Below are 144179 nucleotides of genomic sequence, written 5' to 3' on the forward strand. Positions count from 1 at the left end.
CTAAGAAATTCGTTTACAGACATTTCAAGTATGATATCCATCAGTAGCTGCTATATTCATCTTTGGTAAAAGATTGTTTACTGTCTTGCCAGATGAAAACTCTGTCTAGCTATGCCTATGGGATATCAGCATTTCAAAAGCACCTGTGTATGTCAAAAGAAAACAAAATTGCAGTAGTTAACTGTTCTAGAAGCATTAGATACCAATATCATAATTATCAAGTTGCAAAAAAAATGGAAATAAAACACAAACAGTGCAATTTCAAAATAATATGACTTTCTAATGTATTTTGGCCTTGCTCTGATACAGGGACAGCGTTTAGGATAGTACTGAATACTGAGCGTGAGAACACAGTTCAGAACAGTCCTGACTGCCCAACACTATCTATATTCTTCATTCACTGGGCAGGAGCTTAGTATTTCATACATTTTTCACAACTTGCTGCAGTCATTCAGCAAGGTCAGTACATGCCCTATCATAAAGTAACGGAAAAAGATGACATGTATTTATGGAATAGGACAACACAAAAATGTGAGCGAGCTGTTCTCTGCATCAATTTCAAAGCCTCAAGTTGCTTTTGAAACCTGGTTCTGTGTTTAGTTAGACCAGATACTCAATAAGAACCCGCAAGTGACAGGTGGGTTTAGTGGGTTGATCTGACTGATGGGGCTTAGTATTTGTATCCCCTACCAGCTCCAGGCAGTTAATAACAGGAATAGCCAAATATACTCCAGTTATAAATCAAGATCCACTTACATACCAGGCTGTAACTTCAGAACATGCTACATTTATTTATACTTTAATTTACTTTTATCTGATTTCCCTCTCCGGTGTCTTTTGTTATTGTAGGGCTCATTCTAACCTCAAGCACTCTTTCCTTATTCTCCTATCAGTTTAGATTTATGCATATTCTTCTCTGGGATCACCAAAGCATTTTCTATTAACTTCCCAAGTTCAAGAGAATTCCGATCTGCCTCTCCCAGCTTCTTCCAAGTCTCACTTTCTGCCACAGCTAACAGGAATATAATTTTCTTTACCTGCCACCACATCTCAACCTCAACTTAGACGGAAAATCCTTAGGGGTGAAAGGATAACCTGATCTCCCTGGCAGTTTCAGAGTGAGGATTCTGCTACCAAAGGAACCAATTACCATAATTTTCTAGCATAGTTTCACTGTGATGAGAAATAACAAGAGAAAGACAGCTGCTGCATAAATGACCAATTACATGACATGGATGGAACAAGAAATGTTCGTATTCCCTCGCTTCTAACATTAATACATTTTGTTAAAGTATCTTTTCTGTACTTCTTAAAGAAATTACAAAGCATAAAAGAGGACAGCAACTTTTACATGGCTTAACCAGCATGTTTAGCACAGACTGCATGTGTCACCATTTAATAATGAGACATTTGAGCTTATTTGAGGTTTCAATGGAAGGTTGAAGTGAGCCAGAAGTAATAGAAAACCATTCTTCACACTATACCAGAAGGCATTTTTATTCGGAGGTTTCTGGGTTTGTGACAGGAACTGTCTCTTAACTGATAAGCAAACTTTTAAAATAAGAGAACAAGTTTACTAAAGAGTTAGCATGACAATAGAGACAAGCAAGAAAAATAAACCACATCCTCTACTTAAGCTGCCTCATGTCTTTTTCTTCAGGGTGAACTTCTGGTAAATATGATTTTACAGAACATTTTACTATATGAAATCCTGCAGGACTGATTTAGACATGGTATATTAATGCTTTGGAATTTGTAGGAAGAGTGCAAAAGAACCGAGACACTTTAGACTTTGGAGCATTAAGGTTTTTGTGTGCCCTAACACTGGCTATCATTCTGAACTAACTTTTCATAGGAAATATGCTAGTTGCATATTTTAAGTTTCAAAACAAAACAAAACTGTGATTGGAAGCATACTTCCACTACTAAATTTTCCATCAGACTGTTTTCTAGTGATTTTTACACACCTGCTAATTAGTTCTGCACTGATTTCGATTCTTAAAAGACTTCAAAACATGCATCCACTAAAAATTCTCTTGATATAGCAATGATGTTCAGGGGTTTCCCTTCTATTTGTTTCCACAGTTGAATTCTTCATTTTTACAAATGCTTGTATTTTCCTAATAAAACCTGCGGAGCTAACTCTTCAGGCATTATAGCACCAAACAATCCGTAAGGACATATTCTAGTTTTAGATAAACTGACTTAAATCTGGAAAGACTTTACTGACAGCCTTCACTTACATTTTGTACCTTTGTTACCCTACTGTAGTGATTTTAAAAGCCTTCTTAGATACATTAAATCATTCTTGTTTTATCACAATTGCATTTCTTTGAAACAACAGTTTGTATTCAAGATGCATGTGCGAGTAAAACTGATATTTTATATATATACACACATAAACTCAACAATACATTCTATTTTCTCTTTCTGTTCTCAGAGGTAAGATCCACCTATGTTAAAAGATCCATGCTAAAACCTACACATTATTTATAACATATTCAAATGTAGATCCACTACAATAAAAACAAGAAGGAGCAAAAAAAATGCCCAAACAATATACGAAATTAGGACATTTTTGCAATGTGCACAATGTGCTGAAATTAGATCAGGCAAGTAAATGCCAATGCAATTCCAAAGAAGATAAGCATCGAGCAAAAGGAGAAAATAAAAAGAATTAAAAGTTTCGTTATATTGCCCTTTTACTTTTATATTATTATTCTCTACTATTACTGGTCTTGCAAGTTTAATTAGGAAAGTCATGTTGGTATCAATGTAAGGTTTTGAGAATATGATAGAACCTGACATCAAATTTTTAAAAATACAATCCTTATTTTTCAGGTTAGTTATTTCTCCACAATATTCTACAATCAAAATAATTTTTGTTGTCAAAGAAATGGATATTGGCTGAGATAGTTAAAATACTGCCATATGTGCTTAAAATGCTCCATAGTGGAGTAGAACCACTCTTATAAATAGCGTGGATACTAGCTTAACAACTATCAGACTGTTTTTCTAAGCCTTCTAAATGTCATGGGTTGTCCTAAAAAGTGGTCCATACATTAATATTTTATTTCCTGGGATACAGGCATTTAAATGTAGGTAGAGTCAGTGTTCTGGAAGGCTACAGAGCACTGTTAATTAACCTGACCAATACTATTGAACAACTTGGACAAAAAAAAAAGGTTTTCTCTATTTTCTTCACTTTTATTCATTTCTACATTTTTTCTATACTATGAATAAGCATTGCTCCCAGACAGGTACCATACCACAATGTCCCAATGTTTCTTTAATGAACAAATGCTGGAGCAGTAAAGTGACAGTTGCTCACTGCTGTCTTGTGTCCTGAATGATGTACAGAACACAAACATAATGGTGTTTCAGTCTTTTGTATTCTACCCGATTCAAAAAATGGCTTTTTAAACTCCTTGTGTACTGTTGTAATGTGCCTGCTCTGCCTAGAAGACATCACCTTTGCATTCTAACATCAATTTCTGAGAACAGCGCCGATCATAATGTACGAGATACCATTATTATGCCACACAACCATCTGACTCCAGACAGTAATATTCCACTGCCTAGAATTTCCATTCAACTCTTAAGCAAATTTCTAGTTAGAATAACAAAAGCAGCTTTGCTTTTCTGGGTTTCTAACTTCAGTCCAACAGGAATTCTAAATAAGCACTTCACTTACATAAAATAAAATGCTTCATAAAATGTAACAAAACCCAGCACAGTTTACTATGACTGGGCCTCCCTGATTCATATAATTTGAATATTTGCAATTAAAGAGACTCATTTACAAAAATAATTTTTAAATGCATCATTGACACTAAAATAAACAAAAAACAACACATATATAAACACATGGCTACATATGACACATGTGGGAAATATACTTCTCAGAAATATCGTATCGTAAGCTGACACATTTGGCCTTGTCATTCTGTTGGTTACCACCCTAAATTACTTGCTATTTCAAGGCATTTAACAACTCATATTCCTTATCGACACTGTCATTCCCCTAAAAGGAATAAAGCTGTGATTGTAAAAGGTGCTTCAAGTGAGCAGACCACTGACTCCAGTAACATGAGTGAGCCCTGAGGAAGCAGGAAAAATAAGGTATGTATCTTTCATATTTTGACATATTTCACTTTTTGCTGAAACTCTCTTTCTCTTGGAGGCCACACAAATCTGGGGAAATTTATAATATAAATAAATAAATCTAACTAAAATATGGAAATTCACAATTGGAACAACAATGCCTCTTTGTGTTTGCAATGAAATGAGTTAGTTCCATACCTTGACATATTAGCCCCAGGAAAGAAAGGATACTATTCAGCCTGATTGTCACATTTGCCTGCAATAAAGCTCACTGTCAGGTAAGCAATGAGCTCACAGGGACATGTGTTCCCTCAATGGCTTCCAGCAGGATTATCTGAGGTCATGCTAATTGGACAAGCAGAAAGTTCTAAACATCTACACTGCATATGACTGTAACCAGGGGTGATTGAAAACTAACTGATTTTAACTGGCAAGTGGCTACCAAGTGTTGTGAGGGTTTTCTAAAAAAAGAAACTGAGAGCACATGAAGGAAAATTTTCCTTTGTGATTTCAGAGTATTTGTAGGATTGAGGAATTTGTGGGCGAGGTAAAGCAATAAGCAATTTGTTGCCTCTTCATAGTTTTGTCTTTTTTAGCTTTCTGTTGGTAATATTGAGGTATTTGTTCCCTTTTTTTAGGCTAAAATAATCGTTATTTAAAATAAAAACAACACACAACAACAACAACAAAGAATCAAGACATTTGGGAAAGCTGCTATTCAAAGGACAGTGATATAAACCACAGCGTGGGATAGCCCAGCTGAGAAACAGAAAAATGACCAATAATTATGGGGGCAGGTAAGAAAACTAAAAACTGGGAGGGAAAATAATGCTACAAGGATTAGTCATAGGAAGTACTGAGGTGATGAGCTAAAAACGTATTTGCTGTGCTTAGACACAAAATTTGTGTCTGAAGGTGATATCAAAGCTGTTTTTGCTCTAGATCTCATTTAGCAATCATCAAGCAAAAGGAATATAAAATGATCTCATTTTAAAATGTCACAGAGTTCAGGACACTGTGGTTTAAAGAAGCTTTCAGTTGGATACAGATGAACAAGCCTAAGCAGATAAAAAATACTCCTACTCCTTTGCAGAACACCCCCTTCCCCATGTCTTTACCATACCTTTCTATGTAAATACCTTTACAATGTGCTTTAGGAGAACTGCAATTAAAACAAAACAAGCAGAGTCAAAACAGTTAAAATCTTGCCAGTGTACAACACAATTAGGTAAAATAAGTGATGAGCGTAAGGCTAGTAATTTGTATTTATTAAATAAGAGCACTGCATGGGAGATACAATCAAACAAGCAGTAAGAGAAACAATAGAATTTTGTTTCAGAGTATTAAAATATTCAGTTAGAGGTGATGTTCTGAGACATCTGTATTAGAAATATAGAGGGGTCAAACAGCCACCTGGTTCTGAATTTTATTTCTGCACCCATAAATATGTACTTGTTTCACAGAAAGCACTTTTTGTACGGATCCAGGCAGGGGTTTTGTTATACAGAGAGTATATACCATATACTAGAGCAGTTTCTACTATTATTCATCTAGGGTGTAAAGTAGCTGTTTGTTCTGTAAGGATATAGGTGGCTGTTTTAGATGGCAACAGACCAGCCCATGGTGAAATCATAGTGCCTTAGATGCTCAGAAAGACATACACCAGCAAGTTACAGCCCCCATATAGTCCAAAACTTCAGTAGTGCAAGGCACTAAGTAGTACAAGCCCATAGAAAGTAAATATGAAACACTTCATGCTTTAATGAGATCACGAAATGTAGGAAATATGCAGGAAGAGAAGACAAAATGGCCATTCTTTTCTTGTGACCTAATGAACAAGAAGGTCCAGAATTCAAATTACAATGAAAAGTGAGCAGCAGCCAGTGATTCTCAAGGCCTGAGCCTTCTCTTTTGCCCTCCCCAGTCAGCTCATCTGAACAGCCTCTGCTTGACAGGGGGTAGAAAGGAGGGGAAATGTTTTTTCCTTCAGGAGTGAAGCTCTTTCTTTGCTTGAACCCCGGGAATCGACATAGGCCTCCCATGAGGTGTCCCCCTAACTATTACAGAGGATCCCTTGGCAATCTCTGCTCTTCCTAGACACTGACATCAACTGAGTATAACATTTTTTAAAGAACAAGTACCTAAAAATTTTACATTATAAAACTTAGACTGTGGGAAAAATAAAATGTTCTCATGGACTACACTTGCTAGCTATGAAAATAAAGAAAAAGATGCTACAATGCTGTAGCAAGAGCAGAGGCCTGTTGCACCCATAAAGTAGAAATATATTAAGCAGGATACAATTAATATTTGCTTTTCTTGAATTCAGGCATAGGTGTTCTAGTACACTATACACAGAAGCATACACTGTCATCGTGTATAAGCATTTTGTAACAGAGCTAAGTGTAATACATAATAAAAGGGGCAGGGAATACAGAAACACCAACAGCGCGAGAGGAAAAACAGGGAAGAATGGCTTTACGCACAATGGTTCCATCTTCGCTTAGCAAAGAGCTCTATAGCCTGACCATCTCAACCTCAGTGATTAAGACCAAAGACCGTATCCATCAGCACTGACTACACGGCTCTGTGGTACTACCATTAATTTAGGATAAGCTTGTTAATAAGAATTGACTGCTTTGAAGTGGTGATAACGATTAGTAATGTTTAAGAAATAACCACTGAAAATATGTATTGTTACTAAATGTCGGCCTAGTACAATTCTGGTTTGAAGCTTCAAACTGGGCTGATTTATCAGCATCTAAGTACTTTCATTGCTACAATCTCTCACTCTATAATTCTCTAATTTGCATATCCTTACATTCACTTGCTCAGATAAGCAGATGAGAAAAACGTTGCTGCAAAATAAACTCTGAAAATATCGAAGCTGCAGGCTTGGAAACAAATTTTTCTCTCACCAAAGAGAAAAGCCTGCATTTCTAGAATTTAGAAGGAAAATACTGACGTTTTTTACCAGCAGTTCTGTCAAGTCTCAAGCCATCAGTAAGAGACCTTTACCGAGTTCTGATCTTCTACCTGCAATATTGGCATCAACGGAATCCGTTGATGACTGCAGCAGTGTCTCTTCTGCTTTGGGACTCCACCCAACAGCCACAGCCCCATGCATCTGTGATGGATGCACTCAACCCCTTAAACCAAACTAGCGGTAGTTTGGTATAGGCTCCAACGGAGGTAAAGGCCTGAGCTGTAGCCGGGCCAAAGAACTCCTCTAGTTTCAATCTGTTCTTTGAAACCCACAAAGGAGTAAAGTGATGCGTATGAGCTCGGAACACCAATCATGAGATTAAAGCAAGAATAGCGAGTGGCTTTTCCAAGACTCATTTATCAAGGAACAAAGAAGTTTGTGGGTACAAGGAGTCTCATCCATACCTTTCCCATCACATGTAATTTGACTATGAGTCAACCACTTTATTCCATAAATATGACAGCCTAAGTGAGCCCTTTTTGAGGTCTCCCTGCTAAGCAGCGTGGCTGCATGGCGGTGATCCCCCCTTGAGCTGGGACACCTCTCAAGATTGCTCCTCGAGGCAGAGATACCTTTTACCAATAGCAGATCTTTGGTAAGTGACTGATAGCATGCTGAATTAACAGTAATGAAACATTACTAATCCACGTAGCTATTAAATATTAATTATTATAAACTTTGTATAGATAATTCTATTAGACATAAACCGTCACGCAAGTCTGAGACTAACATTGTACCTAACCACTTTTAAGCTCCATTAGGAGTTTAGAAAGCAAAGAGGTCCACTCTGATTCCTGTGACTCAACAGGAGGGTCTTCCTTATGCTTTTGCATATCCAGTCTCTGTGTGAATCAAACTTGATTTTAACTCAATTTTCCTTTGTATGTTTCTTCCATGCAGTAATTAACAAGGTGATCCTTGCCATCAAATTTACTGAACTTTGGTAAACTTTGTTAAATTCCATCGAGTTTATTGAACTCTGACAAACTATTATTTTTACTTCAATAAAACACATTGCTGCTTCTCTCTTTTGAGTGAGGTGCATTCCACCCTTTCACAGCAGCTTCCCACTAGGGTCCGTGCCCAGAGGGGCTTTGCTGCAATGCACTCTCTTTTCCCATCAAACAACCTTATCTCCTTCCTCAGGCATTTTTCTATCACACTCCAGGGCACCTCTACCGCCCTTCACACCTCACCCCAAAATACAGTGTCTAAAGCACTGGATTCACAATATTCAAGTATCCGAGTTGTTATTCCCCACAGGTACTGCCTTACAGCTTAGCATAAAGTGGAAATTTTACATAATAGTCCGTCTTGTTTCAGGTAAGTATCAATAACATTGTGGGAACAGATTTTTTACCAGGCAGGTCCAAAGAATTTAAAAGAGGAAAAAGATTATTATTGACATAAGTGTGCTAATTTAATCTCTAAAGGTCAGGTTAAGCCTGCAGGATATAGGAGAATATCTGCTGTCCTACACCAGCTTCCTTTGCTGGTGAACTTCTAATAGAGCATTTACCATGAGGGAAAATGAGAACTGTGGCAACATAGAGGAGTTTCCTTGGAGAATGAAGTTAAACCCCTGACATGACCAGTACACACTTGCTGAAAAACTCTGGAAATAATTAGCAAGTATTGCCCCTCCCCAATGTGACCCTCACATCTCCATTTCATGAGCACGTTCCTTCAACATACAGCAGGCAGAATCCTTTATACAGCAATCACTAAACTTGCTACAGTGATAGCAAAAAAGAGAAAGGGCAAGCTGACTTATGACTCCTGTCTTGGGTTACATGGTATGGCTACTTGTGGCTCAGACACAGTGTTCTGACAAGCACAGCCTCTGGATACCTCCAGGATAGTGAAGGAAGAACATATGAAGTAGTAAAGAGTTCAAGGACATATGGCTTTAAAAAGTTTGTACTATTGCTTATGCCTTTTCCTGTGCAGCCTGTATTTGATTATGATACTGTTTACCCTTCTGTGCAAATGATATTTTATTGACAGCGTTATGAATAGTAAGAGTCATTAGAAGCAGAGAGAATAAATGAATAAAATAAATGAATGAAAAAGCAAAGGTAAGAGAGAATTCCAGTGGAGAAAAAGCAGAGCTTTGCATACCGATGCTTTTCTCTTCTAGGTGCAGGGAGTTGCATCACTTGATTCACTTTTAAATGGCCCCTAAAACACTGAAGAAAAAAAAAAATGCAAAAAAGCTTTATACTGGAAGTGTAGTGGACTAGCTGAACAGATGATATTTCTTGCACCTGCTCTTCTCTAAAATGTCTCTTGCATGTAATGTACTCAATCAATGCTGTTTAGAGAATGCTATTGTTTTATATTTGATAAATCTGCAAAGAAATTCTGTTTAATCCCAATGCTGATATGGAGGTCAGCAGTTTCTGCATTCCATGTTCCTTTAGAATTAGGTTTTCTGTTTGAAGCAGAGGAAAAACGGTTACAGAGAATGCACGTTTCCTGCTTTTAGAAGCAGTCCTCCCCATGCAAGGCAGCAGCAATGAAACAACAAAACCCAAACTCAAATAGGCATAAGGAACTGCGGTTCCAATTAAAATTGTATCAGAGTGGCATTGAGAGTCCAAGGATATAGGAGGTCAGCTTATACATAATTAATTTGTTAATCTTCCATGGCATTTTGTTGAAATGTGTTATTTTCTCAAATACACCCAGAAGGATGACAAGCTGTCTTTTCAAGTGGTTTTATGTGCATGTGCTTTGCATTCCGTATTTCAATAATAAATACAAAAGGATGACGATGTTTTAACCACTTGTTAACATCTCTCCTAGCGTTCTGGGATTTGCTTACTTTGCCACATGCTATTTAGTGGCACATTTATGATCAATCAGAATGTTCAATCACATGAATCTAAAAATACCAATGGCATTTTTTTTTCTTCACAAAGAAATCACAGGAAAATGACTCTTCAGAATCAATTCAGTGTGATCCTTTATGTTTGATGTTACAGATATTTTCAGTGTTTAAGGTGTAATTCAAAGTTCAGGGGTAAAAATGCAAGCCTTTTGATCCATTTAACAGAGCCGCATTTTTTTGTTTTACTATTTATAAACTAAAATTCGTCCAAGGTGTGCCTTAAAATGTAGACTTAGATAATTCCTTAGTACAGCAGAGCATTAAAACTATTTTTTGTATTGAATACCATAGGGAATCATCACTTATAGTGAGACAGATTTTACGAGGAACACTTCAATAAATGCATGACTCCTGTACTGCTTTGCTATTTTGTGTGACACCGCTGCCTTCTATTTCCCAAACACTCTCTGAGAAAACAATAAGTATCAAGATGCTTTTAAAAAAAAATAGAGAAAGAGCCATATTATAAAGTGGTTTTATTGAAGTTGCAAATGGTAGAACACATATTTAACTGAAATGATACTCTAGCTCAGAAGGCTCTTAGTCTGCATGTGGTATCAAAGAAAAATCTTGCTACAAATGCAAGGAGCAAAGCCAGCGTCTCACTGAATGCTGTGAACAACATTAATAGGAAGAACTTGATGCTGACCTTGAATGCATAAAAATATTCAGTGCTGTATGTCGGTGCTGACTAGTGGGATGATGTTGACCTACATTAACATTTGATTACCTTTTGGCACTGTTTTTAAGCTGAGCCAAGGTAACATTCAGTCATTACTAATTTCTTTATTGTGCCTGTTTAAAATAGAGCCATCCAGGTGAAAATCAGAAAAAGGAAGAAGAAATGAAATAAACAATACAATCTACTTAAACTTAGATTGAAGAGATATGTTAAATATTCATCATGGAGCATTTATTTATGATAATAGCACATTTTTCTATTCTCAGCTGCTGTGATCTTTTGTTATGCAAAATGTGAAGTTACATAAGATTTTTATTAAAATCCTTCCCAGGTAGCTATTTTAAATACTCTATAGCTAATACTAGAAGGTGGAGGTAGTACAAATTATTTCAAAGACATATATAGATATAGTCTCAGGATCACTTAGTAAATTATCTCCTTCTAAGTCATAACATTTTGGATTCTGAAGCATCTTTAACTGGTTTTGTAAATTACCAAATGACTTCATAACTAGCGTGACAACTGCATTACTGCCAGACTGTCAAGAAAGTGAAAGTCTTCAGGAAGCCAGAAGTCAATGTCCTCAGAAGCATAGAGGTAATTAAGCAAAAGGGGGAATCTAGTGGCCATAATCTAGCCATTGTCATACTCTTAGCCTAATGGTTTCCTCAGCCTTCTCTCCAATGTCAACAGCAGAAAACTCTGGTCTGGAGACTTTTCGTCCTTCCTCACTGAGTTTGCCATCAAATAGTCATATCATTCTAGACTCAGAAAACAAAGAGACTCAAGGAGCAAACAATAAAAATGACTAGACAAAGCATATCCAGCAGACATAGAATCTTAACCTAAAACCCTGAATTAGTAAACACTCAGCTTCAACAGCCAATTATCAGCTCTCCAGTTCTTTTAGTATAGTTTAGCCCCTTCGGTGTTGAAACCATTTTTGTCCTGCTACATTTAGCCTGCTAATTTAAGAGAGAGAAAGATATAGCTCCAATGCAAGAGACTGAACTTAATCTATAAATGATGTTTTATAAGCTTTTTAAAGCCTGTGTACAGAAGAAAAAGGAACAAATAATTACAGTGAGAAACTATGTTTTGCAAATGAAAGGGACAGTTTGAAATTAGCATTTTTACATCCATAAATACACAAGGAATTTAAAATACTAAAGCTTTATAAAGCTTCTGTGATTGATGAAGACTACTACTACTACACTACTGTAAATATATAGACATAACTGGAAGGGAATTTTTCTCTTTTTTTATCTAAAATAAATTTCATAAGCAAATGGAAAGAATGGAAATAGAGGAAATGTAAAACTACCCTTGAAGTACCAAACATTTTCAGTCTTTGTTAATGAAAGAGGAAAGAAGGCAGGAGACAAGAAAAAGAGACAGGGAAGAGAACAGGAAAAGAATGGGTTTATGTTATAGTAAATAAACTTTTAGACACAGTAATTTAAGATGATAGCTGTTGAATTTAAATATAGGCAGACATTTTTTGGAGCCCTGTGATCAGCTTCCAAATGATATGGTAGAATGCTAGGGTAAAACAGATATCAAAAACAATGCTCGAAGACAGAAAATCAATTCCCCTATGAGGACAGACCTATGCTTGGAAAACTTTCTTTAAAAACCCTAGAAAGAATAAAACAATAGTTCTTAAATGACTTAATAATAAAAATCAACATTTCAGAACTTTACAACTTTACAAAATGTAAATATATCAAAGCTCATTATTTGATTTTGTCTAGTCTTAAAATTTGTAATGAACACATTCCTTTTCTTTTTTCATGGTGACAAAAATATTTAATTTGTCAGCCATAGTTTATGTTATTGTAAGGGCGGTAAGAAGCTTTTTCAGTTGGCCTTTGCTACTGATGATACCACATGAAAATTAAATTTCAACAGTCCCCTAATTAGACCTGAACGGAAGATTAAACAACTCCAATAACACAGTTTTACCTCTTATCAGACTGAAGACAATTTCTTCCAAATAGATTTTTAGAGAAAATGTCCTTGTCTTTACCAAGTATTCGCTTCTGTCAAATTTACCACAGCTGCTGTGCTTGTTCCACAATGTCAGCGGAGCTGAACCAGAGATAAAAATGGTAGGCAACAGAAAGGGAAAAAGATTGACTACGCGAGATAGCTCTCAACTGCTCACACAACTACAGGACATACGTTGTAGGAGTCTTTTCTCTTCTATGAACAATGAGAAGTCTCTAACATAAATGAAATCTCTCTGATTCTTCTTGAGCATTCCAACTGATAACCATTCAAAGAGTAGTAAAATTAGCTTCTGGAAATAATTTCTTTGGAACCATATGAGAAAGTAAGAGTGACTAAATGTATCTAAACCAGCACAACTCTAAATGCCATACTATTCATCCCAAGTCCATTCAACTCCTTCATTCCTCAACAAAGTTAAAGGATAAGGGTGGAAGAAAGACATCTTCAAAATACCATGAGGCCTTCAAATACTGAGGGGTTAAAATGACATCCATATAATGAAGGCTAGGAAACAGTGGCAACATAGAACTGCCAAATCTGGGCAAAAGCTGTCAGAAAACCATAGTCAGAGCTGTCAAAATGAAGGGACATGCCAAGTATCTGCTTACCCTGGGTCTGAACCGGAATATCATGTCTTATTTGGAGCAGCACACTTTAAGATACATATCTCGGATCCAAGATAGAATGCAAAAATCATCACTGGGAACACTGGATGATGACACAATCATTAGGAAAACTGCAAATAACAAAGACATGGGTTAATCAATATGAAATCATCTGCATAACAAACAAAAAGGTCCTACATCTAGAAATCACAGAATAAATGCCGGGTGATGAGAGGAACTACTTATTCTGGAAAGCAGTGATTTTGAAAATAATTTGGGTTTCATAATGAATAATCAGCTGTATAAACCATCGTGTCCTGTGCCAAATGGACTAACACAGTTCTAGTATCTGCAAAATAGAGACTCTCATGTATAACTAGGCAAGTCTTATTCTTCTATTGCAAACAGGAGGAGCATGTATGTACCTCAAGCAAAGTGTAAGTGAGGGAAGAGGTGTGGAGATAAGAATTTATGACATGGCTTCTGTCTCTAAAAAGGACCAGTCCAAAAGTACACTTTCCCATAATTGAATTTTCTTTTATTGTATAGATGGAACGGGAGAGTGTGTAGAAAGATCTGTATTCAGAGTTCGTTCTAGTCCAATTAACAATAAATCGATATTGTAAAGCAAAGTATAGTCTTGCTGTATGTAAAACCCTACCATATGTTCTTCCAAAAGGCACACAAGAGAAGGAATAAAATTGCTTCATCAAGCAGAAAGATTCAAAAGCTTAACAACTAACTAATGGCAATCATTCCTGGATTTTCAAATACAAGGTCAAATCCAAATTTAGTCTTTCATCTTCTTCATAAACTCTACTTTCTATGAATTCCAACCCTCCTTTAGTAGAACACAAAACTTGAAAGCTCTGGTTGAATGTCAGTAACATGACACTCCAATTTGCTTGAAAAGCAGGAAATCTAGAAATGATGACAAGGGGCCACAGAACATTAGCATTCGTACTCTAGGGAGGTAAAACTAGTTCTTCTGGGGAGGCAAAACAGGTTGCCCTGATCCTGCTCTCATTAACATCTTTCAGGAGCCCCATTTGCATGTCAGTTGCCAACTTCAGAGTCAAAGGTATTTGGGTTTCCTCTCCACATCAGATTAGCAATTTTTCCTCATCATCCTACACACAGTGAAGCATGACTAGCTTTTTAATTAATCTACTGTATTTTGAGATACCTACAAGGCTCATTTAGTATGCACATTCTCTTCTTGTAGCACACTACAGTTACAATCTTTGATCTTTACTACACTCTTGGAGTTGTTATAGGGAGTTGGTTCAGAACATGCAGCATAAGTATCCTTTGAGTCTTTTTAAACGTATCCTCAAACCATGCCTATGCCTGCAATTTTGAGCACTGGAATTGTCGCTCCCTTCAAACATGCTCACTTCTAGTCCTGTGTTCCCATCAAGTACAAAGAAATGAATGAATACAATAAAAACAGTGATGTATGACTTATTGCATCCATCTTCTACTCTTTTATCCATGTTATATCTATGATTTTATGTCTTCCTTTCAAAGTTCAAAAATTATTTTAATAATTGTAAATTATCATGAGAGAAAAGTAGGCATTTGAAACAATTTGTACCCCAGAAAGTTTTCCCATTTGATCAATTGTCAATATTTAAATTATAGAAGAGAGGTATTGCACATACAAACTGCTTAAACGATCAAGACAGAATGAAGTTCACAATGAAATCATGAGAAACATAGAAGTAAAAAAATCAAAACAAGAGGAACACAACAACATTTAATGAAAAGAACATTCTTAGTAGTTTTCCAATGATTTTTCAAGCTCAGAGACAACTGTTCTGCCACATATGGTAGTTCAGAAGTCTGGTATATCAGAGGCCAAATAAGAAGGAAGACAACGAAGCACGGACACCACAGTCAGTTGCTGTGACAGGAAACTGCCAGAGACAGAACCTTGGAAATACTTGGACAAAGCAAATGAGGCAGGGAGCGTGGACTGAGAAATGCAGGAATGATTGTCAGATTTTATACACTATAGTATTGATAGGAATTGCCTGGGGTGACCTTGGGTATTCCTGAACCCCACAATATTGTTCCTACATCTTGTGGTGGTTACTGTAAAGCATATAGCGACCCTATCTTGTACAAGCTGGAAATGGACCTTAACAGCTGAGTCACTCCAGAGCTAGTATAGAGAATGCTCCTCAAGCAAAAAGCCCTGGCCTCAGGCCTGGCTTTGTATCTATACAAGCCGCCATTGTAAATGACTCAACAAGGATCCAGGGAGATAGTGGGGTGGGAAACCAGAGCACATAGGGAACCTGGAGCTGAAGAAAAACTAGAATTCAGGCACTAGCAAGTGGAAGAAATGTGGTCAACCAAGAAGACTGTGCCCAGGAATGGACAGAACTCAGGCAGCAGTCAAGGAAAGAGAACAAATCTATGGGATGACTGTAATTCTGGAACAATGGACTACACCTGTGGATAGAGCTCATATGTGAGAATGTGCGAGTCACTTAAAACAGACTGTCACATGGCTAATAATTGCATACTTTGTACATTCTGGGTATCTAAACGTCCTGTCTTGAGATCTGCAGAAGTGCCAAATTCCCACAGCTGCAACTGAAATTAATGGGAGTTGTTTTAAGCATACTAAGCAATCATATAAGAAGTCAAATTTCAAATTTCTGAATTCTCTCTTTGTATTTCCACAAAAATGAGGTTAACAGTGCTACCCCACTCTGCAAGCACATTGTGGTAATGTGCACTCATATTTTAGTTATGAACATCATTTAGAAGCTCATCGATAAATTACTAATAAAAAATGGTATGTTTAAGTAGTGCAAGTGTGTGTATTTGGGGGGAAAAGAGGTGCCAGAAATATTAGAGAAAATATTAAATAGATGCTCAGTGAGTACTGTCTATTTTGCACCTTGAACAAGGAATGTGCTCTGCAGCTGGGTAAAGGACTATAATGGGCAGGTATATCATACAATCATATAGTTCAGGTTATGCCACTTTTGTTAAGTTGGTCACATAACAATAATGACATTTCCCAACTTCTGAATACTAAATAGTTGCAGTCTTAGTCTTCTTTTAATGTAATTTCTGAGGTGTGTCTACACAAAACATTCATATTAAACAGTGCTTCTTCCTTGTGATAAACACTACCAGTCCCTCCAAGAAAGGATCTCTTCATATCCATCTCTGAAATACAGAGATATTCCTCTCAAAAGCATTTTTAACCTCCATCAATTCCCACAATATGTTAAAATTTTAAAAAATAACGTATTCAAGGAGACACTGCCAATAGAAATGATGATGCAGAACACTGAATAGCAAGAAACACAAAACTTTCCCAGAAGGGAAAATCAGGCATACTACTACGCGTGATACCATACCTCTGGAAGGACTGGGAATCTTTTTCTTTTTTTTTAATCTATTAGACTGTAGGAATAAAAATCTAATGAATTATGCATTTCTGAATGGGTCATAACAGGCAATGAAGCAAAAGCTTTGTTGCTTTTCATGTCTTTAATTGTTAGGAATTAGTGGGGTTAGACATCCAGTTAGAAAGATAGAACCTGGTTTGCATCAATGAACTGTCTGCAGAGAAAAAATATGTAAAGAATTATGTATTTCATTTTACCAGCTGCCCTAAACAAAACAAACTGAAAAGACCAACCCATCACACATTTATCACATGAAGATATTAAGGCAATTTCCCACAGGATAAATTTTCTACCACCATCTACCCCTATCACACAACTCCATGCAAACATCCTTTATGAAGAAAGTGCTATAAGTCTGCACAAAAGCAGCACCGAGAAGCAAAAAAACACACAACAAACACACATATATTGATATGGCATTGGTTCTTCCATGTAAGACTGAACTAGCACAGCTTTAAAGAAGTCTTAAAGACTACCACACATCAGAAATGCCAAAGAATATCAATGACAGAAGTAAATGGAATCAGAATAATTTCTGTTAGCAGGTATAACTTTAGAAATGACCGCGTGATCAGTAGTCAATATAAGGAGTGTTATTATATAGTAGTATTAGTAGCAGCAGTAGTATCAGTAGCACAGTATTAGTACATAGTACCAGACAATCTCAGTCAGATCACTACTATTTTCAGTATGGGCAGGTTTCAACTTGAATTACCACAGGGCAACCAAGCTAAAGAACCGTATTGCACTCAGATTCTGCAACATGATATTTGAAGAGTAAATGGTTTTCAGCATTTGCTCTCATCTACTTAAATCAATGTGCAGGCTGCTATTTGTTTCTTGGCACCCTTCAGTTGACCTCTTTGACATAATTGTGATCACTGTAATCAACAAACATAAAACCCACTTTCAACACCTTAATACGCACTTGCAGACATTTGGCAGAGAGATTAGTTAGCAAGCAAGCAGTATGGTCCTTTAGGAACAAAGCCTTAATGTTGAAACATAGAAATGATGAATCAGTTTTAAATTCAAAAAATGAACACTAAATGATAAAAAAACTACCAGAAATAACACAGCTTACGTCATTAATTAAACCCTTTCTCTAATTGCATTCAGTGTAGCAACCATATTTTGGGAAATGAATTTCTCCTGCAAGATCGATTCAAAACAACTGAATTTCATAAGAATTAAATAACAGTTCATGAATCAAAAGTAAAAGTGTATTTAATATTACTATATAAAATAGACACCAGTTCATACGGATCTCAGAATTTAATGGTGTATTTGGTCAACAGCTACTTAGGGAAGAAGGGACAGTTGCACTGCTTGATTTCATGTACTTAAATTAGGTACACAGTTTAGCAGGCTAGCCATCAAAGTTCATGTACATATTTATCCAAAACAAAAAGGCTTCCACAGAGGACTATATCAAAAAAAAAAATCAGATTAGCACAGATTGTTATTCCTTGTCCTGATTTCCACAAGTTTGCCTTTAACACAGACCAACTTCTGATTACCCGCTATAGAGGCTCTAGATCATCCATGCAGATGGATTCCTTAAGGTGATATTAATCACTTAAGATTCCTTAAAGTGATGTTACACCATATTTTCCACTTAAGTCCTGTGCAGGTTCCTCTTTCCATCAGTAGGGTTTTTTTGATCTATCAGCTGCTGTATAGCTGGTCTGCTTGAAATCTGACTAGAGACTGATATTGTCTCCACTGCCTTGAGCACCGTTCATGAACAGAAATCAGAAAACTGTGCTATGAAGTCTACTATTTGAGCTACTGTTAGGTAGAAAATGATCAGAACTAATAATGACTGGCCATTAGGGGCATGTATAGCTAAAAATCAACTATAGTGGCAGCTAGGGTATCTTTTATAGCTAGATTGTTTAATGTTGTGCAAGACACTGATGTCTAAGTTTTGACCAAGGGAACACACTTTGAATACGTTATGTCAGATGATGCGAATACCTTTTTCTCACCCTTGGCAAAAATAAGAATATTGTTGTTGTGGGAGGATTCTTACAAGGACTCATAAAATATGAAGTTTTCATTACAGAGGACAATCAAAGATTTCTTCTCTGTGGTTTCCTTTTTCTGTCTGACATGAATGTCAAGCATTTCAGAGTAATTATGAGAACCAACAATATCCTGTAGAAAAGGCGGCTAGTGTGTTAATCACACCACCTCCCTCCCTCAGTGCCTCTTTATCCTTTCAGAGATACCATTCAATTACTGTTTTTTTTTTTTCTTCAGGAGAGGCATTGTTGTGGCTGTTGTTGGAATAATTAAGTGTAGAGCAAAGAGCACCTGAACTCAAAAGCCATTCTTTCACTTGAAAAGGAGGCAGCTGGTACACGGTAACTAGGTAACTAAGAATGTATGAACATTAATTTCAATGATTCCATAATTTCGGGTAACATAAAACATATTGCTTTCAAGCAAACTGTCACTGTAATCTCTTCCTTATTTCAACCTTAAAACGTTACTACCTGAATCACTTGTGTTTAGTCATTATTTTTAGATTCTCATGGTATGTGTACTTCTGATGTGCTTCAGATATAACATTTCCTCACAGAAAAGCAGAACAACTGTGTAATTTTTTTTTCATTAAAGTATACTGAAATCACTTTTAAGCTTCTCAAAAATTTATCTTAGAGCTGTCTTATATCTGGACCTCCGATGAAAATTGGTGTTGCACTTTGGGGAATAATTTTAATGATGATAAGCTTCTTTAATTTTTCCAGTATGTTCCTTCTTTTCTTGGGAACTTTGTTTTTTCTGCACAAGAAGAGAGATGGGGATGAAGGGACCAACATGATTATGTTTAAGCAATTGTTTGTATAAAATACTGTTAATGTTTACGGAAGTATGACAAAGGGGATTTTCTGAATAATTAAGTTACTCAATTAAAAATATGCCAATGTGCTGGATTAGCAGGGTGTTGGGAAAAGACTGAAACAGTTACCTGGCAATTGATCAAGGAGCCTTGTCTTATAGAATAATACTAGCATAAAAATAGCTCATAAATCTGAAAGGCTGATTACTAAAACTGTTGTGGGAGCTTTATTTTTTAGAATAATATTGAATTAATGAGAAACAATACAAAGGGGGAGTTTAATTATTCTGAATAGAATAATTTTCTACCCTAGCCTCTCAGGATGGGTATGATTATGTAGGTCACATATCTCAAATGACTTTTATGCATATTTCATTAAAAGCCACATCTTTTCATAAAGGATAGTAAGCTATAAGCCCTCTTCAGATAGTACTCTCTCTATAGCTCCTTAAATAAAAGCTATTTCCTTTGTGGTTATGGAGTTGTTAAGATGAGCAGTCAATAAATACAAAACCAGGCATATCTTATTTTTAGGTTATTGTTTTCACATAATAACAAGGAAGTTGCTTTCTTTCTCACTCTCTCCAAACCCCCCCCCCCCCACCATTTTGAATGTATAGCAATTAGACATTGGCCAGGATTCCCAGTCTGCCTGTACTTCTGGAGGGTTACTATCAAACTGATGAGAATACTAGACAAGCATTTTCATGTTCAACCAAACAGTAAGATTTTGATTCTGGGTTGATTTGTAAGATTCTCAAAGAATGAAATTAAAGCACATCAATAATGAAATTATTGATCAAAGACGCTGAATTTTCTTAGTTGGTGCACATTTTTGCTGTTTTCAGACAGGAAACATTTTTACATCCCAGTTTAGTGTTTTTCTGCTTTAATTTTTAACTGGATTACAGATTTTTTTTTCATTGTAATAAAATATTCCTCATCAGATTTACACATGTAAATGCTTTCAGAGAAATGTGCTCTGCCTTTCAATCATTGTTGACACCTTTTCTTAGCTGCAAGACTGAGATTTAGTGTATTCCACATCCTTACAAGAAATGGTGGAAATGGTTGGTCCATTAAGCATCAGAAAGACTAATTACAATTGAAATGATAATTTTGTGCTTAATCTTAAAAATGTAATGCGCATAGTGCAGGATAAGAGGGTTTATCAGTTACTGTCATACATAATACTAAAACTTGGATCTCTCAACTCAGTAATTGAATGTGTATAAAATCCTAGTTTATCCAACATATTCTACTGGTGAACTGAACTGTACTTCATCACGTGTTTTCAGAACTGATGGTCTATGTATTGACTTACTATACTAACATGTCCACTTAGAATACTAAATAATTGCTTGTAATATTTAAGTTTAGGAGAAATAAATTCCTGGATATTCCTATACTCCTGCTTCCTTTTACACTCAAGCCTAGATATAAATAACAATAAAGATAAAACTGTGTTCTTGTTAAATTAAGAAGACATAATTCTATCACATTTTGGTATATGTCTTGGCTGTGGCACTTTTGTGTCTGAAAGTGACATTGGATTTACCTGACTCATTTTTTCCCATAGGAATTCATATTACTTAGCACATCCCATACTAGCATAGCCCTTCAGCAATTCATATACAACACAGGTGAAACAGATAAGAAATATGAACTGCTTCAGAGTTGCAAATGATTCACGAGCTGAAGCTTGGCTCCCCTAGGGCCATCAAACATTTACAAAAGAGTGAAAAATTATGTGGATTTTCACACCTCTGCTAGTGCAAAGACCCTAATGCTACATGCTTAAGTTTATAGATAACTTTTGTGCTTAACTTTCCATTTTGCTTCTTTTTGCTTAGTTTTCATATGCTGCCTGTATTTAGGGTATTTAATCTGGCACAGAAATTACTCCTAGTCTGCACAAGACCATATGCCACACTTAGAGAGCAGAGCAAATACAAATAAGGAGCTTTCATTTAATCTCTTATTTAATTTGCAATGATCTAGACCTCTGTGATCTGAAGTAGTACCATACGAACACCAACATATAAAATCAGGAAAGGAGTGCAGAGAGCATACCTGTTACATCAACTAGATTGTGCCTGACCTCACCCACATATAAATTGTGACTGGATACAATATGGGCACCTATCACAGGGCTCATAGGAAATTAACATTTTTCCAGCAATTACTCCTCTGAAATGAATACAAGAAACAAAGTGATACCCAGGATCTATACACCCCACTCTTTTTAACTGGCAAAAACTATCCCCAAGTTCTTATAAACAGTCGGACTCAGTCTCAATGTTCCCAAAATATTAGCTTGATAGCTATTAGTCTGAGCCTAGGAGAGAAACCTGAAGACAAAACTGCACTAGCTCTTACATACACAATTAAGAATGTAGAGGTAAAATCATCAGTTTGGCACCCTCAGGTAAAAAGTAAGAACTGAATAAACTTTGCATTGTGCAAGGAGACATGGGTGAATTCCAGCTAGTTGTATTTATCCTTTACTACACTTAACTGACATTCCATCCAGTTTAGCTCAGATATATTTTCTGACATTACTTTATGATAGCAATACAGCGGGTGTGCTTTCATGCAGAGCAACTGCTTCTTCAAGACATCTACTCAAACAGCATCTGTACCCTTCGTTCAATTCTGACTATGACTCAGATGCTGAGACATAACAGGGACAACAGGGACAACAAAAAAACCACTGGAATATTTTCCAGTATAAGGGATACTTAATCAACATCTAAACTAACTTTTAAGATCATTGTAGATTATGCAAGGAAAAAAAATAAAAAGGCAACAACCATATTCTAAGGGCTTGTTTTCTTCTGCCTGAAAGTTAAGTGACATGAAGCATTTCTAAGACTCTGCGTTACTTACAGAATAGATAGAGTTCTCTTAGTCATGTATGCATGTTATGCATGTCATTTACACTGAATGACAGTGACTTAAACATCAGCAATAGGTGTATGCATACAAGCAAACCAAGACTCTTGGGAACAGCATACTACAAATTAGTGACAGGTAACTATCAAAAGGTTCCTAAATTTCAAGTCAGCTCACCATCTGTAATTATTCAATGCGTTATCTGTAAAAAAGAACTATGTCTATGCAACAGGGTTATATCACAATACAGCAAGTCCTTGCTGATTAGGAGTTGATCAGAAATATTATAAACACAATGCTATGGGAGTATTTTTGAGTTTTCTGTTTTAGTTAGTTGAAACTCAAAATGTATAACATAATACAAAATAATAAAAATGTAGTCAACATGATTTTAGGATGTGCTTAAGGCTGGGGCTTTTTAGCCTAAGCAGGTGATGAGAAGAAAATTTTAAGTAATTGGGTTTGATTTGTTTTGTTTTCTGTATTGTTTTGTCACTCAGCATTTTTGGTTTAGTCACTTTCCCTCTTTTTATAACTCTGTTTACAATCACTCCCCTTATCTTACCTTCATTCCCCTTCCACTGCAACATGCATAATTAATAAACATCTGCAGTGTAAACACTTTCTAAGCTACCACTCCAAACTTTAAAAAAAATCTGCAACTGATCAGGTCAGAAAATATCAAGACCAATAGGAAAGATTTCCTTGTAAGTGATGTTCTCTTAATTACCAAACAAACACCATTTTTCCTCACAAAGATTGAAAACTTATTTCCAAAACCATGAAAACTGTTCCATTTAGTTTTCTCTATGTGTGTACATAAGTTCTACACATACAGAAATAAATTAATAGAAAGTTTCATATGCAACTTTTCAACCGACCTATTTGTATTATTCTGAAGAATACAGCTTGAAGCTCTGAAATACAAATAGCAAAATCTTACATAAGCACTTCTAATATCTTCCTTTACTAGCCTGGACAGCTGAGCCATCTTTACAAACCTTTGTTGTCTTATGCAAAGCTTCTTGAGAAGCACCTACTGCTTATATCTGGTTTTTGTCTTATATGAGTGCCTTTGATCCCACTTTGATCTTCTTGTTTCAGTCAGTCTCACAGAATGAGAGATTCAAATCACACTAAAATCCTTACCATATTTTTAAAAACTATAATTTAATACTTTGGAAAGAGCAAGACTGTTAAAAAACTTTTAGCAATATTTCTGTAAAGCTTTGATTGAAAGAGATTTAAATTTTTAGTTTTAAATTTTTAGAGTATGTCAACATATTTCAAAGGATAAATTTTCCAAATCTATTTAGGCAAAACATTTTCTCACTTTAGAAGACTGAATAATAAAATCATGAGCTTCTAGTTCAGTGTTTTCAAATTATCAAAATATGTAGAATGCCTGTTAATTTCATTTAGGTGAAGACAATTCATTGTGAAATCGCATTTTGAACAAGCTAACCACATTCCTATAGAATCTAACAGAGTAAGGGAACAATGTCCATATGCTAGCCCCGTTGGGCTGTGGTTTCAAAGGTAATGTCACTCTTCTATCTGAAGCATAATTCAAAAGTGTTTGAACACAAATGATAGCTACAGGTCTATAAGGTAATACAATTTAGTACTATAGTCTAAAATATTTTGTCACCGACCTACATAGCATAGATACATGCATCTATCTATTTGAAAACAGACAAATTCCAGATTTGCAAGCATTCGTACATAGAAACTGCATTATTTAAAAAGCAACCATAAGAATGATGTCATCAATTCCAACCGAAGATTTGCCTATCTGGAGACAGCATAATAAAAGACTTAGAAACCTTCTCTTTCAAAGTATGCTCACCTTGTCCAAGGGCTTCTCAAAATCAGATATGTAAGAGATTCCTTTGGCCCGTGACTGGTTTAAAAGTAAAGATATCCTGATCACCTAGCTAGCAAGGCAAACAGAACAGTAAAATATCACCTTTTCTCTGAGGGCAGTGCTAATGTAGGTCTGTCCTCTGTACCACCACTAATACTTTTTTCCCCAAAGCAAGTATGAAATTAATTTCTTTGACACCTCTATCCCTCTCTTAAATTTGGATGAAATTAGCCAACATCTAATTTCAAAAAAATAATGGGAAGATGAAGGAGGGAGCAAAGAAACCCAAACCACAACAAATGGATAATTTTTTTCCCCCTGTAGGAAACAGGATCAAAACAAACAAGGTAGTCAATCCAAAGACTTTTCAACATTTTTCATCTCTTGTCAGTCTGTTACTGTTGAAGCAACTCTCTAAAAAGCATCATTTGTTTTTTCAAGTATTTAAGGTTTTGTTGAACTTAAGCCTCATCCCGCAAAAGAAGTCCTATAAGTGTTCCTAGGCAGATGGAAACAGCATCTTCTCAACTAACGGTCCAGGGTTATACCTTAACCCCTGTCAGAAGTTTGTCTGGAGCCACTGTATGCTTTCTCTGTGATTTCTAGCATCCAGTTATTAAATCAAACCAATAGATACCCACAGCAAATATTTAGTTAACATGATAAGGACTTCAGTAACTTTTCAAATAACTAATTCACATATAGAATCTGTAAGCCATTAGCGATTTATTAGCTTTTATCATTCTCTTACTGGTTAATCTCACAGTTCAGCCCAATTAGAAATTTTCCTTCTTTTTCATGCTATGCCTAACTGCATTACAGTATGAATGTCTATGCACAAAACCTGACCATAATAATTTGCACAGTTTTGACCATTTCTATAAGAGAAACAGAATTTCCATTGCAATGGATTTATACGCAAAATATTCAGTACTATGGCCCTAGACAATACCAATAACCTATAATTTGATTGTAAGCATCTCATCATAGCTGAGTGACAGCTATAATAGAATCAAATTGAAAGCTTACAGCGGTCCAAACTGTTGGCTTTCTTGGCCAAAACTAATTTTTATAGTCTGTCTGTGAAAAGACTTTAAGACTTACTAGTCTACAGGTAATTGTTTTTCTTTCTTCAAATTATTCTTCTAATGTTACATTAATATTCTGAGCTGCAGTTCTATATTGGCATTTATTTTGTAACAAGCTCAAACATGAAAAAGCAAATGTTTCACTTTAAACACAAATAAAAGAAAAATAGAAGTTATTGTGTGAATAAAGCTTTCCTTTCTCTATAGTCTTCTTTAATCAGTTAAGAAACTAATACACTTGTAGAGAGACAGGATCACCAATTTGTACATTTTATTACCTAAATCCTGTCATATATTATAATAGTTTATTCTCAACTTTCACAGAAGATTCACCTGAGCTCACACTCCATGTTAACTGCAGAAATCAATTAGTTGGGAAAACAACCCCATTATATCATATATTGCAGGAGTTAAGTTCTAAAAGGGTAGGTGTAGAAGGGAAGCCTCCACAATACGAAACACAGAATGGAAACACAATGCTGTTCCTTTATGACTGTGCTGGTTTTACTGAAGGACGGCAAGAGAGTAGAGGCCCTATTATCTCAGTCTGGCAGTAACATCAGGCTCTTTAAATACTCACTTTGACAAATTGTGATCAGACTTCAGGTGTTTAACATAACTTCAGGAACACCATACACTCTGGCTTGGGTGTCTTCTCCAGGAAATTAGAATATAAGTAATTTCCAACAGGTTTGAAGCCAAACAAAGGATCACAATAAAAGCACTATCCAAGAGCAATTATCAAATTCTAGGCTTAGCTCTAGATATTAACCAGTAAAAAACAGTATTTAATGCATGTATATTCAACATGTGCACAGATGGACATCCCCAGCTCTGTACGACATCCCAAGAGCCCTAACTGTAATAAGATACACTCACAAGGCATCGTCGTTGGTTTCAAAACCTAGCTGAAGGTTATACACATCACTTGAGAAGTTCTAGTCTTTTCTCCATTACAAAAGTGTAAGCTGTAAAACAGTCCCATGTTATAATGACTTCAGCAAACTGGCATGTATTTTAATAAGACAACAAACAAAATTTCAGAATAAAAAAAATAATCATAATGAAATAGAACCTCACAACATTTGTATTGGTTGACAGCAGTGTTCACAAAAATATGGCCGAAGAAATTCTCCTGCTGGTTATTTAATTGGCTTGTACATCTGCTAGAGCCAACCTGAGCATCAGATTGTCTGCTAGAAAAGGAGAGGTGTGAATCAATGACCAAATTACTTGGGCCACTACACTGCCAAATTGGAACTAAGAGTGACCAAGTGGGAAAGTACATCATAGTTGCAAATATCTTCTGCATGAATACTTAAAGAACCTGCAAGACGAAGGTGACTGCCAACACAAAGATGCAGATAGTTCATGACAAAAATGGTCTCTCTACTAAAAAAAAAGCCAAAACCAAAACAAACAAAACCCAAACCCTATTTCTTTTTTGTAATACTGAGAGGAAATTCCAAAACAAAGCAATATTAGATCATGATTTGAACTGCAGCAGTGCTTAGGATCATGTCATGGTTCTAAGTGGTGTAAGGAACTACATTGTTATCCCACTTTTTGATTCGGTGAACTCCTAACTCAGTGTGTTAATCTTTTAGAGTTGCTTGAAATACAGGGAAAAATCATATGCATTTAAAAATGCATACTCAAATTAATTATTTAGCTTTTTTCTTTGTGTTTTTTTTCTTTACAGTAATAACTTCCATTTTATAAACATGTTTTACCCAGAGTTTGGAGGGTACTTTTTGATATTGTTAGGGTTAAAAACATCACTTAACAGAATTTTTAAATAAACTTTTTAAAATGCGTCACAACTTGACTGAAACGAATAATCAAAATTACCAATACAAGAATCAAAATGTACCACAGTCTAGCAAGCTAGATTAACAACATAAAAACTTAAAAATATTCTGCTGACACACAAAGTAATTAATCCACTGAAAGCTTGCATTAAAATCTTTTAAGATAGAAAATGTTATTTTACTATTTTTTAAAAAATACTACTAGCTCAAGAAAAGGAGTGATTTTGACAAATTTCAATCAATAGTAGCTGTTTCTCTCAAGTTTAACATACATATTTCTCAAAACACTTATAAAGAATTTTAAAATGCAGTGTATGTTGATACTTCTACTCACGCTGTCAAATAAACCTCAAATTAATTTTTTTATATAACATTCCTTCCAAGGTCAGTATTTAAAAGCATACCTGATATGATAGCTACTTTTTTAATAGTTACAGAGAAGAACCATTTCAGCTATTCTTCAACTTTTCACACAGAACTTTATCTGAAAAGCATTATTAAAACGACAAACTTCAGTGGAAAATTAAGGAATAAAAAGGAAGTACCTAATAATACAAATTCCAAGAAAGATATTCATTAAGTACCTTCAAAAATTCTCGGGAATATCAATAATAGGAATATCAATAATAATAAAATTGTACCTGTTTGCTGAAACATCATTTTGAATGAAATGTTTTGCATAAATTTTGACTGATTCAGAATGAAACAAATGTCTAAAATATCAGTTCTCTATGAAACAGAAATTCAATAAGTTTCAATTTGTTTTCATGTAAATAATATTTATCACATAGTGATAGCAGCAATGCAGTAACACAGATTTTCATAGTGGTCTCAAGTGCCTTTTCTTCACTATGAAGTCACTGGCAGATCAAAAATTCACGGATTACAAAAACATCGTTATGCCTCCCAATTTAAAGTCGCATTTTCAGTACCAATTGCAAATACTGAAGTAGAATACAGTGTGATTTACAAAGGACAGGATATTAAAGTTACACACACATACACAACCACAAACTTACAAAATCAGTTTATATCCTTTTTATCAGGACTTCACCATCATTGTCCACATACTTCTCAATGAATATTGCAAGAAGCATCCATGCCTCAAAACAAAAATAAGAGAGTCATTTTGGGGTCATATTTTCTCCTACAACATCAACCTTCTATTTCCATATTACAGAAAAAAAGTTTCTAGATGAAGAGCAAGCAAACACAAAGCGGGTGTGAAATTCAAAATGTAATGTAAGTAAAATAAAGCTTTTCAGTAAATCATTCACCTGCCACCTTTCTTGTCTAACATGTTAAATTGGATTTAAGGCTCGTGTTACTTTTTACAGATATTTAATGTTTAGAATGGTGATCTTATAGTCTATTATCTTACATAGTTCCTCCTACATTTTGAGAGAGATCCTTACAGTAGCAGGCCTGTATTTAATCTTCTGGAGAAGCCCAGTTGTCAATATAAAGACAAAGCAAGCTAAACATAAGTAGTGACTTAGTATGAGATGAGTACAACTTTACAGAAGTGTAGAAGAGTCTAGAACTAATAAAAATCAAGATGTAAACACACACCTTTTTGCTGGAGACCAGAAAATTATTTAAAAATGGGGCAAAAAGATAATTGAAACTTGCTTTTATGTTAGAAGGAAAGAAAGTATTGTGAAATTGAAGTTTATGTGGACTATTTTTTGTAAGGTTCCACAAACAACATGGAACTAAGCGTGTCTAAGAGTTGAAAAAAAAAAAAAAAAGAAAATAATCTTTTTCCAAAGATCTACAAACACATTTCATTTGATACATAATAAATGCCACCACTTTACACTGATGGAAATACAGACAGACAACATTCCTATCAAATTCAATCCATGTTTATAACTATGCAAAGAAATCTCTCCAGGACCAGAAACTTAGGCTGCCAAGGAAAGTCCTTAAATTGCAATGAACAGGTTTTTTCAGCAAATTAGTGAGCAAAAATACCATTTTCCTATATTGCCAATTATCGCAACTAGATAACAAGATTTACACATTGGGAAATTTTCACAGTATTCTGAACAAATTTTAGCTGTAAACTTTCTTGTAAAGTATGCAGTACTTTATATTACTCAGTAATATACTCTAATAAATTAATAGCCTAGGTGATTGGGTTTTTAGATCACATGACAATGATCTTTTTTTGGTAGGTGATGCAGTATTTCATTAACCTTTCTTAAATAAATGTAATATAGTAAGATACCAATTTGTCTTCATATTGACACAAATACCATCAATAGGCCTTAAAATTCAGTTTCTTCAAACTCACACAAACAGAAGAAATGCTGCATGAACAGTTAGAAAGGCATAAAAAGAAACACAGATAAAATTAGACATGGAAAATAATGGTGAACTCTGTTCTTACAACACATTCAGCTCTAGATGAAGTGCAATTTCCAATATCCAGCAATAATCAAAGTCTATGACATTTTTCACCCATGTTCACCTTAAGAGCCCGGGCCAAAATTCAGCATAGCTGAAAAATTCAGATAGCATTCTAGATTTTGTCTTCAGCACCCCATTATTCCTGCTTCCACAAGTCTGACAAGAAAACTACGATGGAAAACACCATCCTTGCAATCTCTGGTGTAGATCAGAAAATCAAGTATTTTTCTACCTGACACAGCAATTTGTCTTACAGTTATGTGCCTTCATTGCTTATATTCAGGGGTTTGATAATATGGCATCTACACTACACTTGATCTGATATTATACAAAAAACTGGCCAAATTCAAAGGACACGAGTACTGTTATTGAAAAGTCACACATAAACATTTGCTTGCTCGTGGCACTTTTTTTTTTGCGTGACCTTTCATGACCTAATCCCCAGGCCCTGATCAGTGTACCCCTCAGCTATGCATGCATGGAAATGTTAAATCTGTGCTTTAATGTTTTAAACACCGGGGTCCCAAACTGAACTCTGCTGGTTTTATGTGTTTTCCTTCTTCCAACATGGTTGTATTCTAGGAAGAAAGTGATATAATTCCACAATTAATTCCTACCTGCTGTGACAGTGCCCCCTCAGGGTAAAGATGATTTTTTACATTAACACACTGAAAGCTTCCACTGTGATTGACCTTAAAGACACTGACAAATTAATTACTTTGTAGTCAATATGGCATGGCAGCTTAAAGATTTGAGCAGATACCCAGCCAGTTAACATGCATGCTGCCATCTGCTGAATATGACAGCAAGGGATTTGTACTACTCTCTCTAAAAGAAGAGCTGTGTAGAGCCTTCCAAGAAAGATGTTACCAAACCCCTCATTCATAGCTTATTTCACAAGTCAAATAAAGACTGTTCAGGTTCTGTAAGAGAACTTATAGTATTTTACGTTTCTTTGACCCACAGGTTTAAAATGAAAGAGGAGACTATCTCAGAGAATTCATTAAGGCTTCTGTTTTGAGCCCACTGCTTAACAGCTGGAGCTAGGGTATATTCAAAAAGATCATGAGATTTATGTGAACACTCATGCAGTGCAGATGTGAGCAAGGGAGTTCATAGTTTATGTACCTCACTGTCAAGACTCAGTGTTACCCTGATTTAAAGAGCTTTCCTCTGGCTTGAGATAAAAAAGTGGCAATAACATATAAGCTGAAGTTCCTGCAAAACAACGGTCAAGGGCCAGCACAGAGCAGTGACTTTTTTTAAAAAAATATAATTATGACACAGCTTGATATCATTCTTACAAAGACTGCAGCTATCTTCTGAAAAAAAAAAAAAAAAAGAAGCAGAGGCATACCAAAACTCAATAATTTTTTTTATTTTTGACTTTCAATAAAACTGCACCAAATTAGAAAACCGAATAATTTGTATATCGCTGTTCCTGTAAATAAAACTATACATCAAACTGGTCTAAAACCGTATATACATATATGCATAAAACTATATAATACACATCATATTGGTCCAAAAATATACACTGATGGGAAATATAATACCTATTTTTCTCAGATATGTTGAGGGCTAACATAGGTGGCTCCAAGTCCCGCACACAGCAGAATCACGGAATGGTAAGTGTTGGAAGGGACCTTCTGAGATCATCTAGTCCAACCCCCCTGCCAAAGCAGGTTCACCTACAGCAGGGTGGGCATGATCACATCCAGGCGGGTTTTGAATACATTCAGAAAAGGAGACTCCACAACCTCCCTGGGCAGCCTGTTCCAGTGCTCTGTCACCCTCAACGTAAAGAAGTTTTTGCCCATGTTGAGATGGAATTTCCCATGTTACAGCTTGTGCCCATTGCCCCTTGTACTGTCACCCGGCATCACTGAAAAGAGTCTGGCCCCATCCTCTTGACACCCGCCCTTTAGGTATTTATAAGTATAGATAAGATCCCCCCTCAGTTTTCTCTTCTCCAGACTGAAAAGACCCAGGTCTCTCAGCCTTTTCTGATAAGAGAGGTACTCCAGTCCCTTGATCATCTTTGTAGCCCTCCACTGGACTCTCTCCAGTAGTTCCCTGTCTTTCTTGAACTGGGGGACTCAGAACTCGACGCAGTAGTTCAGATGCAGCCTCCCCAGGGCAGAGTAGAGGGGGAGGATGACCTCCCTCGACCTGCTGTCTACACTCTTTTTAGTGTACCCCAGGAGACCACTGGCCTTCTTGGCGACAAGGGCACATTGCTATCTCATGGTCAACTTGTTGTCCACCAGGACTCTCAGGTCCTTCTCTGAAGACCTGCTTTCCAGCTGGTCAGCCCCTAACCTGTACTGGTGCATGAGGTTATTCCCCTCTAGGTGCAGGACCCTACACTTGCCCTTGTTGAACCTCATTAGGTTCCTTTTCACCCAACTCTCCAGCCTGTCCAGGTCTCACTGAATGGCAGCACAGCCTTCTGGCGTGTCAAACATTCCTCCCAGTTTTCTATCATCAGCAAACTTGCTGAGGGTACACTCTGTCACCTCATCCAGGTCACTGATGAACAAGACTGGACCCAGTACTGACCCCTGGGGAACACCGCTAGTTATGGGCCCCTAACTAGACTCTGTGTCGCTGATCATAACCCTCTGAGCTCTGCCATTCAGCCAGTTCTCAATCCACCTCACTGTCCACTCATCTAATCCACACTTCTGAAGCTTACCTATGAGGATGTTATGGGAGACAGTGTCAAAAGCCTTGCTGAAGTCAAGGTAGATAACATCCACTGCTCTCTACTCATCCACCCAGTCAGTCATACCATCATAGAAGCCTATCAGATTGGTCAAACATGATTTACCCTTGGTGAATCCATGTTGACCACTCCCAATAATAATCTTCTCCAGATTCTTTGAGATTACATCCAGGATGAGCTGTTCCATCATCTTTCCAGGGATGGAGATAAGGCTGACTGGCCTGTACTTTCTTGGGTCCTCCTTCTTGCCCTTTTTGAAGACTAGAGCGGTATTGGTTTTCCTCCAGTCCTCAGGCACTTCACCTGTTCTCCAGGACCTTTCAAAGGTGATGGAGAGTAGCTTAGCAATAACATCTGCCAGCTCCCTCAGCACTTGCGGGTGCATCCCATCAGGGCCCATGGATTTGTGGGTGTTGGGTTTGCCTAAATAATCTCTAACCCAAACGTCTTCAATCAAGGGAAACTTTTCCTTATTCCAGTCCTTCTCTCTTACCTGCAGGGGCTGGGGTTCCTGAGGGCCAGACTTAGCAGTAAAGACTGAAGCAAAGAAGGCGTTCAGTAGCTTTGCTTTCTCTGCATCCTCTGTCACCACGGCACCCACCTCATTCAGCAGTGGGCCTACATTTTCCCTAGTCTTCCTTTTGCTACTGATGTACTTGAAGAAGCCCTTATTGTCCCTGACATCCCTTGCCAGATTTAATTCCAGGTGGGCCTTAGCCTTCCTCGTTGCATCCCTCTGTACTCTGATAACACTCTTCTACGTCTCCCAAGTGGCCAGTCCCTTTTTCCACATTCTGTAAACTTCCTTCTTGCATCTGAGTTCTTCCAGAAGCTCCTTGCTCATCCATGCAGGTCTCCTGCCTCCTTTGCTCGATTTCTTACTCATAGGGATGCACCCATCTTGAGCTTGGAGGAAGTGGTGCTTGAGTATTAACCAGCTCTCTTGAACCCCTCTTCCTTCTAGAGCCTTAGTTCGTGGGAATAGGCAAGCCAGTTGTGCAGATCATCACCGTTCACAATGATACCAAATCATAGGATAATTCAGGCTGGAAGAGACCTCAGGAGGTCTCCAGTCCAAACTGCTGCTCAAAGCGGGATCAGCTGTGAAGTCAGGGTTGGTTACTCAGAGTTTTATTCAATCTGGTCTAGAAAACCTCCAAGGATAACTCCAAGGTACTGCCTTGCTGGGTAACCTGTTCCACTTCTTGACTGTCCTAATGGTGAGAAAGGGGTTTCTTATGTCTTGAAACGCGGTATTTCTAGCTTTTTCGCTTCCTGAATATCAGATATTGTACAGATGTTCCACCTTTCAGATAAACTAGTTGCAAATAAGGGATAGCTGTCCAAAAGACCAACAAAATTACTCGAATGTAAACCACACTATGGGGGGAAACAAGATCTTTTGCTTCGATGCACAGTTTTATTAAAATTATTTATTATGGATGATTCAATCCAGTTATTCCCTCTAGAGTTTACAAATGGGCTGATATCCCACAGAAAATAGAAGAAAATCTTTATAAATTTTCTTCTCTAAAGAAGAGATACTGTGTTTACTTTGACCAAGTATCATAGCCAAAGCTATGAATGAGTGGAATTGGAATGAATAGAATCATTTCATCTGTCCCTCTGTTGCTGCTGTGCAACAGGATAGGAGTAAAATCAAAATAAAACTAGAGCCAACTCTCAAGCATTTGGGGTAACACTGGGTAAATAGAATATAACAAAAAAAAGAGATAATATATCCAACGTGCAAGTTACAGTCTCCTAAATCTAACATTATAATTAGAAAATAGAAAAAAAATTACACTGTACATTGCGTAACACAGAATTTGCTGAGCTGTTAAGTCTACCCAGTACAAGTCATAGTGAGCACATCTATACTGCTTTGAGACTTGGATGGAGATAGTTTGGAGGTCTCTTCACTCATGAAAATGAGTGTATAACCTGGATAATGTCCTCAGAGATTAAGAAGACAGGTACCATTTGATAATTGCCAAGAGACACATCAACTTACTTTTTAGAAATACTTACTTTAGAACCTAAGAAATGTTGCATGAAGTAAACTAAAATACCTTTTAAAATATTTCTCTTCCTAACATATGTCTTTTAAAAAGCTCTCTCCCTACTTAAAATGATCTCAGAGAGAATACTGACACATACCTTTCACAACCATAATCCTATAGCGGAATTCAAAATCTAATCCTACAGAAGCACCAGGTGGATGCCAGTAAGCATCAGCTTAGACAACTACTTTTTTTCCGATTAGTCATATTCTAGCATCCAGCTGGAATTAAAATATCAAATATGAGTCAACTAACAAAAATTATCGTAACAGCGCCTGAGTTTATGTCATCAGCTATGACAAGCATCCTTCTTGGCTATATGGGACAGAACCACAAATATTACAATAGTACCACCTAGTACTACTAGGTTCTTTTAAAAACTGAAACTGATTAAAAAAAAAGAAAACACCCATGTCTTAAACTTACTTGTCTTTGTGGCAAGTTCTTATGCAAGCTTTTATTTCTCCTTTCCAGCAGAAATTTCTGCACAGAAACAGACATGAGATACTAGATACACTGATTCTCCATTTGGTGAAAAATGTCAGATATGAAGGTCACGTTCACAACCTTAAAGCAGAACTGAACATAAAATCCATCAGAATGTTTGCACCATAATTTATAATCATGACCTAATCATTCTTCTGAGCACTCATGACCTTAAGTGACTATAACAAAGACTGGTATGGCAATTGATCTTCTAGTAGTGATTCCTTGTTATTATTTTTATTATTTTGAGAGCCAGTCCTGTGGGATGCTGAGCCCCAGGAACTCCCCAATGGTCAATAGTTGAGGATACTTGGGTCCTTTCAATTCCCCCAAACATCATGTTGTTACACAGGAATATTGCAAGCAGCCTCTTTACTATGACACTCTAGTCAACAAATATCCATATATAAGCTATGAGACACAAACTAGTGTCTCATTTACAGTATTAAAATTACTATCAAAATAAATTCATAAATGTATCATCATACAGTATACTGCTCTGTCTTTGTTATTTTTACAGGATGTATTTGCAAAGTACATTATGTTCTAAATTAGAAGACATATTTAATATTAAAACATTCTACAAATTCCTAAGACTTAGCTGGGGAATTATTTTTCTGATCATCAGCTACTTAGCTCAACATTAACTGTGACTTGACAGGCTGCAAATTATCTAGTTTAAGAGGTAATAATCAATTTTAAATTATGCCAACTGAATATTTTACTGTTTAAAAATTATATTATTCATATTGAGTAATGGTACCTTCTTTATTTTCAAAATCTGTCAGCCAAACTAACTTTCTATTAAACTGACTAGATTTTACTGACTGCACTAGACTTCTGAAATAAAACATATTTCAAACTTAGTTCTCCCAGTTCCACTTATTCTATGTGATTGTGCAATTTTAAGAACATCAGAGTTCATCAAGAATACATTTACTGTCCTTGTGATCTTTTAAAAGAGAATCTTAACCCTTAAGTTTTATCATATCTAAAATTATAAAAGTCACACATAACCAATATTATGCTTAAAAGCCACTGATGAGGTATGTTGTATTGTACTTGTCCGTATTGGAGGGGAAAATACCAGAAAGCTCGTCAACAGAGTTCCATAATCTTTTAGGAAAAGCATTTTTGGTAGATAAGCATGCTTCTCATATGCTGTCACTTTCCTGAAAAATGCCATTCCTACACTTCAAACTGATTAAATCTTTAATTACATTTTTTCATTTCTATTATAAAATAATTTATATTTAATTTACAAATCTACAAATGTTCAGATTTGTAAATCTAAAAAGACTATAGCCATATGATGCTCTAAAGTGAAGATGATGTTAACTACTAAAATGCCAGAAAGAGAAAGGGGATTTATTTTACCAATTTATTTTTGATGCATAAATAAATTCCTGAATTTTAAAAAAAAGACATTTGAAATAAAAACAAAGCAAACTGAATCGTTCTATATAAATGCTTACAAATATTGATAGTAATATTCGTTTTAAAACAAATTACATTTTCACAGTTAAGTCTGTTGCATTTCATATGAACTCTAAATACCTAGGAACACTTTACTAGGGCAGTTTCTTCACCAATTAAAATTAAGTTCAAACTTAAACTTCAACAAAAGTAAATTCTAAACATGGACCAGTTTTAGAGAAAGAGTTGGAGATCTGAAAGAGGTGCTTAACTCACTGGTTCTCTATTAAATCTGTCCACTTCATCCAGTACTTAAATATTTCTGTACATCCGTTACATGCAACTTTGAATCCTTCACAGAATCCATTAACAATTATGCTGATTCACAGCTACAGTACACTTCACACTTGCATTCACAGTAAACTCATGGGGAAATAACACTAGTACTGCACTTCTTCAGAAACTTTAATTTTAACTATTTTCAGTGCACTGGTACAGAGATAGTTACAAAGGAAGGTAATTTTCACAGAAGAGTTCCTAAAAAAACTCTGAGTAACAAAAATTCTTTTAAAAGATTCAGTTTAAGAGAACAGGGAGTAGGAAAAACATCAACTGCCAAATTTACTTTCAATAATTATCTAGTCACCTTTCAATTTTGATAACGTACAGAAAAAACAAAATGTATTTTTCAGGTATTAGTAGGTTTTCAAAAAATACTCAGTGTTGACTTGGTTACACCATTCCATTTAGTAAAGTAATCCTCACTAGGACAGTTACACTGATAAAACATGCTTCTGAAACCTCATTTCAGTATTGTAACTAACTAATACAGCAACATGGATTAGGAATTGAGGGTGTAGTATCGATAGATTCCAAAACAATGACTCTCCTTACATGACTGATAACTATAAAGTATATTTCAATCAGATTGCAAAATCTATCCAAATATAAGCAAATTTAACAATTTGCAGTAGTCCTGAATTTTGTTCCATATCTGCAATATCTCTGTATTTTATTTAACACCTACATACTCTTTACCAGCTAAATTAAATAAATTAGTATTTTACTGATTTTCTTATTCACTTGATTTAACAAGACTTCAGGCAATCTCTCTCTCATGTTCCTTACAAATGTAATCAAATATAACATTTATCATAAAAGTTTAGCTTCTGTATCATTGATGGCTTATTTTTGGTTTTACCTTTTTCTCTCTTCAGTCTTATTGAAATATCAAAATCTCTTCTGTTATGAAAGACTTGTTTATGCTCTCCAAGGACATTTCAGCTCCAGTAAAGTCAACAAGGGTCAGTATTCAACTCCTCTTATCAATTCCCTAAACTTTTCATTCTTACAATAAATACAGAGAATGTCTACAATTCCAAATCTGGACCACCTTCCTAACTTGGTGGAAAATTCAACACTCATGAAATATTCAGTGAAAGCATAAGACTGATTTCATGAAAAGTTTTCTTGTCTAGAAAAAATATTTGATAGCACTGCAATTAACAATACAGTTCTCAGATGTGACCTGCTGTAGATAATTTAAAGAGTGTCTTTCTAGAGATGAATATGTATGTTGTCTTTTATCATAACTCCCGACAGTACTTTCAAGCTGTCAAACTCAGTTGCAGAACTTAGAACTTATTTATATATAATTCAGTATCTACATCCAATTTATCAACTTCCGTTTCCAGTGTACCCAAGTGAACAAGCATGTCTCATTCCAACTGCCAGCAATATGGCTTGCAATAAGAAGTTTTTATAACTTTAGCCACACGCTGAGAATATCCTTCGCTATTCTAGACAAGCTGTATTCAGCATGCCTCCATTTTGCTAATAATTGATGCCTGCAGGAAAGCTTTTGATATCTCTTTTCTAAAATACTCATGACTGAGTATTTTACCATGGCTGTAGCCATCTCCATACAGAGAATTCAAGAAAAGTAATTCATGTAGAATTTCATAGGTTTTAAGGACGATTAAAAGCTTTGTTAGAGACAGATCTTCAGAATCAGGTATTCCCTTGCCACTTTGGGGCATACAGCAGAAGTAAAAATTTCTCATACAGATTTGAATTTTGTTTCATCTTTCAGATACATTTTAACAAACCCAATTATTTCACATACTAATTCCTGATGATTCTCACCACTCTTCACACAGTCTTTTTGACAAAAAAATGACTTGTCAGTTTGCTAGAGGGTGGAGGAGTAAGTCTATTACATGTTTTCTTTTTCTTCTTAATGGATTGTTAAAACCAAGAATAGAATTGGGTCACTTTATGCCGTCCTTTTGAAACACATTTTGGTACCTTTTCATATATCAAACAAATTATTAATTTGCAACACATAAAAGTATCTGAGGAGTTCAGAAGATCTGCAGTCTCACTTTTTTAAGGTGCCTGGGGAAACCATTTGTTTTATTTTTAAGTTGTCCTCTTCAATATTTTACTGATTTCAAAGACAGATGTTCCACGCAGCATAAGAAAGTGGACAAACATACCACATCATCGAAGCTCTTCAAAAAGTTTGTATTCTATGATTAATTTAATAGTTCGTACATTTTACCAATTTTATCTATGATAGACTGAGAAAAGGAAGGGGGGGAATTGTGGGGAAATAAAGGTAGGGAAAAGAAGAGAATTAGTCACTGAGATACTCTAGAAAGGATCTAAATACCTTCATTCCTGCCTTTGTGACTTTAAATCTATGTTCTTTTTTCATAAGAAATTGTTTCTTTTGAAAACACTATTCATTTTGTCCTTTGGAGAACCTCAGATTTTCAGTGCTTTGGTACCGTTACTTTACTTATTATTGAATCCATATTAATATACATAGCTGTCCCTTTTATTTTTTTTATCTTTATTTCATAGAAAATAGACCTTTTACTCCTTTTCTACAGAAAAAAAATAATTAACTAAACTAGTCTCCTTTCTGTGTCTTTTTATATTTTCTTTATAGAAGGAAATTCAATAGAATCTGTATTAGAGAGGATTCTCTTTCCATTGTAGACCCTGGAATGTCAATGAAAGCTCATTCATAAATTCTATAATTTCCTTTTCTTGTCATAAGGAACTACACTTTGTAGATGTACCTTCTACGGAAATGAAAGACACTATCTTTGTAAAAGATACTGCTGAATGAAAGGGGCTTCTCTAAGTTATCGCACCATTTGGATTCACTAACAAAAGAAAATACGGTTATTTTAATCCTAGAAGAGATTCAGAATTTAAAAATATAATAAACCACTGTAGGAAAAATGGGCATTTTTGATCTGGGAACATTATGCCAAGGATATGTAATCTTTTCAGATCGCATGTGGGCAGAATAGCTTCTGCTCCATTTGGCTTTTAGCAGTGATCTTAACTCTTGAAGACAAAAGACACCAACCTTGTAGACGTGGAGAGAGTAAGTTAGAAAACCATGCCCTGTCCTTACTCATTGTCATTTTTTGGGCTGGGCTGGCCACTAAAACAAATGACAGGTGCTCTCTTTTACTTCTCTCCCCTTCAGAAAAGGGAGAGCATCTGCCTCCAAGGAGAAGGATGAGAGAGAAAAAGACTTATGAGTTTAAAAGAAAAAGAAACTACTTTAATGAAATATTACTACTAAAATAATAAAAAGAAAATATAATAATATAGTTTTTTCAATTAAATATATACAATATACACAAAATCAATACCAAACTCCCAGGAGGATGATCACGTCACTGGCAGGCACTGGGAAAGTCCCAGCCACAGACAGGAACTGGATTCTGGATCTGGACGCAGGAATGCACAGATCGGGATCAAAGGCAGCTAAACAGACCGAGTCCTCCTCCAACACTGGCCCTTAAAGAAGGAGGCTGACCCCTTTGATCCCTCAGCTTTTATACTGAGCATGAGGCAGATGGGATGGAATAACCCGTTGGTCAGTTTTGGGTCACCTGCCCTGTCCACTTCTCCCCGCACATGGGACCTCTCTACGCTTTTCCACTTCCGACCCTCCAACGTGGCACATAACAGAGTTAGCTGTTGGTTGTTGTTAGCCTTTAGGTGTTATAGCAGTAAGTATAAGCAAGAGCCTGTCTGCATACCATTCCTTGGTATGAATTATAAACATCAGGTCTTATCACTCTGGTAGGAGACACTGCCTGAAGAATATGCCATTAATTTCAGAGGGTTCAGTCAGTTAAAAGAGACTTAACTGAAAAGTAAAATTACTGAACAGAAAATTGGTTTTGTTTTACTTCAAATCAGGACACTCATCCTAATAGACCCTCAACCAAAACACCCTCCCAAGCTTGGATTTTTGTTTTATTTTTTTATACTGAATTTTTGCTTCTTTCAGGATGTTTTTATTCTATTTTCCTCTTTGTTAAGATTACATAGCACCTAAAAATCCACAACAGCATTGCCCTTTCTGTGCTAGCTGCTGAAAAAGCACAAAATGTAGACCCCAGAGAATCTAATTAAGACAAAAAAAAAAAAGCCAACTGTAAAGATAATACATTTTTACTATGTAAAGCTGATAACTCATTTATAATAATCTTAGTTATAATCTTATAACTGAGGTTACCCTGACCATAGATCATGAGCTTGAGTCTTGTAAGGGAAAATAATTGAAACTTTAATTCACTTTGCCCATGCCCACAGCATGGTGCTGTTCTAAGTGTGATTTACATTCAGGCCATATTCAGCTGCGCTGAACGTGCAGCCCTGAGGAAGCCAAATCACACCCCTGGCCTGTCCTTCCTCACCTGTAGCTGTGGAAGAGCGACCATGAGCTGCTGCATAGGCAGACAGGAGCCCAACCCAGAGCCTTGGCTGGCAGACCAACATTGTCCGCCTGCAAATAAGCTGGTTGAAGTAAAGGAAACTCCTGATTGCATGCTACAACTTGTCCTTGGGAGGGATCCCCAAAGGACTCCTCAACCAGTGACCTCCACCAGCCTTCACCTACACGCGCCTCCCCACCACAGCTCACCAGCCATAGCAAGGAGACGTGACGGTCCCTTGCTGGCCCATGGTCCGGCTGGAAAGCAGAGCGGCAGCTTTCCTCTCATCAGGGCTCAGCCAAGCCTTGACTTAACCTTCCAGGTGAGGGAGCGAAAGGGCGGGATCCCGCAGACGAAACCCTTCTCCCCGCTGCGGGACCCTCACGACAGCCCGCCCTTGCCCCTTTCCCTCGGCCATGGTGCTCCTTTCAGGAGCGCCGCACCTAACGCCGCCCGCAGCCACGGGGAGGGCGCTGCCCGGCTGCCGGCTGCCCTCCGCGGAGAACAGAGCCTCCGCCGGAGGGGAACAACGCAAAGTTCGGTTGAAGGGGGGCGGAGAGCCGCCCCGTGAGACGGGACGCCGCGCCCTTCGGCAGCCCGCCTCGCGCCTCTCCTCAGCCCGCCGCATCCCCGCCCGCTTCCCGCTAACGGTCCCGCGGCTCCCGCACGGCGGCGGTGATGTCATATCCGCCGCCCAGCATCCCCGCGCCCGTCCAGCTGCGCTTCGCTGCCGTCTCCCGGGCCCAAACTTTTGCGGTGGGCTGGCCGGGGGCGGAGGGGAGGGGCGGGGGTGGGACGGGGCCGCCAGAGCCGCTCCGGCAGCACGGGCAGCGCCGTCCTCGCTCGCCCGCCCGCCCTCCCCGCGCCGAGGCTGCCCGCGGAATGAGCGTCCCCCGGGCGGCTGCCGCTGCCGCCTCCACTCGGGCTCCGGCGGGCGGGCGGGCAGAAAGCGCGGCTGCCGGCGCGGTCGCTGCAGCGGGAGCGGAGTGAATGACCGAGAGGTGCGGCGCGGAGAGGCAGCCCCGGGATCAGGATGCGGGCGCCCGCCAACATCCTCAACCTCCTGCTGCTGTCCTTGCTGGCCGGCCTCGAGCCGTCCAAGGTAGGAGCCGGCCGGGCGCCGCGCCCCGGGTCCCATCCCTCCCCCCTCCCACCGCCCCGCCGCCGACGGCAAGTTCGCCCGGCGGAGCAAAGGCAAGGCAGGCGGTGCCGGCGCGCAGCGGGCGATGCGGCTCTGCCGGGCGGCTGCGTGGCTCCGGGGAGAGGCGGGTGCGTGTCCTTGGCTGTCCGATGCGCCAGGCGGGGGAGTTCGTGGCGGAAACGGCTTTCCCAGCTCCCGGGATTACCGGCTTCGCGGTGCGAGGCGGAGAAGCGCGGATGCGGGCGGGCAGGGGGGCTGCGGGCCGGCTGCAGCGGGGCCCACGGCACCGGGCACCCAGAGCCCCCGCAACCTCCCTGGGCACAAGTTGAATCGGTGCATAGCGGAGGCGGTGGGCGGCAGGAGCGGGCAGCGCGGGGCTCGCCCGCTGCGCAAGGCCGGTCGCCGTCCCGCTGGAACGGGCAGCGATTTACCCGACTCCAGGCAAAGAGGTTATTTCTAGTGTCCGGCGAGTGCACCAGGTGCGGGGAAGCAGCGAGAAGCTGGATGGAAGCAGGGACCGACAGCCTCCGACTGGAAATAAATTTGTTTAGAGTGGAACCAAAGGCGTCACGTGAAGACACCAATTTTGGTACTATTAGCCACGCTCCAGGCTGCTGCGGAGTTTTGTTATTTTCAAATGTGTTCAGGTCACCAAAAGATCACATCTGATGTTGAAGTAATGATAAAAGTAAACAGTATGGTTTAGCCATGCAACCTGGCTTGTGAAGGGGATTTGAGATTAAATCATCAAAAAAATCAGAATTGCAGTATACCGCTTAAGAGCAATAATGACTGAAAGCCCCTAGGCCTGCAGATGTCTGTAGTGCTGCATTCTTATAGATGTAGAACTTGTCTCATTTGGTTTTTTGTGACGTGCAATCCTGTAACTGCAAGCATCAGAAAAAAGTAACGAGAGAGAAAACATTCTTACAGTATTGCAGTCCATTACCAGCAGTAGTCCATACCACGTTGCCACAATTTATATTGCACGTTGGTGAATGTCATGTTAATAATAATGTTTAGTTACCAGACAACAGTATGAGGCAATGTTCATCTCTTCTGGCAGGTTTTTTCCTTTAAAATAAAGGCATTAATCACATAAATTAATCATATACAAATATGTACTGAATTTCCAACACTATGGAAGGTATGCTCCTCTTTAAAAATATAAAGATAGAACTTAAAAGGCAATTCAGTGGAAATCTGATTTACAGCTGCAGTATTCTAACCGCTTTTTAATCGGTAAAATACAGTGACAACGTCAAAAAGGAGGAGGTGATATAGGATTGATAACATTAGCTAAATAATTAATTATATCAATGTTAGGAGCTATTTGAAAGTATCAGCTATTGCTATGTCTGTAAAGAGACTCATCAGACAATGCACGGAAGTTCCACATGTGTGTGAACAGCAGCACATGGTCACATTATAATTACAGGTCCCCACACACTCCTTTTCTTTATTTTTCTATCTTCTGTTACACGTAGCAAGATGTATTAAAGTGAAGAGACTTAAAAGAGACGGCGTGAAAGCAGTAAAAGCAAAAATTCGTATCGCTGTCTACCCACAGAATAGTAAAACCACTAATGAAGCAAACTAGCTTCAGCTGGCAGAATTCTTCTTTTATTTCAGGTGTCAGAGATGTGCCCCAAAATAACAGTGGGAAGAAATGCTCCATCCTATGTGTCTGTCACCATTCAGCACTGAAAAGCAGGATGAGCCACTGGAATGAAATGGCATAAATTAACTTTTGAAACTTTGCTTCCAGCCCTTATTACTGTGGCATACTGTGCAGAGGGCATAAAAATGGCCTTTTATTCATCACTCTGTGTGACATTTTCAGGGGTATTAAAACGTTCATTGCAGGCTCTTTTAACTTTGTGAAGGGGTCATGAGCCAGAAAGCTCAAAAGTCCTTAAGATTATGTAAAAATAAGAGCCCTTAATCAATGTCTGGTGTTCATCAGAGCTAAATTGGGTTTTCAGAAATAAAAACATGAGATCAAATTATTACTCAGATCCTTGGTTAAGATGCTACACCACATTAAGCATAAAAAAGATCCACATGGCAGATAATAATTTAGTTTTGTTGACTATGAACAACAGATTTCATATTTCTGTGAAAAATAATATATGTAAAAACATTTACAGGGTTTTTTAGCAAATAAGTACAAATTGTGACAGAAATCTCACTTTAGAAATGCAAGTAGTGCTCAGTTATTTATCTTGCTTTATGCTAAATTGAAATGGAATAGTAATTTTCTGCCCTGCAGGTTGGGAAGCAAATATGTGAAACTGATTGTAGGAAAAAAGGGGATGATAAATTCTTTCTTTTACAAACAGAATTCTGTGATATGCTCGTGACTAGACAGACAACTTTTTACATGCCCTTGACACAAACTATTCAGCTTCTGAAAATAAATCACATCAGACATTTCAAAGTATACACAATACACTCCTATTCATGCCCTACATAATTAATATTCAAGTAATAACTTATTTTACTGATCAACTACTTTAAAATAATGCCTGGGAAAACCAGCTTTGATTTAGTACCAAGCCATCACTGACTCAAGACTGCTGTCCACAGGCACTCTTATTATGACAGGGCTTTTATGCTAAACTTACTAGGTTATTTACTGATTGTAAAGTGTATAAGTATCGCCATCTTACGGTAAAATATGTAACCAAAAATATATATATAGTTTATTCTTAAATCTCTGGACCATTAAGATTTTATTTCTACCATAGTAATTTATTGCCCATGCTTTTGTATTTTTTTTTATGCTAAACGTGGTTTAGAATATTGAACAGCTATGGAAATTCCTTTTTTAACAAATGGAAGACAGCTCACTACTGATTAATTTTAATCTAATTACAGAGTATCAATTTTAAGAGACTTACTAAATGTTATATGTTAATTTGATTCTAATTTTTCTCTCTATTTACATAGAAAATACAAGAAATGATAATATATTTCACTAAAGTTTTATTTCCAGCAGGGTGGCTAGATATTCAGCAGGAAGCCAACTGTAGGGAAAGGACTTGGAATATAAAACCTTTCCTTTCTCCTACACTTAAGTACAGTATCTTGAAAGAAGGAACTACTAAATATTTGGAAATTTCTAAGAGTTACTGCTAGATGGCATCTCTGTGCTGCTTTTCTGCAAGCCTGGAGTTTTCTGTAATGACCTTCATAGTATGTACATATGTACGTATATATCAGAGTACACAACTAGCCACTAAAATGTTTCGTTTTCCGAGATTTCAAGAACTTGCCAGTAGGAAGAGTGCACTGCTTTAATGCTGCTTTGCAATACAAATTAATTCATCCTATTATGAGATTTTATAACAAGAATACTATGTACAAACAAGGGTTACCACAATACACTATTTTTGTTGGAAATATGACTCATAGTACTACAATACACTGCCGAATTAAATGGAAAACTCATTAGCTACTTGGAAATTAATTTACCCTGTTTTCCTACAGTACTAGTAGTTAGTCAATATGAAAATCGTAGATAATTATTTAGCCTGCGTGATTTAAGAATGCTCTAAATCATTAACAACATGATTCAATAGCCATTGAAGAACATCCTGTTGCTATCATTATATTCTGCGCCATCTCCCAGGTGTCATTCCAGTTATGTTACTCTCACTCATCTAACTTCAGTCAATGGGTAAAGACCAAAGACTGTTAACACCACTGGTTCTTCCTGCAATGGTCAATACAATGCCTTCTAACCTCTCAGTCCCGGAAAAAAACGATGCTTCGTATATTTCCTATTCATCCACACACATCCACCATATGCTATCTAAAGTTACATAAAGGTATTTACTACATCATTTTAAGTGACATATATGAAGATATTAGAAGAGACTATGCAAAAACACCCATGTGAGTGACACCTGTGTGACTGCTAACTCTTCTGGTGCTATCAGACATCACATGGTCTTTAAAGGCTTTTTAAACCTGTTGGTGCTATGTGAAGAGAACTTTTTTTCCTCTAGCTGAAAGCAGATTCTTCTGTTGTTCACTACTAATATCACTGCTACTTCTTTGAATATACTCATACACTAATTATATACATTACATACATAATTTTTTTGAGATTATATATATACACAAACATATGTGTATACATATACTAAGTAATTCTTTTCTTACAGGAAACAATTATTTTCCCATTAGATGCATATTGCCTTCAGGTATCTGGGCTTCCACCTTTCTTCTATATTTGGTCAAGTCATAAGCCAATAAAGGAGGAACAATTCACAAAATAGGCAAAGAAGAAAAAGCTGAGGCAGAGAAGGTGGCTGTCAGGAAGAGGAAATGCAGTATAACAGCTATTAAAACAACATCCAGCTATAGCTCTAAAAATGGTGTTTCTAGTTGGCTACAGATTTAACACAGTTATAAATTTCTACTTCAAATCCACGAAGTTCATAAGGGACCTATTACAAAATGAACAGAGCACTCAGCAAGGGTCCAGTATATTTTGGGCACTGAAATCCCCTTTTTCAATATTGTAGCGTGACAAAAATGCTTCAGGACATCACTTAGGCATTCTCACTGGATCTTCATTGATAAACAGGTACAATTCAAAAGCCTTGTGGAAATCTTTTCAGCAGTAGCTGGGAGGAGTCTTCTAAAAGGCCACCTTTCACAAGAACAGCAACTTACCCTACTGTTTCACGCCACAAGGCAGTGGTTTTCTCATCTAAGATGTAACCTAGAGGCGAGGACTTTGTGTGCCTGGGTTTCGATACAGAATTCTTTTCATGAGAGAGGATTCAGGAACAAGTGGAAAACTTCTCTTATTTATAGAAATGAACTGAAAAATTCAGAAATTCTTGCATTTAAGCCTAAGTAAAACAACATACCTCAGAATTCCAGACCAGATCTGTTATATATGTGTTTTTAACCAAGATGGATGACACAAGCACGTGTTTTTATACACTTTAATCCTTCCAACTAAGAACCTAGCCAGCAGAATTCTCAGTCCTCCAAGCCAGTAAAAAACAGAAATACAGTAGCAATACATATTACTTTTAAATATACTTTGAATGGACTACAGAAAAACATTCAGGAGTTAAACATTTTTATGTATTTCAAGAATTCTGAAAGAAGATCAAAGAGCTTAAATTGTACTCATTTAATACAAGGATACCGTGTGTACTACTTCCCACATGGTCCGCTAATAAGTGTGCACTTGGCGCACCTGCAGAAAAGAACAATGTACTGTTCACCTGATCTGACCTCATTTTTAAAAAAGGAGTTCTCTCGAAAAAAAAAAAAAAAAAAAAAAACAAAACCAAACAGCTCCAAATCTGTCCCCCTTCAGTATTTTTACTCACTTTTTTTTTTTTTTTCTAAGATGAAATGATGTTAATGCGTTCACAGGGAGATCTCTTAAGAACTCTCAAAGTACACAGCATCAATCTTCATGTACTTCATCCTGGCATTAATGATGTTTTTGGTGAGTTTGCTAAAAAGAAAAAAACAGGCAATAAATATCTTAACTATTCCTTTATTCAGTCAGCTGGGACATTTTCCTAATACTAGAAAGAAATTCAATTTCTAGAGGACACAATTCCTGTTACTTCAGTACTATGTTATCTTTGCCACCAATTCAGAAAGTTAATTCTTTTGTTTATCATATTTGCACTGGAACACATTGAATATCAACCGGAAAAGGCTGTGCATGATATCCAAGAAGTAAGAATATAAGATAAACAGAAGTGTAAAGGTGGCTGTCTTGTAGTGAAAGCTGCATGGAACTCCAATTTAGAAATGGACAAAAAGTTGCAACTTTAACAAGTGTGATTATGGCACATTATTATCTAGCTATCTGAAGGACATCCATCCAGCACTGATGGCCACTTGATACCTTTCACTGCCTGAAATAAAGGATTTACCCTCATTTCAAGATGCAGGAATCAAACATGAGTAGTTCAGTTAAGGGAGCATTTGTTCATGAAGTTAAGATTCGTATTGGGTTATGATGAAGCCCAAGCAAAGACAATTCTGAGATTATTCCTTAATGTTGTGCACAGCACTGTGTCAAGAAATGTATCTCAAAAGAAGGGAGACTGATCTTGGACATAACCTCTTACATCACAGCATTACTTCCAAGAATCAGTGACGCTTCACTGTAATCATGGACTGCAGCTTCAGATTTTTTTCATTAGTGACCCCAATCTCAAAGGCAACTGAACTTCTATCAGCAGCATAATTTATCAGAACACTTGAAACAATTTCAAAAACATTACTATTTTTATTGTTGTCATTTTCTTCCTGTCATTAAAGGTTTTTAAAGCCTAGACTTGGTTTTGTTTGGAATTCGAGAATTCATATTTCTGTCTGAAAGAGACACCAAGACATCAGAATACAAAATAACAAAGCCCCCTCTATGGATTATTTTATCCCCATCTGTAAGACTATCTCATTGGGAATAGTACAAAAAGATTTTGTAATAAATAGGAAAATAACCTATGTATCAGCCAAAGAAACTTAGTACCCTTTGTCTAGCTAGCTCTGTGTGGAATAAAACTAAATGATCTCTAGTATTCATCTTTACTGGCCAGCTTCTAGAAATAGTTTCCTAATAACTACCTTTTCTGACAATATGACTGATTCATATTAATGAACTAAGTAGACCACAAAATGTGCACGCTTGGGGAAGGAAACAGAGCACAAAATGTTGGTGGTACAAGCAGTTAACACTGAGGAGGTAACTGTACTAATGGGTACGGGAATATACACAATAATTTCTTACTTAAAGTTTCGTGGTGGTGTCACACATAGCCTACACTTTGTTTCACACTATCCTATGCCCTCTTCAACTTCATGAAAGAGGTTTGCTTATCAGAAAAGCAAAAGAAGCAACCAGGCATATTTTTCATAAGTCAGCAAACAAACATAAATTGGAACCTGAGTTATAGCCAAAAGTAGTTTGAATGGGAAATACCAGGCCTATGGATATGGAGTTTTGTAAACTCTTACCCAGCTGCTTCTGTATTTATGTCTTTTCATAAGAAAGAAAAAGCTATTATGTAATTACTCACAAAATACACGCTCCTATTTGTTTAAAACTTTTTTCCTCAAGACAAATTAAAGTAATTTTAATATTCTGACCCTTTCTGAGCCTCTCTCAGACTTTTAAATCACTTAAATAAAGCAGCCCCAAATAACACAAATGTAATTTTTTCGTCCTGCATTCCCCTCAAGAACAGTCATCTGTCTGCTGCACTGCCTTCTAACCAAACAAATCCTTGTAAATGTGAATGCAGATTTAATATTTCTATTTACCTACTTCACTGAAAAGCATATATCAGTCAGCATAACAGCAGCTTAAGCAAATTCTGAAAGCAAATAGCCCTCTTCACTTCTATGGTTTTGGGAAATAGTGTTTACATCCTCCTGAAGCTGTAAAGTAACCTAAAAAGGGGGAGGCCAGAAGAATTGGAAAAGACTCAGTTCAGAGGACTGCAGCTTCATGGACTCTCTTATTGAGTGCCAATCGTGACACTGTGAATACTGTTATTCTTAAAGTATTGGTGCATGTTACCAAAAAACAGAATTTTATAGAGATTTTCATGGACCTCCTTTTTTAGAACCATTCCTTTAGGAAAATATTTTAAAATGTGTGTCAGTGTATCCCTTTCAATGAGATAACTAAGCACTTAAATAATTTCCCATATATGAAACTGTAGATGTTATTGGAGTTTGGACTTCAGTTTTAAAATTTGATTTACAGAAATAGGAACTTCAGTACGTTTAGAATACATTAATACCTGTGGTGACAGCAAATATTATTGATCTGAGATCTCAATATAAACACAAACCTGTCACACGGTTGCTTACCCATATTTAACAGGGTTGTTCAGTCTCAGTCTTCCTATTGCAGTTATTTTTGTCCTATTCATTTTGTATAATCTCTTACATATTGTTCTGACAAATCTACCTTATTATAATAAGATTTTGTGCATTTTCAATATACCGTATTGAGACTTTTCCAAGAAAATACATAGAAAACAGTGGAGCTGTAACACTGAGCTTGTGTACTGAGTAACAGTACATAGAATAGACGATGGTATGAAAAATTTAGATACAGCTGTAGATATGTGCATTCAGTTCTCAAAGCAAGTGTGTGACAGGTTTGAATTTATAATAAGATCTCAGATCAATATTATTTGCTGTCATCACCAGTATTTCTGAGCACTTGCATAAAGAATAGAGTTGCATATCAAGCAGAGTAGCAAATGAGCATGTTACAACAAATATGCTTTTTCTGAAGCATAAAGTAGGAACTTTGAATATTTAGTAACTAGTTCATATTTGCAGAAATCAAATACCAAGTATGTCTGTTGTCTTATTATAAAAAGTCATATAAGCTCAGTCATCACAAATGTCCACAACTCTATTAAATAAGAAAAACACAGATATTAAGTAATACTCAAATTATTCCATCAATAAAATTGTTGTAGAAATGAACAACAAAATACTGGTTAATGAAATCAGAATTGCTAAGTTCTTAAGATTTCTTGGAGAACTGTGATCTCCTAAATTATTTATAATATGCCCCTGAATTGAAAGCTTTTTGGAAATACCTTATTCAGAGAAAAGGTTTCTGAAAAGCAAATTTAAGCCTGAGTTACTTCTGTCACCTCAACTTAGCCAAAGGACTATTTTAAAATACATGTTTCAAAGAATGTTCCAAATTGTGGTTGTTTGCTTCAAGGTAAAATTACATTTCCTATGGGATCAGCTTCATTCAACAGATATTTTCTTTTGACTTAGCCTTCCTAATACACTCAGTGATTTACTTTTTAAATCAGTAGCTATTTTTCAGATACACAAAAAGGTGTCAGTTACAACTTTATATTGACTTTATTCAGCCAGGACATAATTTCTATTCTGATAACTGATTTATCTTGAACAGCAGTTACTTAACATACTTTCAGGAATGAATTGCTAAGAGGAGTAAAGGACTGTGCAGACTTCCCCCACTGTCAGTCTCAGTGCATTCCCAGGATCTGTTCTGTGGCCCTGGCTCCCCAATCAGGATGCCTTCATGACAAAAATACAGTAAAATCTACCAAAATCAGAACCTTGAATAACTCTTTTGGACATACCAATCCTGGTAATTACAAGACACGAATATATAGAAATTAAATGAAAAAAAAAAAATTTAAGTGCAACAACAACAAAAAAAGCCAAAGTGAAATGTAGTGTAATAAAACTCATTTTTCTGAGGACAAACACATGGAATAATCTTAGCCTTTCAGGCAGTCAATACTAAATTAAAATAATACTCGTCAGTTGCTTATTCATGGCAAATGCATCCTTAAATGACAAAAACCTTTTCATGAGCTCCTTAATATATTGTCTGAAGCTGTTTTATACAAAACAGGTCATGAAACTTTATCATCAGTGCAAACAGAGACCTTTGGAGATCTTCTAGTCCATGCCTCCAGCATTTCAGAGCCCCTCTGAACAGCAGCTCTGACCTTCAGCGATTTCCACTAACTTGCTCTCATTCTGCTCCATCGTTCTGAAGATGTTAAACAGTATCTACCCCTCAGCAATGCCTCTCTCTACCAGCTGCAAGTTAGATTTCAAACCACTACCTTTTACTAGTCCAAACATTTTTCTGCCTGCCTTGTAATCCACCCATCCAGTTCATATCTCCCCAGTTTCACTACGACAAGGATGCTGTAGGATACCATGTTAAAAGGTTCAGTATGTGACCTCCTCTGCTTATGGCTCAGGTAATCTGAGATACCTAGTGTTTTTTTGTTTCTGTTCCTATTTTTCAATTGGGGTATGTTGGATATGGTTGAAGTCCATTCCCAGAGAAAAAATAGATTTATCTAGTATATATAAAGAGTAATTTTGGCCTCATAAAATTTTGGTTTGGAGTTTGCTTTCATCAGGTCCTAAAAAAAATTTCAGTAAATACTGAACTTTATAAAACTCTATGGCAGAAAGAAACACTGGGATTTGACATCTACGTCATTTTCTTTATATCTTCCCAGTGCCATGTTATCATGAATAATAGCCATTAAGACTGAATTTATATCTCTCAAATTTTTCAGCAGCAAACTAAGGGCCACAGGCCTTTAGTGATGTTCTTTGATTGGTAAATTCAGAATGATTGGAAAATTTTAATTATTTTGTTAGTGAGATACTGAGGTATCTCCTGGGCATTTTTTTTTCCTGTGGGAGATATAGAAATGTTGTAGAATATACTGTGATCCATCTTCTTTTCCACTTTTTCTACAGCAACTCTTAGTTAACTGATGGCCATGACTCTTAGTTAAACTGACTTCTACCCAATGACAGTGTGTTTGTATTATTTTTTATATTTAAGAAATAATTATTTCTTTGGTGTAAATATCTCCTTTTTTAGATGTAGGATATAATATCCTTGCCCACTTGTACTACAAGTAAATTCAGTAGAATAAACAAATTTACTTTCTGTAAATAATTTATTATTCTTCTACTTCTCAGTCTGTCCCCCTTCTAAATAAATTTATTCTGGTACTAGTACTCTCCCAATGCTTTAATACATTTTTCAGCAACTCTTTATTCCCCACTGCTTATTCTGCTTTCTCCTTTTAGAGGTATTCTGGGAGAAACTCAGATTTTTTGAGAGATATACATTACACCACATAGGGAGAATTAGTCATATCTTTGTCCTATATGCATTCGTGGGCCACCTGAAGGACATCTGGTTCATGGATAGGCTTGTTCTCTGACTCACAACAATAGTCAGTCCTGTTTGAATGTATCCTAAAAACAGCTCAAGATACAAAGATTGCCACTGACCTGTTTTCCATCCGGTCTCTGAATACATGCATAGTTATCATAACATTAAAAACATATGTGTTAACAATCTCCCATGAGGATCAGCTTTAGCCACAAGCAAAGAATACATTTTTGTCTTTTCAAAGCCTCAAGTTGCCCTCTGAATCTTTAAGCTAAAGGTTAACCCTGTTTCCACCTCTGCCTGCCATGTAACAGGCAGGAATTTACTGACTCCCAGACACCTCCTCGATCCCCAACACAAATTTTGCGAGTGCTCTTGCTTGTCTTTCTCTTTGTGATTGGTATGTGAAAATGATATGGACATTACTGTTTAACCAGCTTAACAGGACGTATGTTAGTAACACATGCAATTAAATTAGATATGCAAAAATGCAGCTGAAAGGCACATGAGTAAATTGGAAGCTATATTCCATACTATGTCACACAAAAATTAAAGTTTCTGGTCTTACAGAAGTCCCTCCTGGCCCAGAAAACTGTACTGAAACCAGGAGCAAAGAATAAGAGAAGTTCCTCTAAGGTAGGAAGGTGTATAAATAGTGAGATTAGCTATCTCTTTACCCCTCTACTGAATTTGCACATAAAACTCCTGGAGTTACGTATGCACCTCATATTTCTACATTCTGTGATATTACAGGTTCATTTATGACATCAAAAAAATCATAAGTTGTGGCTGTCACAAGGTTAAATAGCTGATTTGCATTCTAATCCTTTTAATAAGTTTATAAAAATAATTTTTAATGACCTTCTGCTATACGAGTCCTGCAGACGCTGCTAAAACAAATACTTCCATATTAGCAGATGGTATAGCAATACATGTCTGCTACCTTGTTCCCCTTCCATACTTCTTGGTGTGATCAGCAATCTATGCAGCACAATTCAAGGAGTTCAAATTTCTGTGATGCAGTCATGGTCTTTTGCTGATCTTTGTTTGCCCTCTGGACTTGCTTTCTCATAAAACCATGTTCATATTCAAGTTGGCGAATATGAATACCTTCACTGCAGTGACAGAGCAAAATCAGCGTATCCAAAGTTCCAATTACTGGCCTTACATTTGCATATGGTACCCTAGTGGCTTTAAATTATTGCTGTTGCCCTTATCTGGAGTGAATGTTGCTATTGCAATTCTCTGAGATCTTTAGAGTTTCTTTCAATTTAAACGGCTTTTAAATATTTCTCAACACCACAACTGGAACATTTATTCAGGTGTCTCTTACAAAATAATTTTACATGTAAGTCATTTTGGTTAGTGCTGGTCAAATGCATTTGAATCAGAAGTACTAGGAATTACAAAATACAAAGACCCCTACTACATTATTTTCATCATAAGCTCTTCAAAATTTCAGAAAAGCTCCTTTTAAAGCAAAGTTCACATCCAGAAAAAAATTAAAACTAGACATACGATAGTTTGTGCTCCTCATGATTATTTTCCTAGATCTAAATTTTGCTGAAATGTTACAAAGTTATTATTAATTGTGATGATCTGAGACAGAAAATTGTTGTTTTGGAGAGACAAGAGGCTTTTTACAGAGAAATGCTCATAAAAGAATAACATCACAAATTCTGTTTAGAAAAGCTAACTATTAGCCTATGGATTGTGGTTCTTTGTAAGACTGTGATTTTATTATCAAAAAATGCAATGACAAAAATGCTGACCCTTTCTCTGGAAAAGGCTAAATGTTTACTTAAGGAAAATAAGATCTCTGTCTCATTTCACATTTCCAATCTGTGGACCAATCAATCTTTTTCATAATCTCTTATTTCCAGGGAAAAGGTATCTTTATTATTATCCTGACGCTTATTTCCTGCTCATTTATGAAACGTTTAATTCAGTATATCTATATTTGTTGGTTTAAAGATATAGGTTCTATTTTAAATATTCATTTCTTATAAAATTATTTCTACTGGGGGGTGTGAAAGATTAAGGACTCAGGGTGGAGGAAGTGGCTAGGTTATTTTGGTTTTATAACTTTTCTGTAAACTAAACCTTGAGCATTTGTATCAGTCCTTTCAGTCAGAAGTCCACTATGAGAACATTTATTTCAGAAGTGCAGCATCCTCCATTATGGCCACTGTGTTTGCTTTTGTATAAAACACTGCTGGACAATAAATCATACTCACAATAGCAGCAATGTTCTGTCCTTTGTTTCGAGCAACAAAATACAAATTTAATGTGCAGACATATATATGCTTGTTCTCCTCCTCTTTCTCAGTGAAAAAGAGGATGCATTTGAAGAAAATTTTGAATGGAAATATTGACTGAATCAGTGTTCTCAGAATGTCCCATTTATTTAGAACGTTGTGGGTTTGTTTTTTTTTTTTTTAAATAGCAAGCACTCCCTTCTCTAAGGTGGCCTTTCTCACCTCAAGGACTCAAGAATGAAAAACTGTATTGGCTGAAATACACAATCATCGTTTAAAAGTATTTCGTGAAGCAATAACTTTGCTTTTCTGAGTGCCACCAGGGACTAGATTGTGGAATTTTAGAGTTGGCAGAGAAGTACAATTCCTCCTCCCAAAATCCCTGTACTTATACTGCAGTCAGCTGTAGCTTTCTCCCTCTTCCTCCTCCCGTTCTGAGCTACCAGCTTCAGAGAGCAGCACATAAGGAAGAACACAAACGCTACTCATCTGCTCTTCCAGCTCCTTCAACATCGTCTGCATGTGGAGGGATGTACAGGCAGATCTATTCCTCTGCTTGTCGGACTAGACAATTAAATTACCCCTGATGGATATGATGCACAAGGAGAGGGAAGGTATGTGTTGGCTTAATTTGAGTCTCCTCTGGCCTGAATGAGAAGTGAAGAGACACTCTTCTTCCTTTGGAGACACAATGACGTGGCTTCCCTCATGTCTCTAACTGTATAAGAAGCCACCAGGCAACACTGAGAGCTGTGATTTTTAAATTTTTTGAGAAAATGAAAGAAAAGGGGCTTTGATGCAATACTGGCAGTAGCTGTAGTATTGGACATATGCTGTTTGTATTTTGTGATTTTCCTGTTTTAATTGCCTCTAACACTTAAGAACAACTGATGTTATCATTTCAATTTCTAATTATTCTGGACCCCTACCTCCAGAAACTAATCTCTTAGGCAACTTTTTTCATGTTAAAATATCACTCTTTTCTTATCCATTGCCATAAGTTTCAATTACAGTTCTAAGCACTTACTGCATCATGTCATCATTAGTTTCCCAAACATTTGCAGTCTTTAAGAAAGTAAACTGGTAAATGTGATATCTTTCTTTTCTAATATTTTTGCTTCCTCTGCAGAAAACATGCTATTATTAGCTAATTTCATACCAAAGTCCTTAGGCTTCTCCTTTCTTCTCCCTCCAAAATGCTAATTGTTATTCTGTACACTACTTGTATGCAATCTTGGAATGCTTTCTGACTAACCATGTTTCTTATAGACCACCTTAACTGCTATGCATTTGCTTTTGCCTTATTCAGTTGTCTTTAGAGGATGGCTTCTGTTTCCAGGAACCTTTTTGGTATTTTTCAGTTTTGAGAGCTTCTTAAGAGTTTTGCTAAGTTTTGACAGATTCCTCCAGTCCCCTCCATATCACTTCATAGGCTGAATTTTATTATTTCTATTATTATTTTTAATAACAAATGAAACCAAATCCTCTGAGCTAAATAAGTGCATTTCAAGCCAAATGCACTGTTAACCTAAGGAAAACATCCCAAGATTACAAAAATTCACGTGATTATGGTTCATGCACAGTATATGCTTGATTTTACTTAAAAGTTCATAGCAGACAGCTATAGTAAGTTCATTGGACTGGAAAGACTTTCAGCTATCCTTCCAAGGGCATATATACAAATTCTGGAACAGTTACTCCAATTAGTATCAGTTTAACTAAAATGCTTCATGGCAGGCATTGGGGGGGATGACAAAAAAAAAAAAAAAAAAAAACAAAAAACCACCATACTGCCTAAAGGTACCCTTTATTATATATTTGTTGTTTTAGGGAGGCCATTTTTTAACACAAGTCAGCTCAAACAAAGCAATGACTGTAGCAGGAGAAAGTAATGGTCAGCATGCCTACCACCATTTAAACACAAGCTGAAGAAATATCTTAAATAATCTACTTCGTTATTTTAAATTTAAAAAAAAAAATTATCCAGTCAAATAGTTCTCATTTGGATATCAGGCCTATTACTTCAGAGTCTCTGCTTTTTCTGCTGAACTCTTCTTTGAATTCAGAGCCCTTTAAAATCAGCAACATCCTATTAGAGATACCTTTAGACTAAACAGACCGCATCCTCCCCATTTCCAGTCAATAAGGCTTTGCACTTCTGCTTTCATTGGGACCGGTGTGCTCAGACCTACAATCATTGATGCTGGGGAAATTCTTGCCTAACAAAATGGCAAGGCTGATTCCACAGTATAAGTGAGTGCCATGGTGTCTATTCATTACAAGACTCTACTGGAAGATTAACTTTACTTGAAGAGTAACTGTCTGAAAGACCAAAGATAACACTGGAAGTAATGGGAACTTCAAAATAAACCCTTAAATGCCTAACTGTGGATACAGGCTATGCCACTGCTAACTTTTAAAAGTGACCTCTAAATCCAATTCAGAGCTACATTCTTGACTACCTGCGGTTTACCTTGAGGCATACCAGAGGAAAACCTTTCCAGCAAACCACTGTACAGTCACGTACCCAGTCGCAGTATGGACATTTCCACAGCCAGGCAGCTTAGGTGTAGCACAGAGGGAACCGTACAGGCTTAAGAACAACCGCATATATATATATATATATATATATATATATATATATATATATCAAGGCCAGGTTGGATGGGGCTTTGAACAACCTGGTCTAGTGGAAGATGTCCCTGCCCATGGCAGGGGGGTTGGAACTAGATGATCTTTAAGGTCCCTTCCAGCCTAAAGCATTCTATGATTCTATAATATGTATTGCTGGCCTATACTCTTGTTTTGTTGAGGGGCAAGCACACCATTCTCAATGGGCCTTTCTTCTCCTTAATTTTTTGCACGACTGATTCTGAAATGAGAACAAGCATAATAGGTATAGTTTCTGGAACATTTCCCTTACAAAATCTGTTTTGTACAAGTAAAACATCTCTTGGTCACAAAGACTGCTTCTAGACTGAGCAGTAGATACAGGCTAGGGTACATCTGGAGGCTTGACTTGTTCATTGTCCAGTCAGGGTCAGCGGGCACTGGGACTTCTCTGCAGCTCTCCTTCTTGGGTTTGTCCCCCACTGAAGCCCAAGGTACGGGGGAACTTGGTTAGATGCCCATTACTAGCCTAACGTGGGCTTATAGCCGAAGCCTGTACCCAGAGCTAATAGCTTGCAAGCACTCTCAAGAGCCCAAACTTAGAAAATCAGAACTGAGGATAAATGCATCCAAATACTTCTTTTGCTACTTCAGTTGTCACAATGCACAAAAATTGTTTCTTCTGAATTGTGTTGTTTGGAACAATGCCTATATTATAAAAGCTGAATGCATGAGATATCATCCTTATAGGATAAAACACAAAATCAATCTCAAATGAACAGACTGTAATACCATGATAGCTTGTGATGGGAAGAAGGATGGCAGTAATAAGGACTTAGCAGAATGTGATAAATAGTAGGCACACTGTGAAAAATGTGCAAGGTACTCTGAAAAGCGGAAAGAATAAGCTTACGAAGGGAAGATAACAGGAAGTCCAAACGATATGATGTGAGATTAAACCAAATAATTCTACTGGGAACACCCTGGAAACAGTGAAAACAGAAATATCTGAAAAAAGGTGATAATATCTTGAGGACTGTTTTGTCCTCAAGGACAAAACATACTGACCTATTAATAAAAGAGCATATTAAAAGTAAGACTAACAATACCAAAGTATATTGTGACTGGGATATATTTCATTAAAAAATGCACTGCTGTTTGTCTAAAGAAAAACCTATGGCTATACCTCTGTCTGCCTTCCACCAAGGACAAAACCAAGAGATCTCCAAAGAAAAAGTAATGGCTACAGCAGCAAAGCTCAGTTCATTTCTCACTTGCAACATCAATCAGTTGCGAGTTAGAATGTTACCATATGTGTGACTAGGTCAGTAGGTCTATGCCCATCAAAGATTATCTCTTAATGGACAAGCACAGCAGTGCAAGATGCCTATGAAGAAAATGAGGATGAAAAAGATTAAACGATTCAGTATTTTTCTTTCCTAATGCACTGTCCTCAGTAGATAGGAAAGAAAATAGAAATAAAATCTTCCACAAATAGTCATTCCAATTTTTAAACAAACATAGGTTAAAAATTATTTGTACTTCTTTTCTAGCAAGCAAAGTTGATGACAAAGAAGAAAATTAGGTGAACATCTTTTTGAATAAGAGTTTATAATTTGTACTTACATTTGTACAGGATAACAAATTTTGCCTACTCGATTAAGAAATACCAATATATTTTACAGCTTATCAATCCAAAGTAGCTCAGATTTTAGCATTCAAGTTTGTGAATTATTCATAAAAAAGCTACACACCAGTTACTATTTATAGAAAGGTTGCTGAAAATAGTATTCTGTCTGTAGACTGACTCTAGTAAAAGAGGAAGCTAATTTTGTTAAATTGTTCAGATCAAATTATCTGCTTAGCCTTATTATTAAGTATACATTGCAGTTTATTTTTAACTATGCGATGGGGCGCTCAGCACTTCTTAGAGGAGTATGATACAGCCTAGCACATTCCACTGCTGCAATTTTTTTTTCCCCAGTTCTTCATACTCAGATTCAGTCCCTATTAGTTTTTATAACAAAACCACCCAGAGTTAAGTAACACATACAAAGCAGTATCTGTTTTACTGATTACTAGGGAGGAGAAATATATGCCCCTGTTGTATTTTTTAGAAAGTAATTCCATACAGTTATGAAAAATTAGAGAAAATTGGCAAGGGATCTCTGACTCATTGTATAGACCCAAGGATAAAAAGAGAAAGGGATCAGTCACTGAAGCCTTACAGAAGAATATTAAGTACTATTCAATAGCAGGGAAGAGTAAAAGACTGAGATGATTGATTTTCCTTCAACATATGTCTGAGAAATGTGTCAGAAAGCAAACAAAGCAAGGAGTAAGCTACTATATATTTGAAACAGAATCCTACACAATGTTATTTACAGCTGTTCCCAGGTTTTATCACTCTTCAGCTAGCCATCAGTCTCAAGCAGTTTGCAACAAAGAAAAAAGCTCTTTCCTACAAGTTTTATAGTTTCTTGCAACATCATTTACTAGATTGTGAAGTCAGCTATTCATATCTTTAAATAATGAGCACAATTACATAAATGTATTTTAAAGGATAAGGGAGAAAATTACATGCTTGGAATTTAAAATAATTTTTCAGTTTTATTTGCTTATTTTTCCTACAATAAACACACAGATCTTTGCAAGATGGGTCTATATAGATAGATAGATGGATGTGCATGAATAGAAGTGATCTTATTAGTTGTCATCGTAAATGAAAATATCAATACTATTCTAAGGTGAGATCGCATTTTCTATGCTGCTACCAAGACAGGAAATAGCATTTCTAACTCTTAGTATTCTCCCACATTGTACTAAGACTTAAGCAAATATCAGGATATTCTGCTAAGATTTAAAAAAAAAATAGTATCATCCATACTTATACTTTCACTTTGTTCATTTTCGAGACCATTTTTTGTATTAGATTTTCAATAGTGTAGATATACATACAATTTTAAAGTTGTGAGCTTAAGTAATTTCAGAAATCCATGTTCTTCAATTCAAACAAGTACTTACACTAGAACTACTTGTCCTGTCAGGATTCCAAAAATTAGCACATATGACTAATCTGACCAGTAAAAATTAACCATATAACCTGGAATGCCAGATGCTTTCAGAGACAGATTTGTAACAAAACTTCAAGGCACGGTTTCAAATGGGTCAATACCACAGCTTTTGCCAAAGACGCTTGAGGACATCAGTCTGGTATCAGTTACTTTGTGGTCAGACAACATGATATTCTCTGCAAATAGTCCACCCAGCTCCAACAGTTGTCTTTCTGACAGGTAACAGATGCAGTATACAATGAGTCCAGAAGGTGCTTTTCAGAACTTCATGAAACCTAATAGCCTTTCAGTAATATAAAAAATGTTACCAATACTTCTCAAGGTAATGTCCACATTTTCTTGTCTACCCAGGAAACAAATATTGTGCTATAGGCCTACTATGAATACATAATTATGAACGGATACAGTGTATGAATTTGCTTTGCACTCTACTATTGAAGTACATCTTTTATTGTGTTCCTGGGAACTGCTAAGCCATCCTCTTCTGTTTCTGTCTAGATTTTTTTTTGTTTGAGGAAATCATACAGTAGGCAGAAGAAATAACAGATAACTTCCATACGAGAAAGACTAAACAGAGTAAACAAGATGACTGTTATTATGGGGTTCACAGGGGATTTGTATATCACAGTCTCAAGGCAATAAATTTCCTTATTCTATAGCTAGAAAAGGAATGTGTTGGAGTTAAGTTAGTCTAAGGTACAATTAAAAAGCTTTAGGACACCTAGGCCAATGTTTCTGCTCAAGGATCAATGTAGTTGCAAACAATATCTGTACTGCAGCAGGGAAACGGAAGCAAAGACTAATGATTGACTTACGACCAGAGAACATCAGAGAGGTATCTGATCCTAAAAGTTCTGTCTTACAGAACTGGTTTACACTTTTTATTTATTCATGCTGCAGCGTTATAAAACATTTGATCAGAAAAACACAATCACACTGCACTCCAAGTCCTTAGGGAAAAGAATGATTTTATTTTCCTATTTCAGTACTCTTTTTCTTTTACTGCCTGTAAAAAAAAAACCAACAAAAAAAAAAAAAAACAAACACACAACCTTTTTGAAAGTTTCCCCAAGTTTGGATTTCTTAGATATTTTTGCTCAGCCATTTCCAAAGATTCGTGAAAGGGAAAAAGAAACATCTGAAGCTGAGAACTGTAAAAGCCAATATGCGAGCTGCAGAAAAGCAAGAAGGGGAATTAAAGTTAATTTCTTTATTAATACCAGACAAAGTGATTGTACTTTAAGGAGAGGAACCATCCACAGCAGATCAATGCAGGCAGCACACTGCTTGGATGATTCTGTGGACTCCAGGTATTTCAAAAGAACAGAACAGAATTATAGTCAGGATGCCAGAACTTGTAACCCTTCTGATAAGCCCTTTTGCTTTGGCCATTCAGGTTGTATATCGTGCACAAGGATAGCATAAAATTACCTTAACTCTGGTCTCTACTTCTAACTCAGAGATGCTGCAGCCCCTGAGCACTGTCAGAAGTCAGACAGGCAAAGTTATACTAGTTGAGGATCTGACTCGAACTAAATTCTTTGTCAACATTTTGTGGTGGCCCTGAGTCCTAGAGTGATCCTGCAATCCCCAAGCCAGTAATTACTGGCTATGCCTGGGACTGACACCCACACAGCACTAAAAAGCTAGGGAGATGAGGTAGAATCTGGTCACCATTTTTTAACATCCTCCATTTTCCTCCTTCCCTCCTCTTCACTAAAGGAATACTAAGCTGAAATAAAAAGACTTTTTTTTAAGAGTTGGTTCTGTCACCAGAGGTTCTCGGGGAAGTCAGGCTGAGTCAGGAGATGGACTCATTCTAATTGTAAAGGGAAGTCTAACTGCTTTATGCGCAGTGGAATTCTCAATTGCCTTTTCTCCTCTGCTTGAAAGATTTTTAAACAAAGAAAGTCAGGCTGCTATTTACTCCCTGTTCATCGTTAGCTACGTAAAAGTGCTGCATGAATATTTTATTCCAGTAAGACCGTAATAGTCAAATAAATCAACATAGTCCAACACATCCATTATTACAGGTTGCTCTGAGTTCACCAGGGATATATACAAATTTTTTTTCCCCTCAGACAATAAAAAGAATTATTACACTTTGGAAAGGATAGATCACCCTGAGTGGTTTTGTTCTATTTATCTGGTGAATCAATGAGCAGAAGTAATGTCCAGAGAACAAAATTCTGACATACCTTAAACTGATGTAAACAAGGTACTATGTTGAAGATGGTCACTTCAGGTTTACTCCTAGATATCAAAAGACACAATGGGGCTCAGTGCTTTTCAAGACAACAGCTAAACTTGCATAATACACTGACATTGAACAGTCAGAGTCACCACTAACAACCACCTTAAGGAAAGCTCAGAGTTGCATTTTATACACAGAAAGGCCTATGGAGCTAAACATCATTTATACTCAGTAAGAATTTTGCTCATCATTTTTCTATTAGTTATCATGCAGATGCCGTTTCATTAGTTGTTAACACTAGGAGTGGAAATCTCCAAAACACAGATATGGTAGTTTTGAATTCATGTCTTCTTTTCAGCTCATTTTTCAGAAACTATTTTGAGAGCAGTGCAATAGCAGAGTGTGAAAAACAGAATGATATCTTTTGTTTCTCTACACAGTGACAGACAACACAATTTCTTTTACCATGCACACTTGCAACCAGGTAATTATGTTTGGTGAACAGACAGTACAGAGCAAAATCCTCAATCCTTACCCTAACTGGAAAAGAATTTAGGGATTTAGCTGTACATAACAATTGCTTCACATTATTAATATATTATTACCTTTACCATGTTTAATGGTGAAATAATATGTTGTCACCTAGTGTTTAGTATTTATTGTACATAATCTAAAAACAAAGTGCATTTATGTGATGTTGTCTCACACATGCACATATATTCTCCATACATTGTGAAGTAGCATCTAGACCTGCCACTGAGAGTTATACAGAAGTTATATTTATATTATATATAGGATATTCTTTGTATACCAAACCTACAGCTTACAGGCTAGGTTTCATCAGAAGAGTATTCAACTTCAACCAACAGATGCCACATTCAGTTCTACCTCTACTGCAGTCTCTCCAGGGTTTTAGGAATTTAACTGTAGTTTCATACCCATGACACAACCACACAGACTGTTCATACCATATGGGAGGTAACACGATTTTAGAACTCCTCTTTTTTGCTGGACTGGACTGACCATGTTAAAATACTATGACCTCCTTAGATTAAAGTCTTTGTCTAAATTAAAAATCATTATTATTGCCGAAGAGGAATTAAGGAGCAATTTGAAAGACAATGAAATGGAAAAGAGTTCACTCAGACTTGTTCCGGACTTAAATACTTAATATCTTTCTGTGACTTAAAATTCAGTTGAACAAAAAACCTGAACTTGGTTAACCTACAATTAATCCATATGAAGTAGTGTTTTGGAGTCCCTCTGAGGAGCTCCTATGGCACTTGGGAGGTGGCTGATTAACTGTGCTGCTGGGACAGCTTCCACCTCCATGGAGTTTCCACAGTATGCCTATCAGGACACCCTCGCTGTAAAATTAGTCTACTCTTTTCTGACTGAACCCGAAAAAATGAAAGTGCAGTAGAATTATTTGCCAAGTGACACAAATTGATCCCATGTCCTTAATGAAAATTGTGTTCCAAACCCTCCAAGCTTTTCCAGTGTGTAAAGTACAACTCATTCCCAGATGATCTAAGACCATTCTTGCTCTCTTTATAAGATTAAGCCTTTGGAAACTATACAGGTCATCTACCTCCAAATTATGCCCTGGGGATACAATTCTTAATGAGTATTAAATTGTTGTACTATTACATGAACAGCACAAAGAAAGAATTGTTTTCCCCTTTCCTCCCAAAGATATTAATTATTGCTATTAATTTAAGAAAGTATTTACTGTTCTTGTCACACTGGCTCATTTGCAGTGGCAGATATCTTGGGAAGACGAGAGGCAAGCCTATATCCATATTTGTATTCCTCCCTGCCCTGAAATTCTGTATAGCTCTCTTTGGGAAGAATAAAAGCACAAGAGTCATTCTTCCTTAGTTTCCTCAGCAGTCACGCAGCTGATTTCACAATATAACGCTGAGCTCATAATGCTTCCAGTGTTTACCGAAATAAGGGAGAGAATGCTGTTTGTGTGTTTGACTTCAAATTATGAGAGATTTCAGAGCGTATACTCCTGTATCAACTGGAGGAGGGAGAGAGTTGTCCAGAGCTCAGTTTGGTTTTTAATGTTTCTTGCTCTTTCCATTCTTATTCCATGCCTGTTTACTAAAGAAATAATGTAGAAAAAAATATTTGTAAAGCAACACAGGAGGGTCCCTTCCTTTGTTCACTCTGACACTTCCTTGGCATTTATTTTATCTCAGTTTGGCAAAATTACATTGCAGCTGTCTGGAGGCGTCATTCAGTCTGTTATGAGCTCTGCAGGAAGCATTTTTAGATTTGATTTTGTTGAGCCTCCTCTGTTTTAGTAAGTTATTTCTAATTCATGTGAGTCACATGAACCTGAGAGCTCCATTAACCTTCATTATGCCATCTCTGCAGTTCATAGTCTGAGCTTACATACAAACACAAAGAAAAGATATACGTGAACCAGTGTCTTAAAAAAGATTAAAAATACATCAAGTGAACTATTGATTTAAGGAGAAGCTAAAAGGCACAGCTAGCTTATCTATAGCAAGTTGCAGTTGCTCTTTTTGACTGTTTTTGGTAGACCAGAGCCTAGTCTATAGTTTTTGACTGCTGTGTTTTGGTTTCTTGTCAGCTGTATCAGAAGAGCTCACTTTCAGTCTTTCTGCTGCCCTCGAAGAACACAGCTCATTTTCATGGTATTTGGGGGGATCCCCCTCCCCGCCACCCTTTAGTCTCATATTAAAAGAGAAAAAGTCTTCAGAAACTCTTCTCCTTTGCAGTTCACTCCCTCCACCCAGAAAAAAATATCGCGCTCCCTACTTTCATCAGAACTATCACAGAATCACTGAAAATAAACTATAGACAGAAGCTCAAAAACACATTTAATCTCTTCCTCCTGAGAACTAAAACTGAACGATTTAACATACTTGCATCATAAACTCTCAGCCCTGCATCAACCTAGAAATACACTTGAAATTTAATTACCTTTGAGTGCTTTATGCTAACAGAGGATGTCATAAGACCTTTTTCTTAAATGGGAAATGAACAAATTTGTCTCAAACTAACAAAGACTTCAGGCCATGCAGCTCTTCCCTTTTGCTCTAAAATCTTCAAAACCACTTATTGAATTTACCATCTAGGCATTAGAGAGTTCTCACAACTTCTAACTACGCAGTAGACTATCTGATGGAAAGTGCAGTTAGATTGAGCAGATCTACAATACTGTACCATGGAAAAGAAAGGAAAAATGTGATCAAGCCAGTGCTGTGAAAAGTGTCACAAATTACGTGTGGCCTGAAGTTCAAGAATGTTATTCTGAACATAACTGGCATGCCTTACATTCCCTTTAGGCTTAAGTCACTTCCAGTTCATTAATTTCTTTGTTAGTGTTGCCTCAATTACAAAATATGAGAGCTTATACAGCATTTTTTAAAAAACATAGTACAAAGAAGTGACTTTCCCTCTGTTTCCCAGAAAAGTTTCTTAGAGTACTTCTATTTCATCTGATAGGATGTCACTTGTATCAAAACAACCTCAGCCATTCTCACTGATTCATGCTCCCTCCTACAGCACTGTGCAAGGTCTTCGTCGGCAAGTGTGGGTGTTGCTGTCCTCTGGAAGCGCTCCTCTCTTTTGCACAGGACAGGACACATTTGCCTGGAAAGGTCTACCTCAGTGCTCCTATTTCAGAAACCCACCAAAACACAATTAAATATCTTCAAGGTCAATGGTATTTGATTGCATAACATTACAAGTACCAACGTACTAATTGATGACACATTTTTAGAAATTCCTATTACATTTTACAAAACTTTAAAATGTTGCAGTACAGTTTCCTCAATTCTGTGTTCTTTTCAATTGCTGTGAGTAACCAATAATTTATATATTACTTCAAGAGCAGAGACAGAACCTATATTGGCATCCTTGTGCACATTCCTTTAAGTACAGGATATCCATGAATCTGTATCATAAGGAGGAAAAAATAAGCGCTGAAATAACAATCAGCGGTTCCTTAAGGTGAAATAAGAGATTTTCTTTCATAATTTCGTTGATTAAATAGTCAACTTGTAGCAGGAAATTCTCTCCAGTTGTTGACTGGAAAGACATTTCACATGATATTAGTCACAGGAATTTTTATTCATAAGTACATTCCTTTGTGTTTCAGTAAAACTAAATCAGACTTGGTTAGGGTGATTAATTCATGCATGGAATAAAAACCATCAAAAAGTACCACTGTATACATGATTTTTTAGTGATATGTGCACACTCCTTTACTATTGATAAGGAACTCGTAAGAAACAGTAACACACCAGTCCTTTTCCTTTAAAACTGTCTCAGTACTAGATCCTGGCATTTCTGCTGCAATTTCCTAAAGATTACAGGTTCGCTTTTCAGGAACCACTGACATGTATCCAGTAAAAGACCAGAGAAGGGCTAACATGATCATAAATCACTTGCAATACTGCAGTCTTGGTGTTGCCAGGAGAACCTGCTCATCATAATATAAATCAGAGCTGACTGAGGCCTATGATGCCAAGTGATTGTTCCAGAGGTCCAGGAAGACCGTGGGAGTCCCAAAGCATCCTGACAGAAACCAGAAAGCCTCTGTTTCTTGAATTATATCAGCCTTAGTTCTTACTCTTTTGTTTCATTCTCCCTTTGAAAGAGCTCAATTTTCAGCTACAGTAGTTTTCTTTCGGTAGATTGTTAGCATATTACCTAGTAGGAACACCATACTAGACTGAGGAAAAATTTTATTAAAAAGGGTCACTATGGAATAAGGAATAAAGAACATTACCTCGTTCAGCTTTCCATAATAATGTTCCAGACTGATTCTTGTAAACCCAAATACCCACTGTCTCTCTTGTTTATTTACTTTGACTGTCCCTGGGTCTGAGAGAGACAGAATTATCCGTTAATTCTCAGGTTATTCTATTGCTGCATACATTTTTTTCTGGTTTAATCTGGTTTTTTTTTTTTTTGTATAATTCTATTTTCCTTCATCTTCCATACTTTCTCATTTAATCTTGTAAATATTAGCCTATGTAGTATTTTTGCTTTTTTCCTCTTTTACAATAGATTGCAGACAACTGTTTCCCAACCCAGAAGCCTTAAATTACAGTATGAATATAGATTGTGAATTGCTTTATATTCTTCATAATTACTAAAGACTGACTTTGTGTAGGAACATAACTGTCTGTATAGAATGCTGGAAGGCTTTTATCCTCATGGTTACATTCATAATGCATAAAACAGTATACTATTTTATAGCTACATTGCAGTTCATGTGCCTTTGGCATAAGTAACGGCGCTAAGTAATATGAAATTTATCATCTGTTCTTCAACATCTGATAAACCACATTCTCCTTCAGGGGTGCTTTTCTTTTCCAAGATACTGGTATTTCCAACTGTCAGTGCTTTCAGTTTCTATTTCATTTTTAAAGGGTCTGTATGGTCATCTCAGCCATGCTATTTTGTCCAGACTGCCTCAGCGATGGGTACTATGTTTGATTATCTTCTCTACAGGTATCTAATATTTAAAATTCAATTTATTTATTTTTTTTTTTTCACATATAGACAGTAGGGCCAGTTTTCTCTCTTTTTATATTTGGTAAGTTCCTGGAGAATTGTTTTGTCTAATGGAGCAGTACTTGCATTTTGTGCTCTGGAAACAATGTTGTTTCCAATTCATTACGTGAGGAGAAATGAGGCATCTTGTGAAGTAAGTATTAGAATATGAAGTCAGAAAGTCTGCATTGCTAAGCCAGATTGGTCTTTGGGGAAATTGGATATTTCCACCCCACTAAAAAGCTATCATAATCACATTCTTTTGACAGCCAAGCAAGCTGCACTGGAGACTCCATTTCCTCCCTCCTTAATGCATCTGACTTCTAATACCTCCCTTTTGAGTCAAAGCAAGAGATTTTACCATTCTTGTTGTGAATCCCTCTCACCTGATTCCCAACCGTCATTCCCATACTGGTTTCACTAGATTCTACCACCCCTGCCAAGTCCAGGACAATGTAAACTTGCAGCAACACAGGAACAATATCTCTGAATTAAACGCTAATTCTTCCAAGGCCCAAAAAGCAAAGAGGAAGAGTAAAAAAATTAAATGGTGCTTATATCTAGATAGCATTTGTAACCTATATACACTCAGCCTTAGCTTTCCAGCTTTATCTCTAGAGCACAATGCACCTCAGGTAAAAAGCTGAAGTGGCTCATCTTCTATGTAAACCAGCCTTTTCCTGGCTCCTTTACTCTGCCTCCTTGCTCTGATGTATTTGGGGTAGAACTGGCTATGATCCCACACTTCAGGCTTGAGAGAAGTCCTCCATTCAAGGCTGCAGGAGTCAGACATACATTCTTCTGTACTCATGATCAAGCCATTGTTATCTTAAACCACTTGAAGCAGTTTGCCTGGGCCTTACCTTTACCTCCATTTATTTTCCTGTATGTTTCAAGTTAACAATATGCATTGAGAAAGGACAGCATCACACAAATGAGCTCATTTATACATGATATATTGTTATATTTTGAAAGAAATACTTACAAATCAAATATATCCTGTTTGTCTCTGGGGCTGCTGGTCAGCTCAAGGGATTTATAGCCATGACATTTCCCATACCTCTGGGAATTCATAGCAGGAATGAAAGTCATCAAGGAACACCGCTTAGTATACTGCTTTGTGTTTTCCTATCTGTTCTAAACATACTGCACAGTCCAAAATTTATTTATAGGCAATTAATCATACCCTCAAGGAACTACCAGGAAAGTCCATACTAGGAAAGCTCGCACTTTAGCAAATCTAAGTCTACAGTCTGATCCCTCCATTTCTTTAAACAGGTATGCTCAAGCTACAACTCCTAGGGGCGTATTTGACTGTGCAAGGAAAGATGGAAAATCTGGAGCCAGATTACAGAGTTCTACTGAAAAGAGATCCAGATCTGGGAATCTGATTCTGGAATAAATTGTTCTAAACCCAGAAAGCAAACTGTAGCACAGAAAACTAAAACATGTTAAGGGAGTGTTCTATATTCATGTATGTACATAAGCCATGTAAAATTTTTAGGAAGAGGCCATATCATCTATTAAACCAATAGATAGAGAAATTGTTTTGCTAAGGGAAAAATTTGGCAATTTGTATCACTTAAAAACCCATAACTATGAGTTTTGAAGAATGAAAACCACACAAGAACTGCAAACAGCTGCTTCTGTACTGCTCAGACATGTATCTTAACAATAAAGAAACATGAAAGACTGCCAGCAGCAAAGCATTCGGTTAGATTTCAGGATAAAACAAGATTGCCTGAATGTCCCCACTTAAGTGTTTTTGTAGTCTGCTTTCCCAGGCTCTAGATCATTCCCATAGGCTGTTTTGCTTTTAGCATATGGCTATATCCAGTACCCTGTTAAACAGCAAAGTAAGTATTTTTCAAGTCTCTAAATTTTTCAAAAGAATTGAAGTGTCTAAGCTGGCATTTATTCTAAACCCTTTGAAATGAGAATTTGGTGTTCAGCCCAAAATATCCATTCATGTTACTAATAAACCATTGAATTTATGTAAAGTGACTTGATTGACAAACTTTATGTGGATCAAAAAGTTACATGCAACCTAGGGACTTTTTCTTTAACATGTTAACAATTGATAAAAAGGAAGCATTCCAAAATATTACTTTTTGTATCAAAGTCATTTAACAAAATCTCCAGTGATAAGTTTAATATTTTAAATTTAACACAATATTTTTAATTCATCATACTACAGATGAAAAAATGCTCATGTCACTATCTACTGAGTTTCCCTTTAACTTGTGAAATAACTCATTTGCATCCTCAGTACACTGAACAATGAATCAAAAATCTCACAGGCCAGAGGAGAGCTTAACAACATGAGCAAAGGTAACCAAACCAAAAGAATTGTCGCACTTTGCCTTTAAACTGATTTTGATTATTTGACTATAATGAGCAAAAACCATTTGCAAAGCAACTGTCATTTAATTAAGTTACTCCAGAGCTAAAATTTAGCACTTTATTTTAAAACGTCACTTAAATTCTTCTAGGAAAACGTGGTATAAATTCAAGCTAGGTTTTGTTGAAGTGCCCTTCAGGAAATGGCTTGTATTATCTGTAAAACGTGCACGTGGTGGTAAAAGAAAATGAGCTCCCAATGGAGATAATTTAGAAAAGTATTATTAACAGTCTTCAGCCTCAAGTGGTCATCCCTTGCATCAGATTTAATATCTGCAGAAGTCTGTTTCCTAAACAGTCCGAAATAGGAGAGAAGCTGCAACAAACTAGTTATTGGTTTATTGGGTTTTGTTTCTATTGACAAACCCAATGTCTTTAAAATTATCTGTTACTGTCTACCCATTAGGGAAGTTTTCTTGTTATCACTGACTGCGCTGCTGAAGTCACGCATTAATATTTCTGCTTTCCTAGCTCCTTTGACCTTTTCCTTCCCCTTTGACTGCAAGAAAGCTTATGAGAAATAAGAACACAGGCAGCAGGCATTTCCCTACAGCAGCCATTTCCCTACAGCAGCCTTGTTTTCAAGCTAGAGAATGTATTTTCACTTTTTTTTTCCACATTATATGTTACATTAAAGAAAAACTCTACCTAATTCTTGTAAATAGCCCTATGGCATCCCATCTGGTCCAAAAAAGAAGACAAATATTTTCCCCAGGCACTGACTGAGGTGGGTTCCATCTGGAATCACTTTTCTCCTTGTTTGTAACAGATTGACTATGTATTATATTCATCAGAAAACAAATAAACAATAATTTGCTAGTCCATCAAAAGCAAAAAGTCAATTAAAAAGTAATGTATGTGAAACGCAGTTTCTTCAGCTTCCCATTTTTGATGTCTGTGATGTTTTGTTCAGCATCTTCCTGTTTCTGTGAAACCATCTCATTTTATATAGATTTTAAATCATTTTATTCTAGTTATAAATTTAAAACTGATTTCCAAGGCTAACAATGATGGTCCTTAGTGCTTTCTTATTGCTATTTAATTGCCTTAACACCACCAGCACTTTGACGAATTGGCTAAGACATATCCCTTTTTTTCCAGTTTCATGTTAATAGCTTTACTTTTATGGTTTAACCTCTTGGTACTTTTAAAAGGTCGATGTGTAGTTGGTAATACATTCAATGCCAGGAGATCTGAGCCTTGGCTAGGAACACACTAGCACAAGACAAAAACTCAGAACAGAATTTTCGCTTGGTTGGGACAGACGGCTGTAAAACAGAGAAAAGAACTGTATAGTCACAATTATTTCTGCATTACATTGCTTAAGCATCAGAATGGCAAGTCACACACCTAAACAGGAAGAGCATCTTGCCTGCAACTTGCAGTTAATTTTATTTGGTTTCAAATAACAAAAGTAAAGCTATGATAACATTAGTAAATTTCAAATAATAAATATTTGCCCATCACAAATCATCAACCTCCTTATATTTAGAAGTCCTTGAAAAGAATATGCATTTCATTGTTTTCTTGAATCACTTCTCTATGAAACATTTTGGAAGTACTACGTGATTCAAATACGATTCTAAAAATATAACCCTTTACTCAGCTCACGACAAAAGGTAAGAAATAAAATTCCAGACACAGTATAGGTCAGATCTTTGAAAAAGATGGTTCGTTTCTGAGGCACTATCCCCAGTGTTCTCAAACTGCATTAAGATTTTGAGACGAGAGAAAAGCAGACAAATTTTTTTCACATGTATTTTGTTGGAAATATTAAATACTTCATAATTTTCTCCTCCCAAGCTACCTTTGAAAATGTAAGCCCTACTTATTTACAGCATTTCCTACCTCTCCTGCTATCAAGATGCTGCAAAAGACAGTTTCACCCCTTTAAGCAATATGTCACATACAGCACACATTGCGTCTCTGATGTTTTTATTAACAAGGGCATAGTGGGTTTCCAGGTGAAAATTAAAATGTTTCTGCTCACTATGAAGACCAAAATTATAATGCTTCATTTGTTTATGAAAGATATTATTATGACTGATGATACGAAATGATGGTTCACAGAAATCACATGGCAAAATACTTTCCCATGATTAAAGAAATTCACCTTTAGCTCCAGCAATAATGACAACACAATTTCAACAGTTTTTCTCTGTTGACAACCAAAGTTTCAGTATTGTCAGTTACTTTCAGTTTTGTGAAGGAGTGGTATATGAATGGTTTGGGTGCAAGAGAACTATATTTACATACCTGGATCTTGAATACTATATTCTATACCATGTTATATGACTTATTTTTTCCTCTTTTAAATTACAGGAAAGGGCTTACCAGATAGTCCAGAACTTAAGCTTTCATGAAATCCAAATAAGCATCTCAGGTGAACTGTGTATTGGCTGTAGTTTAGTCATCTCCATTTTAAGATCATAGAATGACAGAATATCTCAAGTTGAAAGGGACCCACATAAGGATCATTGAGTGCAACTCCCTGCTCCTCTCAGGACTACCTAAAACTAAACCATACGACAATAGAGTCATCCAGATGCTCCTTGAACTCTGACAGGCTTGGTATTGTGACCACTTCCGTAGGGAGCCTGTTCCACTGACTGAGCACCTTCTCAGTGAAGAACCTTTTCCTAATGTCCAATCTGAACTTCCCTGATGCAGCTTCATTCCATTTCCTTGTGTCCTATCACTGGTCACCAGAGAGAGGAGATCAGCATCTCTGCCTCCAGTGCCCCCCTGAAGAAGCTGTAGCCTGCGATGAGGGCACCCCTTGGCCTACTGTTCTCCAAGCTAAACAAAACAAGTGAGCTCAGCTGCTCCTCCTAAGTCTTGCCCTCGAGGCCTTTCACCATCTTGATCGCCCTCCTCCGGACACACTCTAATAGTTAGATGTCCTTCTTATATTGAGGTGCCCAAAACTGCAGACAGTACTCAAGGTGGGGCTGCACCAGTGCACTGCAGAGTGGGACAATCACGTCCCTCAACCGGCTAGCTATGCTGTGCTTGATGCACCGCAGGATACGGTTGGCCTTATTGGCTGCAATATATGGTATATCACAGAAATTAATTAAAACTCTTCTGCTGTAGACATTCAGGTTTCAACAGACCTGCATAAGATAGTGATTTTGTCTTCAAAATGCTGTGTATTGTTTGATATTAGGGGGTCTTGCCCTCATGATCCTTACAGTAGTTTGGATTGAAATTTCCTTTTCTTGTTTTGTGATCCTTGAGATGAGTTTGTGCATTTTTTTTTAAATAATCTTTTGGGACTGAAAACACCTTTCAGGAGCTCCAGCACAAGTTGTGTCCCCAAAGTTACTTTTTGCCCTTGCGCAAATAGTTCCTTCACTTTCTGCATCACTGTTAGCCAAGCTGCAGAAAAGAATTACAAGATTCAGTAGAAATCTTTTATTAAGTTTTGCTGTCATTCGCTAATGAGTTAGTTAAATCTCCCTGTAAAATTAATATCAAATCTCAAATGTTATGTAAATGCCTTCATTAACCAAAATCTTGGCCCTTTTTAATAAATTAGATCTAAAAGCTTATGTAAAACTTTACCAGCTTTGCCTGTGAATTTTATTCTTCACAATCACTTTGCTAAGCAGTCCTTTAAAGACTCACTGACTTTGTGATTCTTAAATTGGGGAGTTCCCCAAAATTCAAGCTAGAAAGAAAAATGCCTGCGTTGAACTTCTTGTGGACAGAAATCTTTTTCTCCTCACATTTTTCCTATTTTTCTCCTGTGAGATAATAGCTGTCTCTACGGTTTTTAATTTTGATATTGTAAACAGAGGATTATGACTGCACACATGGATTAAGTGCTGGAAATGATAAAAAAATAGCTTTACACTGCTGAAAAGACATTTTAAAAATATAGGTTACAGACTGTATGGAGAGGGTCAGTAAACAGAAGGCTTCAGATGTGGTATCACCTGAGTCTTCATCATTTATACCCCCTGGTTGTCAGTTCACTGAACCCCACAAAACTGCAAAATTCCAGTCATCTAAGTCGGGAATGACCTTGTTTCCTTTGGTCACAAAATGCGACTATAAAAGAATGAGTGTAATGTAACATGATGCGTACCCACTTATTTTCTTAGAATACTTTGCATTTGTAGGCTCAAATGTGAGCCTTTTGTGTGTGATAAATCATTGATCAGTTTGATGTCAGAACTGCTTACTGTGCTGTAAAAGCTTTGTTCTCTTTCACTGCCATAGCCTGTAGTGTCAGACATTCCACTGCATGACTGCAAAGCAACACAAAGCCCAGCCATCTTCCACCCTCTCAACTGCTGCAATCATATTCTGTAATAACTAAAAAAAAATCACTCATTATTAGTCCGAGATCACAGCTTTCTAACTCAGAGAATAGGATTGAATGCCTGTTTTAGAGACACATGAAATGGGGGAAGCACTGAAATTATTAACCTTTAAGTACCACCATGCAAGCCACAGTTATATTACGAACATAGTTGTTTAAACTCTCTCTCCGGTTTTTATTTTCCACAAGTTTGAAGAAATATTTTACATTTATCTCAGTGTTTACATTGGCTCACTATTTTTGATGCCTAATTTTATGAGAACTTCCAACGTACATCACTCTTTTCTAATCAAAAGAACATGGCCTCTCCTGAGCTGCTAATTATTGAATACATGGATTTTTCTGAGCATTATGCTAACATTGACAATACTGAAACTCTGGAAAGTGGTATGTCAATCACATCTAAAGCAAATCGCTGGCAGAAATGGAGGAAGGAAAGTCAGAATACAAATTACTTCTTTCAAAACAACGTGGATATCTGTGGTCATCCAGCACTCTTGCTGAGCCTGGGATCCTGGAAAATCGTAAGCTGTATGAACTACCGTAGCCTTTTTTGTCCCGAAAAAGAGGCAACTTCCAATAGTAAGAATATTAACCAGTTCAGGATTTTGTTAATTCTCAAGGAAGGCTATAAACCCTCACACAGCAAGCAGCATTCCCAAGGTGACGGAATGACCATGCTGAGGACGGGGACACTGGCATGACTGCCACTGTCCCATGCATAAATACTAGATTTATAAAAAGGCGTTTTGCATTGTCTATCTTCTAGGTTTCTTTTTTTTTTGTTCTATTCAAGTGACAATTTAGGAGCAAAGAGGCAGCAATCCCTAATACCTCACCACTAAGTATGTCTCAGTACCAACAGCTCCATTTTTTCTCCACTCTGTCTTCCTCCCTGCAGCTTTCTTTTCCTTTCTCCTATTACTTTTACAAACTTACTTCAAACTTTTCATGTTCAAACTAGCTTTTACAATCTTGCTGCTCACCCATATGCTGAAATGTCAATCATCCATATCAAAACTTACCAAATGGCATTTTGGCATTTCAGGAGAATGGTAGCGAAGATTAAACCACATTTAATTAGTGGTTTATTTATTTGTACAAGCCAGTGTTACCACATGAAAGGTGAGAGTGCTGATCTTCACAACATCTGGGACACAGATCTGTGTTTTTTTCATATTTAAATATGGGGTTGTTCACTGCTGTGCATTACGGAAGTGCACTTTCCACAGTCAAGACAGCAACAATTTAATAAATCTGCCTTTTTGCTCACTAGGGGCTGGGAACAGAACCTTGGACCTTCAAACGTGACACCCAAATTCCTTATCCATGAAAAGCTTCAGTTCCTATTAGCAGGCCAGCCCTTAGCACCCTGCAGAGGGCAGCACCCATCCCTCACGAGGATGGACATAGCTCAGCCACCCAGTGTTACACACCTGTTTTGATAATCTCAGTAGGGAAAAAAAAAAAACACAGGGTAAAAGGGCAAGCTTATAAAAATGAGCAAGTGAATCCTTTAAAGTGAAATGTGATTTAAAACTTTAGTTTCTGTTCTGTAAAATATAAATAAAAATTAAGAAGGCAGCTAGCAAAACAATGCGTCATAATTTCAGAGGTCTATGATGTACCTGGTATTATTTTTCTGCAAGTAATACAATTTTGATACATTTACAAATAAATATCTTTAGTTCTTCTCAGCATTATTCAAAGCACAAACTTTCAGGATAATTACAGCCTTACACAATAACAAGTATTTGCTTTCTACACCTTTATTTAAACATAAAATTATGTTATAGCATCTCTGATCTCAGATCATACTTTGTGGCATATACATGGACTATTTTACGCACTGCTGAAATGCAGCCATCTCTGAGGTGAAACACAGCACCTGTTTAATTGTATTCAAAGCACTATACAGCATTTAGAACAGATTACAGTATCCAACTGAAACTGCAGGAACCGTTTTCCCAGACAGAACATAGCTAACTCTACTGGAATTTGGCCATAGTATTCTCTCTTGCAGGAAAGATCATCCATAGAATTTTCTCGATATCCACTTATACTCCTTGTATGCTTTCATCCTTGTTTAAAAGGAAACTAGCCCTTCCAGAATGGCATTGAGAAACAGTATACGTCTAAAATGGAGACGCTTGCAATGAGACACATTCACAAAATGTTATTTTTTGAGGATTTTGCAGGAAACACATGCAGTGCTTTCTGAACAGCCACTTAATTTTCTTTCTTTGTCTTTCTGCCTCCTGAAAGAAAGCTTCATATCTCAGAAGGGAAATGTTGTTAATGCCACTGTTGTTAGAAAATCCTAACAGGAAGATGCTACAGCATTTAAGTGCCATTATCAGTGCTATACTGGTTAAACCTATACATTTTTGACTAGTATCTAAATGTACTGCAGCCTTTGAGGTGCCAGACTACGGGAAGTAAGCACTAGTTTAGACTTCTGAGTAATTTTCCCTTTTTCATCCTTATAGGCGATATGACAGGTGTATGTTGGCAGAGGGAATCAGTATGACATGACAGTTTGAGAAGACACTTGCCAAAAGAATGTATGACACATGGTGGGATGAAGGGCAAGTCAATAGGATAACCCTTCCGTTTCACTTTTTCATTAGTCTGTTGATAGTCCTGACAACTATCTGCATCAGGACATAAAAGGAGGATAAAGCCAAGTGCTTCTGTAATGTAAAGCTGTTAATTTACAAAGAACATACAAAGACCTGTTTGTCAGAGTACAGCAGAAATCAAACAACAGTAGATGGTTCCTTTGCTCTCAGTTCCAAAGACAGCACTAAGCCAAATTTGAGTACAACCATACTACTAAATAAAGAGAAGAGCTGCCCTCTTGACCCCAAGGCACAGCTCCTTTCCACACACCAGAACTACTCTCTTTCCTTCCTGAAATGCTGCATCCATGTCCAAACCATCTAACTCTGAATCATGCCCAGGCATAAAAGGAAAAGGTACACAGGGAGTGCGTTAACAACAAGCAGGATTGTTTGCTGTGGGCCAGTGTCTAACTCCATGCCCCAACCCTGTTGTATTTATAAGTACAGACGTAGCCCATTAGTTTAATCCCAAAGCCAGAACTCCCCTTTTGTAGAGAGTTTTATTTTACAAACCTTTTCTACTTTCTTCATTTCTGTCTTTTTCTTGCTCACAAAGATTCAGGGAGATTTTAAAAAGGCACTGAACAAATTTACCTGTGGCTATTAAACATTGAGTCTGCAGGCAACCTCCAGTTTAGGGTTCTGTAAATACTGACTGCCAAAAGCTGTAAGCGTACATTAACCAGAGGAAGGTACAGTTATACTGGCCAGTTGAAACCACTTATTTTATTCAAATTACAATAGAATTCACTGATTTTCATGGCTCACGGTCTACTCCAGGATTATATATGATCTAAATTCATGGTGAATTTCAGCTTCTAGACATCTTAGAAGAACCAAGTTTCTTTTTAAATTTATCCTCAGTGAAAGCCAGCTCACCTGCCTCACCTGCCCTCAACAGAATAATATGTATTTTGAGGATACAAAAAAAGACAAAATTACACATGGTTAAAAACCTTAAGCATGAGGATTACTCCAGGAAGAATTATGCATAAATCCTTATAGCCAATCCCTACAGTTTTCAAAAGAACATTGAAACTGCAGTACTGTGCAATGCCCAGACCAACACTGCACCCTGCCATTCGGAGGATGTTCACAGCAAGAGGAGGGATCCCAGGATCCTCCAAAAGCATGCAGATTCCCAGCCTCTCTTGAATAGAAGACAACTCTCTGCACAATCTTTAATCATTCTCTACCAAATAGGTATCTCTTTATATTTCAGAAAATAAGCTTGTTGAGTAAGCATGAATGACCTTGATGACTCAGAGAAACAACGAGGACAGAACAGAAAAGGGTGATTTCACTACACTCTTTTTCTCCCATTGGATCCATCATCATATCACACATTCGAGGGAAAAACTTATGAGGTTTTACCGAGTATCTGATATAAATGTTATTGAAAATCAAGATGGCAGGAAATCAACTGAAGTTTTTGTTCTCATTTCAGTTAGCCCTTCCCTACCCACTGTTTCAATTAACTGCAAACTTTCCTAAAGCATACCACCCAGCCTGCTTCTCGTTTCAGGCAATTCTTACCTTGAACTATGCCGGCTGTGCAGACACACTACTTTGTTACTCTGTACGCTTGGGAACTGCTAACAGCAGAACACAAGAGAATAGGTGGGGGGAAAAACATGAAAATGCTCTCTAAGAACAATGTCTTCCTTCATTTAAAGGAAGCTCCCTGAAAGCCTTAAAAATGAACAAGCAGAGAGCTAAGATCACTTCAGAAAGAATGTCACCTCAACAGCAGTGGTATAGAAGCATGTAATGGACAACAGACTTTAGAAATCCCTTGCTCAATAGTCCTACTATCAGTGGAGACGCCTGACTGAAGAATATCACCGTGTATGCACAGGTGAGCTGGTGAAAGGATATTTTCTAGAAAGGGCACATACCTCTCAATCTGCTCTGACAAAGAGCCTGGATGTTACTACTCACCAGTAATGCTGCAAAGCCAGAGGGATTTGTTGAACAAAAACAGAGTTAGATGAAGAAGCTAATGTTTTCTCAGTGTTTCTAAATTCAGAGAATTAAACTGAAAGGACAAAGTTGTACTTGCTCAGTCCACCTGAGTTGTATGCATTTTAATTGCTATTCAAATTCCGAGAACTTTGCTTTATGTATGCATTAACCTTATGTGAATAAATAATAAGGCTCAGGAACATGACTAATGTACTGACATACATTTTTTAAATCAATGTACTACTGAGTCACCACTAGAATACATCACATGAAGAAAAAGAACTCTCTAGAAAAACAACACTATAACAAGGGAAACTTTGACTTTTATGCATGAGCTTACTTTTTAAACCTAACAAGTCGAAGTACAAATTTAGTGACATTTAAGATTCCTGACTTTGCTCTGCTTCAAAGGAAGCTATTTAAGACATCTGAGCCATAAGTATGCAATGACTTTGATCTCTATCTGCATAAAATGCAAGGTTTTAGGCAAAGCCTTTATAGCATTTACCCATGAGTATGATTTTGAATTTTCAGAAATATTTGGGAATGAGGTAACATTTTTTTTTTTTTTTACAAACATTAAATAAGCTGACATCAGGATCAAGTGACTGCTGCTGAACGTCACTCTTTCCTCTTTCTTGCAATCAGTGTTTCTTTTCCTCCAGTCAGGAGGTAATTAGACATTTTTCATACATTTATGTGTGTCTATTCACATATTGCTGATGCTCAGGACATTTACTTCATTGATAATCCTAATACTGACGTTAATTGCTTTTTATAGTACAGAGATTATCATACCTCAGTTGTGATAACATAATGTTGGGCTGTATTCTCATTTACATTAGACTTTATTTAACCCAAATCAAAATGTAACAGGATCTCAAAATGAAAGTAAATATCAGAAACTAGAAGACCCTCCAACTTCTTCTTATATAATAAAAATAAATAGGGCATTCATACAATGCCTTAATAATACCTTTAATAACCCTAATAATTTATAATATAACAACTGAATATTGCAGAGCTGGTATACAGTAATAACAACACTGAAATTGTTACAGGTAGTCCTGGTTTGAGGTAGAACAAAACCAATTTTCTGTTCAGTAATTTTACTTTTCAGTTAAGTTTCTCCTAACTGACTGTACTCTCTGAAATTAACCGTATAATTTTTAGACAGTGTCTGCTTCTAGAATAACATCTGATGTTTATAGTTAATACCAAGAAGTGGTATGCAGAGAGGCTCTTGCTTATACTTACTGCTATAACACCCAAGGGGAGCTAACTTTGATATGTGCCCCAATGGAGGGTTGGAAGCAGAAGAGCATAGAGGGGTCCCACCTGCAGGGAGGAGTGGACAGAACAGGTGACCCAAAACTGACCAAGAGGATATTCCATCCCATCTGCCTCATGCTCAGTATAAAAGCTGAGGGATCAAAAGGGTTAACTCTCTTCTTCAATGGCCAGCTTCCAAGGAGGACTCTGTCTGTTCAGCTGCCTTTAATCCCAATCCATGCACTCCTGAATTCAGCTCCTGTCCATTGCTGAGTCCAGACTGAGACTTTCCCAGTGCCTACCGATGATGTGAACATCATCCAGGGAACTCGATACTGGTTTTGTATATATTGTATATATTTCAGTATTTTCTTATTGATATTACTATCTTTTCTTTTTACTATTAATATTTCACTAAAGTAGGTTTAGTTTTCTTTTCAACCCAAAAATCTCTCTCTCTTACTCTCTCCCTTCCTTTTTGGGAAGGGAGAGAGGTTAAAAGAGAGCATCTTTCGTTCATTTAGTTGCCAGCCCAGCCTAAACCATGACACAGATCCACATATTTTTATGTAAGATCAAAATATGGCATCTATAGTAATCCTGTATAAATATTTTAGCTTTTACTCACTTTGGGAATAGTTAGCTATGAAAAGAGGAAGTTATCACACCAGTAGAAATTTAAGGGTAGTAAAGAATAACATTCAGATTTTAGAACTGCTGTTGCTTTCTAGCTCCTGTTCCAAAAACCCCTTCATAGCAGTTTATTGTGGGCTAGAAATGTGAACTTGCACCTTTTAAAAAAAAAGACAAAACAAAAAACACAGAGCTGAAATGAAACATAGATCATAAGATTTTGCTTCTATTTCCTAATGAGATGAAAATAACTCTTAATTTTTTCCTGTGGTTTCTGGCAAGATCTTTGTATACGTGATTTCAGATGTGTTTCTCACAAAAATTTTCCACTATTTGATTGCCATTTTTTAATTTACCTGAATATTTATGGCAAAATACAGCTAAAGTTTTAGTTCCTTGACAGAAAGGTTTTTTGGACATTTCTACAGTTCTGATAAGAACACAAACAAAATATAGTTCCAGTGAGTATTTCCACTGTTCAGGAAAGAAATCTTTTCAGAGACATATCGTTCCCACGGGTGTCTTCTCTCACAATGCTACTCTGAAGAAACTATTTGACAAATGGGTGCATGAAATGAGGAATATTAGATACTTAGAATATTGACTGTTACACTGAACAAGTAATTTCCCTGACTGGGGAGAAGGTGTAGCCTATGTAAACAAACCCAAGTTTAGCATTAAATTTGCAGCAGTATAGGACACAGCTGCCGCATGCTTACTTCCAGTCCTAGAAGAAGGGTTTTTGCAGCTTTCCAGCATAAGGTACACTCCTGTCAGTCCCTGGGCTAGGGCTGCGTTAGCAGACTCGCATATACCCCTACAACCTCCCATCATCCCTGCACTGCAGTGCAAACGTGCTTTGAAGCCTTTGCGCAGTTATAAGGGATCTAACTTCAGCACCATGGGGAATCCACGTATCAACTATATGGTAATTTTAAATTATATAACCAGCCAGGAGTACTAGAGGATTATCTCCTGCTATGCTCTTTAAAGATGTATCTAGCAGCAATACCATGAATCACACATCAGCAGGTTTTCACTTTAGCAGGAAAATTAGGTGGGAGAAAATAAAGTTCTATACTAAGTTACTGAATACTCTAGCACAAGGAGCAAGCAGCATGTCATCTGTTAGGAATAATCATAATAACCAAATAAACAGCATTCTTCGCAGTTGCAGGAGTTGACAATACACTGGATTAAGGATAATCAGCAGTAATTTTTCATCAGGACTTCAGAAAAACCTTTTATTGTCTTTTAAATGTACTTTGTTAAAGGTTAAAACAGTCAGAAGGGGACAGATTATGTTCTCTTGTGGAACCAAAAATGTTTAAGAGAAGAAAAACAAAAATATTAAGAGCTGCAGCTCAATGTGGTTAAAAAAAAAAAATCTATCATGACTTCAAAGAAATGTGTTGGAACGGGGAAAATTTATGTGTTTATTAAACTTCTGAAAGAACACAGGAACAAAAAAGGTGATGAAACTAGTGAATGACAATCTCTTTTGTGTTAGGTGTAGAGAGGATGCTGAGGTACTTCAGAAGAACTGAATAAAACTAGAAAAATATGTAACGTTACCAAATATTATCTAATCCATATTGGAAGTAATGAGTGGAGTTACTCAGGAAATTGATAAATTACCAATGAAGTGTAACAATTCAGCAAAAAGCCTGAATCTTGATGTCATTCTGGACAGCTCAATATGCACACATGTTCAGTGGGCAACTTTAAGCCTGTGTCCACAGAAACATTAACTCTGTTTCAAAGACTCAAACTCCTCCACTCGCTATGCCCTTCATCATGCTGAGGTAATGCCTGACAGACCTCTCAGTCTCAAGATACCATGCACCAAGGGTGTCTTGCCACAGGGTCTCTGTCTTCAGAGAAATATAAGTAATGGCCACCATCACACAATCCAAGCTATTAGGAAATTTATCTTCTAAAATACAGAAAATATGCTGAGTAAAACAGCTGCCATGACAGATCTGTGAAATGCAAGAGTGCTTCTGAAGCTCTGGATCCAGCAGCACATTCCTGTAGCACCACAAGCCCATACCGGCTTGAAATCCGGCACATACCAGCCATCTGTGCACTTTGGTTTTCACAGTAAGGAAACCCCAAGGCCTAGCTGGAGCCAAAGTATTGCAGCAGTTGCTTACTCCAGACAAGCAGAAGGCCAAGGCCCCAGAGCACACCTCGGAGGTTAAGCACAGACACAATTACAAAAGCTGATTTATGAAACCAAAGGCTGCTATTGACACCTTTGGAGTCAAGAGAACAACAGAAAGTAGAGTCACCACTGGCTCTCAAAAGGTATCAAAAGTGTTATGAGATTTTACAAAACTGAGTTGTTTCATAGGCTTGATTACCATATTTTCAGTATCCAAATGCGTTGATGAAGGGTTTTTTTCTATTACGTAGCTGAAAGCAATTCCGGTTGTTGGAAGTAGATGAAGGTTATAATTTTCCAAAAGAGGTTTTTTCAGTGGAAAATTGCAGCTTTGGATTGAGCACCAGCATTTTTCAAATTTGCAATCTAATCATGACTTCTAGTAAGCATATTTTTCACAGAAGACATGATTAAACTGTGGAACTCCACGCCAGTGGATGTTGTCCCTCCTAAAAGTACAGAAGAGTTAAAAAGTTGCTTGAGAAATCCGTGGAAGAAAGCCTCATGAAAGGCTATTGACTACAAAGTTACAACATCTGGCCCAGTAAGTACCACAGTTTGATGGAAGGTTACGCCAAGAAAAACATTACTGTATGTTTTTTCTCTTACAGTCCTCTTTTAAGCATCCACTGCTGGCCATTGGTAGAGAAAGGAGCTAAATGCATCACGGAGATGCAATGTTTTTTCACTGGGATACTTCTTTTGGAACTGAACAACAAGATCATGTTTTCTTATTCAGACATCAGTGTCATCAGCTATGAGTTCCTATTTTGAAAGCAGAGTTCTCTGGAGAATATGGCCCCTGTGTGTTATTTTGTCCCAGAAGTTTTGGTATCAGTTAGACAAAGTACGTGAAATAAGTCAAAAAGCATTCAAACAAGCGTGTGCATTCAACATGCTACAGGTAAATAAAACCACAACATGCTTAATATTTAATTGATTATCATTTTCATATTTAGGTCTTTTACTGCAGCATCTATATAGAGAGAGAAATTAGCAAAAAGCCTATTTTTCTGTACAGAATCTGTATGTAAGCAAACTCATATTCTTTCACTGTCTTCAAATGCATCTCTTCAGTGAATTAGGTTTTTTGAGTATTTGAAGCATTTCACAGCTCTCCTTACTGTACTCCCAGAAAACATTTAATGTTTGGATGCATAGAATTTCTCTCTGTATTCTATTGCTGGAAGACTCCTTAGAAGATTGTATAAGAGCTCTCAATGTGTTTTTCAGTTTCTTTTTAAAAAAATAATTTTCCATGTGTTTTCATTAAACTGCAGAGAGTTATTGAAATAATTCTCAATGAATGTTGGACAAGATAAGTCCAGCTGAATTTGGCGTACGAGCTCTGAGAATCTGAGCTGTTTGCAGGGTTTTACTAACTTTAATAAATGCATTCATGATGACACAACTCCTATAAAAATGCATCCCTTCAGTTTCACTACAGGTTTCCTTCATACAAACTGCCAAAATTCCTTGAGAAAAATATAGTCTTTTGGAAGCAAATTCACAGACAAAGTCCATAACTGCCTCTGGGAAAAATACAGTAGTCTATCTCTCTGCAAAGTTCTAAGCAAGCTCTCTCTAAAATAATTGCTGTTAGAAATCCTTGCTCAGCATTTCTTCCGTTTAAAATAATTCAAAAAAAAAGTAAAAGTAAAACTACCCCAAGGGCACAGTGATTTCTACACTTTTCTTCTGGTGGTGTTCACCCCCCTGCCACTTGCTAAATTTATGAAAAAGATAAATTGCTACTAAACCTGGAGATCCTTCTACAGGACTAGAGAACAGTAGATTTAACAGCAGATCAGAGCCAAAAGAAGTCTCAATATCCTACACGAGTAACCCACAATTTGTCTTCTATTCCCATCCAAATGGCAACAAAGATATACTGAGTCTGCCAGCCCTGGGTGTCATGCAATAACCCTCAGTATAAAAACTTGTAAACTAGCAAGAACACTAAGAAATGTGGATCTTTACTGCTTCGATGTTCTTTTATGAACAGCAAATATATTAATAACAAGCTGTGCAAATTATAAAGTCACTGATGTTTGTAATTTATATGACATCAACAAATCAAGGGGGGTTCAGAAAGGTCTCTGGTGTTTTTGTGGGCAGGCTGACAGTTGTCCCCCTTCCCCATCCGCTTGGACAAACACAGTATCATATTTAGAAGTAGACCTGAGCATATTTCTGCGAAAGCAGTGATGGGGAGTGGGGGGGTTATTTGGGTTTGGGTTCGTACATTTCAGAGAGGTACACCGACCACTCTGCAAAGACTGAACTAATTAAGTGCTAATTGACACTCTAGCACCTATAAAGAGGTAATTCACCCACACCATCTCCCACTGGAAACCGCATAGAAAGGACTGCTTGTGTAGTGGTCAGCATAAGATAGTCATAAGTATTTGTTAGTAAGAGCATAAAGACAGAGGGCAAATAAGGATATGAGTGGTTAAAATGGATGATTAAATCTGGGTAGCTTCATCTCCTTTCATGCTGTGGATGTTGTGTGCTGTAGTCACGCCTCTCACTGCCAGCCTGCACTGGGATGATAATCAGTCACTATGAAAACTCATTAGCTCCACAGCAATGAGTCCTCCACTGCTGAAGCTTGGTGCTGTTCTTAGTACCATGGCAATGATCTCTAACTGGATGTCCCAAACTCTCCCATCTCTGGTAGGACTAAATACCACCAGAATAACCACTTCAGATACTCTAGTAAGTAGCTCTGATGTGTTGCAAGCCATCTTAATGCTGAAGTAGTATTTCAGTGCCAGCAAAAGCTTTAGTTTGTTGCCTCTTTGTAAATCTCTTTTTAAGCTACTAATCTTCCTATCATCACTTAATGCATGCTTCTCTTTGGGCATCATAAAACTGCACATTAGTAAGCATGTTGTGGTCTTACTATGAAAGGAAAGATTTTAAAATAGCATCCTTAAATATTTAAGAACAAATGCCTTCATCTTGAGTGTGATATGCTAAAAATAGTACAGCAATGTCATTTAATTTGTCTAGATGTTTTTTCCTATGTTTACGGCTCCAGAAAAAAATGTACTGCGTTACTAAGAAAAAAAATATATCTGTTAGGGTTCTTTTTGTCTGAATAATGTTATATATTAGCTATTCACTACAGTATGCAAAGGGTCTGATTCTTTCCTATTTTTTATCGGAGTACAGTTAAGCAAATAAATAGCTGTTAGAAACAAAATAAAATTAGTTCTAGGAGGTTGGGTACCAGAATTTTAGAAAGGCTGATACGGGAATAACACAAGTATCACTTTGTGTGGTTGATGCTTAGATACAGCAGCCTCTGTTAATGAAGACCTACAGAAAAGCTGTGATTAACTACTTACTCATGAGAAGCCTAAATATTAAAGTAATACTTTAATTGGACAAGAGGGAACAGTATACTGGTATTCATGAATTAAATTAGGACACCATTTTCCTAAATGTTTACTAAAACACTCTGTGTATCTTTTTGTGTAACTGCAATCAGATGTTTACATAATAGTATGTTATGTAAAACATAAATTTAACTATTTGTACAGTAGTTCACCGTGCTATGAACTTAGTTTTTTAGTTATAACTAAAACTGATGCTTTTACTAATCAACATTTAATTAATTGAACATACACATGCAGGAAAAACATTACTGCAGAAAATCACTGCACTTAGACTTTAAATATTACTACTTTAAAATTAATTAAATGACATAAGAAAGAATTCTGCAGTCTATTGAAGCAGCAAGAAGGTGAGAAGACAAGGAAAAGCTCTATTTTACCTTCCTTAGGTGTAACTTTTGGTCATTGAACTATAGTATATAAAGCTAGTTCTTGTGGCAATATGATATTACAAGTAATAAAGTGCCTTATCACATTTAAATCCAAGTTTAAAGTTGCAACTGAGTAACTGAGATGCACACTAATCATTATAACACCCACAAACATATATATCTATTTATACACACACACATATATATGTGGTTATATATATTAACATGTTCAGATTCCAAGTAGTATAAACTGTCATGCTTCCCTTGGCTACAACAGAGCACTGCTGATATAAACGCCTCCTAAGTATTATTTCAATAATGCTCTTTGCACTCATTGAGTTAGTTATATGCACATTTTGTGTTTCAAGAGGAGCAGCAGGAGTGCCTGTAGAGCTGGGGAAACAATCATAAAACCCCAATTATATCAGCATGGCAACGTCTGCCAAGTAAAAAAAAAAAAATTTAATTTCAATCATGTGGGGTTCTTTTTGCATAAAACCAAGCACCCCAAATCTACTACCTTTACCTAACCTCTAGTTGTGGGCTGAGAGCCTTTATGCCACAGGTGCTCAGTAATACTGAGGTCATCACTGACTGGTTTTTAACTGCCATCAAGAGTTATCCACTGGCAGATTGTCCAATGAACAGTGCAACACATGCACTTATCCAGAAGTTCTCTCCCGGCACATACACAGCTCATAAATTGTGTATATTGTACCAGGAAAAAAAAAAAAAAAAAACACCTCCCAATTTCCTTCCTTCAGCTGGAAGAATTGTACAAGGGTTGGGAAAAGGGCCTCCTTTTTTCAGCTCTGTTACAGTCTCAGGATTGAAATTGCAAGACAAACTGAAAAATACTGTCTATATTTAAGCAACCACATTAAGTATACGTACTGCCATTTGCCCTGTCATAGTAACAATGAAGGAAACTATAACAGTTTTATCAGAATATATAAAAATGCGAGTGAAAAAATAAATCTTCTGGAGGTAAGTGAAGTGAGTCCATAGCACAGCACCCTGCCAAGGCAATGATTAATATTGGTCTTTGTAGGCGCTCCTCTGTTTTCCCCAGATTTTCAAGAACTAGCATAATTTATTATCGTTGCTGTTCTCCACTTGTTGTTTCTTTTCTTGTTTGTTTGCTAAGGCCTGTCAGCAGTAAGCCTGCATTTGAAGAGTAGATTCAGTAGCTTCTGTAAGGTTTTGATGCCTCCTAGCTCCTTCCCTGCACAGCAGTTTCTGCTTGAGGTAGCGATTAAATGTCAAACTAAAAAAATAACAGAGAAAAAAAAAAAAAAAAAGAAAGTGCACCTACACACATGTGCTTCTTTTTCTCTGTGATCACTCGTACTACCCATCCTAATTAATGAAGGAACCCTAGTGGCCCAAATACAGGGAACCACAGAATACCACAAAGAACTGTAGCCTAAATTGCAGGAGTACTATGTGATCACTTATTTATGCACAGGCAACCAATAACCATGCACTCACATTGGGCCTGACAGTCTCTCACTGTGAGAAATACTTTCCCAAATAGCAGCTACTTTTTAAAATCAAGCTGTATGTTAGACACCGTAAGAAAATATCTGCCCAATTAATCAACAGAGGTTTTGGTTTTCCTTAGATAAAGCCAAGAGAGACACTCAGGACATCATTAGAATATATAAATACCTTTTGATAACACAGCCTGGATTATAATGGCTTTACTATAGACTGTGCAAGATCCTGGTATCTCATCCATTTTCCACTGTAGAACACTTACTTGAATGCAGTAAAACCAGTTGCTACCAATCTAAATGTAGCAGGTATAAGGCTCAAATATCACAATTTTTCATAAACTCATACTAAATATTTCTGTCCAAAGGAATTATAATCATAAGCTCTAGGTTCCTGAACATGTTCCTGAACTTCAACAAAAATTCGGTTTCCTTGCTCTTGCATGACAACACCATCTGGGCAAAAGTTCTACAGAGAATCATGGAAACTACCCGAGTGAATAGAGTTTACACTGCACAAGGGTTACCAGCCTTAATAGGCTTCAGTTGTTCAAGGTTGCAATTTTAGCAGCTGCTCAAAACCAATTTAAATTGTCTCTGCAGATGTAATTTTCTTTAGGTTTTACTGTTCTCTGAGTCTTAAACTAGATTCCCTTTGCCCTAAAAATTAAGGCGGACAGAACACCGTAGAGGCAGTATAATTTAGCACTGAACTCTGGATATGCCTTTCTAGAAAACCCTAACGCGAATTCAGCTGTCCTCTTTTTACAGTTATCCACATTACGACACTTTATTTTTCCTTGCAAAGCAAGAGACCAATACAATTTTGATTTTTCAATTAACTCAGCAGTAGAAGAGCTCACTGCGATCTTCAATGACTTCTTCAGAAGAGTCATTGTTGTGAAAAGTCTGCGCTCTTTTCTAACCTCAGTCTACAGTTATTGCACCTCTTCTGTGGTGAGGAACTCTGCAACTTATTCTGCACTAAGCCACCAGTAAAGCATCAATATCAAAGCTAGCCAGTTCAAATAATCACTCTCTGTGCTGACACGGAGTACCATTTTATAATATAACTAGTAATTGATTCTAAATGTCTCCAGACCAAAATTACTTCAGCGGCATCTGTACTGTGAAATTCAGTCAGCCATCAATACTGCATTACTAGAAAAGAATAATGCATAATATTAACTTTAAATTACAGATTAAAAAGAAAGTAAAATAATTACATCTTGTGTCCATTAGTTTTAATTCCATCACCTGAATCTTTTCAATCATCTCATTATATTGCTTTCTCTCATTCTTATGCTGCGTATTTCTATCCATCCCATTAAATAGACAGATACCTCCTCTGACAAGGTATCACCCACTTTAAATGCAGTACAGTGTTAGCCTGCTCTGCAACCAAATGTGATTTTTCTGGTTTTCTTTCTCAGTGGTGGCTGCTGTAAAAGGAACAGGTTAGGAATTTCCAGAACTCTTCTGCCCAGTGATGGATGGGCAATATCTTAACTGCACTGTGCCATGCCTGCCATGACCCCCATTCACCTAAGCTAACCAGACACTTTTCTGTAGTGCCCTGCAGCAAGCCCCTCTTCCCTTTGGTCTACGTGCAGTAGAAGTCAACGGAGACCAGTTTTCTCTGTGCTGCGTCTTTAAGAGCAAACCTGCTAACCCACATCCCCAACCGCTTCTGAGCCAATTCCCAATGCGCGAGTCACATACACTGTGCTCTCTCTTTGGGGTTTTATATTTGTTCTTTTCTGTCTTTGTTGTTTCCATTAGTCGAAAGTAAAAGTCATTCAGGCTGAAAGGACGTGTTTGTTCTCTGCTGATGAAAAACCATAACATCCCTTTGCAAAGAATTAAATCAACTAGTTTGTGCTGAATCACAAGCAGAAAACTGTTCTCATCCACCCTGGAAACAATGTGTGCTGGAGACCTCTAGAGAATTCTTATAAAGGTGTGAGATATGACAAAACTATGCAAAACCACCAATCTAATTAGTTGACTCGGAGGAACCTCATTGCGAACATATACTGCAAAAATAATCAAAAATGTTTGGAGGTAGCAGTTTTTCGAACAACAAAAAAATCAGTTCAGTTCCCTTTATTTTTATTATTTTGTTGTTGCAGACTCAGATTAGCCCCAAGGAAGGGTGGCAAGTGTATAGTTCAGCCCAGGATCCTGATGGCCGTTGCATTTGCACTGTTGTTGCACCTGAACAAAACCTATGTTCAAGAGACGCCAAAAGCAGGCAGCTCAGACAACTGCTAGAGAAGGTAAGTCCTCCCAACAAATTCCTCCTTTTGATCACTAAACTTCCCACAGAAATCCCCTCCTTTCCCTCTAAGTTTAATACAGGATGGAGTACTGAAGAGTTATCTAAGAAAAATATTTCTTCAGGGCTGATCCCCTACCTGTGTTCTCACCACTGGTTGTTATTTGTCTATTTTCCTTATATGACACCTTTCCCAACCCAAGCCACTTATCTAGCAAACTGAAGTTGTGTCTTCTCTCTTGTTCACTCCTCCAAAAACTCTTCCTTACACACCAACAGGACGGATTTTTCTATGGAAAAACAGTTACAAACCCCACTTCAAATTAGCTAGTTGCTGTGGGATTTATACTACAGCTTCTGCTTCAATCCTATGAGACTCTTGAAGGTCATTCCTTGTCTCTTATCAACAAATAACAAGATATAGACATGACAGCATCTGCAAAGCAGACTGTACAGAAGAGAAACAGTTCTAATGTTCTTTCCTCAAACAATTCTATTTATTTATTCTCTGATAGTGTAAATGTTCCCCAGAGCACCCAATTCTTATTTCCAGTAGTATTATCCACCATTGCATATATAGTAAAACCAGTGAAATGTTATTTTGCATCAACAGCAGAAAAAATGCTGCAACCATGAAAACACAAACTATTGTTCTGCATTCCCCATATAAGTAACCAAGGCTATAGTTATTGTATCACAGCTAGTGGTACAGAACCTAAGGCCTGAGAGAGTGTTTGAACAGCAGCAGAAAGGAACATAAAATGTAGGCTTAAAAATACATTTTTTAGCATACAATTTTCAGTATTTTTCTAGCTATAGAAAAATCACTCCACTGCTAATATAATGCCAGATCCCTACAGATTTTCCCTCTCTGAACCTCCGTGAACTTCAGCAGGGACTTAGTTTCAGGTTGTGTCAGAGCCGATAGCATGAGATGCGGGGAGAGGACACTGATGGACCAGCACATAGAGGAGGAGGAGCCACCTCCGCTCATCCTGTGTGTTTGCTTAACACAGGAAGACTTGAATCCCCAGAGTCTTTGCTCTAGCATATTTCCCAAATACTAAAACATTAATGTAAAAAAAATTCTTTTGCAGTGGGGGCTGGAGGGTTGTTAAGATCTCAACAGAGTTTTTGAGCTGCCACAGAAAAGAACCTAAATCATCAGTCTCTAAAAGCTATTTTCTTATGATTAGAACGGTGGTAATTATGGGTATGTAATATCATACTATGACTTCACTAAGTCCACGCACAATCATTTAATTAGACCCTCTATGTGAATTCAGGTTCTGCCAAATGGAAACACTCAAAGTTCTTCCAAGACCTGAAGGACTTTATTTGCCTGCTTTCAAGAATTAGAAACCAAAGAAAAAAGAAACATTACTTTTTTTCATTAAAAATACTTTCTAAGAACTGCTGATGGCTACTGCGCAATAACTAATGTCTACTATTTTTAAGAGTATTTCCTGAATCCACACATTCTGTAGGTTACAATATATTCAGTTTCAAACATGAATATCAGTTCAAACATTGCATATTCTTGCAAACAACAGGAATACTGCTGGGTTTGTCTTTTATAAAGAAGGTAGAATTATTTCTTTTTTTTTTTTTTTTTTTTTCTTGAGCCAAAACTTCAATATGGTGCCTAATACATTTACAGCAGTCTACTTTTTTCCTGTTTTGGGAAAACAAAACACTTACTGAAATAGCATAACTGCATTTGCAAAATATGTAAATTTTATGACTGGCAAAAGCCTTGCTTTTATAACAGATACTTTAAAAAATGATATATCATTTACTCTAGATGACAGTTATTCACACCTCATTGTGGTAAGCTCTCTATAGGTACAAAGTTACTTGCTCTGCAAAATTTACCTGAACATTCACTACGTCTCATCTGTAAAAAAATTGGGTTTTCTAACAATGAGACAATTGGATAAAATTTCTAATTTTATATCTACTTACAAACTCATGAGCAAACACCTATGCGACGATGGGCACACCACAGCTGATCTCTAGATATTCTCATTAATTCCTTATAATGAATTATTATATAAATGCCTACTAGCAATAAAAATCATGCTCTTCATACTAACCAAAATCTCCAAATTCCAGTCCTGTCCCTCCCAAAGTGCTTGGGAGGAAATACGTGCTATATAGCATGTCCTGAAGAACAGTCAGCATCTGCTACGTGTGTCAAAGTAGGCTCCGCTGCCTAATAGCCTTTTTTGAGCCCATTCATAATGGTGCTGAAAGGCTCTCTCTCCACCCCAAAGAAGCTAGTCCAAATCATTATGGCTTCAAGGTCTTGCTCCTCATAGTCCCCTGTTAGCCCTGTTCCCCAGTTTTTGTACTGTCATGCAGTTACAGAATTTAAAACTATACTGTGGTATAAATGACTCACTACTAAAGCATTGACATAAGAACATTTTGTTGCCTGACATTTAACTACCTAACCAGGAAAAAAAGTAAAGCAACAAAAAGTGCATTTAGAGAGTGTTCTTCTTTAACAGGTTCAGAATATGTCCCAATCTATTGAAGTTTTAAATCTACGGACTCAGAGGGATTTCCAGTATGTTTTAAAAATGGAAACACAAATGAAAGGGCTGAAGGCCAAGTTTCGGCAAATTGAAGATGATCGGAAGACATTAATGACAAAGCATTTTCAAGTAGGTTTTATTTTAACAATACCTTTGAAAGCCTGCTGGAAGCAATGTACTGAGCAGCAATGCATGGACTGCTAAGATCTCAGCTTGAAATGCTCTTACAAGAGCAACATTAAAAAGAAAAGCATAATAAATCTTCCTTTATGATGATAACCTTTTGCTCTGTTCAATTTGATTGTAATAGGGAGTAACGATTAATTATTAAGTCATTAGAGAAATGTCACTATAAACAAGTTCCTGTTTTTTCTGTATCAATGTGCAAGTCATACTGAGAAATTTATATTCATTCAAGCTCCAGTGATAAATGGGGAGATCCAATGGAATGAATAGCAAACAACTAGAGAGTTCTGCACTTTTACTGTTCCCTGACATTTACTGCAGTTGAAGGGAAGAAAACCTATAATAAATCAGGTTATTGTAATTTTTATCCAGTACAATTAAGATCTAATTTCATGTCTGAAGGTTTGCTATTTTGAATTTGGGATGGGGAGGAGGGCAATCATTCCCGGTCACATTTGTGTGATTAAAAAAAGACTTCCAAGGAATTTTAATGACAACGAAAACCTCAAGCCAATCTTTTTGTGAGAAAGAAGGGTTGCAGAGATTACAAAATAGCATTGTGTATTCTGAAAAAGCTATCTGAAGTACTCTTAAGGAAAAAATGTTACAAGAGCATATTTAAGTTCTTTAAATATCAAGTCGGTTAAATTGATATTTCAAGACAACAAAATAGGATCTAGAAAATACCTTCTGAGGATTACATTATGTTAACCAAATATATATTTTTGAAGTGTTTATAAAAGTTCATATAAAATGGACTTAACTTTCTAATTGGTGCTAAAGTTAGACACCTAAACAATTACATAGCTAAGGGGTCTAGTTTATTTTTCAAAGATACTGAATATCCAATAGGTCTTAATACTATCACGAATTAAGTACACTAATGATCTGACTACCAAATTTTATTCTTCATGACATCATTCTTAGTTTAGATGAAAGTTTGAGAACATAATTCCAGATATTTTCAGGATATAAGAAATGTCTCCACTTTTTTCCCTTCATCACTCGTTGCTACAATAACAACCCATTTGTATAATGCCATTATATATTCTGTATTATCATTATAGTTTTCCTTGGGAACAAAATATCAAAATTTGAATGTCTGATACACAATGTCAAAGGTAGCAGATTTCTGCAGTACTCTAACCTTTTAAATATTCAATATTTGTATTGGCCAGTCATTTAACTTCAGTTTGACCGTTTGCCAGGAGTAGAAAACAGATTTCCAGCCAATCAAGTTATAGAGTAATTTAAAAGGTCAACATAATACAATATGCTGCTGGGTTTCTGAAATTTGATCTGCTAAAATTCCAGTGCTTTATCTTTCCTGAGACAAAGAAACTCATTCTGGATATAGCATAACCCGTCACATCAGCAGGCACAAAGTGCTAGAATATGTCTACCGCCTATCCGTGTTGCAATACAAATTAGTTCTTGTACCACTCATCATAGCAACAAGCTAGTAGTGTCAGCAGAAAGCAATAAAATTATTTTCTTTATCATGAAAATACCAAAAGTAAGTAAGTAAGTTATTTTAATGTTGTAAGATATTTTAATGTTGTGCTTCCACAGCGGCGAGAACCAAAGAGTACAAATTTGATCTAGATCACACTTGAGCATACAGTCCTACTTCAGTCAAATCAGCATTTATGCCAGGCGGGAGATACTTGATCAGAAAAAGTTACAGCAGTTTGCTCAAATGATACCTCATCAGGAATGAGTTACCTTCACTAATTCTCTTAAAGACATTTTATCTGCCTGAGTTTTTCCATCATGGTTTACCCATGATTTTTGGCAGTTCACTGCCCTGCAGAACCAAAGCCTAAGTTCATAATTTCAAAACGACATAACAAAAACTTTGACTTCTGGAGTTCTACTTTCTGTGTCACAAAGCCTACTCTCCTTGTCATCAAGGAAAAAATAACTATTCATTTTAACAGGCATAAAGTAGGGTCAAGTCAAGTTTTTAATAAAAACAGTCAAATAAAAATAGTTTTGACTGTAGAAAAAAAGACTCTCCACTTCTTTCTGTCCGTTTCAGTAATTCTGTTACTGTAATGTACTTGAAAGACCCCTTGAGAATAGAACCAATAGAACTCCTAATACTCTCCAATCCATTTATAATGGCATATCTATCTGCTTATAATTTAAAATGCAATTTTCTAGCTATTAAGATGACCTGTGTGAAAAATATACTTCCTAACAAGACATATAAGTCTTTATTTTGAGCAAATAATTCCAGTATGAAAGCAGTTGTTAAAACAATATGGATATATTAGAAAGGTGATGAACAGATACTGCAGAACTCTCAAGCTGTCTTAGAACATGTTTGAGCGGCAAAAATTCAGAGGCAGGTCTTCAAGCAGCTCAAATGCTGACCCTGCCTATCAGCTTCTTTCACGTCTCCTTAGCAAAAGTGCATTTGGCATCATCACGTTATTTATTTTGGAAATATCCTACCCTGTTTATTGCATCCTTTAGTACAAGTGATGTAACAAACTATGTTTTTGTCTTCGCGAACCTCAGTGACTACACCAACCTCTAACCACATTTGCTTCCACACCTCTTCCTTGTGCTTGGGCTTCCATTTGTCCTCTTCTGCTTTCCTTTTTAATCTGCTGCCTACTCCAGCTATTCTTCAGGACTTGATTTTAACTCCTTCAACAGCCTCTCCCTGTGTGTCCTCATCTGTTCCCAATCTCTATTACCACCTAATGCTAGCTCCTAACAAATCTTTATTTCCATCCCTTGCTTTTTTTTGTCCAGGCTTGCGTCTCCTCATGTCTCTCTGGCATTTGCTCATGGAAGTCCCACTGTTTCCTCAAATTATAAGATATTCAAATCTCTATATACAGATTATACATAAGGGACAAACCTGTCTGCTTTTCAATAAAGCAAAACCTTTTGACTACAACGATTCTTTGAGGTTTTCCACAGAATAATAACCAAACAAAAAACAACCTTAAACAATTGGTTTATATTCAATAAAGCCCCTATGATTAGTGCATTTAAAAGAATAATTAAGAAGTGAAAGATGAGCAGCCAATACAGGTTACAACCTGAGACAAATTCTCAAAGTACGAGACTCAGCAGAAGTCTGAGCAAGGGGCAATCTGAGATTCCGAGGTGGAGCCTTATTTTATTTAATCAATGTTTAAGAATAGGATTGCCAATGCAACAACAACTGCACGTGGCAAAAAAAACAATTCGTGATAGTCCAGAAGAGAGACCAACTGAGGAAGTTCAAAGGCACCTAGTGATGTAGCAGGATGACAAATAGAAAGCACAGTTAAGAACCATGGATTCTTTACTTCAGAAGAAAGAGATATATATCACTGTGGCCAGAACAGAGCTAAACAGTGTTCAACAGCCATTGGGAAAAGAATTAATTCAGTATTTCTAAGGAGTGAAATAGAAATTAACAGCTCACCAACTATGACAGTACTGTAAAACAGGTATGACCTCCTTGAACGTCACTGTGTGGTCAGGCCTAATCGCCTTCCCTCAAGAAAGACAGCGCAGTTTATATGCTCTGCATGGAAAGTTAGACACTCAACAGGTTTGGATCAGATCACTTGAAGGTAATTGTGTACTTTCAGGAGAAAAACTATTCTCTCATGCATTTTATCTACTGCTTACTACCATTAAGTCTAAGATTTCAAAGACTTTCACAATACACTAGTAAGAGATTTGTAACTAAAATCAATAATCATTTTCAAGTCATTTTAATAATCAAGCATAAATATTACATTAAAGGGAATTAGGGCATCGACTCCTTTAAACTGCTCTAATGCACATTTGATTGCCTTTAACAGGAGTTGAAAGAAAAGATGGATGAGCTCCTGCCACTGATCCCAGTTCTGGAACAATACAAAACCGATGCCAAATTAATCACCCAGTTCAAGGAGGAAATTAGGAATCTGTCTACTGTCCTCACTGGGATTCAGGAAGAAATTGGTGCTTATGACTATGAGGAACTACACCAGCGTGTAATCAGTTTAGAAACCAGGCTTCGAGACTGCATGAAAAAGCTCAGTAAGTTAACAATTTCATGGCAAATTTGGTCCCTTGGCTGTATATTTTTAGTTGTCTCTGTACAGAAAGATAAAGTTTTCTTTTTTCTTGTTTGATGAACGATTATATTCTGACCTGTGCTGCCCTAATAAAAGTCAAGAGTAACTCATCCTAAGGTCAGTCATATCATTCCAAGTTTGCACCAGTGTATCTTATATAACGATCTGCCCTACTCTATACAGAAGGAATTAAGATGGAAAATTAGAACAGACAGCAAACTTTAAAATCTAGGAGATTTACAACTGGTTGAAGAGCTACAAATATTCTTCCAAAAAAGCTCAGACAGGCATTGCTACTTGGGTCATCTTTGGGAGGTCAGCGTGAAAAAAAAAATTAGTGGGAAGTAGACTGGAATCAGTTTTCAGATGTCCAAAGTATAACTCTATGCAACGACACTGGAGAGGCCACTGACTGTACTGTCATTAGACCTGTAATATTAGTGTTAAGAGAGATGTGCCATTCTCCAATTTGCAATACGACATAATTAAGCTTTAAGGGAACAAAGCATGATTTTTGTAGGAAGCACAGCAACAATCCATTGTGAGCACTGCACTAGATTTACATCGGGCAGCCTCCATCTTGGTTGCTCACATGCTGGCTTTCGTTAGAAAAAGTCAAATGCTGACCATCTCTGAAAATCAGCGCTAGCTAAGTGCCGGTTACCAAAACTAAAAGCCTTTAGTATCATTATCAAGTGTCAGCCTTAACTGCCATTACCCAAAGGGGGATAATTAGCACCTACCTGCTTTACAACCACCATGCAGTCTCCCCAACCTACCATGCATTCGGAGTCTCCTGAATGGTTCGCTATTGCAATCTGGGTCGCTACAGCCAACAATCCAGCCCCTCTCTGAGAAATAAGCGCTTTATAAGTTAACACTGAACATGGATAAACTAGAAATTCCAAGGTTCAGTCCTGTGATCGGTATCTCAGTTATCAACTGTGGGATGTTTACTTTTAAATGCTACCCATGACACAAAATAACGTTATTAATTTCATAAGCAGTGCCTCTTTATTTTTGTGAGGCAATGGAATGAGAAAAATCTAGGTTAGGTTAGGCTCTTAAATAATTTATTCTCAATCTCTTTATTTTACACCAGAAATAACACAGTGATGATGGGCTAAAATACATGAGACTTCTTCAAACAGAAATTTCTTATGATCCTATTTTCCCCTCAGTACACGCACATAATAGCACATTACTGCACTGACAGGAGGTAGTCAGGAGCAAATGGCTGCACTGCAATACCGCAGCAAGCAAGAAGATACATATAAAGAGGCAGTATTTTCTGATAGTGTTCCAGTCAGTTTATTAGACACCAAAAGATCATCAACTTCTCTTTAATGAGTATCTTGTGTTTTTTAGCTTTTGCAGCACATTCTTGTAACATTGATTAGTGAAGTGACTACAGTATAAGACACATTTTATACATCAGAATGACTAGGTGTAGTCACAGGGGTTATTCGCCTGTTTTTCATCCCCATTTCCCCTCCTATCTATTCTGAATTCCTGCAACACATTCTATTTCTCTTGATGTACTAATGTAAAAAAACCTATTAAAATTACATATATGAACAATAGAGAGAAAAATTTTGTATGAAATAGATTATTAAGCACATCCATTATTAAAGGTGTTTGGCCTTCTCAAGCTCTAGTACAGATTTATTCATCTTTATTGGCATTATTCCCTGGTCTTAGATGCTTAAATGACTTTTATACTCACCTACTAATAGACTGGGTGTGTTTCTGGCCTACCCCGTGTGCCTTTTAAAGTAAAAACACCTTCAGTTAGGCTTACTGTGAGTAACTCCGGAAAGCCGGTACTGCGTGTTCAGATCAGTTAGCATAAAAGAAAAACAGCTTTCATGCCCACACCTTCTCCTCAGCCACATTCACCACGCTGGAGAAGATCCAGCTGTGACTGTCCATGCCAATCTAATGGCCAGAAGTCTATGGCAGCAGAAGGCAGACTGGCCCCAATGTGGCACAGGATCTGGCCTGAATCTTCACAGATTTTGTTGCATGTCACAATATAATTATCTAACCAGCATGTGTAATAGCTATTTTCCATTCTTCTCCCTAGCAGGTGTTTTTCAGCAATATAATGCATTATTTATATTGTCCTGGCCACTTAAAAGGGATCTTCCATCTGCACTGGCAACACTTTCATCGCTCATTAACATACAGTTGTCTTACTTTCACTGAGGTTTAATGATTACCACAGCAGTTGTGATGACTGAAACTTGCTCCTTGTCTTTGGAATAAGAGAAAATTGAGGCCGAAGCTACTGAGAAATTTGTCCACAAAACTTTAAAAGGGTGCATGCAATTAAACACGTAGGAATAGGGTGCATATGATTGCACACATCCCCAAATTCACATACACTTATGCACACATGGGTTCTTTGCTGGCAGTCATGTAAGGCATGTGCATTTATAAGAGAATGCAGGTTGCACAGTATGCTGAGGACCCTCCTATTCCTGTCATAATGCGTTTATGAAATTGGAAAAAAAGTTACATGGTAGCATTCATAGAGGCCGATACTCTGCCAAATGTTGCTCATGAAATATGAAGAAATAATTATAGAGTACATACACATGGACTCATTTGTAGCTGCATCTGATTGTAATGTAGAATCTAAACAATATTTTACAGTAACATTTTTGGTTAGAAATTCAAAAGTAGAATATATCCAAAGAAGTGCTGTTACATCAGTGCCAGAAGAGGTATTAGCGCAGGCGTAAGATTACTTTATTGATTGCAGTGGTGCTTGTACTTCCAAAGCATCATTCCCTTTGGGATTTGAAGAACTTTACAAACATCATTTAGTACAAAACTGTGCAACAGAGATATATGTTATTATTCCCATTTTGTAGATGAAGGGCCAAGCAGCCCAGGAGGATAAATGACTTTCCCAAAGATTGCACAGCAAGTCATTGCACACATCCAGAGGAAGCCAGAGGCTTCCCCTCAGCAAGCTCTAATAAGTAGACTACAGGGCTTCCTGGATTTGTATTATTCAGGACAACAGACATACACCCATTAAGTAAGAACTAATTCTTCATTCCCTCACATTTTAATGTTATGACAAATTTGACCATAAGCAGAAAAGTGCAAGTAGTAAAACACTTGGAAGTCATTTGTGCAACCACTGAAAAAAATACTCACTTCATTTTCCCTATTCATAACCTACAATAAATAATGATGCTTAGGAAAACTTCAAGAGAATGTTTTGATTTTATTTCCCTTACAAACCTTTCTTTAAATCATACACTGACTTGGTATATATAGCAGCTACCAATATTCATTTGCATGACAGAGACTGGGACTACCAATTACCTACTCCTTGCTATCTTCAAAACAGCTCCTGTCCAATTGGTCTCTCGCAACCTTCTCCTGCTATTTGCTCACTTTGGAGCAGCTTTCCAGATGTGTTCTGCTCCACAGACTTTCCCAGCCTACAGGGGCAGTACATCTACTTTTCTTTTTTAATGGCCACTTCATGCTCAACTTCTTCCTTAATATAAATAAATACAGGAAATCACAAACAGACAGAGTCCACAGTACAAAACTGTTACAAGAGATGAATCAAGCCATAAACACCCAGATTGTGCATGATACAGTCCAATTTAATTGTACAGTTCAATTTAAGATGGATAAACACTCAGAGGCTTGATTTTTCCAATTACTATAATCATTTATGGTTGCGATTTTCTAATGTAGGCAGCTGCTTCTTTCAAAGTCAAGGGAAAGAGACTGAGTGCTTCTAAAAATCCCACTTTTTTTTCTGTATAACACCATCTGAATATCTTAGTGGTGGAAAAAATACCTAGAAATATCAGGTTTTTTCTTTTTTTCTTAGTGTTCCTGAACTTCCTGACGTTTCCTAGGACAGAGATGTATTTGATCTACCTTCTCAGTAGCATTTGCTTCTTCTCCTGTCAGAGAAATAAAGAGCACAGGTTTGCTATAAACTAAAACTTTTCAACCGGTAAAAGAAAGCTTTTCTGCCATCACAAGAGTTATTTCCTCAACCACATATGTTCCCTTCTGCCAGAAAAAAAAAAAAACAAAAAAACAAAAAAAAAAAAACAACAAAAAAAAACAAACAACAACAACAAAAAAAAAAAACAACAAGAAGGAAAGGGGCAGGGAGGAGTTTTAGAATCATAGAATAGTTTTGGGCTGGAATGGACCATTAAAGGTCATCTAGTCCAACCCCCCTGCAATAAGCAGGGACATCTTCAACTAGATCAGGTTGCTCAGAGCCCTGTCCAACCTCGCCTTGAATGTTTCCAGGGATGGGGCATCTACCACCTCTCTGGGCAACCTGTGCCAGTGTTTCACCACCCTCATTGAAAAAATTTCTTCCTTATATCTAGTTTAAATCTTCCCTCTTTTTGTTTAAAACCATTACCACTTGGTCTTATCGCAACAGGCCCTGCTAAAAAGTATGTCCCCATCTTTCTTATAAGCCCCCTTTAAGTACTGAAAAGCTGCAATAAGGTCTTCCAGAGAGGGCTCCAGCCCTCTGATCATTTTTGTAGCCCTCCTCTGGACCTGCTCCAACAGGTCCATGTCCTCCTTACGTTGAGGGCTCCAGAGTTGGATGCAGGACTGCAGGTGGGGTCTCACCAGAGTAGAGAGGCAGAATCACCTCCTTCAACCTGCTGGCCATGCTTCTTTTGATGCAGCCCAAGTTTTGGTTGGCCTTTTGGGCTGCAAGTGCACATTGCCGGCTCATGTCCAGCTATTCATCCACCAGTACCCCCAAGTCCTCCTTTGCAGGGCTGCTCTCAATCCCTTTGTTCCCCATCCTGTATTGATACTGGGGGCTGCCCTGACCCAGGTGCAGGACCCTGCACTTGGCCTTGTTGAACCTCACGAGGTTCACATGGGCCCACTTCCCAAGTTTGTCCAAGTCCCTCTGGATGGCAACCCATCCCTCAGGTGTGTCAACTGCAGCACTCAGCTTGATGTCATCTGCAAACTTGCTGAGACTGCACTTAATCCCACTGTCTATGTCATTAGTGAAGATATTAAACAGTTTTGGTCCCAATATGGACCCCTGAGGGACACCACTTGTCACCAATCTCCATCTAGACATTAAGCCATTGATCAATAACCTCTGGGTGCAACCACCCAACCAATTCCTCATCCACCAAACAGTCCACCCATCTAATACCTCTCCAATTCAGAGAGAAGGATGTTGTGGGGGACCATGTCAAAGGCCTTACAGAAGCCCAGATAGACAACATGTCTAGCTCTTCCTTTGTCCACTGATGTAGTCACTCCATCACAGAAGGCCACTAGGTTGTTCAGGCAAAAATTGCCCTTGGTGAAGCCATGCTGGCTGTCTTGAATCACCTCCCTGTCCTCCACGTGCCTTAGCATAGCTTCTAGGAGGATCCGTTCTACGACCTTCCCAGGCACAGAGGTGAGGCTGACAGGTCAGTAGTTCCCAGGTTCCTCCTTTCTACTCCATTTAAAAATGGGTGCAATGTTTCCCCTTTTCCAGTAACTGGGGTCTTCACCTGACTGCCACAACTTTTCAAATAGCATGGAGAGTGGGTTGGCAACATCACCAGCCAATTCCCTCAGGACTCTGGGATGCATCTCGTCAGGTCCCATAGACTTATGTATGTTCAGATTCCTCAGGTGGTCACAAACCTGATCTTCTTTTACAGTGGGAGGGATTTTGCTCCCCCAGTCCCTCGTCTTGTTGTCCATCCACTCAAGAGGTGTGGGAAGAGAGAATGCCAGTGAAGACTGAGGCAAAAAAGTTGTTGAGTACCTCACAGCCTTCCCCTTGTCCATTGTCACCAGTTTGGCAGGCTTGCTCATCAGGATGGTACGCTTTCTTTGACCTTTCTTTTCTGGCTGACATACCTGTAGAAGCCCTTATTGTTATTCTTTGCATCCTTTGCCAAGTTTAGCTCCACCCACACCTTTGGCTTGCTGGCCCCATCCCTACACAACTGGGCAGTGTCCCTATACTCTTCCCAGGATACCTGTCCCTGCTTCCACTGCCTGTGCATTTCCTTCTTGCTCTTTAGTTTGACCAGCAGGTCTTGACTCAGCCATGCCAGTCTCTTGCCTTCCTTTCCTGATTTCTTACACCTGGGGATCAAGAGCTCTTGCACACTGTGGAAAGCATCCTTAAAGATCTGCCAGCTCTGTTCTGCTCCCTTGTCCCTGAGGACAGTTTCCCAGGGGGTCCTATTGACTAACTCCTTGAAGAGCTGGAAGTTTGCTTTCCTAAAATTCAGGGTCCTGAATTTACTCTTTGCCTGACCCACGTCCTTCAGGACTCCGATCTCCACCGGTGTATGATCACTGCAGCCCAGGCTGCCTCCAATCTTGATGTCACCAATTAGGCTCACTTGCATTGGTGACTGACAGGTCCAGTATCGCATCCCCTCTCGTAGGGCTATCTATTACCTGGCTTAAAAAGGTATTCTCAATGCATTCCAGGAGTCTCCTGGATTGCCTACAGCTCACTGTGCTACTTTTCCAGCAGATGTTGAGGTGGATGAAGTCCCCCAGCAGGATGAGAGCCTGCAAATGTTGTGCCTCCTGTAGCTGGAGTAAGAAGGCTTCATCAATAGGCTCCCCTTGATTAGGCGGCCTGTAGTAGACACCAACCACAAGGTTCCCTTTGTTGCCTTAGTCTGTAATTCTTACCCATAAGCTTTCAACCTGCCCATGGCTATTTTTCAGATACAGCCCTTCGTTCTATCCATTTTTGATGTAGAGGGCAATGCCTCTGCCCCTCCTTCCTCGTCTGTCCCTTCTAAATAGCCTGTAGCCATGGATAGCCACACTCCAGTCATGAGGTTCATCCCACCAAGTTCTAGTAATGGCAACTAGGTCACAGCTTTCTAGCAGCACGGTAGCTTCCAACTCTTCCTGTTTGTTGGTCATGCTGTGGGCATTGGTGTAGAGGCACTTCAGCTGGGCTGTCAGCTGTGTCACCTTCTAAGAGGAACACCCCTTAATTCCTTTGAGGTATTCCACTGGTGTTCCCCTGTTGGCTCCTACTACCTCAGGAGCCCTGGCTCACGTCCATAGAAATTCAAGTATTTTGGCCATGTTAAAAAAAGCACAGGCCAGCTTTAATTCTCAGCCACCTCACTGCTATGGAAAATTCATAGTGCAGAAGTGTTTCCCATTCACATGACATTTACCTATGTTCTATTTGCCTACATAGAAAATGAGCTAAAAAAAGCCTCAGCTGGAAACCAATTGATTTTTTTTTTTTAATTTCAGACTCCTAGACTTGCCGTGCCACAAAAGTGTTAAGTAAATGATCCTGCCTTTCGATATGTTAGCATCACCATTCCCTAGCAAGTTGGAAATGCTTACAATCACACAGAAAACTGTTTTCTCAGTGAACTGTTAAACATTCAGTATCAAATACAAGATCAGGCTTGGGCAAGCTATAAGGGAATTATCTTTATAAAGCTAGTATTGCTAATTATTTCAGTGTTAAACAGATTGATAAACTGCATATTGTAGTACAATGTCATCAAAATGCTGTGATATTCATCTAGAATAAATTATTTAATTATAAAAGTAAGTCAATGATACTTCAGCACAGGCGGCACGCTTACAATGAGCAAAACATTTAGAAGTCTGCTGTAGAGAATGGGTAGACATATTTGAAGGTAGGGCTCCAAAAGACAGAACTGGAGAAAACAACTATACTTTTCTCTTGAAGAAAGCAAAATTAGTTTTATTTCTTAATTGTATTCACTTGATTCACCTAACTTCTGACCAAATATTGAAAGCAACAGTGCATTAGAGGACTGTCTGAAGATTTGACAGAATAAACTGTGAATTTCAGAGGGATTTCAGTGAGAAGGGGAAGACAATTTAGCCTCAATTACTTTTTCCTAGTCTCACATTTCCCTGCTTCATCAGTCAGCAATAGGTTCACTGTATTCACAAGACCAGTATTTAGCAAGCCAGTTGATTTGTGGAATACTTGGGACAATTTACTTCTACAAAAAAGTCACTTGTGCAGCCTTAAACAATTCAAAATAGCATGAGCTGATTTATAAAGCTGACCATTCATCCAAGACTTGCTTTGGGGCCTTGTCCTGTTCTTTCAAGCAATTCTTTCTGAACTGAGAGCACTTACTGATAAGGGGTTCCAGTCTACATGTGTCTGGAAGCAGTGCTTTGAGTTCTGCCTACTCAAAAGAAAAGAGATGACACCCATGTACTTGGCCCTGAACATTTTTCAAATTAACAGAAGAGTGAGATTCTGAAACAATCTTCAGTTGGAGTAAGGGTGAGGATAGGCAGGTGCAAACAATATTTCCCCATTTTTAAAATCATGTTAATAATTCTATTAACAGGCTGTCTGCAATAGCAGGGTACTAGACTTAGACGACTAGAATTTTGGTGAAGACTTCATGTATTAATCTCCTGTGCCTAAGGATGTCCTAGGTATAAGGAGGCTCTCATGACAAGACAGAGGTGGGCACAGACAGCTCTGCCGCTTCCTTCTTACTGCCCATGCTGTCAGCAAGTGGGCCAACACACCTCAGGTACTGCTGAGGTTTACAGCAGAAACCTGCTGATGGGATATGAATCATCACTACAATGGGAATGGCTTACCATACATGGAAAAAAATACTTGTAGTATTATTCCTTATTTTTGAATACCAGTTCCATCAATTTATATCACAAACAGGCAGATTTATGGGCTTTCGTTTAATGAACCAGGAAAAGAAAAGATCAGACATACTACAGGGCAGGAGAACAAAAAAAACATCCTCATGCCTCTTACAAGATGCTCTGTTTTGTTATGCTGAAAAGAGAAGCTTTGTCACTTTTTCAGTCAGCTGTCCCTCAGCTATATAGCAAATCTCCTGACAGACTTCCTTTACTGATATCACTACGTGCTATCTGGGAATAAAAATTTAATCACGTAAACACACCCTGACTCAAACTGCCAATTATTTAGTGGCTGAAGTACAATGTCATCTCTTTTTTTCAGATTGAGCAGTGTCTCAATACATTTTGAAAGATCATTCCTTAAAAGCATCTGACTCACAACACAGGGGAAAGCAGCTCTGTTTGTATAGCTTAAATCAAATCAAGACTGAAAAGCTTTATGAGTTATTAACAACGTGTAATTAACTGGCAATCAATGAACTATACGTTCAGGATCAATACAAGTAATACAACAGATGAACCACAGTACTAGACACTTAAGAAACATTAACAAAACTACAAATTTCTGAGCACCCTTCTCTAGCTAGAATCAAAAAGCTCCAGTCACGCATGGTGCCCCACGCGCACAAACACCTGTGGAGTTATGTGCGCACACCCCCCACAACAGTCGGCATGGACCACAAGGTGGGCTCTGTGACCACCCCCACATCTCTGCCACGGGCTCTTCTTTAAGTTTTGTCCGTTCAGAAGCAAAATTTCACTGCTTATTTTTGATTCCACGTTTAGCTTCCTGGATATTTTTTTAAATAGAAGAAACAGGGTTTCAGTATTCCAAATTTTTTGCTTATGTTTTCCTACTAATTTCAATTATGTGTTTTAAAGGCATCAATTAGTATACCCTTTAACTCATACATTCATTGTATTTTAATTATCTTAAAAGCTACAGAATGAATTTTTCCCTGCCTTCTTTCTACTTGTTATTTTTCTGATTTTATTCCAAATTAAATATTCCAAATTCCAAATTAAACCCCTCTGAAGGTCTGCATTTACCTCATGCCCATTTCTGAGACTATTTACTAACATATCACCTAAAATTAAAAGCCTTCACCTAAACAGGATATAGTCCTCTACTTTCCAATCTAATAGCAGATCATTGCTGTAGAAAAACAGCACTCAGCACACAATACTAGCAGCCCATCTACAAAAAAAAATCCAAAATAAAAAATTATGTACTTTAATAAGCAGCTGTAGAAAGCCTGTAAGATTCTTTAAAATGGGAAATTTCAAAATAACTTCAAAAGATTGTAAGATACGTAGATGGAGATACGCAAATAATAGCACCTTTGAATTGACCCAGAAAACAGACACAGCCTATCTTGCTCGTTGAGCTCATTGCTCAGCATGTGCTCAGTTATCTTCTTTTCCATTACACCCCACTTCCCTGGCCATGAACGAAATCCCCGCAAGCAGCCCCTGAGTTGTCACCACAGCATTAACCCCCTTCTAATTGACTGAAACAGGCTTGCACAATACATTCCTGGCCAGTTAGATAAAGTAGAAAATCCAGGCTTGATGCGACCTCCTCTTTTGAACTGAATAAGTTCACTCTCAACACCAGATACAGTTTGTTTTCCACATTTCCTAGATAGATAGGGTTATGCAATATAGCACAACCATGTATCACAGAGAAGCACTTTTTTTTAAATTAAAAAAATAGATGAAATGTGTCACCACTTTTTACATTCTTACAGACCATATTTTCTTCAAAAACATGCTATTTCACCTAATCACCTACGCATCACTGTGTGATATTAAGCCTCTTGGTAAACATACAAATTCCACCAGGGGCTTGTTGTTAATAGGTATGTTAGTAATGTCCCCTAAAATATAGATTTTTGGATTGTTAGGAAGGTCAGCATCCAAGATCATATCGACTCTCATTATTTCCTCCTAGACAGTCTAATATGAGCCTAATGGATTAGAAGCCAACTGATACAGCCAAGGTTGCTGAAAAATTCTTGTATTCGCTTTCTTAACTTCAGACTAGTACTGGAACAGTAACCACAGGGCAGTGAGACACAGGCGTTTGGGTACAGCTATACATTTTGCATACAAGCTCATTTTTTCCTGCCTGCCCTTAACCTCCTTGTTACCCTGGTCAATGGAAAACTGAAACATCCATCCATCCTAGCCTTGCACTGAACGTTCGGAAAGACAAAAGCGAGGGGAGTTTATGCCTTCTTTTCATTTATTATTAAACGTTACTCATTTCAGCTCAGAATGTATTTTACTAGGTTGTATTTTTCTTTATGCCCAGAAAATGTAACCGTGCTTTAATATATATAAAACCAAAAATATACACAAATAAATGTTTATTTCTATATTTTTACATCTTTATAGTACTGCTTGATATGTAAAAGTTCATATGGTGATGATGACAACCCATCTTCAACATAAGCCTGAACCCCCTGGAGCCACTATTAAGTTTAGAGCAATTGGTCTTGTGCTCTGACTGATGTCAAGGGGAGTTGTGTAATTATTTGCATTAATGCATTTGTTTTTCTAATTTCAGCATGTGGCAAATTGATGAAAATTACAGGCCCCATTACAGTCAAGATATCTGGAACCCGATTTGGAGCCTGGATGACAGATCCTTTAGCATCAGAGAAAAATAACCGAGTATGTTAAGACACTGAATATCTTTGTGTCATTCTGGAGTCTTACTTGCATTATTTTAATCTTTTAAAAGAGATTTTTCCCCCTAGGAGGTTACACTGACCAGCATGTTTTTTCTTCTTCCCTCATTTTCACTGTTAAACATCAGAGAAAAAGCAACAGTGTTTGTGCAAAAATATCCAATGACAAAAGTTAGCTAGGCACCTTTGTGCCATTTCCTTCAACTGTTTCAGGGATGACATAACACCCATTCTGAATCAACTACACAATTTTTTTCTTCCTACCGTATTTGATTGAGCTTGGGTCTTTAAGAACCCAAGTACTATAACACAACCATCAACACTTTTACCCAAAAGCATAACCCATAACACAGCACAGTCAAAATCTGCAGGATTAGGCCCCATATAAGCTGCATTCAGAACATTTGCCACCTCAGACCCAAGTTCTGTTATTGCTTGGATCTCCAATAGGATCTCAAATTGGCCACAGCTTTGAGGAGCTGCTCTCTCCATCAAAGGGCTTTTGAAGTTAAAACACTAGGTTTCATTTGTATGAGACCCACAAGATTAATTTTTTGAATGCAGAAAAAAACAAAGGCAATAAAAAAGGCAACATACAAACGGCAATTAGTAGTTAAAGATTTGCATGCAGCTCTCCCCTACCTGCTGTGCCTATGCAGGTTTACTACTGACACCAGGAATCTCAATTACCTTTACGAGAGCAGCAAACCCTGCTCAGCCCCGTCTCATCCTGAGGAAGCTTCCTCTGCCACTTCAGAGCACCAGTGGCTGCTCCAGGCGCATCCTCATGGGCCATCACCTTCACCAGCACCTGCTCCCTGCTGTGGTCCCCCTCTGCACACCCTGCAGGCCCCTCCCCAGATAGCCTCCACGTTCTCCCCACCGCCACCCTCTTAAAGCAACACAAAGAGTACTCATGTGTACGCAAGTTAGAACCATATCCCTCACAGCATCTCAACTCGTAGGAAGATGGGGAGCTGAACTGGTGTTTATACAAATATTTTCTTAATGCCAGTTTTGAAATCAGCACAAAAAATGTCTCCAGAAATTATTCTGTTATTAGTTTTGTCCTCTGACAACCTAAAAGGAGAAAAGGCAAAATGCATGAATGAAAAAATGGGGGAATGGAAGTTGGCATATGTAACATAAAAAAAAGTATTGATTTTGCTTTGTTTTGTTTTAAGGGAAAAAATGGTTCCTAAACTTTACTGGTTTCATTGCTATTGTATTTGGTTTCTTTACTAAGAATACTCTATTTTTCACCGATTAGAGGTTCAGCTGAAGAAAACTCAACCAAATTTATTCCTAAGCATAAATCCAAGCTTAGCTCACATGCCATCTCCCATCTCTCTCTTTGATTATTACTGTAGGGGAATATCTTTAAGCAAGCCCTTTATAGAAAAGACCCAAACACTGAATAATACAAAATTAAATTTCTCTGAAAATGCAGACACTGTAGTTAGCAACAGTCGTCTTGAGAGTTCACCTGTATAGGTAAGTTTTGATTCAGAAATTCAAGAGCTCCTCATGCTTTTGTAAGAGGAATGCGGAAAATATTGTACTTTGATAGCCTGCTGCACACCTAAAACCTTTTTTCTCTCTTTTTCTGCAATGTATCTATCATGCCATATCATGATTTTGTACCACAGATTGTGCTCCAGGTGTTTACTCCCAATCTTTGTTTTCTTTCCAGGTCTGGTACATGGATAGTTACACTAACAATAAAATTGTCCGTGAATATAAATCAATTGCAGACTTTGTCAGTGGGGCTGAATCAAGGACATACAACCTTCCATTCAAATGGGCAGGAACCAACCATGTTGTCTACAATGGCTCCCTCTATTTCAACAAGTATCAGAGCAACATCATCATCAAATACAGCTTTGACACTGGGCGGGTGCTTGCGCAGCGTAGCCTTGAGTACGCTGGCTTTCACAATGTCTACCCTTACACCTGGGGTGGCTTTTCTGATATTGACCTGATGGCAGATGAAATTGGGCTATGGGCTGTGTACGCCACCAACCAGAATGCAGGCAACATTGTCATCAGCCAGCTAAACCAGGATACACTGGAGGTGCTGAAGAGCTGGAGCACAGGCTACCCAAAGAGAAGTGCTGGAGAATCCTTCATGATCTGTGGCACCTTGTACGTTACTAACTCTCACTTAACAGGAGCCAAGGTCTACTATTCTTATTCCACAAAAACCTCCACTTATGAGTACACAGACATTCCTTTCCATAACCAGTATTTTCATATATCCATGCTTGACTACAACGCAAGAGATAGAGCTCTCTATGCCTGGAATAACGGACATCAAGTCCTGTTTAACGTCACCCTTTTCCACGTCATTAAAACTGAAGATGACACATAATTTTCTTTCCCTTCCCTTTCCCTCACCTTCCTCCCTCAAAGCAGTGTCATTTGTGATAAACTCTAAAAGCATCCATCTTTCTCAGTTCCTTTTAGTTTACATTTCTTTTTTCATTAAGGAAAAGCAACATTTTTTACCATCTAATGCATTTCAAATACGGCTGAGCCTGTCAAAAATGACCTGTTGGAAATAAAAGCATCTTAACTCATGATTCTACAAGGTCTGTCAAGACCTTGTCTTGAAAAGCACTAAAGAGGATTTAAGTGGCTAAAGACAGTTTTAAAAAGATTATGATCTGCCTTATTTTAGAGTCAGAGACTAATGGTGGCTTAAATGCATGAATGTCTTTTTTTACCTCATTTTTGTTTTTAATCTATTGCTCAACTTCAGGATATATTTTGGTAGTGTCAGACACATATTGCACATTGTATTTTTTTTATTTATTCTAAAAGAAAAATTTAGGAATTTAATTTACTTGGACATGGAGTAATGTTCATTTTGCCATCACCCAATTTCAGATGTGGTGCTGTACAGTATGTTTTTAAATCTCTTGCAAACATTTTATCAACAGTATGTATTTCTACCATTGTAACCACCATTGTGCAATTGTATCTCTTCACTTATGTGAAAGTAAACTAAGTACTATTTTTTATAAAATACATTGAAGCTTAATTGCGGTTCTGGCTATGGGTCAATTTAAAATGGTAAAAATCTGAGAAAAGGTTGTTATTTCTGAGAAAGACCAATATTTTCTCAGGTACACAATCCCCGTTCTCAGCCTTGGTAGACAAATTCTTATTCCCCACTGGTGCTTACTGGCAGATTTGCAACTTTGAAGCTTCATCCCAGTCCCAGCTTTACAACTTTGCCCTGCCCAACTTTTATCTTATGCTGCTGGCTTCTCTCTCTCTCTCTCTCTCAATCTCTTTTTTCTCAGTCTCTTTTTCCTTCCACCATTTTATTTCTCTTGTTTATGCTCACTCCCCGATCTGGGCTTTACAAGAGAGCATCTGAAAGTGGGCTGCTGCTCGTGCCTCCAGCCCCAGTGTGTGAGTGCATCCCATATTTGAGCTGTTCTGGGGCAGCGAGGAGCACCGTTAGAAGACAAGTTGCCTTCCTTAATCTGGCTGTCTTCTTACTCATAATAGAAGAATATTTATCTGTTGACAAAGCTCTTCTCTGGGATGACAGTAATCAGGGGGAAAATACAAAGGAAAAGGTTCAAAGGCCAAATGATCAATGTGGCACCTGGTAGCCACTGTATTGCTTGCCCTTGCTAGAAAACAGCCACAATACTGACGCCAACCTTTTGCAAAGAGGTTTGGGTTTTGCTAGCAGTAGTATTGTTACTTACAGTCAAAACTGATGCCTTCAAGAAACAAGTATTTCTGAAAGCTCTGTGGCTTGCTACACTATCTTGTTAGAAATTGGGGGGCGGGGGTGGCACACTTTATTGAGAAAAAGAAATGAAGTTCTATTTATCTATTTTGGCATAAATGGAAAGAAACATTCAGAACTACTACAAGACTTTTATTAAGTTGGGTTATCACATAATGCAAAAAGACAGGTATCTGAAAAATCATGTGAAAGAGGCATTCCTCACAAAATTCTGAGATTCTCCTCTGTATACCCTTTGAAATTGGGCTCATAGAAAAGCAAGAACATTAACAAAAATGTTCCTATGTAAGAATAAGAAAAAAAAATAAATGCACTGACATTTTGCCAGATCTATTTTGAAGACATTTGATTTGCTGATTCTTCCAACATACCAGCTGAGACCACCTTAAGTCTCATGAATGTCTCATGAATGTTTTCATTATTATAAATACATATGTCTACATACATTTACAAGGCTGCATTACAATACAAGCCCACCTGAAGCTGAACAACAAATTGCATTATTTTTCACATTGTGTGCAAAACAGAAAACTACTAATTAGGTTTCCAGAACTGATAAGGGGGTGGGGGGGTGGAAACTACATTACAACATGACCAGAGAAAAGTTTCTCTCATGCCTCCATATCCCCCCTCCCACCTAGCTGAAACGATAGCTGTTATCCCTTACAATCAGTTACATAGGATTTGAAGACATCAAGTTCAGCTAAACAGACAAATTAAACCACTCCTATAACCAGCTCTCCTGTATTGACAATGAATTGACTCTGTGACACGTGAAAGAGTATACAACTGCTCATTAAAAAGGGTATTTTATCTCATATAGGAATTTTTAATGAGAACGAAGTATGTTCAGATTTTTATCAAAAGCCCTAAACCAAATCCTAACCTTTCCCACACACAGAGTAACTTCAACAAAATAGATTTTTTTCACACATACAGCATTCTTAAAAACATTAGTCATTAGATTGAGACATTAAAATTCTTTCAACTGTATCATCATAAACTGGACTAATAGTCATGAGACGAGGTTCACTTTGTCTGAAAAATATAGTTACCACCAAATTTCTTTATAAGAGTTTCATACTGCGTAATTAGCATGCATACATTAGTACAAGTTGATAACAGTTCTTACAGTAAGATTAATCTAACCCGATTTCAATGCTATTTAGTTAGCCATCTAAAGGGTAACAGACTTCTATTAATCAAAGGAAAAAAAGAAAAAGACACTACTACAGGTTGCAAGAGATGAGTGGATAAGAGTGGTAGGAAAGGCATCTTCGAAGGGTGATTTATCTTACTGATGAAGCTACTGTGCCTAAGCATAGAAGTCATACCTAGATAAAACCTGCCGTTCTAAATTAGTAGCAATGGGTTGGATTCCAATACCTTTAAAACATGAAATAGCAGCTTGCACAGCATCAATACAGCAAAACCTGGTGAGACACTGTCAGGTAAGTAGCACTGCTTCCCACTAAGGAGCATTCATTTTTCTGTGAATCAGTGTTGATCACCTGTCTTTTCCAAATTGGAAATTCCAAAGTCATATTCCCAAAAGGCTGAAAACACCATGCCTCAATGTAAGTAAATTTGTGTTACAAGCTTTGCCTTCATAATTGAGCCGCACAAGCAGAAAGTCTTCATAATATAACAGCAACCTACACATCAGCAAGTAAAGTTTTATTCTTATAGTTGAAGCATAGGCTATTTGTTATGAGGAGGTACTGATACTATAGGGGGGGAAAACATCTCTTCTTAAACGTGACAAAATTAATTGCAGAGCCTATTTTAAAACCTTAGTGACCTCCTGCTCCAAGAGATAAACATGTAAAAGGACCACGTCGTTCCTGCACCCAAAAGAGAATTATTAAATTTCACAAAGCTGAGCTGCTGGCAAAGGGCAATGCACACAACCACAAATCAGGCACAGGAACACAAGTCTGCCAATCCACCAGGCATGACTCTCCTGAGGGAGCATAAGGAACATGAATGCTGCACACCAGAAAGCCCACAGCTTTCTCCCTGGAATGGGCTAACCATTCCCCGTGAAAAAACAGGTATAACAAACCTCCCCAGAGAAAGCTTCCTGAATGGTAATCATCTTTTATAGTCCCTTCTGGGATTTTTATCCAGTGAATAACTACCAATTCTATTGTTATGCATATAGGCTGCTCAGCCTGCCCTATCTGTCACAGTGTGCTAAGCGGACCACTGGTAGAGTAAATCTGTGGAGCCTACTCAGCACTGTATTCACCGCTAGCAAAAGATGGTATTTAATTTGAAAAAATAAAAGAAAATAGTTGAATGAGACAGTGATTCAATGCTTTAATCACAGATTGCTTATATCTAAGAATATTCATTTCCAGACAAGCTCAGGGGCACTAGCTGGCACTCAGCTCAGCAGGCTGCATCCACAGCAAAGGAAGACAGGATCTGTTTCAAACCACAGCCCAAATAAATCTGTTACCTGGTAATTTATCATAATAAACAATTGCTTAGAAAACACTAGAGCAGAGATGAAGAAACCATTCACATCAAATTATTCATCCAGTAAATTTTATCCTTTTCAAGTTCAAGAATTGCCAGGGAACAGTCTTGAGTCGTACTGATTCTTATGCTTGTCAAAATGTTTTTGGAAATCATTTGGATGGGCACGTATCTTCCTATAAATCATCCAAACAGGCCCTGCTGCGAATCTTACTCTACGTCCCTGGCATTCAGGAAGCAATGCTGAGCATTTGGGCGGTCTTTTCCACAAAAGGCAGATGAGGGCTGCAGAGCTTTGGGACAGAGCTGCGTCTCAGCCCACCATGCTGACAAGCTCCCCACTGCACTGATTCTGAGGAGACCGACTCCTGCTCCACGATATCTTGTAACAACTGCATCGCACCAGAAGCTCCCACTGAAAAGGACTTGAAGCACGCAAAGACTCACTTCCACACATCATACAGACAAGTTCTGAAACTCACTTCCCCACCACAGGGACCATCTTATTGCCAAAATAAAAAGCAAAGTCCATTTTATAAGATGAGTCTTCCTCAGTAATTCTCCCACACATAACCATATACATACACATCAATATGCAAGCAACTAAATTAACTATAAACTAATCCTAGAATTAGAGAACAATAAGGTTATTTCTCCCACAGAAAACAGACCATTTAGGTTATGCAAAGATCATTACTACTTGGATTTTTACATTCAGTTACTGGGAAACTGAGGAGACACAGTTACCCAGTACCAAGTTGTGGAGACTATACAAAAATGAATGTCTTGTGCAGTATGGATTTTGCTGGGCTCTAAAAAACAGACGTATTACACTGATGCGATAGCTATGACCACAGATTCACAAAACTGAGATGTGCATGGGTTTTCTCCAAACTGCAAACAGATCATCCACTTGATTATTCTAGTATTATGATTAGTTACCACTCTTATAACCTGTGAACTCCTGTAGACTTTCAGTCGCTGTCTGTCGGTGCATTTACTAAGCATTTCAAGACAATCTCTTGCCTTCCACATCTCCCTCTTTTTCCTCAGAGGCCTCTCGCATAACTAGCACACATTGTGTCAGACAAGCTGCAAGGGTGACGAGCACAAGGGACACATCCTTTCTGCAGCTCTCATTCAAGTCAGCAGGGATTATTCATAAATGTGGAGATTGGCCCCAGGTATCAAAACTCTGTATTTCCTCTGAAACTGCCACATGGAGGAAATCCTCACTCTTAAAAATAAAAATCGTGTTTATTGATTTTATATCAACAGGAATTGCACAAGCTTCTCATAAAAGTGTCGAGCCTCCTAAAGACTAAGGATATTTGTCTCTACATCTGAAATGGAGGGAGGGAAGAAATGTCATATTTTCTTTAGAATCAGAAATTTCTGCTAGACTCATATGCAGCTTGCCAGCTGAGCATCAGCAGCAGAGCCTGTGGAGTTTGCCTGTATCTACTGCTTCAGAATGCTTAATTAAAACAATTATATCACCGAAACATTTCAGCAGTCCAAGTGAAACAAAACTTCTTCAGGATTTTGTTTCAAAAACGGCAATGGTTTAAACACAGCTCACTGTAAATGCAGATAACCAGTGGGATCAGCTGCATGCTGCCCCCGCCTTTGAGTCCACTGTACAGAAGTCCCATTTCCCCTGAAGACTGTACAACTGATACACCACAGCAGCACGGAAAAGTATACGAAGGCACATGAAAATGGCAGCTAACAGGTCAGATTTGGCACATCAGAACACAATCCTTTTTACTGAGCTTTTTATACAGAAGCTTGAATTCACATTTACACAGTTCTTATGGTGAACCTGAATGGTAAGAATCCACTGGGTCAGAAATACTCATTTTATCACTTCAGCCTGCAGTGACAATAGTGCAGTGCTCATATTGCATCATGCTGCGGACTGCACACTCTAAGCGGATATTCTCAACATTTGCTCACGGCAAAACTCAGTCCATACCTTCTCAGACAACCTACATGGAAGCCAGCAGCAACTTTCCACAGCCAGTTGCATCTTTCTGAAGCTAATGAAGTCTTTCTCACCAACAGTTTTTCTGAGCTTTACAACAGCTCGGTATTTTAAGCCCTATCCATCTCGCAGCAGAAATTAAGTTCCTAACACGGTGCCCCTAAAGATAAGCCAAAGACTCTTCTGGCTCTGGTAATCAGAACACGCTGGGGTGCACCCACTTACAGCCCTCCTTTGAAAGAGTCCAAATGAGCTCATAAGGGCCTCCACACTGCTGCAACTGCTCATTTACAGATGGGTCAAGTATCTTCAATCATTGTTACACTCAAAGATCCTACTGAAAGGTAAAGTTATCTGTAAGCTTTATATGCTTTTTATCATTTAGGATTATTTTTGTTCTTCATTCAAAAGAACTCACAATACTAAAACTGTGCTTACAGTGGCATTTATAATTGATTAAAGTGATTGCTGTATATTTTACTCTATACTAGGTTTGATTCCATGTTTGGTTGTTGTTTGGTTTTTTTAAATATAAATGGTTTGGAACCCTTTAAGATGAAAATATTTACTGTTAATATGAGACATTGAAGCATCAAAAGAAGCCACTGATTCCAGACTGCTGTAAAGAGTACTTACCCAGTATTCTCTACTCCTGCCTGGTCCCTGTGGAGAGAAAAGCTTATTTCAGGTTCCTACTGAGCACTATCATCCCAGCCAGTGCATCAGGAGGTGGAGGAGAGAGAGAGACAAGGATCCAGAAAATGGTACTGGGCACCCCTCTGCAGCCAGAAGGAATGGAGTGTTTGCATGTTGGCAGTCAATGGATGCTGCTCCCTTCTGCAGATGCATCAGCCCGAGTCCAAACTGGGCTGCCTAAGTAGATACAGTCAATCTGCAGCCATTCATTCCCAGTCTAAGACAATGTGCTCTTGTGTACATAGACAAGAACTCTGCTACTCCAAAGACCTGTTCACTTTGAGTCTCACTGCCTTGAGTTTCTATAAGAACAAGGAAAACGGATTTTTGTGCAAATAGGTGTCAACCGCTATACATGCTTTATATGAAGTTATACATTGTTAGCTTGAAAGATGTCCACATGAAAAACATTTGGAGAGGAAAATACCTATATGGCAAAGTTGTTTTAAAGTAATTTGAAAGAAATGTGCCCTATTGTATTACTAAATTGTGTTACTCCTTTGATTTTCTTAAGCTTCCTGAAGTCATTCCCTTAGTTTCCTTCACACAGTACCAGCCACATGTACAAACCACTCCAGATTATTTTTCTCTGCATTTTACCTTCCTTTCTTTGTTCTAATCTTCTTGATCTTCACCTAAACCTGCCTCAACCCCTCTCATCTTGCTGTGTGAATTTTAATGAAGGGCTGTTCAGACAGAACTCAAACTGCACAGAAGATTTATAGCACAGTAACATTCATCTGGAGAAGGCCCAAATTTATTTTCCCAGTTATGTAAAATTTAGCTCTAGTGTGACCATAAAACTGCCTACAAGCAGTACTGACTGTATATCATGGGTTGCTCTACAGAAATAATTTAAAACTGAATCAAGATAACTTTCTTCCCTTTTATCTATTTATTTTCAAGGAAATATTTTGTTTTATATCTGCAATGGAGAGAAATTAAATTAGAAGCATCTTTCTCCAGAGCAGGTTTAGACATCCATTTCTCCCTTCTGGATCACACCCTGAAGCTGGTCAGCAATGCTTCCATCTCCAGGAAATCAGGCATCACGGTAATCGAGTGTGCATCCTGTCAAAGGTGCTTATGCGTTTTGACTTAAGCTCCAAGCCTGTGTCACAGCATGCAGACAAGCCATTTATTTAGGTTTCCCTCATCTGGGTAAACTGCGCTTACTGTCACCTTGAAGGACATTACAGATTAATGGTTACTCAGGACCATCACTGTCAGTGTAGCACTTCAAGAGACAAGTGCCTTTCGGAGTAAAGTACACAGGAGAACTGCTTTAACTCATTACTACAGCGCTTACAGTAGCTCATCACTGGAGAAAGAGCACACATCACCTGACATTTCGGTAGCAGCCACCTCCTCAGGACTGCAAGGCAATTTATGGACACTAATTAACAGAGTTTCCCACTCTGTCAGGAAAGAAAGGAAATTTTTAGAAATCTCATTCTTCAGGCTGAGCAGTTTGGACAGAGAACAGCTCAGCTTAAGCCTAACATGGTTTCTTTGACTCACCAGGAGTTTATGTTAGATTTTCAGTATCTCAAGACAAAGTATCATTCATTAGCTCTCCCCTGCAGAAGCAAATATCTGTGCCTGAAAGTCCAGTTCCCACACTCTTACGCTGTGGGGTTTTTTTAATGGCTTTTCCTATTTTGTTTTCATCCTAGTCAGGAGGCCTTTGTTCATCGGTAAGGCGCTACTTTTAACTCAAGAGTTTCAGTCTCTGTGGCATGTATTTCAGAGGTGGCTGGTTAATTCATAATCATGGCTTGTTTGTCATGGATAACCTCCAATGATTTCTGAGGGGAGAAAAGGCCACTTCTATAAAGAGTTACTCCGTTTCCCTTCACGGAGAAGGAATCCAAAGGGTGCTGTATGGGACTACTTTTATGCTGCCCATATTTTGCATACCTGCAACGGACCGTCTTCCCTACAGACCGACTGACAGTAACACCGATACCGCTAGACTTTACCAGCTTCCCTGTGTTGTAAAGAGGATTAGCCACAGTGCAGAGCATTTTACCCAACCCAAGACGCTCCCAGGGCAGGGCAGTGTAAGGGATGGGATATAACCTCCCGCACAGACCTTCGCGGAGTTCTGCACTGACCCACAGCACTACACATACACTGCACAGGGCATTGACCCACAGCACTCCACAGATGTGGGTCAATGAAAGAACAGTGAGTACCTACCTAAACATATCTCTCGTCTATCTCTGGACTAGGTTTCTTCACTTCAGAGCACAAACATCGTCAATGTATATACAAAAGCAATTCTGTTCACCAGGCTAAATGAAGGAGGACAACATGTCCATTTTTATATGCTTTTACACCGATTTGAGAGCTGAAGTAGGACTTGGGAGATTCACAGGGCTCATCCTGGCCCTATGCCCAGGAATGAATTTCACTCTGAAAGACTAAACTGCACTCTTATGGCAAATGTTAATATGCTGTTATTCTAATAGTATGGCAATATCATGACACAGAACAGAAAAATGACACCATATACAGCAGAGTCCCTAATCTGAAAGGCAATAAACACTGTAAAATATAACATATTAAAATAAATGAAATTATCCCAGTGGACTGTTTCACAATACATCCTCTAGCTTAATAGCACTCAGTTATAGTTATTCAATAGAATATACTAAATAAATACCAACTCAGTTGATTTTATTAGTATTTACTGAATGTCAATATGCGTGACATATGCCTAGATAATTATGGAATGGGATATTTATGTACCATATGAAAATCCATATTTATTTCCTTAGATTGGCTCACAAAAAAATCCAGAAAATCCTGTAATTGTGAGCATGTAACACTGCTTATTTGCCATATTAAAACAGAGTAAGAAAACATATGGAAATAGAAATATTTTACACCACAGCATAAGATGATAGTTATATATTAAAGATATAAATTAGAAGTCAATATATACACTGCATCTAATACATCTGGGTGAAAGAGCCACATAAAATTCAATTTTATGTTTTCCTTTCCAAGTTGCACTTAGAAAAAACACAGCCCTGATTTATAGATAATATAGACATAGATGCCGACACATGACTGTACCTGAATCCTACATGATATTTACGACCATGCCTGGAGAGAATACAGCATCTCTGGGCAATCGCTTACATACTGACTGAAGCAATAACATCCAGAAAATAATCCAACCCCACACAACATAGGAAAACTACCCCCTTGTTACTCCGACTCCCCGAAATTGTGATATTTCTTCTGCCTGAAACAAAGCTTGTAATGCCACGCAGGGACTGCAGCCTGCCAGAGACGGTGGGACAGCCATGGATCCCCGTGCCCCGGCAGCCACCACTGTGCAGCGCAAACACCAACACATTCATCCTATGGAAACTGTAAAGCTCTCAGCAGGTGCACCTGAGAAATCACAATGCTCCTCCTTTGCTCACCTGAATAATCAAAGGAACTTTATTTAAAAAGTCAAGCAAACTGTACAGTGTAACAAGCTTTGTAAGAAAATAACAGTGTAAAACGACTTCTGTCTGACAGAATACGCCCTGTTCGCCACAGTTTCATGCCACTGCCTAGCCAGTCCACTTGGTGGCATGGACTCACGAACAGGGCATTTTTTTCCACGTTTGCCACCTGGCCTCCCAGGAATTAGGTCAGGGAGATGGGAGAGATTTATTACATAAATTTTGATAAATGAGCAGACAGCTACAGCAAGCCTAGAAAAGCTAATCAGGCTTTTTTACAACTTTTTTCTAATTTGTATTCTTTTGGGATACTTCACTCATCTGCCACTAAATAGAGATTCCTCTGGCCTGCCAAATAACCCATTTAAATTAGCATACATCTACATACATTGGCATACAAATTGGCCCCAATGCCATGTTTGGATATGGTCTTGTCTGAATCCACCTATCAATATTATCAGCTGAATTATTGTTCACTGACACCACTGGGCCCACTCCTGTGGGAGTTTCTGAGTCCTTTTACAAGGCGTTTCCCTAAGTTACAGACAAGGGGCTTTAGCACTTCACGTCATTAGACGTCATTAGATATCAGTTTAGTAAATGCTCTATTTTCCATTTCCATTCTCGGCTAAGCAATACTGTCCATTAATTTCAAAAGGGGCGTTAAGGAAAAATTTCTAGAGAGCAAACATTTTAAAACCAGTAAGAGTTGTAACAGGACTGACTGTGCAGATTTCCGCACCCTGCCATGTCAGCCATGTGTGAACTGCCCTAAGTTATGCCTCAGTTTTGCTTCAGTCAATCCCAAGTTATCGGACTCAACAAGAAGTCAATTTTGGAGAAGTGTGGTGGTCTGTGAAATAGGAAAGGTCAGATTAGGTGATGCATTATTCATTACAGCCTTAAAGTCTGACTGCATGCATCTCTGACATACTTAGATCTAAAGTATTTATCAGCACTTCTGGGTGCATTCTTCCATTCAGATTTATGAAGACTGAATAAACACATAGCAATGCTTCAAGAAACATAAAAAGGTCAACATTAAAACATTGTCCCATTGATTCACATTTTCCTGTGCTTATTGAATTACTGATCTAGAAAGTCACAGGTGTTTATGAAAGTTGTTATAAACAACGCTTTGTGACTTTGTGCTTTTCAAAAGCAGGTAATATTAAACAACGGTTACTTTAGGCAGTCTTTTGGTAATACATAAAAGATAACAGCATTTAATCCATTTTTAACAATTTGCCCTTCACACAAAAATCATTAGCTTTGGGGATTTATTGGATAAGTAATTTACTTGGAAAAATTGTAGAGTGATTTCTGTTTTGTCAATGACTGTTACAGACTTGGCATGAATCAAGACTGCAATCATGAGTTTCTACAAAAAGGATAGCTTTACATTTCAATTTCAGTAGTAGTAAATCCAGTTAAAGAGCTTCCCGTGTTTCTCTCCTGTCTCTGTTTCCGCCTCTCTGCTACAACTCACAGCCTGTTTGAGCTCAACATTTATGCTGTAAAGTTGATAAACTGAATAATCCAGGGTTAAGAAGTCAACAAAACAAAACAAAACAAATATATAGACGCCTGGATACATATTGCCACAGACAGGGAAAAATACCCAAAACTGTCTCATGAAGTAGAAAAATGCAGTACTCCTTGACTTGAATAAGAAATTAAGTTAAGCAGAAAAGAAAGAAAGATCCACTAGAATTTTGGAACATGATTACAAAGTTACATATTGAATTGTAACAAAACACAGACCCTTCCAGACCCTTATCTTGACTATAGTAAAGTTAACATTGGACATGGAACATAAATGTAAAAGCAAGAGATACAAAAGCACCAACTACAAACATCAAAATGCAGCAAACTAACTTTCTTATTTTTGGAGAAATTTAAGATGAAGTTTAAAAATTGCCTTGGGTAAAAAAAAAAAAAAAAAAAAAAGCATGCTACAATAGCTACATAGAAGATTATGGTAAGCTACTGATGTATTTGGCTGAGTAAACCTCTTTGGGTAAGAGGAGAGGAGTTAGAGAGATCATGTGAATTCCACCAGTCCCCCATGCTGGTAATTCTCCTGGCTGGTTCTGCCCTGCTGAGATGCCTATCCCACAGGAAAAACAAACCTCAGGCATACTGAGGGGATTCAGCCTGTCTCGGTATGGATTAAAAACAAACAGTTTGGAAAAATACAAGCCAGGTAACCTTGACAGATATTATCCACCAGATAACCTGACCTTTACTTCTACATATTTATGAGTCAAGAACTGGCTGTTTATTCACTTCAGTGAATGCTGTGGCGTATGATGCTTGTAAACAACAGCCACCTTTCCTAACCACTACCTTCTATTTTACAAGTATACAAGAGTGAGTTAGAGGCCTCCATGTTTCTGTTTAATTTTATTATCAGAGAGAGAAGTCCAATGATTGTTATTGTACTTTTTTGCTTTTCATCCTTGAAGATGCAACAGTAGTCCTATAAGAATATTTTCTTTGTCTACTCAGCTTCCAAGCCCATATATTAAAACACCATAGACAGAAATATTTCTAAGAGAATACACAAAGACACCAGCCTCACCTTTCTCAGTATTTCTGAGGTATCTATCTTCTTTCAAAAATAGCTATTATTCTTTCAGGAAGTATTTTCTTGATTAATTGATCCAGGCCCATCCATCTAACTTCAGCAGAAAAGGCCGAAATAAATACCTTTCAAACTCTTTTACAAAATTACATGGCATGTAATTTGGCAGATAACCATGAATTTACAAAAAAAGTCTATACAAAAAGTCACTTTATTAGACAATTTTCTGGCTCAGTAAACCTTCCTCAAGAATCTCCAAACCTTTACTAAGTAGCCTATTGTTGCTGTTTCACCGACTCAGCTGACAGATATAGTTTTTACTGCATTAATATTCTAAAAATTCTTCCATTCTTTCAATTTTACAGACCCCATCCATCAGCATCACTTACAACAATACCATCTGAGATGCTATCCTAGCATTCAGCTATAATTTCCAGAGGTACTAAATAGGTTTGCTCGGGCTAATAATTCATTACAGAAGCTGAAGTTGCTAGACCATATCAGTTGTGCTGTTCACAACCATTGAGGCTTTTCTGGGGGAAAAGATGGTGCACCAACTTCACAGCTACCTTGTAGTAGCATAAACCTATATAACTAGTCACTTTCACGCTAAGATATCACACCAGGGTGCAGCAGCTGTATCAAATCTGTCACTCATGGGAAGTGGAAGACATTCTCAGGTTCGCTGTTGATAACAATACACATCATATGGAGGAGGCTCAGACAGTATGAGGATGAGTGCCCAGTAGCCGATGGTTACTTCCTCACTCTTTATCATCGACCAGTTGTGGATAATTTCATGCTACTTCACTGGGACTATATCAAGCATAAATTCAAAGACTGTATTAAACACAGTCAATACAAGAGAGAGGACAGACACTTCAAAGCCTTAAAAGAAATAAGCCCACATTTTATCTTCATGAGTTTAGTATGCAGCTTCTATAAAGGTCTATGTTTAAATACAACAATACTTTGATGGGACTGGCTTTCTCTGCTCGAGAGCTGGATCTGTATTTTGTACACTTTAAAGTATATAAATGCTAATAAAAATATCTTTGGGAAAGAAAATTCCCCCTAGAACTTGCATATTAAGTTAAGCCTTTCTACCGAGAATATTATTAAATCCCACTAAATCCTATTTCCATTCAGTCATCAGCAGCTCTGTGCATAAATAGATAGAAAGAATGCTATAAGGGATTATGTTTGTGAAAGAACTATCAGCTATAATTCTTGGCTCATTCTTTAGCAACAAAATAATGATGATTCTTTAAAAATTAGTTTTAATCTCCCTAAATCAAGAGGATATTGACGATACTATTTTAAATCACATAAGTACCTTTAAGAACTTTAGCAAGACCAAAACATGAGAAAAACTCCTGGAGATGAGCACTTTTCTTACTGTAACATGCTGTGTTAGTAGCATAATGGTCAGGAATACAAAATGAGGGATTGTCTCAGATTTGCCCCAAAATACTCTGAACATTGGTGGAAAATGAAAGATGTCAATAAACATATAGAAATATGTATGTGAAGGAGTCGTAATTTTTTTTTGTCAGATTGTATGACTTTATCCAACAGGGAGAGAGGTTTCTTCTGAAACTTTTTTTTTTAAAGGAAAAAAAAAAAGCAGATGTAAGATGTAAAATATATCAATAGCTTTAAAATAAATCCAGGTCAAACATGGAAAGATACTTTCACCCCAAACATTCTTGCATGCGGAGATTTAACTTGCATAATTATATGATACTTCTGAATAATATGTTGCCTCTGAACTACTAGCTCAAAACTAACATATTTCACTTTATGTAAGCAAGGGAGAGACATTTGTTTTCCCATTATGAATGAAAGGGAGTTCTTAACCATACAAAGAATGTCATCCACCCAACAACTTAATTGGTTGGCAGAAATTAGACGCAACACAAACAGCATATTGGGAATTGCACAGGAACTGGTAAGCACACATCAATAAGAGGCAGGGAGCGATCTTTCCAACTGCAAAAGTCACTGGCTTAAGTCTCCACAGGGATTCTTCCACCAAGGTAGAGTGGCAGAGTCCATTTCTGGACTACCAGCCACAAACTGTTGGCAGCCATTCTTACAACCCATTTGTCAGCACTTTCTTGCAGGAGCTCTTAGCCCATTCATGTCACTCACATGCCACTTCAGGGACCAGACACAGATTAACTCACCACCCTCTGTCCCCACTCCTCAACAATCGACCTTGGTGATAGCTCACACAAAGAAAAAGTTAAGTCCTTGAGGATGTCTTAAAATTATCTTCCCATAGATGGGGAAGATAACTTGACCTAGAGCAATTTTTTCTTACTTAGCCATTTTCCAGTTTGACATGAGCTTCAGAACTTGTGCTGCTAACTGCATGCTACACACATGGATGACTTTGGGGGTTCTGGAAAGAAAATATTGGGTTTGGTGCTGTTCTTTCTTCTCTGTAAGGATATTTTCTCACCTCAGTGGCCTTAGAAAATATTCAATTCACTACCAATACTGAAAGAGTGTTTTCCTTCCAATAATGCAGTGACGGTGGCTGCACAAGCAGTCTACCTTTGCTGCTTGAATAAAGACAAACATTTGGAGCAAATATATTTCTTGTTCACAGAGACTGCAGGCTAAAAAAAACCTCCATGGATGTACATGTAACAACTCTAGTGTAAACCTTCAGCTTTCTGAGGAATTTCTTTATGGCATTTTCTATGTTGAGTTCCCCATAGTAAAAAGTTTCATATTTTATATTTTTTAATGTACCTGTGCAGTTTCATTTTGATAGTTGACTTTAACAGCCTTTTCCTACATACTATATCAATTTCAAATGCTCTGTCTTTATATATGGCTATATTTAGGTTCAGACAAGTTTTCCCAGTTTCTTCACTTTTGCTAGCAACAAGTACTTTCTATTAATGTTTTGGGGATTTTTAGTTTGTTTTTAAGACCGTATTGATAAGACAGAAATGGTGGATTTTTATGCTTCTGTGGAATTCAGATTACACATGACTGAAAATTACAATGAAAGACAGCACATCATACCACACAGGAACACCACATAGAGCAATAAATCAGATTATTCAAGCAGCAGAAAAGCATCAGACCTGAATTTAAACGTACATTATTTGCTTAGCCTAGAAAACATAATTCAATAATATGTGCTGTTGGAGCTAAAACCCTGAAGGAAATGGAGCTTTAGTCTCTGAAATGTTAAATGAGAAATGAAACAGAGATGTGCCAGTGCGTGTCATTTCAAGGGCAGTACTTGCCTTCCTGAGCTCACCTTATACTGTTCTGGAAGGACCTAAAAAGACCATTCCCTTCAACAGTTTCCAAATTTACAAGACTACTAAAAAACATAAGCGCAGCAGCTGATAAGGTGATTGGGTGATAAGATACAGCAAGCTGCATAGTTTACAGGCTATTTCAAAACAAACCAGTGAAGACTAGGATTCAGCAAAGAACAGAATTTGCTTTTACCAAGCCCAATGTAAGCTGTACTTTCCAGCCCCACACCTATGCCTAGTTCATAATGAAACAAAAAGTTACATTGCCTTCAACAGGAAAACTGCAGGGAATTAATACTTTCCAATTACTGTGCATCATACACGTTGCAAAATAGCACCACAAACAACTTCAATTTAGACCAGAAGGGACCCCACGTTGACTCTTGATAAGTTATTTTCTTGCCATACCCAACAGCCAGAAGTAACACAACATAGGATTCAGTGACATGGGGAATCACTACCTGAACAGAATACCCACAGAGAGGTATCACAGTTAAAAACAATTACTAGCATTTAACGCCCACCATCTTTTCCTGAATTAAAGCAACTGTCTCCATCCTTTTACCTATCTTAGTTTCTGCCAGGAAGTAATGCAGAATCTTATACCTATGACATAAATATTGGATATGTAGGATAAATATGTCTTAGCACTTATTCAAGCCTTTCTCAAGTATTGGAGAAGCAGAGAAATATGTCTGACAGCTACAGGCTTTCTATCCAGTGTAGATAGAAACATGAGAACCTGAAGCTCCATACTTTAAACAGCATGGATCATGGGGATAAATAAGACAAATAGATTAAATATGCACTGTAACATCAATTATATTCATAAAATGAGAATTCCAGTGAAGGTTAACTAATACTGAAGTCCATTCATTCACTTCAGTGCACTGTAAAATCATCAGCTGTGATTACTTTATACATTCTGTTAACATAGCTAATCTACTTTGTGGTGTCTGGTTAAATTACATGACTTTATCAAAATATATAGTTAAACTGTAGTTGACAGTATTTTTGACTGCGACTACAGCAAATCTAGATTTTTTTCACCAGTGCTTAGGCTCAGATAAATGTTTATAATCCTCCCCTCCTAAAGCGTGATGTTTTTCTATTCTGACCTTTATACAGCATTTATGATGGATAGCCATTACATTGACAGTACGACCATCCATAAATTTAAACTATCACAGCATGAAGAAAATATAAGAATAGTCAGAAAAAACAGCCGCCTGCTGTATCTGTTCTGTTCCCTTCTTGCTTTCTTTTTCCCTTCTTTGAACTGGAAGAGTCAGTAGCTGTATGGACTTAAAATACTTGGCTTTCTTTAGAAGATTATATGCAAATTATTTTGAGAAGTCAAAGTGTCACAATCATTTTTCATCTATGGAAAAACAAAAGGGAAATTTAGAATACCTATACGAGTAGAGACACAAGCTGTATTCTTTACTTTTCCCTCCATGAAATACTAAATATAATTGAAAAATAAGTTATTTAGCTATGTAGTATCTGGTGATAGACAATAAAATTATTGTGTTGATCAAATTGCGAAGAGGATTATTTAGCAGTGTTTACTTTGATTCTTTTTAATCTAGCTAGTAGTTAGTGTTGTGTGTCAAACAAAAAGCAGGATAAATCCAGACTCAATCAATGTTTTCTCTGACAAAATCCATTTCTAATTAACTAGATTTTCTTGCACTTTAGTCTGCCAGCACTAATTTGGGTTTTTTTGCAACTGAACAGTGTCTTTCCTGCATTTCTGTGTTTTTATATAGAGTGCACAACAGAGATTCGGGCAGTTTAAAATTCACTTCTGCAAAACAACAAACAGGACGATGAGTATCTGCCTTAGTTCTAAAACAAGGAGTGCTTTGTGATCGTGGTCTCATACAGCAAACTGAAGACATCAGGCAGGTTACCCTCTGTTCTCTCTTCCTTCATGACCTCCAGTGTACAGAGTCCTGTTGTTTCCTTACCCCATGGTTAGCCCCTCCAGGGCACGTTTCCTTACACACAGTGAGAAGTAGTGTACCTACATGCTAAATATTACAACCTGGAATTCCCACATCATTGTAGAGAAGAAAGGAATGAGAGGATGAAAGAGGAGAAAATAAACACTGCCTTCACTTCAATTCCTGTTTATACATAGAACCTGAGGGCTACAAAAGGCAAAACAGGTCAGCTAAATTAATGAAGAATAGCCATCCACATACATGTGCTGTGCCATGCCTCCTCCCACAGCCATTGCCCCTTGCTCTTCCTGCCCCATGAAGACAGTGGATGATACACAGCTTTGTATCATTATCTCTTCACTCATATTTCAGTAGATCAATAAAGACTCTAAAAGATTCTTTGTTCCCTACTTCCCTGCAGCTAAGCATCGATTTACAGTCACTAGAGTAGGTCTGTCAGTCTCTGTGCATATCTCTGGTTCTACATGATAAAGACACTTTTTGTAGAAGGTGAAAGATTTTGTTAAGCCTCATCAAATGATGTGAAGATGTTGGAAGTCTCTGTGAAACACAGCATGTTGTTAAGCATGGATTAAAAATAAATATGTGGCAAACTTCAAAAATGCCTACTTGTTTTCTGGGAATTGAAACTATATTTACATTTCATATCTGTGGCCATACATCATGTGTACACTTACTGACGTTTGGGATATACTGCACAGATCATCTCTCATCTACAGAAACAGACCTGTGGAAATAGATGCAGCTTACTGTAATTATGTATCTCTCACAGAAGTTTTCTTGCAGCAGATGGGAATTACTGATATTATATTCCATAATAGGTCAATGGAAGTGCTTCCCCCGAGTAGACTGTCAGAAAAACATTCCACAGTTATTTATTTTCTAATAAAATGAATAACTGAACATCTGATGTTCTGATACCCTGAGAAAGGAGAATAGACTTCATTCTTACTGGCAATTTAGCTGTTACATTTCATAGACTTGTGTTTCATATTCACTTACTAAATGATGACATCTCAAATGTGAATTCCAAATGTGTTTTTTTCTTTATACATATGCTTATTAAGATATAGATTGAAATTAATATCCAGGTTTTCCAAAGTAATTAATTGAGCATTACAGAAGCTCAATACTCATCCACTTCATGTTTGAAAGATATCAGAAAACCAGTCCATGCAAGATTAACCAAAGTTTCAATTCTGTTCCCTCCCCACCAACATTTAGAGGAAAAGGGAGAATTTAAAATATTATTTGGATAGATACCCTTGACTGAGATCTAATGTCTATTTTCACAGGCATCTAAAGTGTTTTGAATATTTACTGAATCACAGAATGGTCGGGGTTGGAAGGGGCCTCTGGAGACCATCTAAGTCCAACCCCCCTGCCAAAGCAGTTCACCTACAGCAGGTTGGACAGGAACACATCCAGGCGGCTTTTGAATATCTCCAGAGAAGGAGAGTCCACAACCTTTCTGGGCAGCCTGTTCCAGTGCTCTGCCACCCTCAACGTAAAGAAGTTTTTCCTCATGTTGAGATGGAATTTTCTGTGTTCCAGTTCATGCCCGTTGTACCTTGTCCTGTCACTGGGCACCACTGGAAAGAGTATGGCCCCATCCTCTTGACACCCACCCTTTCAATATTTATAAGCATTGATGAGACCTCCTCTCAGTTTTCTCTTCTCCGGGCTAAACAGACCCAGGTGTCTCAGCCTTTCCTCATAAGAGAGATGGTCCAGTCCCCTGATCATCTCATCTACCCAGCAAGTCATGTCATCATAAAAGGCTATCAGATTGGTCAAACATGATTTACCCTTGGTGAATCCATGTTGACCACTCCCAATAAACTTCTTTTCCCCCAGATGCTTTGAGATGGTCAATCAGAATGAGCTGTTCCATCATATTTCCAGGGATGGAGGTGAGGCTGACTGGCCTGTACTTTCCTGGGTCCTCCTTCTTGCCCTTTTTGAAGACTGGAGCGACATTGGCTTTCCTCCAGTCCTCAGGCACCTCATCTGTTCTTTCAAAGGTGGTGGAGAGTGGCTTCGCAATAACATCTGGCTGCTCCCTCGGCGCTCGCGGGTGCATCCCATCGGGGCCCATGGATTTGTGGGTGTTGGGTTTGCCTAAATAATCTCTAACCCAATCGTCTTCAATCAAGGGAAACTCTTCCTTTCTCCAGACTTCCTCTCTTACCTCCAGGGTCTGGGGTTCTTGAGGGCCAGCCTTAACAGTAAAGACTGAAGCAAAGAAGGCATTCAGTAACTCTGCCTTCTCTGCATCCATCTCTCACCATGGCACCCGCCTCATTCAGCAGCGGATCCACATTTTCCCTAGTCTTCCTTTTGCTACTAATGTACTTGAAGAAGCCCTTCTTATTGCCCTTGACATCCCTTGCCAGATTCAATTCTAAGTAGGCCTTAGCCTTCCTCATTGCATCCCTGCATACTCTGACAGCATTCCTATACTTCTCCCAAGTGGCCAGTCCCTTTTTCCACATTCTGTAAACTTCCTTCTTGCACCTGAGTTCTTCCAGAAGCTCCTTGCTCATCCATGCAGGTCTCCTGCCTCCTTTGCTCGATTTCTTACTCATAGGGATGCACCCATCTTGAGCTTGGAGGAAGTGGTGCTTGAATATTAACCAGCTCTCTTGCACCCTCCTTCCTTCTACACCCTTAACCCATGGGATTCCTCCAAGTACGTCTTTGAAGAGGCCAAAGTCAGCTCTCCTGAAGTCCAGGGTTGCAATTCTACTTTTTGCCCTGCTTCTTCCACACAGCACCCTGAACTCCACCATCGCATGGTTACTGCAGCAAAGGCTATCCCCCAACCTTCACATCCCCAACCAGTCTTCCATTGTTAGCATTGTTAGCACAAGGTCCAGCAGTGCACCTCTCCTCATTGGCTCTTCCACCACCTGTGTCAAAAAGTTATCACCAATGCTCTGCAGAAACCTCCTGGACTGTGTGTGATTAATTCAAAGCCATTAAGAGTAATACCCAAGTCTGTTGACAGATTCAAAAGCCAGATATTTTATAAAAATCCTTCTGCATATGGTTGCATCACAGCAAGTCCTTGAGGACTTCTGCTTTTACCTTTCTGGCAGCACTATACATATATGTTCCAATATCTGCATGTTAGATAAAGCATAATTTGGGGAGAAGCTTTTGCTTTGCAACTGCGGTAGACCATGGGTTTTTCCTGTTAGACCATAAACCTTATGTTCAGATGTATGCTCAAGCTACAGCATTACGAGAGTGGCTAACAGATACACTGGCCAGAAGCTACAGCACGCAGGAGAGCAGAGGTGCTTGGAGAGAATCTTAAATCCCTCACTGACTGCATAGGAATCAGAGGCGTTTTTTCAATTGGCAAACCTTATTTCTGGAACTCAAATACTGTATATTGGAAATTTTTACCCATAAAGGAAAAAATCTTCACAGTTGCACATGATGTCATAAAATAATTGTCTGATACGTACATAAACAACACAGAACTGACTCCTTAAGCTGGCATGGTTACTCTGCAAAGGAATCAGGATCCGTAATAAACAGCTATATAAAAAGCACTGCTTTGGTACATCTGGAAAAGCACCTCTGTTGCTGAACATATTTGTGCATACTCATGCTATTTTTCTAGTTGTTCAAATCTAAGACCCTGCAGAGCAATATTAATATTCTTATAATAGATGTAAGAATTCTTGTAGAGGAAAAGTACCATATGTAAATACTCACTTTTGAATGACACTGAGAAGCGATATTATAACAATTTTGGAACTAGTTTGAATGTTCTCTGGCTATACTCCCACGGCTGAAAACAAGAGCGGGATCAGAGATCTGATAAATTTGGGATTTTACTATTCATTTAATTATTGAATCTAGCATTTATCCTAATGTCTATCTAGGAAGTATTGGCTCCCTTACTGGTGAAAGAATAAATTACACTTCATCAGGAGCTAGACCTCAAATAGCACATCAAACAAGGCTTTAAGTTGTTGAAATTTTCATATCTAAATTCTGGAAACTGCATCCAGTGTTACATCTGATTTTTGGTGATGGGGGATGAACTCCATGGATCACATTACGTCAAATTTTAATTAGTGGGAATTAGCACAAGTTTATAGATGTCAAAGGAGCAGTATCATGATAGTGTCACTTTACCGCCCCCAAGTTCCTGAGCCTTTAATTCACAGTATGTAATCAAATGAAAAAAAAAAAAAAAAAGTTGCTAAATATCTGCTTCCAAAATGCAAATTCTAATAAAAAAATACTACCCAGTGAATGGGCTATGACTTTCTAAAGTTTATGTGAGTGCAAAAATTGGCCTAGTATTCATTTTTCATTAAAATACTTTCAACTTGACAGAAACATTCACATTGCTATAGCAATCCCTTCAATTTCACCTCTCAGTAGATGAAAAGACCACATTCAAGTATTCATCTGGTTTACCAACCATACAACAGTTCACAGAATCACGGAGTTTCAGAGTTGGAAGGGACCTCTAGAGATCATCTAGTCCAACTCCCCTGCTAAAGCAGGATTGCCCAGAGCACATTACTCAGGACTGCATCCAGGCGGGTCTTGAAAATCTCCAGAGAAGGGAACTCCACAACCTCCCTGGGCAGCCTGTCCCAGTGCTCTGTCACCCTCACCGTAAAGAACTGTTTCCGTGTATTTGAACGGAACTTCCTATGTTCTAACTTGTGCCCATTGCCCCTCATCCTGTCACTGGGAACCATTGAAAAAAGCCTGGCTCCATCCTCCTTCAACCCACCCTTTAGATACTTGTATGCCATAATAAGGTCTCTCCTCAGCCTTCTCTTCTCCAGGCTAAAGAGTCCCAGCTCTCTCAGCCTTTCCTCATAAGGGAGATGCTCCAATTCGTTAATCATCTTAGCTGCCCTTCGCCAGACTCGCTCCAGCAGTTCCCTGTCCCTCCTGAACTGGGGAGCCCAAAACTGGACACGGTATTCCAGTTGTGGCCTCACCAGTGCAGAGTAGAGGGGCAGAATGACCTCCTTCGACCTACTGGCAACACTCTTCCCTATGCAGCCCAGGATTCCATTGGCCTTTTTGGCAACAAGGGCACATTGATGGGTCATGGATAATTTACTGTCTACTAGGACCCCCAGATGCTTCTCCTCAGAGCTACTACTTCCCAGCAGGTCCGCCCCTAATCTATACCAGTGCTTTGCATTCTTCCTCCCCAGGTGCAGGACCTTGCACTTGCTTTTGTTGAACCTCTGGGGTGTCAGCCACCCCACCCAGTTTGGTATCATCAGCAAACTTGCTGAGGATACACTCTGTCCCCTCATCCAGGTCATTAATGAATATATTAAACAAAATTGGACCAAGTATTGACCCCTGGGGGACACCGCTGGTTACAGGCCTCCAACTAGACTCTGTGCCGCTGATCACAACCCTCTGAGTTCTGTCCCGCAGCCAACTCTCAATCCACCTCGCTGTCGCCTCATCTAGCCTGTACTTCCTCAGCTTCCTAATGAGGATGTCGGGGGAGACAGTGTCAAAAGCCTTGCTAAAGTCAAGGTAGATGACATCTACAACTCTCCCCTCATCCAGCCAACCAGTTATAACATCATAGAAAGCTATCAGATTGGTCAAGCATGATTTACCCTTGGTAAATCCATGTTGACCACTTCCAATAACTTCCTGTTCCTCAACGTGTTTGGAGATGACATCCAGAATGAGTCGCTCCATTACCTTCCCAGGGACAGAAGTGAGACTAACCAGTCTGTAGTTCCCTGGGTCCTCCTTCTTGCCTTTTTTGAAGATCAGAGTAATGTCAGCCTTCCTCCAGTCCTCAGGCACCTCTCCTGTTCTCCATGACCTTTCAAAGACGATGGAGAGTGGTCTAGCAATAACATCTACAGTCTGTATGGAATTACTATTAAGGATTCCAGTTCTCTTAGGTTAACCATGCCAAAGTAGCTTACAAGCTTTCAAGAGTATCTAACAAATAATAATTCAACAGTACGAATACAAGGGTCCAAGGAAAGTGCCAAGGTATTTTATAAGAATAACATAGCTATTTAAAGAAATAAAACAGCCTGATGGTTTCATTAATTTAAACAGTTCATTAGCTTTTCCATAGAAAAAAAAAACACATTAGCATTAAGAACGTGAAGAATATTTTTAAAGGGTGAGAGACATCTGCAGCCACACTTAGCAAACAGCAGAAACCTCTAGTTAGGGCTTTCTCAATTTTTCCCATTTGTGCCTCAAATATGCATATATGCCAACAGTAATTATTTTAGCAACACACAGTGTCTCTTGTGTGTCTGATACAACACAAAATACCCATCTCATTCTTAGTCAATGTTTATTCATTTCCTCTCGGTTTGCATAGCTGAATGAAATTTTAGTTCCAAGTATAACAAGAATTGTTCCAAACCTCCAGACAAATATGTTGCCTGAAGTACAAAGTCAAGGAGAATCTTTAACGAGGTATTTCAGAGACACTTCATCTCCAGTGCATTGACCATGAAACTACTCTGCTTCTTAAATCTGCTCATTTACCACATACACAGGCATCATATATTTCGTTGTTCATGTTCTTTGTTCATCACATAGGTATTGAGCTTTAAGAGGCCAAACTGATTCGGAGCTTGGAAGGGCAGACCCATTGATTAGAGCACAAGCATATGAGCCTAGGCTCCCTCAGGATGCAGGAATGCAGGGCAGCACAGTCGTGCTTCTCTACAACTCCATTCAGTTTTTCAAGTCTGGAAAATCATAGGCTGACAACAAGTTAGAAAAGAATTAGAACATTAAATCCAAGGTCCAAATCAAAGACAGGGATATAATCAATATTGCAGCATATACTGTTTCTTGCATTAGCAACATACATTAAAAAAAAATAGTTATTTGCTCTAAACATAAAATTTGACGTGTTTATACACAGAATATTTATGATCATGTGCAATGTTCCATTAAAATCTGTGCTACTAATGATATCCCATAGACAGTCGATGCAAATTAACAGTTAAAATTATTTTAACTTAATATTTTCAAATACCTACTGAAGCTAGTCTCTGACATTTCCTTGTAGACAAGTTTTAAATGAATAAAACAAGTAATAGCTCCAAACTGTACTATCAAGACACCTTAGTAATGCCTTAAGTGAATTGGACACGTACTTCCCATTCTTGTTACTACTAGCAAATCATGCATTGTGCTGAAAACATCTGTCATATAGCATTTTTTATTTCTATCAAATTTTATTGCTGAAAAATCTTCCTACATATGTAAGACACCCTTACCTGACTTTCTACCTTTAGGTCAAGCATAATGGCTAGTGTAAAAATATTCCTGACCCCTAGATTCCATGCATACCAATTAATTCAAAGTAAAATTACTAACCATTGCCAAATCCAAACACAGCCTAATAGCACCTCATTTAAGTAAAACGATTTTAGCCAGATCTGCCTAGATCCAATTCCACCCCTTTAAGCACCTAACCAAAATGATTAACCTAGAAATGTAGTGATCCTAAACTATGTATATATATCAACTCATCTAATCCCTCAGGATAACAGATTCAGGGAGCGCTAATCCCAACTTTAGGGCTGCAGGTACCTGCCTCGGGATAGGTGGGCTTCACTGAGCTCCCATCTGCATCAGTACAAGATTTAGGGGGCACATGCATATTCAAGTCAAGGTGTCTGCTGGTGTCCATGTTTTGTGGCTAGTTCCCTTGAAAGCAATTGCAGAATTATTTAAAGCACCAAGAAACTGCAATGGTGAGAACTGGTCACATTCAACTCACAACACTTTATATTTTGCTACTTATTAAAATAATATTATTATCAAAGAATAAAGGGAAAAGTTAGCCTAACATTTGGGCTAAGAAGACATAAGTATATAACACGCCATCATGTAACTTGTATTATTCCTATGAAATAATGTATATACAAGAACTATTCGGCAGTTGCCTGACATTCTGTATCAGTTACCAAGACTCACCGAACTTTCCTCCACTGTTTCCCATTCACCTGATCCCAGCACCAGTTTGGCATGCAGCACCCACACCTATTGTGCCGGAGGAACAAAACATTTCTAACAAAGAGATGGTCATTTAGATACCTCAGCTCTAGCCCCTGTCTTCATCGTGAAATGCTTCTTCTAATCTGCTTTCATTTCTGTTTTATTAGGCACCAGGCATTTATACTGCCATCAATTTACTTAATTCCCTATCTACAGACCCTTCAGATGCCAAAAGTAACAGTCCCTGAAGTGGCAAACGCAGCAGCTATGTATCTGTGTTAGTTGCATAGCTGTGCTATTTCTTCCCCTAGCAGCTCAGGTACTGAAGCACAGTGTCACTGGGAATCAGTAGCTTTTCTGGATAACCTAATGTAGTCATCAGCTAATTTAACAGTTCCTTGACAGTCTCCTAGCAAGCGCTGGACGACTTCCTACCACTGCCCTTAATATTTAGCCAGGATGGATTAGAAAATTAAAGGAAGTTTTCTTCCATGCTCCATTTTGAGGGTTTCCATTTGTTTGGCAGATTTTCCATATGGTTAAGAAGAAAAATTCAGCTGGAACCAATGTTATCTTCTCAACGCCAAGGCAACTTTTATTTTGCCTAGAGCTGCAAACTAAAGACTTGCTAATTTTTTTACTATTGGTGATAGCACTGCAGATCCAACAAAAGGCTGGTGTACCACTGGGAAGTGTAAGGCTCTCTTCTGATAAAACCAGTTCTGATGAAATAGTATGAAAAGTATTGGAAAAAAAAAAAGAAAAAAAAAAAGAAATTGTATGAAATATATGTAATATAGTGCAATAAGTGTGAGTATAAAGTGCTATTTTCAGCATACTATGAAAATACAGGATAGCAATGACAGTTGTTCTGCAAAAAAAAAAAAAAAAAAAAAAGAATATGGGGTTATTCTTGACCTCCAGCTGAAAGCGAAATTAAAACTTTCCTGTTGTGGAGAAAAAAAATCAACCATACTAATATGCATGTTGGTACATGTCATCTACAAATATATGTGTTGCACTTAAATACATGAACTAAACCTTACAAGATCTGGAAATTCATCACATCAGCAATAATGCTGTACCTGATTTACAGCATCCCATTCAAGAAAGATGAGAAACAACTGGACAAAGCCCAGAAAGGATCATCAGGTCATCTGACATCTAGAATATAATGACCTCTGCTTGAAAGAGTTGGGTTTCTTTACTGTATGGGAGAAAAGATTGCTGTGAAGAAAACAGAAGTAAACTGTACTCCATGTTCACTGTCAGCATGACAAGTAACAAGCTTAAATTGCAGAAGGAGATTTAAGTTGGATGTTACATAAAATATTCTCACTAAATAGATAAGCTGCTTATACTACTATCTCAACCCTAATCTACTTTTTTGATAGTTGAATATGTTTAATATGTGGTCAACCCTTATGTATTGTGAAGTCTATGAGTTAATAAAAAAAAAAAAAGAAAAATATACCAGGCATAAAAAAGGTGTCTAGTTCACTAAAGATGGCAGCAAAAAATCCCATCAACTTTTACAGGTTAAGGATTTTGTCCCATAAAAAGATGCAATGCTGATATGATTTTATTTGCATTTTCTTTCCTAGTTGGGCATGTGTATAAAAAAAGACAGAGTAAGAAACATTTTACTGAGCGCATTATCTCCACAGCAGAAATTAATGTTACTAGCAGTAGCTACAGAATTGATTTATTTTTTTTAGCCAGGGGTACATCAAGAGGGATTTTGTAGTGCTTGGAACAAATGGGACTAATTTTTTCCTAAAATTAGAACCACAGCTGTATTTTGAAACACATAAAAGGCAATTACTATACTGTTTAATAAATTTCATGTTGATTGTGCTGTTTTCAGGCACCTTTGTTTCCTGATACAAAAAAAAAAAAAATCAGAACATTCTAAAACATTGTGTTAAATTGACAATTTATGGTTTTTAAGGCCAATAACCATGTGCTGGTGGTGTGGGGTTTTTTTTCCTTTATGGTATATCTTGCATAAAATCCAATCTTATTCAGTTTTCTTAAGTGCCCAAAAAGCAATATCCTGGTAAGCACATTGTTGAAAACAGTAATTGAATGAATCAGCTACGAATCCTAGCCCTGTGCTCATCTAGCAAATACACAGCATTACAAAATAATTGTCTTCACTTCGCAGTTACACCAAGAGCAATATTTTATAGATAAAGGCAAAAATACAGGGTGAAAAACCACCCTTATCTTTCAGCCTTACTTGGACAAGAGCTCAAACCATGCTCTGCAAGCTTTTAACAATTTTGTCCCCAATTTTGTACATTTACTATCAGGCAATTTCAAATCAAATCAGGCTGAAAGTTTGTACCTGGGCAATGTAATCACTTCAAAACTGATGGGATTTTTGTCACAAAAGGTTTTCAATTACTTGTCTCTCTGAATTTACAAGGAGAAAAAATTCCTCCATTTGGGGAGCAAATTTAGATGCGCTTTGCCAACTATAGTACTGCAAGTTGAATTTTTTATATATATATTTTAGTTTGAAAGTTAAAAGAATTTTTAGATAATAAATGGACTAACCTTAGGGTGGAAGGCTTTAAAAAAAAAAAAACAATAACAAAGGATATTTAAATATGAATACTAGCAATTTCATATAGAATATTTCAAAGCTAAATATTTGATCAAGCACTCAAAAAAAACAGCAACATGCTGAAACCTTGTGACTGCATAATGAACCTTGATGAGTGAAGTAATAGTTCCCATTTATACGCATTTTATGATATTGGTTTGAATTAAAATAGCTTGAACGGGTTATATTTCTGTATTTGCTGTAGCTATTAACAAAGCAGACATCCCAGTGAAACCAAGATAAAATTGAATTCTGAGCCATGTATCCCTCCTTAAGGTTCATAAGGTAATGGTGTGGTGACTGCCAAGACAGAGACCCATTCTGAAGAGCAGGCTGCATGGAGATGATATCCAAGAGTCCCTGTGGGGCTACTGCCCTGCGACAGCTGACAACAGATTTATGTTTCCATTTACATTTTCTACTTGATCAGGTTATCTGACTCCTCACTCTTTCTGACAACATGTGCTCATCTATATCAATTGCTGTGAAAAGTGACAGCGTCTTGTGGGAATTGGCACCGCACTGAGGCTACCTAGCCATAGCTCTACATAAGACTTTATAGACACTGGACTTATTCTGAAAGTATAACATTCAGAGCGATTAGCAGATTCTGGAGTTCAAACAAATACATGTACAAGCCTCTGCAACGCTGGGGTCACAGTTACAAGCTTGCCTCTCCACCCCAATTATCATGTTCTTAGTCCACCTTTATGTTATGCTGCTCTGTACCAGTATTTTACTGATGAATAAGTGAGGATTCTGTATTATTTATGAGGATTACAAATACCACTTTTGAATGCTAAAACAGCACAAGAGAATGATGATTGCAGATGTTACGTAAGCATAACAAATATCTCTCAGGTTTTTATTTGGATCTTCTGGATATTTTGTCAATTACTGCTGAGAACTAGCCATTACCAAATTTCAGGTTAACATACACTTCTGTCTGCTCGTACTTTATAGAGACTTTGTTATGTATATTTTCACATCTACCTCCTGTTACTTGCAATTGAAGGTTAGATTTTAAAATTCTCTTGGGGATTTTGTTCCCTCTGCCACCACTCTTCACCTGTAAAACGGGAACAGAACCATTTCCATTTCCACCCTTTTGTAAAACTTGAACTCTTTCTGCCTCTGAAATGATGTGATTGTAGAGCTTTACTGGAAAGGCCTTTTCATTTTGAGAGCATAAATACTGCATCTTCAACATTTCTTCATGAAGCATCACCTCTGTCATTGATTTCAGGATGATGACTATCAGCGGTAAGCTGATTACACTTGTTAAAATATTTTGGCAAAGACAGTAACAAAGTTTACCATTTAGAAGAGATGCCCCTCTGAAAAAGGATTTGAGTGAATATTGCTAAAAGGCATCTAACCATTCTCTTGAATTCAGGCAATAAAGAAAAAATTTGAATATAACACTAAGAATTTCATTAGGTTTTCAATGTATTTTGCCTGCTTCTTTAATAAATAAATTATGAAGACATGAGGCCAATCTATTCAATTTATTGAAACTTGAGAATCTTTTGTTTCAAAGATATTTGATTTTCTATAGTTACAAATCATTCATCCAGTTTACATGTAGTGTATATTCTATCTGTCTTCTTACTGAAATGCCACTTTGTTACTTTGTAATAGAAATAATTAATGCTGCAATAATGTTATGACAACACACACATACTTGGGACTAATGGATTTGTTTTCATTGCTTTTGGTATCTCTCTACATGATCTGACAGCTTTAGTCTGAATTCAGTCAAAGAATAAGAGTTAGTTCTACTAGCAGGAACACAATTCATTTATTTCTAATGAGGTGTTTAATCAAAATATACTTGCTATGACAGCTGAGGAAAGTAATAGTGAATATAATGCAAGCACAGGGTCAATCGACGCGGCAGAAAATATCCTTGCTTTTCATCCTGAAATGTTTATGAAGCAATTGTTTCAGACCATGAAAAGACATCGCTAACTTGTAATCCTGACCAAAGGACTTGAAAATACCATTTAGATAAACCATAAATTAACTGAAGTGCTTGCCAGGATGTATTGCACACCCAAACAATTTTGAACTTCAGAACTTCAGAAGCAACGTGGATAAATTCCAAGATGTTAGAGCTGCGTTTGTTCTCTTAGGAAAATATTTTGTGAGTTAGTATTATACTGGCGCTACGTTCTGCTTATTTATCTCCACAGACCAAGAGTTCTCCATAACAGAGAAAGGTTGTCTATTTATAACATAACAATGCTTTCCCTTTGCTATGAAGTGACCTGAGAGCAGAGCAAAAGGCCTGTACCAGACCTGTGTGCAGACCAGCTAGTAGGAGGCAGCTGGCAGAAGCTGGATCCAGGATGACATGCCTTGGAGTTGTCAGCTGTGCTGTGACTACTTACATATTCCCTTGCAGGCAGCATAAGAATTGGCAGAGAAGTAGTAAGAGGGCATAGGGTCTACCTCCTCTCTATTTTAACACTGTCCAAGCTGAAAGGAGGAAAGTATGAAGGAAACACAAAACTTCCATTGCCGTCTACAGAGTATATTTAAGTTCACCCTTACTGCACAAAGAGTGAAAGTGAAGGAGCAGGTTGCTACGTGATTTTTACAAAGGCAGATCTCAGCCAAGAAACTGAGAATAAGAAGGAGGATGAGAAAACTCCTAATTCTGCACTCAGTTAAGCAGAGAACACCTTATCTCCACATACGCTAAAAGAAATTATAGATTTAAAAATGTTAGCAGGGCCTCTTTGGCCTTTTAGATTCCTTCCTGCAGAACAGGTAGAGATATAAGCAGCTGTAAAGAATCAGATTCTGTATGTTTACCAGATATTGACTGCTTGCAACTACCTTTAACTTCAGCAAAATTTGACTGTTATCAATAATTCTCAATGGAATGTAGTAATATGGCACTAAAATATGATTTTAAATCCTCTACAGTTTGCCCACAGATTTAGTTATTTCAGGTCTTTTATACCACAATTCATATAGCTAATCAAATAATGCTAATGAGCTCTACTTATTAAATGGTATAAAAATATTATAAAAGAAGATGATACATTATGCTTTGCTATAGTGTATGTCAAAGAAAAATGGATTTGGTTCTTAGACATAATATTCTGTGCACATTGTTTCCACTGTTCCAACTATACCTGTACAGAATGGTTCCTTGGAGACTCTAGTCATTCCTATGTCTCTTTCCAGGCAAAGGAAGATGAGAGCATATCTCACCTCTTAAACACTCAACATTTTGAAAGTTCTGCACTTTTTTCTGGCTCTGGATGTCCTGCACAAATGGAGGGAATGCAGTGAAATAGAAACAGCAATTTCTCTAGTCATACTTTTAGCAACCATACTGTTGCACAATAAATGTATGCCTCTCTGGAGCATTACAAATAGAGGAAGGGACAAACCAAGAATGAGCAAAGAGACCACATTCTGGCCCTTAGTATTTAAAAGAGAAATCTGAAATATTGGCTTCATTAGATTCAATGGGCCAATTTTCAGTGGAAACCCAGAATACACCCGAGACTGTAACTCCTTGCTGGGTAGTTAATTGTCCATGAATATTGCAGGCATGGAAACG

The 144179-nt window shown here is 37.7% G+C and overlaps 1 protein-coding gene across 2 annotated transcripts; it reads left to right on the top strand.

The window, feature by feature from the left end:
* Positions 1-42047: 42047 nt before the first annotated feature.
* On the top strand, positions 42048-112780 carry OLFM3 (olfactomedin 3). 2 transcript variants are annotated; one of them, XM_082483881.1, is made up of 6 exons: positions 42048-42187; positions 91415-91561; positions 94074-94229; positions 98102-98321; positions 109620-109726; positions 111437-112780. In XM_082483881.1, the coding sequence occupies exons 1-6, from the start codon at positions 42119-42121 to the stop codon at positions 112112-112114; spliced, it is 1377 nt and encodes a 458-aa protein (XP_082340007.1). In that variant the 5' UTR covers positions 42048-42118; the 3' UTR covers positions 112115-112780. The 2 variants fall into 2 exon arrangements, with proteins under 2 accessions (XP_082340007.1, XP_082340006.1); XM_082483880.1 differs by lacking the exon at positions 42048-42187 and adding an exon at positions 86589-86732.
* Positions 112781-144179: the final 31399 nt, after the last annotated feature.

Source organism: Vanellus vanellus (genome assembly GCF_965231255.1).
Source record: "Vanellus vanellus genome assembly, chromosome: 5".
NCBI classification, from domain to species: Eukaryota; Metazoa; Chordata; class Aves; order Charadriiformes; family Charadriidae; genus Vanellus; species Vanellus vanellus.

Excerpts from the sequence above, each read along its gene's own strand:
- OLFM3 (XM_082483880.1), top strand. The coding sequence starts at position 86,604 with ATGAGTCCTCCACTGCTGAAGCTTGGTGCTGTTCTTAGTACCATGGCA. Across the intron at positions 94,230-98,101 it reads TAATGACAAAGCATTTTCAA|GAGTTGAAAGAAAAGATGGA; the intron begins GTAGGTTTTATT and ends TGCCTTTAACAG. Across the intron at positions 109,727-111,436 it reads CATCAGAGAAAAATAACCGA|GTCTGGTACATGGATAGTTA; the intron begins GTATGTTAAGAC and ends TTTTCTTTCCAG.